General features: G+C 42.6%; 1 protein-coding gene and 2 non-coding genes across 3 annotated transcripts; 2 read left to right on the top strand and 1 right to left on the bottom strand.

The window, feature by feature from the left end:
• Positions 1 to 66,119: 66,119 nt before the first annotated feature.
• On the top strand, positions 66,120 to 141,912 carry LOC126252988 (ATP-dependent translocase ABCB1-like). The gene is made up of 21 exons (XM_049954015.1): positions 66,120 to 66,242; positions 66,611 to 66,677; positions 70,238 to 70,642; positions 77,506 to 77,606; positions 81,075 to 81,371; positions 84,589 to 84,781; positions 86,565 to 86,789; positions 87,165 to 87,290; positions 91,370 to 91,573; positions 94,202 to 94,372; positions 97,241 to 97,445; positions 103,796 to 104,061; positions 106,112 to 106,216; positions 106,397 to 106,558; positions 113,566 to 113,769; positions 122,029 to 122,270; positions 127,703 to 127,862; positions 130,873 to 131,067; positions 132,148 to 132,354; positions 135,492 to 135,638; positions 140,815 to 141,912. The coding sequence occupies exons 1-21, from the start codon at positions 66,145 to 66,147 to the stop codon at positions 141,013 to 141,015; spliced, it is 3,981 nt and encodes a 1,326-aa protein (XP_049809972.1). The 5' UTR covers positions 66,120 to 66,144; the 3' UTR covers positions 141,016 to 141,912.
• On the bottom strand, positions 72,006 to 72,080 carry Trnai-uau (transfer RNA isoleucine (anticodon UAU)). The gene has a single exon. It is a non-coding gene; the product is annotated as a tRNA-Ile (tRNA).
• On the top strand, positions 75,756 to 75,830 carry Trnai-uau (transfer RNA isoleucine (anticodon UAU)). The gene has a single exon. It is a non-coding gene; the product is annotated as a tRNA-Ile (tRNA).
• Positions 141,913 to 144,179: the final 2,267 nt, after the last annotated feature.

The raw sequence follows: 144,179 nt of genomic DNA, 5'->3' as shown, positions 1-144,179 counted from the left end.
GTGAATGATCATAATATTTCACAGTGTGTACACCACTTCAAGAATCATAGCAGAAGCAAACATGTGGAGTATTTTTTGTGTCAAGTGTCACTTCCTATTTCAATTGCTCACGAAAATGCAGTGTAATACTGCCAATGGTCTAAACCTAGTTTTGGTCTGTCATGTCGTTAGCTTCCTTCCTATTAGCATAAATTTATACAGATTCCATAAAACCTCAGCTCATGTGACTTCTATGACTTTCTTGTACTAATGTCGTTCGTCGAATTATAGCAGTTCATTTTCTTATCTTAAAAATATAAGGCACTGAGCGTAAGCAAAACATGCAATAGCGAGTAAATATACCAGTAGAGAACAGAATGTCAACAAGTGGATGCAGCACAATCCCTACAACGAGGCTCTGCCAAGTGAACAATCTATAATTAATACCACAGTGTAACCTAAACTCTATATTTGTACACAGTATATCAGCATTTCTATATACTAGATTGAAGAGTAGTTATGACAACAAAACAGAAATGTGTAAATATGCAATCCATACGCACAGCAGCAAACATGCCTTACACAATAAACAGGTCATTAGAATCACATCGACATAAGCAAATAAATGTTCATATGTAATCTTAATAAGTAAACATGAAGGCGCAAGCAGATAAATCACAAAGTATAACTTACATATCTAACCACATCAGCACAATTAATCAGGTGACAATTATAATTTAAATTAATAAGCACAGCAGGCACATAATAAAAAAATATGACATCAGTGAAAAAGCATAGCAGCCAAGCGATGCCTAATATACACAAATAACAACCCTGTTCATTAGTCAATCACTGTCAAAATCAGTTAATGTGCGCAAGCACGTCGCTTCACAAGTAAATTCATAGAACATGAAATTAGCACAAAGTATGAGTCACGTAATCGCGAGCAGCAAATTACGTCTAAAGTACGTACCTAAGTGGAAATATGTTACCTGAAAAATAAACTTAATTAATAGTTACCCTTTTTAGTTTATTAGTTTCTTCTTCGAAATTACATTCTTCCTGAAATTTTCTCCATAGTAAGTCGTCTTAACGTCGGACATGCACAGAATTTACCTGAAGGTCTTAAATATTTTACACAACCGTATCCTGAAAAATACTGAACGTTAATAACATAATTTATCAAGTCACTAAAAATAGCTTTATACTGAATTTAATCGGAGAAATTAGACTGTGCATTTGTTTACGGCTGTCAGTGCATTCGCACTGCGCTCGATCAGCTGTAGGCGCGTGACGTAGGAAGTGATTGTTTGCGGTCAACGACTGCCTTGTGCGGCGCGCAGACTGACTGTTGCTTTGAGTATGTGCCGCCGCCAAACACAGCGCGGTATCCTTGTACTCTCTCCATGTTTACGTATAGCTATTAGTTTCTCACAAGTATGTCATTCCACAAAAATTTTAACGTTTGATATATGATGTATTCCTTTAGAGCGTCGAGATTTAAGAGTTTCTACTTCAACAGTGTTATCATGAATAATTTTGCGAATTCTATATGGACCGTTATAAAGCAGAAAAAATTTGCGACATAAGCCTTTTCCTTTATGAGATAAACGATGGGACTTAATTAACACCTTTTGACCAACTGACAAGATTTTTAAACGACCAGGACGCTTAGCTGATTTCTCTCTTCTAGCAGCCGCAGATGCAATATTTTGTAGAGCCAGGTTGACAACTTCAGAATGCCGCAGTTTCCGTGAAGGCGGAAAAGGAACTATTTCAGAAATGCGATTTATCGGTGCTTTATTTTTTAATATCAATAGAGGCGGTAAAGAAGTTGAGTCATTTGGAAGTTCATTCAGAATGTTTTGAAAAATATGAAGATACTGATCCCAAGTTCTGTGATTCTGATGACAATAAGGACGGCACAATTTATTGATTTCCTTCATCCATCTCTCTGAAGCATTAGATTGAGGGTGAAAAAGTGAAATGAAGATTGGTTTAATTTTACGACGCCGTAGAGTACGAAGCCAAATTTTAGAGCGAAACTGTGATCCATTATCTGATATAACCTTGTCAACATGACCAACTTCTTTAAGAAAATGTTTGATGAAAGCGTTAGATACTGAACGAGCTGTTGCTTTGCGTAACGGTGTAAAACACACATATTTTGATGTCAGTTCCACTGCTACGAAAATGTACGCAAAACCATTAGTAGAACGAACCACTGGACCGAACAAATCGACTGCAGCCATGTCCTTTAATTTCGCTGGAATGATAGGAAACAACGGTGCTCTGTGAGAAATCGTTGGAGGCTTAGCCATTTGACATAATTTGCATTTGGCAAGAACAGATCGAATACGTTTTTCCATATTACTGAAGTAACAATTTTCTCGTAATTTATGAAAGCATTTTCTGGGACCAAAGTGCGCATAACTGAAATGTGTGTACCAAATCAATTTATTGACCCACTCATCAGGAATACAAACTAACCAAACAGAGTTGTCGACCGATTTTCGTTTGAAAAGAATATCATTGCGAACTAAATAATACTGTCTGATCGCTACGCTTTCCTTTCTCCTCCACTTCTCCTTAATGTCCTTCCAGATTGGATCCTTATTTTGCTCCTTAGCGATGTCCTGGAGCGAAGACGAAATAAAGTTCTCAAACGCAACACCTTGAATGTACATCAAACAATAATGGTTTTCTTTGCCGTCCTCTTCAGCACTTTGTTTCAAACCCATAGGTGCACGTGATAAAGCATCAGCAACAATATTTGAAGATCCCTGTATGTAAACAATACGAAAATCAAATTCCTGTAGGTACAACGCCCATCGTGACAATCTGCCGTGAGTTAATTTTGTCGACATAAGAAATTCCAGAGCTCGATGATCGGTGTAAACCTTAGTATGTCTGCCAAACAAAAATGTGCGAAATTTTGTGAAAGCCCAAACAACAGCCAAAGCTTCAAGTTCCGTAATCGAATAATTCTTTTCGGATTTAGAGAGAACACGACTTCCAAATGCAATAGTCTTCTGTACTACAACGCCGTTTTCTTCTATCTCTTGAAATAAATGTGCACCTAGGCCTTTGTATGATGAGTCCGTCGCCAAACAAAAATCTTTGGATAAATCCGGATGTGAAAGAAGTGGGGCAGCAACTAAAGCATCACGAAGTTGTTCAAATTCTGACTGAGCTTCCTCATCCCAACACCAATTAGAATTTTTTCCAGATAATTCACATAAACGAGGTGTGGCCAAATTGTCCAATCTAACAAAACGTCTAAGAAAATTACAAACACCAAGGAAACTACGAACATCACGTTTTGTGGAAGGAACAGCATAATTACGAATAGCGTCTAGTTTCTCTGGATCAGGGAGAATACCTTCTGTAGAAATAATGTGACCGAGAAATTTCACCTGAGAACGACCAAATTCTGATTTTTCCAAGTTCACTGTCATGCCAACTCGTGCAAAAATACGTAATAATGAATCCAAAATTTTGTTGTGCTCACTCCAAGAACGTTTAGCAATAAGAATGTCGTCAACATAAGAAGTAATATTGTCACGAAGATAAACAGGTAAAATTTCATTTAAACTGCGAATAAATGCTGCAGAAGATACAGTAAGTCCAAACGGTAATTTCCGAAACTGGTAACAGTTACCAAAGGCCAAAAAGGCAGTATATTTTCTACAATCAGGGTGGAGTTCTATTTGCCAAAAACTTGCGCGCATATCAATCGTGGATAAAACTTTAATTCCATGGAAATGTTGAAGAAGTTCATCTAAATTTTGTGGACGGTCAGTTTCAGGAATAATAATATTATTTATCTGTCTGGAATCCAGAACCAAACGAATTGATCCATCCTTTTTAAGAACAACGTGTAATGGGCTGGTATAAGGGCTGACTGCTGGCTCAATAATGCCCTGATCTAACATGTATTGAAGTTCATTCTTAACCTTGTCTCTGTAAGCCAAAGGAATAGCGTACGTTTTTCCTCGAAATGGTGTGTGTTCTTTAACTTTAAATAAATATTGTAAGCCTTGTATAGTTCCTGTGTGATGACTAAACACTGTAGCATGTGAAGTCAAAATATGGTGCAGCTCTTCTCTTGCAACGTCATCTGGCACTTCAGCTTTTTTAACCTTTTCATTAACTAATTCTTCGCTACTAATTATATCCTCCATCGCGTCTCTGTATCTATTGTCATTGTCATGAATAAACACACTGTCGTCATAATGCTCAACGAAAGCATCAGAAGTAAGAAACCTTAAACATTTTGTATCTGATTCAGATCTTGCTAAACACTCGAAAAATTTCAAACATTTCGGCATTCCGGCAACAGTCAAATTCACACTTCCTTCTTTAAAGTTCAAAATTGCCTTATGTGTGTTAAGAAACTCCATACCTAATATAATCTGTGTACTGAGTAATGGAACAATAATAAAATTAGCAGACAATTCGTATCCTTGACAAATGAAATTTAGGTTGGTCTGTTGTTTAACTTCCACACCTTTTCCAGAAATCGCTCCTCGAATTGTAGTTTTAGAAATAGGTAACACAGGACAGGCAATAGTTCTTTCACATATACGAAAAACTGATTCACTAATGACGTTCAATGGGCTCCCAGAATCTAAAACTGCAGTGAACTTATTCTTACCCACACATACTTCAATAACAGGATGTAAAAATGCGTCTACATTATTTTCCTTTTCATCTAGCAAAATGTCTCTCATGTCTTCCAGGCGTACGTAGTGTAAAGTCGTAGTGTCATTACTTTCTGAACCGTCTATATTGCTGCCAGAAGCCGAAGCTGCTAGTCATTGTCGATTGTCTGCGTCACGTCTTTGATTATTCCCGACATTTCGCGGATCAATTTCTACTATTTCCACTTGTCTCTCTGAATTTCTGTCACGCGGAGGATGCCAATTAGGTCCTTCCTGTCTGTTAGATGCAAATTCTTGGTTGTGTCTGTTATTAAAATTTCTGGTTTCCTGTCTGTCTGCATAACTACTTCTTGTATAATTTCGACTGTCACTTCTGAAATTATTGTTAGACCTACTACCCTGGTTATTTCTGTAGTAAGAGTTTCTATTATTGTATGAATAATTTCTGTCTTGATGATACCGATTACTGTTTCCGTATGATTGATCATTCCGGTAAGAATTACCGTTCAAAGTTACCCAAATAACGTCCGTTCCGATCACTATCCCTTTTCTCTGAAAATGTATTGTAATTACTGCTACTGAAAAAATTACAAGAAGTCCCGTCGTCGTTGTCATACTCAAGTTCTTGTAGCAAAGTCTTAAAAGTCTCAATGTCGTCTTTACATCTTCCGGCTAAAGCAATTTGTCTTATGGATTGTGGCAGCTTAGTTAAACAAATGCGAATTAATTCAGTCGGGCTGTAAGGGTTGGAAAGGAACTGATTCTTTCGAATCATGTCTTCAAAATATTCTGCTGGCGTGCGGAATTCAGACTGTTTGAAATTACGCTGCATAATAAGACTGTGTTTGACTCTGTCTTGCGTGTTTTCGGACCAATATGCCGATAGAAATGCATGATAAAAATCATTCGGATTATTACAATCTCTAATGAGTGCACGCATCCGCGTCGCCGGTTCGTTTTCTAAATATCCACACATAAATTCCAGTTTGTGACTTAGTGGCCAATTTGGTGGGAGTGCATACATAAATTGATCTAACCATGCACATGGATGTATGTCATTTTTAGAATTGCGGAAGATCTTAAATTTCCGAACAGTCAAAAAGTGTTTATAGTCAAAGTTTTCGCCTCGTGGGGACAAAGACCTACCGCGTCTGTCCCAGTTTGAATGTCGATTATTGTCAAGTTCGCGCGCCTGGCACTCTCTTGTTGCATCCCGTAAATGAAACAAATTACTTTCTTCAAACCCCTCTGCTACCTGTGAGTCTAAATTTCTTTTGCTGTCTTTTCCTACAATTTCACCTTCGATTTGTTTGACTTGCTTTCGTAATGCCTCTACTTCCCTTTTAACGCGTTCATTAAACTTTCCCTGATTTTCAACATGCTTATTTATGTTCTGGTACTCTTCGGTTTCTGCAAATGGTAATGGAGCTGTATCATCTGAATCTCTATCCCCATTTAAACTAAGACTTGTCAATTTATCTGAAATCTCCTCAACTCTTTCCGATAAATCACCTATTTGTTCTTTCTGTTTATTTACGTCTTCCGTAAGTGTCGCGACTCGGGTTTCAGTATTGTCACATTTAGTAGTTAACTGTTCACACTGTTGCGTTAAGTTATTTATTCTGTCATTTGGAACGGATTCCTCGATTCTCTCAAATATTTCTTCCTTATCGTGTGCACGTTGTAAATTTAACTCTGAAAATTTTTGTACTATCACGCGATCTCTTTCTTCCTGTTCTCTATCCTGTTCCCTTTGTCTAATCTCTACTACAATTAATCTATTATTGTGAGCATTCAAAATCGGTTGTACTTCCTCTCTAATCTCTTTCTTTAATTCATCCTTCATGTTTTTGAAACATGTCCCTATTCGTGAGTCTAACCGTGTTTCCATTGTTTCCATCTCTGCTTTAATTGTTCCTATTTGTGATCCCAACTGTGATCCCAGTGAGTCTAACCGTGTTTCCATTGTTTCCCTATCTGTTTTTAATTCAGATCGTAACTGTGATCCCATTGTTTCCCTATCTATTTTCAATTCAGATCGTAACTGTGATCCCAGTGAGTCTAACCGTGTTTCCATTGTTTCCCTATCTGTTTTTAATTCAGATCGTAACTGTGATCCCATTGTTTCCCTATCTGTTTTCAATTCAGATCGTAACTGTGATCCCAGTGAGTCTAACCGTGTTTCCATTGTTTCCCTATCTGTTTTTAATTCAGATCGTAACTGTGATCCCAAATTTAATATTGCACCCAACAACTGCTCCATAATAGCCGGTTCGAAATTCTTTTCGCCCCTAAAATTTCCCGCAAAACCAACTTCTTTCGTCATGGCTGTAAAGCTATCTGTGTTCGATACTATTGCAGAATCTTCTATCGTTAATCTCGTATTCTGTGAATTTTCTGATTGAGAAAAATTTTGAAATGGTTCCGAACTATTTTCCCGACTTATTAAATTGTTTTCCACTTCATTATTCATGATACTGTTTTCCTCTGTTGGCGAGTTCGCCATGTTAACAATTTCGTCATTCTCACTATCCATCATTTTTGCCTTTTTCATCGATCGCGTAATCATTTACAAAACATACAAAACTCGTCACTATATGAAAATTACACACAATGACACTTTATCTCCAACAATACCATTCACACGAAATGTTTCCCTCAAACACGATTAATCGAACAATTGAAATAATTGCACTAAATTGTCAAACGCGTATACAAGACAACAAAATTAAATTCTGAAAAAAATACCATTATAAGAATGACAATTACCAAATCTACACATGCAAAACAGACTATAATTACTAAACTACAAATTGCTACAACAATGCTACTGTCTACTATTTTTACAATCAGAAGATTCCAAGGGACGATCCGAAGCAGTGGTCGCCACGTGCATGGGGGCTTAATTAAATGAAATGAAAATAATTTTAATTTTTTGATTTATTAGCTGTCTGTTCAGTTACGAAGTCTCGTAACGGTTGGCCCTGACTAGTATTATTACGCTATCTGACTGCTTAGAACAACAACAAAGAATGAAATGGAAATTTTCATTAACACAATTAATTAATTAATTAAGTCCCCAGCAACTATAAAACCTACGAAACCAAAGCACAAGTATAACTGTTCTGTGTGTGGAAGTATGACTCAACGTACACATCTGGCACGGTTCTTCTTCAAAAGACAAGAATTTCAAATACCATTTATACTGAATTAATTAAAGAAAATACGAATACCATAATTACTCAAGAGAACCACAATTACATTCTAATCCAAGAACACAAGCCAGATGCTTTGTTGACTGAACCTGTTATGACACATTATTTAAAACATGGAAATAATGAAAAATAAATCAAGTTTCGTTACCTTCATATATTGACCAAAATCACTCTCATAATTACAATATATCTCCACACCGATTCGCTATTACAACATCTCAACAAGAATTTTTCAGTATCACATCTCAGCAAGCACATCTCAACACGAACTGACTACTACGAGCTCTCCCCAAGCACTGACTTCTAGCACATCTCAATAATGACTTCCCGTGGAGGCGGCGGAACAATGCTCTCTAGCGATCTCTGGCGCTGTGGCTCAGTGTAGCCACCTTTCAAGTGTTCTAAGTCACACACAGAACACGCTGTTCTATACGAGTCGAAAGCAGTTTATGCCACACAACTGATTCACTCCTACAGAACAACGGAAAAACGGTTAAATGACTTGTGGCAACATCTCCCTCTCTCTAGAATGCATCATCAGTCTACCATCAAATCGTACCTCGTTATAAGCCCATCTCAAATTATCGCCCCATCCACTGAATCATCCTTTAATCAAATACAAGCCAATTTAGAGGCATATGATTCTCTTTTTCCCAGGAAAGCCTCAAAGGCAGCAGCCAACTCGCATGTGTAAATATTACCTCAACAGACATACTGTAGAATGTTGCCATACAGCAACAATTCTCAGAAACGAGTCTAAAAAGTAAAAGTAATATTGCAAAGTACTAATGGCATATTATATACACATGAGTGTTAGGTTTTAATGGGCCAATAAAAAGGAAAGAAAAGGCATTCTTGGCTCTTTCAATTTATACACTAACTCATCAAAAGTATCTGGACAGCTGTTAGTGAACATTACCATAGATTGTACCCTCGGCTCGCCTTTATGACCACTTGAACTCTGCTCATGTCACTTTCAATAAGGTATGCATATGAAACTCCCTGACAGATTCAAACTGTGTGCCACACTGAGACTCGAACTCGGGGCCAAGGACTTTCTCGGGAAAATGCTCTATCAACTGAGCAAACCAAGCACGACTTCCGACTCGCCCTAACAGCTTTACTTCCGCCAGTACTTCATCTTATACCTTCCATACTTTTCAGAATTATACTGCGAAACATGCGGGACCAGCACTCCTGGAAGAACAGATAATGTAGAGAGATGGCTTAGCCTCAGCCTGGGCGGATGTTTCCAGACTGAAATTTTCACTCTACAGCAGCGTGTGCGTTAATCTGCCAGGAAAGTTCATATCACGCACACTCCAAAGTAGAGTGAAATTTCCTCAAGAGCCGGAATGGCTTAGTGATGTTGAACACAGTTTTCTGTAGTGAAGTCATCGCACCAACTCATCCTACTGTTGTTCCATTCCAGGACTGCTATTGTCCACAAGCCAAGGCCTCATAGATGCTTGTTTATGACAGGGCACATTGTAGTGCTGATACAGTCATCGTCTGTGAACAGTTCCTCTGCTGTATGCAGTGCACAATGCTGTTAAATGTGTTGACATCCTTTCGCACTTAGCGTTTTCGTAGTACCCAGAAGGCGAGCACACTGTAACCTCGAAAAACTCCTCCACAACGAGACATCATTTCCTCTGTATTTCCGTTGGCCCTAGACATAATGGTAGGTAAACTTCTCGAGGCATTTGCGACACCCAAACCCTTCCACTGGATTGCCACAGGGTATAGCGTGATTCATAACTGAAAATCACTCGTTTCCAATTTCATTGGATTTTTTTAAAACTGTTGTCTGCAGTGCCTACAGTCTCTGTCAATCAGTACATGAGGTGTGGCTGGACTAGATTTAACTGTTGTTAGTTATATGTTCCACAGTTCATTTGAACGAGTCTTTTATCGAAGTTATGTGGAATGAGGAACTTTACAGGAGATGAATACACGATTAGTGTTAACATTAATGAACTCATTATTATTTTAGTCCTACTCACGCAACTACACTTAAAAACGATTTTTTTACTAGCTACCTGTTTTTAAGTACAAGTTCCTCACTGGAATACAAGAAATTGTTTAGGAGAAATGATTTTAAGTTAGATTTAAAACTTGCATCGCTAGCTGTCAGGCGTCTCATGTTATTGGGCAAATGAGCAAAAATTTTTTTTGCTCTATACTGAATTCCTCTCTGAGCCACTGACAGCTTGAATAACTGTTAACAAAGGTAATTCTTCCCTTTAGTGTTGTAGGTACAGACAAAATTGTTCTTCTCAACTCATCGTTGTTCTTCTCAAATTGTGATAGACTATTTGTGACGAGTTTCATTAACAAATATATGTACTGTGACAGTGCAGTTAAAATGCCTATCTTCTTGAAGAGGTGCTTACATGATGTCCGTGGGTCAACACCGCACATTTTCTCACTTTTCACTTTTGTGTAATCAATACTTTCTTTCTAAGTGATGAGTTACCCCAGAAAATTTTTGTATAAGGTATTGTTTAGTGCAAATATGCAAAATATGTAAAGAGGTTCATTCGTTTGTTAGCAACATTTGCAATTATCTGAAGATTGAAAGTAGCTGGACTTAACTGTTCGAGAAGCTCAGTAATATGCTTTTCCCAGTTGAAGTTTTGATCAATATGTACACCCAAAAGTTTGGAGCAGATACCATATTTACTGTCTCCTGCTCATGCAATACATCAATTGTTGTTATGACTCTGTTTGTTGCACAGAACTGAATATAATGTGTTTTTCAAAATTTAGGGAGAGTCCATCTTCTGAGAACCACTTTATGATTGTTTGGAAAATATCATTTACCATCTCTTCTCTTACTTTCTGTCTAATGATATTTATTATAACACTAGTTCTGTCTGCAAAAAAGTACCAATTCCACTTATTGAATATTAAGTGGAAGGTCAGTCACATAAATAAGGAATAGTAATGGGCCAAAAATTGAACCCCATGGGACTCCCTTTGTGAATTCTCACCACTCACTATAATTTTCTATCTGCCAGACATTGCTTGAATTGTTCAGCACAATCTTTTGCATTCCTTTTGTTAAGTATGGTTAAAAATATCTGTACATAAAATCATTCTTCTAGTAAAGTAATGTAATGATTTAACAATTTCTTATTTTAATCTATCTGGGAAAACTCCCTGTGGCAGTGATGTACTACATATGTCACTAAGGAAAGTACTTACCAAGGTGGAACAACTTTTCAGAGTTCTGTTTGTTATTCCTTCGCGTTTCCAGTGTGCAATCACATCACCAACAGTCAATTTGGGTAGCTTTAGAAGGGTCGAAGTTTCCCAGATGTGTTTCTACTGAGGTGACATCGAATGAGCACATCTACATCTACACCTACATGATTATTCTGCAACATACAACTGAGTGCCTGGCAGAGGGTTCATCGAAACACCTTCAAGCTGTTTCCCTACTGTTCCATTCTCGTACAGCGCTCGGGAAGAACGAACGTTTAAACGTTTCTATCGAGCTCTGATTTCACTTACTTTATTATGATGATCATTCCTCCCTATGTAGGTAGATGCGAACAAAATATTTTTGCACTCTGAGAAGAAAGTTGGTGACTGAAATTTAATGAGAAGAAACTGCGCAACCAAAAAGCCTTTCTTTTAATGCTCGCTACCGCAATTCACGTATCGTCTTTGTGGCGCCCTCTCCCCTATTTTGCGATAAAAAATGAGCTGTTGTTCTTTGAACTTTTTGGATGTTCTCCGTCGAACCTATCTGATGCTGACCCCACACCGCACAACATTACTCCAGAAGAGGACATACAAGCTTAGTATAGACCAGTTGCATTTTATCAGTGTTCTGTCAACAACTCATGGTCTTTGTTTTTCTTTACCCACAACATTAACTTTGTGACCGTTCCACCTTATGTTATTCGTAACTGTAATCCTTAAATATTTAGTTAAATTTACAGCCTTTAGAATTGTGTGATTTGTGTTGTAACCGAAATTTAGCGGATACCTTTTGGTACACTTGTGAATAACTTCAGACTTTTCATTGTGTAGAGTCAAATGTCACTTATCGCACCACAAATATCTTGCCCAAATCGTTTTGTAAATTGTTTTGATCACCTGATGACTGTATAAGACGGTAAATGACAGAGGATATGAAATGGTTCAACAACGTACCTCCACATGAAAAGAACATAAATACGTTTTGAAATCAGTGATATTAAGAAGTTAATTACAGGTTCCTTCAAGCGTTCGATAACGCAACCTGAATTTTAACTTACAATGAATGTACTTGAAGAGAATCTCTATTTACGTCTTCCGTAAGCACATATCATACAGGGCTCAAAGAGTTTTTCGCAGCGAGCGATATCGTGCAGCGATTGCCACACTTGACTCGTATTCGGAGGGGCGGAATTGAAACCCCTATCCCGGTACTTTTAGGTAGTTTTTCTGTAGGTTCCCCAAGACCATTTCGGTCTATGTCGGGATATGAAAAAGGCACCGCTGATTTCCTGCTGCAATAAGTAAACATCCTCGTTTATATTCAATTATTTACTCCGTTTCTAATAACATGTAACTGTCTCCTCGCAAGAGGGTTAACACCAGTAAGGGATTAACACTAGTGCGGAACTTTTCGAATGGCAGCAGTTTCACCTTTGACTGCCCTCCGCGGCGAGAGGCAGTGGCCATGTTTCTGTGTGTAGTGCTTGTCTGAATGTGTTTTTTTTACTACTTTATAGTAAGGCCTTTTGACGGAAAACTTAAATGTATAGCTGCATTTTTGTTGTGCCTGTCTGCAACTCGACGTTATATTTTTAAATAGCTTCCGGCATAAAGGAACATTTCACGGCTAAGTTAGCGCAATTCAAGCAATGGGATCTGACAGCCTTTCCGCGCTACTTTCCCAAAGTCAGGAGATTGGCGCACTACAGCAGAAACTGTCCGAAGTTGGGCGTTGGCTATGGGATGAAATGTTTATACATGCCAGAAGAAGTTTAAATTTTGTGCTTAGGATAAATCTTACACCTAAAACTGAAAAAGTCGAACTCTCGGTCGTGGTGGTTGGAATTACGCAGTTATAGGCGACAATGTCGTCTTCAACTTTATTTATCTTTTCAAAAGATAACACGAATATTGTTTGGAGATGGTAGATATCCTATTAGATAGTGGACAGAATTTTCCCTCCATTAACAACGAAAATATATATCCACTATATAACTGTTATCTTAACACTCTAACTGCGCGGGAACACCTTCGGTATACCGGGAAGCAAGACGCTCCAGGAAAGAATCCGCTAGACAGATTAACCACGAGGCCAGCCTAGATGTGGTTTTTAGGCGGTTTCCCACATCCAACTAAGTGATTACCAGGCTGGTGCCCAAGTCCCGTCTCAGTTACACGACTCACAATCATTTAGTGAACGTTCGCATTCTTTCACAGTGGCTAAAATCTAGACGCAGACAGTTTGGGTACATAAGTTTCATCCTGATTTGGTGGTTGTGGTGGCGTGGGGGAGGTGGGTGGGGAAATTTGGATGGTCTGGCGACAGAAGGGCATGCTGCCACCCTCTGCCATTAACATCTCAAAATTCGAAAAATTAATAATCTGACCCCGTAAAGATACTGGACAAAGGCTAGGAAGAAAAAACTGCTACCGCAACGTTGAAAAAAAAGGTCAGTTTAATACAGAGTGGGGTAACTAAGAAATCTTAATTCATCTGCCGAGAGATGAATTTTTATTCTGAATGGCACTTAACACAATTTTGTACGATAGTATGTAAAAGAAAGTGGTAAGGTTACTTGAAATAAGATGAAATTGAGTAATGTTCAATAATATTGAAATCCCGGAGGAAGGATGCGTTACGATTAGTGTTTCTTGACTTTCGTAAAGTCGTCCATCTAGTTCGATAATAACACCTACTTAACAAAACTATATGCTTTAAGAATACTATAAGAGAATGTATGCAGTTAGACATAAGACAAAGAACTCACTTCGTTTTTCCCAATGGGGACATTATGGCAGAAGCCAAAGTAACATCTGTTGTATTTCCGGGAGGTAAAAGAGAACCCTTATTATTCAAATGGTAGGCAAATGTCGGTCTTGTTGGAAGAATCCTAAGGAGACGTAATTTATCGACAAAGGAACATCTTTCTGGGCGACTCTTCAGTCGTATCAGTTGTGTCAACGGAAGAGATAGAGAAATTTAAAAAAGGAATTGTGTGATTCGTCACACGATCATAATTCAACGCGAAAGTGTCACATAAATTCTAAACAATCCACAACGAGATACGTTACAGGAAGATCTTAGGCAATAGCAGGTACATAATTCCTACTATATGCACAGCACGTAGTAACTATTGTCCTAAAATTACAGAAATTTAATCTCTGCTAGTACAATTTATAACCTTCGTCACGTACCATATGGTGGCCTTTGGAGCAAAGACGAACGAGATGCATTAAACAGATACACTGTGGGCAAATCATACACAGGTCACGAAGGAAGGTAAACTTAACAGGGAAATGGATGAACAACTAATCATGACTTGTCAATCGTCGATGACAAACGAACAACTTATCATGACCTGTCAATCGTCGATGACAAGCGACTGTTGCTCTTTCTGTTTCAGAATAAGGCTGTCGAGGCCGACAGTCAGATATCGATAAGATTATACGTCAGAGGCTTAATCACATCAGTTGTGTGTAAGGTACTATGGACTATGCATCATCACTACATTTGGGCCTTCGAATGAGAGAGTTGCCCGAATTCAGAGAAACTGAAATTGGATTACCTATGTTTCTACAGATTCTGTGATTTTTCGTAGTCGACTGCATATTTTAGGTGTTACGCAAAGAAAAAGACTGTAAACTTTCAATATATGAAAAGAAGTACCGAATTACTACAGTTACTTGAAAGAAGGTGCACTCCATTGCAGACTGCATAAAGTACATGCGTACAGAAAATGACCAAGGTAACTGGCTGTATTACGTACATTTACTTTAATTTCGGAGTTTCGGTTTTTTTAAAAAAAGGAAGATAGATGGATGTTAATAAAAACACACAGAAAACGTACATAAAACGATGTGAGTTCATGTTAGGAACATGTCATTGTGGAGCTGGTGCAACTAACACACTGCATTACTGTGGCTCTCACTGGCGGAAAAAGTTTGGTATTTAAACCACACCATTGGCGCAAAGTCTGGTTATCAGGAACGTTATGCCAACACCTCTCCTCCCCTCGTCGTCCAAATACTGGCACTGGAAATTTTTTCCACCACCATAAATTTTTCCTTCTTTTTCATCGTTATTGTTCTCGCCATTTGGTTTGAGTGGACGTCATATGATATTCCATTTAGTTGATCTTTGAATACTTCACCCATTTTTTTTATTACAGAGGGCAACCGTCCCTCTGACCGAACACGCTGAGCTACAGAGCTACTGAGATACGAACGGGCTTAACCCTCGCGTCGAGAGCCACCGGACAAGCGTGCATTTAGTGACCTCGGCCATGGAGGTGGGTACCCTGATGTGCACGAACCACTTCAGACAAGAACTTATCTTTCATTCATTTTCAATTCAGAAAGATCTCCATAAAATTATTCCCACATAGAATTGCCTAATTTCTAACATTCAACAGGAATACATTAATTTTTTGCTTAATTTCTTTCTTTGTATACGAATCCTTTTTACATTTTACTGGAATGCGCCTCTTGCAATTCAAATTCGCAAACTGTATAGGTGTTTCTCATTACATTTATACTCTTACTTCTACTGCTACTATTATTAATTTACTAATATTACTGTTAAAAGCGTTGTTACGTTGGCTGCTTTGTATTTACTATACTATACATTTCGATTTTACTTTCACGTATGTACGCTTAGGTATGCTTCCCATTATCCTCTAATACTTTTTGTTCATTAATACTCCCGTCAAGTCTTTTAATTTTCTCTGTGCGAGGAGGAAGCTGCATACTGTCAGAAGGGAGACTGGGAAGTCTGTTAAGGAACAAGCTCGTTTAAGTCATTCCCTCGACGTAGCATATACACTGAAGAGCCAAAGAAACTGGTATACCATCCTAATATCGTGTACGGCCCCCATGAGCACGTAGAAGTGCCGCAACATGCCGTGGTATGGACTCGACTAATGTCTGAAGCAGTGCTGGAGGGAGCTGCACCACGAATCCTGCAGAACTGTCTATAAATCCGTAACAGTACGAGTGGGTGGAGATCATTTCTGAACAGCACATTGCAAGGCATTCCAGATATGCTCAATAATGTTCATTTCTGGGGAGTTTGGTGGTTAGCGGAAGTGTTTCAACTCAGAAGAGTGTTCGTGGAGCCACTCTGTAGCAATTTTGGGCGTTTGGAGTGTCGCACGGTCCTGCTGGAATTACCCAAATCCGTCGGGATGCACAATGGACATGAGTGGATGCAGGTGATCAGACAGGATGCTTACGTGGGTGTTACCTGTCAGAGTCGTATCTAGACGTGTCAGGGGTTCCATATCACTCCTACTGCACACGCCCCAAATCATTACAGAGCCTCTACCAGTATGAATAGTCCCTTGCTGACATGCAGGGTCCATGGATTCATTAGGTTGTCTCCATACCCGTACACGTCCATCCGCTCGATACAATTTAAAACGAGACACCAAGAGTACACGAGTGTGCCTTCGGCTACGAAAGCCCATATCGATGAATGTTTGGTACTGTCACACTTGTTGATGGCCCAGCATTGAAATCCGCAGGAATTTGAGGATGGGTTGCACTTCTATCAAGTTGAACGATTTTCTTCAGTCGTCACTGGTCCCGTTCCTTCAGGATCTTTTTACGGCCGCAACGATGTCGGAGATTTGATGTTTAACCGGATTCCTGGTATTCACGGTACACTCATGAAATGGTCGAACGGGAAAATCCCCAATTCAACGTTACCTCAGAGATGCTGTTTCCCATCGCTAGTGCGCCGACTGTAATATCACGTTCAAACTCATTTAAAGCTTGAAAACCTGCCACTGTAGCAAAGGTAACCAGTCTAATGACTGCCCCAGACACTTGTTGTCTTGTATAGGCATTGCCGATCGCAATACCGTATTCTACGTTTTTACACGTTCTGCATTTCAATACGCATGTCTATGCCAGTTTCTTTTCCGTTTCACTGTAGTCTGTGTGCAGGTAGCTTAAGCTTAATGGTAACCGACCTGACAGTGAACACATGCATATGTGTCCTTACCTGTGATAGCCTCTCTGGATAATACTTTGATAAAGTGTAATGTAAGTGGTCAACTCCAGTTTATTAGATATTTTGATTTTGTTTCCTTTAATTTTCTTCCTCTCAATTCATTTAAATGTCGCACTACATGAAAAGAAAACACACCTCCATTCGTATGATACATCTTATATCTTACGACTATATACATACATAATTGAGGTAAAATTTGCTTATGGAGCCCCACGTTACGGAGTTGCAACGTAGTGGATATATACAATGGCATTCGCGTGTGCGCTTCCTGTTGGGAAACATGCATATGGGGCCTCCTTCTGTCATGTTAAAGGCAGAGGGCAAAGGTGTGAATCTGTACGAATGAAAACAACGTTGCAGTCCAGTGCGAACAAGTGGTCTTACTTTCTGCAGAGGACACTTTTCTGTGATACAAATTAGAATTGTAATTGACAGTAATGTAAGAGTGCGTCAACTGTAAATTTTGACAAGATGTATTCCAATCGCAAACTAAATGAGGCTAATGAAATTGTAAAAAGACTGTGCTCAAGTGCGATAGTGCCCACGTTAAAATGCGTAAAAAAGGACAGTGCCTACTTGATTTACGGTAAACGTGAAGTGTACATGAATGATGTTTACAGCGCAAATCTGTAAGTGGACATAAAAAACATTTCGCATAAAAGTGATCAGTGATGAAAAGATCAGCTCTGTGAATGCCTTTCAAATTCTTTACGAGAATGAAAAGACATTCATTTATTAAATAACTTTAGAACTAAGTAACATAACAAGCAAAACTGATGTAGGAATGAAGTTGCATAGGAAAGCATGAGCAGTATGAAACCTTATGGCAAGGACTGCATCAACGTTTTGAAATCGATGCGCCGTAGCTGCGCGCAATAAAATATAACGGAATGTTGTCGTAACGAAATGCAGTCACGTGGAGCCCTTATAGACACGATATACAGTGAACTGTGATGCAGTGTACAATATCAATTACGGTACATCCGCCGGAATTAAGCTGGACTACGTAGTGATAACACAGTCACACACAAATATTAAAATACTAAAAACTACGTGCGAGTCAGGTGTGAATCGGAACCAATGATAATTCCCTTCCTTGCAGGCTAGTAAAGTTTATCTGTGTGAACTGGTTAAGCTTGTTGTTTTTTCATGCAATTTTATCGTACGAGCTCCAGAGGGAACTGCGATTGGACTTCATAGTGGGGTGAGCGGCATGGTTTTCTGCCTTCCTTTCTCGCAGCCGCTTACGTCTGCAACTGCGGACCGTGCGTTCCGGCTGGGCGAGCGGCCTGAGCCGTCTACCTTCGATATTGCGTGATATTCTAAATCAAGAATGAAGACTCTAATTTCGACGAAAGCATTACTAATTTGCTACATAAACTCGACATTTACTTTCACTCAAACTTCGTGTTTATCCATAACAGTATAAACGAACAGGTTCTGACGGCAAGTATACGATTTTTGAAATGTGTGACAACTTTTACGCAAAATCTTGGACTGAGTTGATGATCTTCAATGAATTTTCTAAACTTCATTAATGAAATGATTTTTTCAATTAATTTTCTTAAATTACAAACAATCCCATATATTTGATAACATTCTATTGACGATTGTGGAAGAATACAGCAACATACGAATTTAGTTTCCACAACACACGTCAGGTGATGTAGTTTGAAGGCTCCGGGGCGATTTTAATCCTAGCTTCTCCAATGTCCTGTAAGCCAGATGGAGGAGCAAAGACAAATATAGTCCCGGGAAGTCGACAATGTATTTTTCGGACTACATCTACCTTGACGACGCATCATAGTAAAATACACCACTAGCAAACACAGCAATAATACATATATTTTCTGCAATGACCAAAGAGCCGTTTTACAATAAAGGCAATATAAAATTTATGTAACATTGCAACCTGAAGTAATGTAAAACCTATAACTGCAATTCAGTGTGCTCATGTATGAAAACTGATGGGACTATATGTAATATACGATGTGAACTTGTGCCAGTTCGACGTACGTGGCCTGTCAAGCCATAATATTAAACAGTCCAGGGGGCTATGTGTCGTTTCCTGGCGTATTTTTCCCTGTGAATGTTCTTGTAAAACAGACTTAATATTTTTTTCTGTAGTATGTGAAAAACATGGACATTCTTTCATGTGAAGTGCATCGAGTGACAAGGAGAAAGACAATGACCAGGATTTATTATCTGTGTAGAAAATAATTTTCATTTGTCCAATAAAAGAGAAGACATTGTACCTATCCGAGTAGTACAGCTGATCTAGCAAGACGCACTCTTCCCACGTTTTGTATTAAGAGGTCTGTAATAAGTGTAACAATTGTAAATTTATCTAAATCGTTTTCGGGGACTGATGACCTCAGATGATAAATCCTATAGTGCTTAGAGCCATTTGAACCATCTCTCTCTCTGTCTCTCTCTCTCTCTCTCTCTCTCTCTGCCGGCCGGATTGGCCGAGCGGCGGTTCTAGGCGCTTCAGTCCGGAACCGCGCTGCTGCTGCGGTCGCAGGTTCGAATCCTGCCTCAGCATTGATGTGTGTGATGTCCTTAGGTTAGTTAGGTTTAAGTAGTTCTAAGTCTAGGGCAGCCTGTTCCAGTTCGTCGGCTCCGTTGTGAGCCGCGGAGCGCTCCCTGCTCCAGGGAGCCGCGTCGCTCGCTGTGGCCATTCAAGTGGGCCGGCACGCCGGCACGTGGCACGGCTGGCTGAGGCAGGCGGCAAGGCAAGCGTTTTGATGTGCCAGCTGCGTCTTACAAGATCGACAACCTCATACTTTTAGCTGCTAAGACGTGGTGACATGCTACACCAGGAAATACGATGTTCAGGAAATAAATAAGAAACAACTGTTTTACAAGAAACTGCATACTAAATTTATAAGGCCTCTGTAGCTTGACATGTTCTTTTCATTACAAGATCGGAAATATCAGGCGTCAAAGTGTTCGCAGCGTTAATGCGGAGGATGGCCTTCGTTGTTGCATCCTGAAGAAACGATCGTTATTTACTTTTTACTCTTTTCATTGCTGAGAAAAGCTACTCACAACAATACGTAGATCCAAACATGCACATGATCTGAGCGGCATTGTTGTGAAGCTTGGGAAATGTTTTTTGCTGTAATGAACGATACCATCGTGACTAATCGAGCGTGTTGTAGTACCTGTCTTTCAGCAAAGTTGAATTTTGCAAATCAATAACCTCCAATTGAAGTGACGATGGCAAACTGAAAAAGGAGTGCTGAACACCTTAAGCTCCATTTCCAAACTAGTGAGGTCTCGGAATCGTGTTTCAAACGACGTGATGAGCTGCTTTAACTTTGCTTAGTAATCGCCGAAAGTAGTACCTTCAGGTAGTTTTAAAGAAGCAAGACGATTGAAGAACGTTAAATGTCCATTACTCATCTGCCTCTCAAATAAACGTAAATTTTCCATGAACGCTTTGATCTGGTCGTGCACGTCAACGATTAGCTGCCCTTTGCCCTGCAATGGCAGATTTACATTATTCAGATGCATAGTTATGTCAGCTAGGAACGCCAGGTCTGATATCCATTTTATATCTTTCAGAAAACGCATTTCTTCCCCTTTCATTTCGAGACAAAGGGATATTTCCTCACGAATGGCAAAGAAAACATCAAGAATTTTTCCCTGACTCAGCCAACGAACTGTACTGTGGTAAGGTATATCCCCATACTCCGCTTCCATATCATTCAGGAATCTTTTGAATTGGCGATGATTCATACCGTGACGCCACACAAAATTCACACACTCCACGACATCTTTCATTACGCGACCTAGCTCTACTGTTTCAGCACACAGTGCCTCTTGGTGAATAAACCAATGAAGAGTCAAAATGTCTTTTCCGAATTCGTCCCTGAGTTTGTTTCTCAAACGAGAAGCAAAACCTTGGTGATGCCCGATCATTGGTGGTGCACCGTCTGTCGCTACAGAATGGAGCTTATCCCACAGCAAATTCATATTCTCCACTGACTCACAAACAGCTTCAAAAATGTGACGTCCTGTTTCGGTGTAATCGAGTGGTACCACAGCCAAGAGTTCTTCAGTTACTTGCAGCTCCATGTCGACACCACGCACAAAGACTGCAAGCTGAGCACATTCCGATATGTCGGTGCTTTCGTCAAGCGCTAGCGAAAATGCAACAAAGCTCTCCGCCTTTTTCCTGAGCTGTGTCACTAAATCCGCTGCTGTGTCCAGGATTTGACGAGACATTGTTTGCTTCGACAGGCAAACCCCTTCAATTGCCTGAACCTCCCTTGGTAACAAACATTCTGCAACTGCTATCATGCACGATTTTACGAGTGGTCACACCGAAAACGGCTTGCCACTCGTCTCAATGATGTGAGCGACCCTGTAGCTTGATCGAATTGCAGATTCAGTAGTGTTTTCTCCGCTCTCATTCAGCTGAAAATTATAAACGCATTACAGAACACGAACTATGTTGCATGTTTTGATACCCATCGTATTACGAAACCGTTTTTAATGTTACTGCTCCTGGTATGTCGTTCTTAAGCCTGGTTACCAGTTCTCTGCGTGCAACGCCTTCTACCTGATCGCAGTGCGCTGCGTGAAGACGTGTATAATGTCGTTGTATATTGTACCTCTTCGCAGAATTAAATACTTTATGACATACAAGACACTGTGGACGACCATCCCTCTCAATGAATAGAAAGGTATCCTTAAATAGAGGTACAGGGCTCCCGCGGCTAGTCATAGCTGTAATTGAACACGGATTATTGCGTCAGTTGCGGCTGCATACGGCCAGGGGGCAGTAAGTTCACTTTCCCCCTCCACGCGGGCTCCGAGCTGCCGCAGTGAGCGCTCCGGAGCGCTCCGGCTACCTGGAGCTCTGTTGGAACAGCCTGGTCTAGGGGATATATATATAAGTTTATGTTGAGCTCTATTCCAATTTTCCGTACAGGTTCCGGAGCCGAGGTGATACAACACCTCGGTTCCAAGAGTTCCGGAACCTGTACGGAAAATTGGAATAGAGCTCAACATAAACATCATTTCCGCCCTCTTTTTGCTCATGAAAACCACAAATTGCCTGTTGTACCACCATACAGTGAGACCTTCAGCCTTGCCGGCCAGAGTGGCCGAGCGGTTCTGGCCGCTCCAGTCTGGAACCGCGCGACCGCTACGGTCGCAGGTTCGAATCCTGCCTCGGGCATGGATGTGTGTGATGTCTTTAGGCTAGTTAGGTTTAAGTAGTTTTAAGTTCTAGTGGACTTATGACCAAAGCAGTTGAGTCCCATAGTGCTCAGAGCCATTTTTTTGAGACCTTCAGAGGTGGTGGTCCAGATTGCTGTACACACCAGTACCTCTAATACCCAGCAGCACGTCCTCTAGCACTGTTGCATGCCTGTATTCGTCGTGACATACTATCCGCAAGTTCATCAAGGCACTGTTGATCCAGATTGTCCCACTCCTCAACGGCGATTCGGCGTAGATGCCTCAAAGTGGTTGGTGGGTCACGTCGTCCATAAACAGCCCTTTTCAATCTATCCTAGGCATTTACGATAGGGTTCATGACTGGAGAACATGCTGGCCACTCTAGTCGAGCGATGTCGTTATCCTGAAGGAAGTCTTTCGCAAGATGTGCACGATGGGGGCGCGAATTGTCGTCCATGAAGACGAATGCCTCGCCAATATGCTGCCGATTTGGTTGCACTATCAGCCAGAGGATGGAATTTACGTATCGTACAGCTGTAACGGCGCTTTCCATGACCACCAGCGGCGTACGTCGGTCCCACGTAATGCCACCCCGAAACAGCAAGTAACCTCTATCTTGCTGCACTCGCTGGACAGTGTGTCTAAGGCGTTCAGCCTGACCGGGTTGCCTCCAAACACGTCTCCGACGATTGTCTCGTTGGAGGCATATGCGACACTCATCGGTGAAGAGAACGTGGCGCCAATCCTGAGCGATCCATGTGGCATGTTGCTGGGCCCGTGTGTACCGCGCTGCAAGGTGTCGTGGTTGCAAAGATGGACCTCGCCATGGACATCGGGAGTGAAGTTGCGCATCATGCAGCCTATTGCGCACAGTTTGAGTCGTAACACGACGTTCTGTGGCTGCACGAAAAGCATTATTCAACATGGTGGCGTTACTGACAGGGTTCCTCAGAGCCATAATCCGTAGGTAGCGGTCATCCACTGCAGTAGTAGCCCTTGGGCGGCCTGAGCGAGGCACTTCATCGACAGTTCCTGTCTCTCAGTATATCCTCCATGGTCGAACAACATCGCTTTTGTTCACTACGAGACGCCTGGACAGTTCCCTTGTTGAGAGCTCTTCCTGGCACAAAGTAACAATGCGGACGCGATGGCACCGCGATATTGACCGTCTAGACATGGTTGAACTACAGACGAGCCGTATACCTCCTTCCTGGTGGAATGACTGGAACTGATCGGCTGTCGGGCCCCCTCCGTCTAATACATCTACATCTACATCCATACTCCGCATGTTGTTTACATCTTTGGGAGGGTTTAGTGACATCTCTGAACAGTCAAAGGGACTCTGTCTGTGAAACAATATCCACAGTCAAGCCTATATTCAGGAGTTCTGGGAAATGGGGTGATGCAAACCTATATATATCTGTGTGTGTGTGTGTGTGTGTGTGTGTAGCAGCGTAATCCTCCTCTCATGAATTTCATCAGACACTCAGTTTTCACTAGAAAAGTAGCAAAAAGACAAAGCTAATTATGCCTCCGTCAGGTGGAGAATAGAGGAAACATCAGTACCACCATACGCGACCAAATATGTTTCCCCTCATTTGACTTTACAATTATGTCGACAGGACATCGTATTTCTACATTAACTGCGGAAGAACCTTACATCTAAACGTAATAAAACTACTTTCGTCTACATGTTAATTGGTAAAGGGAATATGTTTGATACAGTCTCATACTCCAACAATTATATATCCTTAAGTTCCATATAATAAGATGCGTTTGCATGGATGACGTGTTCTAAATACACTCCTGGAAATGGAAAAAAGAACACATTGACACCGGTGTGTCAGACCCACCATACTTGCTCCGGACACTGCGAGAGGGCTGTACAAGCAATGATCACACGCACGGCACAGCGGACACACCAGGAACCGCGGTGTTGGCCGTCGAATGGCGCTAGCTGCGCAGCATTTGTGCACCGCCGCCGTCAGTGTCAGCCAGTTTGCCGTGGCATACGGAGCTCCATCGCAGTCTTTAACACTGGTAGCATGCCGCGACAGCGTGGACGTGAACCGTATGTGCAGTTGACGGACTTTGAGCGAGGGCGTATAGTGGGCATGCGGGAGGCCGGGTGGACGTACCGCCGAATTGCTCAACACGTGGGGCGTGAGGTCTCCACAGTACATCGATGTTGTCGCCAGTGGTCGGCGGAAGGTGCACGTGCCCGTCGACCTGGGACCGGACCGCAGCGACGCACGGATGCACGCCAAGACCGTAGGATCCTACGCAGTGCCGTAGGGGACCGCACCGCCACTTCCCAGCAAATTAGGGACACTGTTGCTCCTGGGGTATCGGCGAGGACCATTCACAACCGTCTCCATGAAGCTGGGCTACGGTCCCGCACACCGTTAGGCCGTCTTCCGCTCACGCCCCAACATCGTGCAGCCCGCCTCCAGTGGTGTCGCGACAGGCGTGAATGGAGGGACGAATGGAGACGTGTCGTCTTCAGCGATGAGAGTCGCTTCTGCCTTGGTGCCAATGATGGTCGTATGCGTGTTTGGCGCCGTGCAGGTGAGCGCCACAATCAGGACTGCATACGACCGAGGCACACAGGGCCAACACCCGGCATCATGGTGTGGGGAGCGATCTCCTACACTGGCCGTACACCACTGGTGATCGTCGAGGGGACACTGAATAGTGCACGGTACATCCAAACCGTCATCGAACCCATCGTTCTACCATTCCTAGACCGGCAAGGGAACTTGCTGTTCCAACAGGACAATGCACGTCCGCATGTATCCCGTGCCACCCAACGTGCTCTAGAAGGTGTAAGTCAACTACCCTGGCCAGCAAGATCTCCGGATCTGTCCCCCATTGAGCATGTTTGGGACTGGATGAAGCGTCGTCTCACGCGGTCTGCACGTCCAGCACGAACGCTGGTCCAACTGAGGCGCCAGGTGGAAATGGCATGGCAAGCCGTTCCACAGGACTACATCCAGCATCTCTACGATCGTCTCCATGGGAGAATAGCAGCCTGCATTGCTGCGAAAGGTGGATATACACTGTACTAGTGCCGACATTGTGCATGCTCTGTTGCCTGTGTCTATGTGCCTGTGGTTCTGTCAGTGTGATCATGTGATGTATCTGACCCCAGGACTGTGTCAATAAAGTTTCCCCTTCCTGGGACAATGAATTCACGGTGTTCTTATTTCAATTTCCAGGAGTGTAGAAACTGTCAGATTTTATTTACAGAATTACTCGTAGGAGCTGTTTGTGTAGCTCATAGTATCCCTGCTGTAACGTCTGTTGATAGTTACGTCGATGTTATTTTTTATGGTTACATTGCTGTTATTTTCATATATGCATGTTGAGATATTAAGCAGATAACATTTTAAAAAATTCCAGTCAGCCTAGATCTATCTGTTATATATATGAGTTGCGAAGAGAACATTATGTTCGCTATATCTTGTCGGACTGATGTTCTGTTGTTATCCTGGAGATCGATTAGTCGGGATTCGCCAAAAGTAATACGCATCACAATCACACATCGTCATGTGATTATCACGAGGACGACCTCAGGGCAGAACAGAGCAGTTATCAGTCGCACGTGATTTTCTGCAACTCGTGGTTCTATTCGGAAGAAGAAGCGATAACAAGGGGAATACCACCGACAACATCTTCACCGAAAGAAACGCCGCCAGCCGCAAACGCTACCTTACTCCCCGAACGGACGAGACCATTAAAATCATTGTGATCAGCTGCCGGACCATTCGCAGGATACTGAAAGAGTAAATCACTCCCAAAACCTTTGTCAGTCACATAGTACTATGAGAAACAAAAGCAAGCTAGGCACTTAACAGATCATTTCGACGTTTTCTGGGATAAATCTAACTGCATATTTAAATGATGGGCTCATGGGAGCGGAACATTTTCGCAGCAGGCAAAAAATCAGAGCCATCGAGATTGAAATTGAAGCGGTGTGTGAAATTATCTGGCCAAGCTTTCAGCCTATAAATGATCCTTCTACCGACCAACAAACTGACCCTCAGATGAAACTGATGAAAATGAAGAAACCTCATTTCGCTACTGAGTCATCATTAGAGGAGATAATTTTCATCGAATAATAAAGTGGGATTGTCACAGTTTTGCAAGTGTAGGGTGTGGCAAGACACCCCGCAGAAAATGCTAAATTAGTTTTTTGAAAACTATCTAGAACAGGAAGGTTGGAAGTCCATGTAGGAAATACATTAGATTTGATGGCAACAAATCTAACCAGACCCCCTTGAGGATGTCCACTCTGATACTGGAGCCAATGACCATGAGGCGCTGGTACCACCAGTGGTTATCAAAGTGCAATGGATAACACAAACTAGTACAAAGTTTTACATGGCCTGTAAACTCATGAGGGGGCTGGAAACATTCAACTCTGGGCGGATGTAAGTAGAGGAGCTACGGCTGAAGTTTAGAATAGTTGACCAAGTACTAAATACATAAGTACCTAATAGAGAAGTTAATCATTGGAGAGATACTCCATGGCATGTAGTCTCTGTAAAGAAACGTTTAAACACACAATAGCTACTGCGCAATATGTGTAAAAGTGTATAGGTGTACAGCTGTAAAAGTGTGAATATCATCAGATACAAAAATGCTACAGGAGACGTGTCTTGGCTATTAAAAGAGCAAAGCGTGAAGCTTTCAACTACCGTATCAGACTCTATAATAACGTCTTTTTCCAAAATATTAAAAAAAGTAGTATACGCATGAGTATTCTTACACTTAAGTAGAAACGTTTTACTTGCGATATCACAGATTGGATTCCAGAAGCGCCGGTAAACTAAGAATGCTGTTAACAAAGTATATGTTCACACATCAAATAGTACTTACCTATTCGGGAGGACGACGGTTCAATCCCGCGTCCGGCCATCCTGATTTAGGTTTTCCGTGATATCCCTAAATCATTCCAGGCAAATGCCGGGATGGTTCCTCTGAAAGGGCACGGCCGACTTCCTTCCCTAATCCGATGAGACCGATGACCACGCTGTCTGGTCTCCTTCCCCAAACAACCAACCAACCAAGTACTTACCTTAAATGATAAAATATCTTTCCAAGGTATCTTCACACACTAATAATAAATTACTTTTTATGGAAAGGAAGAAACGCACAGCTGGTTTTAATCATACTTAACGAACAAGTTGCAAAAAGTTGCGCTGAATCATTTAAACAATGTTGGAATACCTGTAATAGTACCTAACAAACAGAATGCAAACTATGTTAAAAGGGTAGAAAAATTTAGTGATTACAGAGTCACAAAGGTAATTTTGGGTCTACTGCTAGTCCTTATATATATGTGACAGACCTTACATTTAACATTCGACAAACAGAAACTTGCAAATGATGTTTTTCAGAGCATTATTATTAGGTTATCAGAAAATTTTCTCTCCCTAAATTTTGAAAAAAAGAAGCAATACATTCAGTTCTGTACGACAAAAAGAGTAATATCAACAACTGATGTAGCATAAGAGCAGGAGTCAGTAAATAGGGTAAATTGTCCAAATTACTGGGTGTACATTCCGATGAAAACTTGAAGTGGAAGATGCATATTACTGTGCTTCTCAAATAATTAAGACTAGCTCATTTTCTCTTCCTATAACTGCTAATCTCGGAAACAAACGAATTAACCTTTTGATTTATTTTGGAAAGTTCTAGTCAATAACGTCTTGTGGAATAATTGTCTGGGGTAACTCACCGCTTTGAAATGATGTATTGATTGGAATGTTGTTTACTCCCGGGGTCGATCCACATATCGAAGTAAATATATTTAAGTTTTGGTGCATGTCGTGGTTGTATTCATATGTGATGTTGCATCCTAAGTCTTACTGAAAGTCAGATTGCGTTGAGCTAAAAATATTGTATATCAGTTTAGTGATGAGCAGAATAAGTAAAGAGAGAAATGTCTGAGTACGTTCAGTTTTGCCCAGCTGTTTGAAAATCAAATAACGTAAGAGGTTTATCAGCACAGTAATTCATAAATTTTTCTAAGGGGAAGTTTCAAATTCAACGCCTACTACATAACGTTTTTTCCTCAACATAGATTCCTGAAACCCATTATGACTCCCATAATTCTAATTCTAACAGTTACCATGCTAAGAAAAATGCGAGGGGCCAGGGGCGGAGTGAAGATGTTCTTACAGGTCCTGACACATCTCGGATCCGTGGTATTTCAGCTCCCATTGTTTTGAGTCAGCGTTGAATGATGAGGAGACACAAAACTCGAAAAGTAACACTCTACAGTGGACGCTGATCTGTTGCTGTTCTGGTGGCGCTGTATCACGACCTACGACTAGCTCACTGGAGAACGGAATTAGCAACAGAAGCAGAATGAGTGCTGTGTAGAAACGAAAAGAAACTGAAGTGCATTGCACACGACTCAGGCACTCATTGTCAGTGGAAGTCAATTAGATATCTTCTCTTAATATCACAATTCCCTCTTTACAATAAATTAAGCCTGCAGTATTGTCTATATTCATCTAAATTTTCTCAATTCCCATAATGTACCACATCTCAGCCACCTTTTTACACTGCCTGCCTCAAATCCCTCTTAGCCGGCGTGTACATCATACTACGTCATGTGGCTCGCTACATGGATCCACACGAGCTGATAGGTAAGACCGCATGCATACGTTTTCATCGGCCTGTTAATTGGGACCTTCCCGTATACTACAACCAAATCTATTTCTGACATAATGAAGCTCAAAATGTATCAAATAGGACAGCAGGAAGACGACAAACCCAGGAATAATAGACACAAGATGCCCTCGAGTGGTTACAGAATGCACATGTTTGCAACTTACTCTCATCTGCGTTGCCAATGATGGAGCCATCTCCACCGCTACCACTTGTAGGGGCGTGGGTGTTCTCTGGTGAGTCGGGTTGAGTCAAGGGCCTCTCAATGACAGCAGAACCCCTTTATTACTCTCCAGCAGTTCGTGTTTATCGCACATGTCACATCCGGTGGATGGTGAGTGTGAGCGTCGAGCCCACAGACCTCGGAAGGGAAGTGTTGTGAAGACGTCAGTAGTGCCTACGCCCATCTCGGCACAACAGCACACCACGGACATTCCTGGCCCGACGGCTGACCTACATCAGGTGCTGATGCCATAGCCTGGCACAGCTGGCCAAGTCCGACATGTGCTTCATTTCAGGTATTAGGCACGTTGACAATTGCAGTATTTCATCTCTGGTACGGCCTCCCTTAGTTTGTTCTTCCAATGCACTTATAATTGAGATCCCATACTGGGACTCTTTCTCCACCCATACGGTTTACATATTCATTCCATTTTATCATGTTTTATTTCATTTTTTATTTATATTATATACACTTAAATCTTTCCATACATCCTCATTTCAATTAAGATCTCCTCTTCCACGCTTCGTAGAAATCTCATTTCTTGAGCCTGCATTCTGCTTTCTTTTTTATCTTGCTATCCGTGCTTCGCTTCAATAATTAATGGTTGGTACTGTTATGGTTTTGTAAAACTTCAGCTGGGCTTCTTCCCTGGCTTGATTCTGCAAATTTTTATAATATTCACCTCCCAGTACCTACTGCAACGTACATCCTTCCGAATCTGTTTACTGTATTCATCTCTTGGTCTCCCTCTACGATTATTAACCTCCATGCTGCCCTCCAATACTAAATTCGTGATCCCTCGATGCCTCAGAACATGTCCTACCAAGCGATCCCTTCTTCTAGTCAATTTGTGCCACAAACACCACTTCTCCCCAATTCTATTCAATTCCTCCTCATTAATTATGTAATCTACCCATCTAATCTCCAGCATTCTTCTGTAGCACCACATTTCGAAAGCTTCTATTCTCTTTTTGGCCAAATTATTTATCGTCCACGTTTCACTTCCACACATGGCTACACTCCATACAAATACTTTCAGAAAAGACTTCCTGACACTTAAATCTATACTCGATGTTAACAAATTTCTCTTCTTCAGAAACGCTTTCCTTGCCATAGCCGGTCTACATTTTATATCCTCTCTACTTCGACCATCATCAGTTATTTTGCTCCCCAAATAGCAAAACTCATTTACTACTTTAAGCGTCTCAATTCCTAATCTAATTCCCTCAGCATCACCCGACTTGCCGGCCGGAGTGGCCGCGCGGTTCTAGGCACTGCAGTCTGGAATCGCCATACCGCTACGGTCGCGGGTTCGAATCCTGCCTCGGGCTTGGATGTGTGTGATGTCCTTAGGTTAGTTAGGTTTAAGTAGTTCTAAGTTCTAGGGGACTGATGACCTCAGCAAGTAAGTCCCATAGTGCTAGAGCCATTTGAACCATTTTTTTTCACCCGACTTAATTCGACTACATCCCATTATCCTCGTTTTGCTTTTGTTGATGTTCATCTTATATCCTCCTTTCAAGACACTGTCCATTCCGTTCAACTGCTCACCCAAGTCCTTCGCTGTCTCTGACAAAATTACAATGTCATCGGTAAACCTCAAAGTTTTAATTTCATCTCCATGGATTTTAATTCCTACTCCGAATTTTTCTTTTGTTTTCTTTACTGCTTGCTCAATATAGAGATTGAATAGCATCGGGGATAGGTTACAACCCTGTCTCACTCCCTTCCCAACCACTGCTTCCCTTTCTTGCCCCTCGACTCTTATAACTGCCATCTGGTTCCTGTACAAATTGTAAATAGCCTTTCGCTCCCTGTATTTTACCCCTGCCACCTTCAGAATTTGAAAGAGAGTATTCCAGTCAACACTGTCAAAAGCTTTCTCTAAATCTACAAATGCTAGAAACGTAGGTTTGCCTTTCCTTGATCTAGCTTCTAATATAAGTCGTAGGGTCAGTATTGCCTCACGTGTTCCAACATTTCTAGGGAATCCAAATTGATCTTCCCCGAGGTCGGCTTCTACCAGTTTTTCCATTCGTCTGTAAAGAATTCGTGTTAGTATTTTGCAGCCGTGGCTTATTAAACTGATAGTTCGGTAATTTTCACATCTGTCAACCCATGCTTTCTTTGGGATTGCAATTATTATATTCTCCTCGATGTCTGAGGGTATTTCACCTGTCTCATACATCTTGCTCACCAGATGGTAGAGTTTTGTCAGGGCTGGCTCTCCCACGGCTATCAGTAGCTCTAATGGAATGTTGTCTACTCCCGGGGTCGATCCACATATCGAAGTAAATTTATTTAATTTTTGGTGGATGTCGTGATTGTATTCATACGTGATCTACATCTACATCTACATCTACATCTATACTCCGCGAGCCACCTTACGGTGTGTGGCGGAGGGTACTTATTGTACCACTATCTGATCCCCCCTTCCCTGTTCCATTCACGAATTGTGCGTGGGAAGAACGACTGCTTGTAAGTCTCCGTATTTGCTCTAATTTCTCGGATCTTTTCGTTGTGATCATTACGCGAGATATATGTGGGCGGTAGTAATATGTTGCCCATCTCTTCCCGGAATGTGCTCTCTCGTAATTTCGATAATAAACCTCTCCGTATTGCGTAACGCCTTTCTTGAAGTGTCTGCCACTGGAGCTTGTTCAGCATCTCCGTAACGCTCTCGCGCTGACTAAATGTCCCCATGACGAATCGCGCTGCTTTTCGCTGGATCATTTCTATCTCTTCTATTAATCCAACCTGGTAAGGGTCCCATACTGATGAGCAATACTCAAGAATCGGACGAACAAGCGTTTTGTAAGCTACTTCTTTCGTCGATGAGTCACATTTTCTTAGAATTCTTCCTATGAATCTCAACCTGGCGCCTGCTTTTCCCACTATTTGTTTTATGTGATCATTCCACTTCAGATCGCTCCGGGTAGTAACTCCTAAGTATTTTACGGTCGTTACCGCTTCCAATGATTTACCACCTATGGCATAATCGTACTGGAATGGATTTCTGCCCCTATGTATGCGCATTATATTACATTTATCTACATTTAGGGAAAGCTGCCAGCTGTCGCACCATTCATTAATCCTCTGCAGGTCTTCCTGGAGTACGTACGAGTCTTCTGATGTTGCTACTTTCTTGTAGACAACCGTGTCATCTGCAAATAGCCTCACGGAGCTACCGATGTTGTCAACTAAGTCATTTATGTATATTGTAAACAATAAAGGTCCTATCACGCTTCCTTGCGGTACTCCCGAAATTACCTCTACATCTGCAGATTTTGAACCGTTAAGAATGACATGTTGTGTTCTTTCTTCCAGGAAATCCTGAATCCAATCACAAACCTGGTCCGATATTCCGTAAGCACGTATTTTTTTCACTAAACGTAAGTGCGGAACCGTATCAAATGCCTTCCTGAAGTCCAGGAATACGGCATCAATCTGCTCGCCAGTGTCTACGGCACTGTGAATTTCTTGGGCAAATAGGGCGAGCTGGGTTTCACATGATCTCTGTTTGCGGAATCCATGTTGGTTATGATGAAGGAGATTTGTATTATCTAAGAACGTCATAATACGAGAACACAAAACATGTTCCATTATTCTACAACAGATTGACGTAAGTGAAATAGGCCTATAATTATTCGCATCTGATTTATGACCCTTCTTGAAAATGGGAACGACCTGTGCTTTCTTCCAGTCGCTAGGTACTTTACGTTCTTCCAGAGATCTACGATAAATTGCTGATAGAAAGGGGGCAAGTTCTTTAGCATAATCACTGTAGAATCTTAAGGGTATCTCGTCTGGTCCGGATGCTTTTCCGCTACTAAGTGATAGCAGTTGTTTTTCAATTCCGATATCGTTTATTTCAATATTTTCCATTTTGGCGTCCGTGCGACGGCTGAAGTCAGGGACCGTGTTACGATTTTCCGCAGTGAAACAGTTTCGGAACACTGAATTCAGTATTTCTGCCTTTCTTCGGTCGTCCTCTGTTTCGGTGCCATCGTGGTCAACGAGTGACTGAATAGGGGATTTAGATCCGCTTACCGATTTTACATATGACCAAAACTTTTTAGGGTTCTTGTTTAGATTGTTTGCCAATGTTTTATGTTCGAATTCGTTGAATGCTTCTCTCATTGCTCTCTTTACGCTCTTTTTCGCTTCGTTCAGCTTTTCCTTATCAGCTATGATTCGACTACTCTTAAACCTATGGTGAAGCTTTCTTTGTTTCCGTAGTACCTTTCGTACATGATTGTTATACCACGGTGGATCTTTCCCCTCGCTTTGGACCTTAGTCGGTACGAACTTATCTAAGGCGTACTGGACGATGTTTCTGAATTTTTTCCATTTTTGTTCCACATCCTCTTCCTCAGAAATGAACGTTTGATGGTGGTCACTCAGATATTCTGCGATTTGTGCCCTATCACTCTTGTTAAGCAAATAGATTTTCCTTCCTTTCTTGGCATTTCTTATTACACTTGTAGTCATTGATGCAACCACTGACTTATGATCACTGATACCCTCTTCTACATTCACGGAGTCGAAAAGTTCCGGTCTATTTGTTGCTATGAGGTCTAAAACGTTAGCTTCACGAGTTGGTTCTCTAACTATCTGCTCGAAGTAATTCTCGGACAAGGCAGTCAGGATAATGTCACAAGAGTCTCTGTCCCTGGCTCCAGTTCTGATTGTGTGACTATCCCATTCTATACCTGGTAGATTGAAGTCTCCCCCTATTACAATAGTATGATCACGAAACTTCTTCACGACGTTCTGCAGGTTCTCTCTGAGGCGCTCAACTACTACGGTTGCTGATGCAGGTGGCCTATAGAAGCATCCGACTATCATATCTGACCCACCTTTGATACTTAACTTAACCCAGATTATTTCACATTCGCATTCGCTAATAACTTCACTGGATATTATTGAATTCTTTACTGCTATAAATACTCCTCCACCATTGGCGTTTATCCTATCCTTGCGGTATATATTCCATTCTGTGTCTAGGATTTCGTTACTGTTCACTTCCGGTTTTAACCAACTTTCCGTTCCTAATACTATATGCGCACTATTTCCTTCAATAAGAGATACTAATTCAGGAACCTTGCCCTGGATACTCCTGCAGTTTACCAATATTACGTTAACTTTTCCTGTTTTTGGTCTCTGAGGACGGACGTTCTTTATCAACGATGATAATGTTCTCTCTGGTAAGCCGTCAGGTATTTTATCGTTTCGCCCAAGGGGGGGTCCCTCTAACCTAAAAAACCCCCGTGTGCACGCCACACGTACTCTGCTACCCTAGTAGCTGCTTCCGGTGTGTAGTGCACGCCTGACCTGTCTAGGGGGGCCCTACAGTTCTCCACCCAATAACGGAGGTCGATGAATTTGCAACCATTATAGTCGCAGAGTCGTCTGAGCCTCTGGTTTAGACCCTCCACACGGCTCCAAACCAGAGGACCGCGATCGACTCTGGGCACTATGCTGCAGATATTAAGCTCAGCTTGCACTCCGCGTGCGATGCTGGTTGTCTTCACCAAATCAGCCAGCCGCCGGAAGGAACCAAGGATGGCCTCAGAACCCAAGCGGCAGGCGTCATTCGTTCCGACATGTGCTACTATCTGCAGCCGGTCACACCCAGTGCGTTCAATAGCTGCCGGAAGGGCCTCCTCCACATTACGGACGAGACCCCCCGGCAAGCACACCGAGTGCACACTGGCATTCTTCCCCGACCTACCCGCTATTTTCCTGAGGGGCTCCATAACCCGCCTAACGTTGGAGCTCCCTATAACTAATAGGCCCGCCCTCTGTGACTGTCGGGACCTTGCCGGAGAATCGGCCACTGGCCCAACAGGCGAGGCATCCTGTGGTGGCTCGGAAACGATGTCATCACCACTAGGAAGCACCCCGTACCTGTTGGAAAGGGGTAAGGCAGCCGCCACGCGGCCAGATCCCACCTTCGCCTTTCGGCCAGGCACGCGCGAGCCCACCACTGTCCGCCATTCACCCTGGAGTGATGGCTGACCGGTAAGATGCTCACTGCCGGAAGACGCAGCGACATCAGGGGTTCCATGTGATTCCAAGGCCACCGAAGTAGGCATAGGTCTCACCACAGTTGCCCCAACGCCACTACGAGCCGACGCCTGCGCCTCGAGCTCGATGAGCCTAACAGACAAAGCCTCCACCTGTCCCCGAAGAGTGGCCAATTCTCCTTGCGTCCGCTCACAACAACCACAGTCCCTACACATGACTATGTTTACCCTACTCTATACGGTGACAAATTCCCAAGATAATCTTCTGATGAGCTACTCTGATAATCAAGAAACACTCACTGAAATACGAGACGCGAAAACTACGCTAGGTTTTCCCAGAAAAACTATTTAAAAGCTAAGCGCAGCAAATAAGTACAAAAACACTGTTATTGAAATAAAAGGTTCTACCTAGTAAGCACTCGAACACGCAAGAAATTACAAAAATAAACTAGTAATTACACAGATAACTGAAAATAAGTCGCTGCTGTTTGTAAAATATGTAAGAAGCAAACGGTGTACTCGCCTTAGTAGTAGCAGGAGCTAGCGATGCGCTCTCGCTGACGGTCTAACTGACACTGATGTTGCATCCAAAGTCTTTAATATGTTTAACTTGCTCCAACGTTTTATTATTCAAGACTACTTTTGATCTTACTGGTTGTGTGACCTGAAATTCTATCACTTTCTTTTTATCTACAGCCAATTTTAGGTTGTGTTCTGAGGCTATCTACTGCAACTAATAGACTTCCATCTAAAGGTCATCTTCATTATCTGCAATCAGTGTTCGGTCATGTACATATGTGATTGCATTAAGTAGAGTAACTATTACTTTTTTACTCACAATTTCTCGATTTACTAGTAACTTTATTAATGTATAAATGTGAGAGTGTAGGAGAAATACAGCACCATTGCCTTGCTCCTTTGTTTACGTTCATTGACTTGGTAACTATGTTTGCCATATCTGTAACAATTTTGGTGATCGTTGTAAGTAGGCTGTTTAGGTTTTTTTATTGGTAACGCCACCTCTGTATAAAAAAATCACTGGCTGTGCTGTGTGCAGTCTGTGGCTGCTTTGCATTGTTGTAATACTCGCCATTGTAGTGTTAGGCAGCTGGCTGTGAACAGCGCGTAGCGTTGCGCAGTTGGAGGTGAGCCGCCAGCAGTGGTGGATGTGGGGAGAGAGATGGCGGAGTTTTGAAATTTGTCATGAACTGCTATATTTATATGCGATGATATCAAGGTAAATACATTGTTTGTTCTCTATTAATATCTTTCATTTGCTAACTATCCCTATCAGTAGTTAGTGCCTTCCATAGTTTGAATCTTTTATTTAGCTGGCAGTAGTGGCGCTTGCTGTATTGCAGTAGTGGGAGAAACGAAGATTATTGTGAGGTAAGTGATTTAGTGATTTGTGAAAGGTATAGTTTAATGTTAGTCAGGGCCATTCTTTTGCAGGGATTTTTGAAAGTCAGATTGCGTTGCGCTAACAAAATATTGTGTGTCAGTTTAAGCACAGTCGTATGTAAAATTGTTCAAAGGGGACGTTTCATCGTGTGCACACTCTTAATAGTGTTTACGAGATGTGATGAATAACCTCATTTAGCTGTCATGTTCTATAGCATTTCTTTCGTTAACATTATCAAATGCCTTTTGAAAATCTATAAAGACAAGATGATATACCCCGTTGCTTCTCGCCTCTTTTCTGTAGCTTTGTATCTTAAAAACATAGTCAGTAGTTGATCATCACTTTCTAATACCGGTTTTTCTTCAAGATATTAGGTTTTCCGTGACATTTTTATTCTGTTTAGTCTTTTACTCTGGATTTCGGCATGTTTTGGTATCTTTTTACCTCTCCAACATTCATTAAAAATTTGATACTTTTGATGTAGGAATGACCTTCCATATCTCCACAGGTCAATATCAATACCATCGAAACGGGTAGCCTTTCTGTTATTTGTAGCTTTTGTTACATTCTCTCATTTCTCTCATATAAATATCGTTTATTCCTTCCGAGTCATATAACTAAGGTGATGTCTGAATTACACTATCATCGGGTAGTCTTATTATTTCTTTGTTTTTCTGTCTCAGTTGCACTGCCAAGTCGGGTTAATGATGGCTAGATTCGAACGTGACCATTAACTATCGAACCATAGCCTGAGCGGTTCTGAAATGATTAACGTAACAACTTTTGTACATTTTGTGTTATTCACAACAGTTCAACTTCGAATATTCTGTGTCGTTAATGTAACTGCCTACAATACGGGAGTCATTCGTTAGCGAAACGTAATTTAGTGGATAGAAGGCACATATTTAGGGCACAGGATGTTCGAAGACGAACAGTTGTGAATAATTCAAGAAGTGCAAATGTTTCTTCCTTAATCGTTTCAGATCCACTCAGGTAATGGTTCGATAATCAACGGTCACTTTCGAAACTAGTCACTATTACTCAATCACTGCGACTGAGACACAAAAATAAAGAAATAAGTAAGATGTAATGCAGTTGTTGGTTCTTCTGCCAATGGATTGTTCGAATTCCGTAAAAGATACAAACTTTGCGGAAAATTGAAAAAGCCTACCTAAATTATCGTGAGATAAAATAATACACAGAAACTATGAACAAGTGTTGATGTCGCAGTCGAATCGTCCCGAAAGTGTGGCTTCGAATCTACACCTCAAGGCTAGTCGCCTGCGTTTTATTACTATTCTATTTCTAAGCAGTCCTCCAAATATGGCTCAGGCTATGAAGATCTAGAATCTTTTCTCCCAGTGCAGCGCCTTAACAGAGCAACATTATGCTTCATTATCAAGTTAGAACTACATTTTGTTTTGTAAATATTCTACAGTTACTGTTATTATGACTATAACACTAATGTAATGTTTGTAGTTACCTGCATCTAAATATGTCACCGTGGCAAATGTGGGAACAGGACTACGTTTTTCTGTAATTCAGATAGCGTCGTAGGTGTGGCTATCTGTGTATTTATGGACACCTAATCATGGTCTCCACGCGCCTAATTCCTTCACTGATCACTTCATCCACTCTACCTGACGCTCGCTTTTAACTCGCACTCACTGTAGGGTCTTATTCCCCGTTTTGCACGTGCGGCACCCAGGAAAGTAAGTAGCGACACCTATTCTTGTTATTTAAATTTAGGGTGGAGGAGAAGAAAGGAACTGAAAGGGAAGGGACTACTGATGTCAGCTGCGTCGGGTTCTTCGCCGAATCAGGGGCTGCGAGAGAAAATATATGCTGGACTGGGATTCGAATCAGCGATCGCCTGCTTACTATTTTTTAGAGGAACCTTCCCGGCGCCCAGAGGGTGGGGGAGGGGGGTGGGCAAAGTGGGCAGGGGTCGCAACCCGAGGCATGGCCACCATGTCCCGTTCCCACCCTCCAGGAATCAAGGAAAGCGAAGGGAACATGGAGTAGAGGTAAAATGAACATCGTTTATTTATTTATTTTCCTTTTCTTACTTGTCTTATTTTTGTTTATTTTAACATTAACACGATCGAGAATAGCAGGACCGGCGTCACGAGAAGGAAGGCGCAGCAAGATGTCAGAGTCAGTGAGACTATCGATGTGTAGTTTTTCCGAAAAGAACATTCCGATGACCAGAGAATATGTCGGTTGTAAGTGTGGAAGAGGCGCTGATCAACTGTCCATAAAAGGAACATCCCAGCTTTGGGGTGGGTTAAGGAAGACGCTACTAAGGAAATTGGAGAAAAATTGACTGTATTTTGGATTGCGGACAACTGAAAAATGGCGTTCATTAAGGAACTGCCAGAAATCAAGGACACTTTTCTCGCCGTCCGCAAACAAGTAGTGAGCTGCGTGTCCACAAATCCACTTCACAGAGTTCGTCTCCGATTTCAGGAAGTATCCCGCGTCCGGAAAGAGGAGCAGCAGAGTAGATATCTGAGGAGGAGACGTAAGGGTAAGTAGACACAATATCTGTCGCACCAGACCCAGACACCTCTTGCCGATCTGCACACTAGGCGGTGGTGGTCTGTGTCCAAAACATCACAGGCGACGCACAACGGGGTGTCTGCGAGGTGAATCCTGTGAAGGCGTGACCGGTATAATTGCTTCCCATTGACAGGATGGTATCATGCAGACTGGACATCAGTGTCGAGATAAGGAGCGCACACCGATCGTCAAACGGCACGCCAGCCGACGTGGGGTTGCTTCTCCTCAACCACATTCGATGACCTGTGCTGCTGAAGGAAACCATAGATCGCCTTCGTGGATCTCAACTGGACTGGCAGTATCACATTACAGTCATAGCTCAGTTCGAGGAAAAAGTGGGGGAAATAAAAGAAGGACCGTGGGACTTCCGAAAGCTCGAGAGATGCTGAGAGAGAGAGTGGTGCAAGGGCCTCCATCGAATGACTATGTCGGCTCAATGTAAAGAGCCAATGGAAAGGGCTACAGCTATGTCAGGGACATGATACAGACCTAAACCACCCTGCACCGCGAGAGAGTACGGCTCTAGTAACTTATCTTGAACAGCAAGTCGTGGCAAACAAATGAACCCAATGCCACCAGCGTGCGGCGGGCCATGGATGGCGGAATAGGAAGTGTCTGTGCCACGTGGGGGAAACGTGACGCCAAACATACATTTACGTATCGTGTCCGTTGCAGAAGGTTGAGTGCTCGTGAACGGTGATCTAACAGCCAAGCTCGCAGTTGGGAAAGTAGACGTCGACAGGTGAGAGCAGTTGTCCGCCGCAGATCACTTGACTTACTAGGCAGCTGCATTAACCGGACGCAGTGTCATGCGGACGCAGTGTCTGCTGGAACTGCGTGGACTACCTCGACACGCCTCTCGGCAATTCCTACCTAGCGCCACCTATTCGCAGACTCTGTCCGTGTCCTCCATGCTCGCCACTTTGGGATTCCCACAGGAAGTCAGACGTAGTGATGCATCCGCAGTGAAGAAGGTGGTTGCCCATCGAAGCGAATCAATTTTGAATGCGTGGTATCTCTTCTTTCGGACGTGTCAGAAAGTGCTGATACCTCGCGTTCATATAACCTGTTCTTGTATTCTGTGGCAATGTGTATGGCATTTTGTTTCCTAGATCGTTAATTGAAATTCATTTTTCTGGTTATTTTATAGCCATATAATGCATAAATCTGATGCAGACGGAATATTCGGTATAGAGGTGTTGAATAAAGCGCAGTGGAAGACTGAGTGTTTTTAGTTTCTACGTTTCGGCAATTGCAGACGCGTCTTTGCGTAAGCTCGTGTCAAAAGATGCACCTTGTCAAGAATGGGATAGACATAGTGCATTTTCTACCTTTCCCAGGTGCTCTAGAGGTGTGAGCAAACTCGCCGGCCCCTATATAAGTGTCGTCCAGTCGACTCTACGAAGTCTCCACCTATGTGCCGCTCCTTCCAATGATTCTGGATGACGCATAGAAACAGTAGTGAATGCAGTGCCTACAGACTTGCTCTTAAAACTATGGGAAAAGTTTGTCTATCCTCCGAATCTTTTTCGCGCGTGCACTGGAGGTCACATTGGACTCTTGTGAAAGGTAAACGAAAACTTTGATTCACAGCGTACTTGCAACGATGTATCCAAACGTTGGGCGTGAATACACGTGAAATTGCAAAGTTCTTGTTGTAAATAGTGCGTTAACGAACGAGTACCTTGTGCATTTTCTTACAACTATATTATTGCTTCTACAGTCAAAGAAATTTCATAACAGTATTTATTTACAATCGTCACATTCTTTCTACTTGGACTGAACAGGGTAACAAAGTTGTTGAGGACTGCAAAAAAATATTCTCAAGACAGAAAGGAATTAATAACATTAACTGCTAGTGGACATTGATCTAAATCAACGGGTAAAGTTGAAAACTTGTGCCTCAGCGGGTTCGCACGTTTGTCTCCCGCATACGAGGCAGATGTACTAACCACTGCGCCGTCCTGACATACTGGTCAGCGCGTCTGCACTGATTACTCCTGCGCGCCTTCCATCAGACTCGTATTTTCAACTTATCCACACACACTACTGATGTAGTGGCCCTTGTTCATTATAGTCATTACTCGCAGCATTTCGACGATTCCCGTAAAGTATTCGCCTCCGCATTGAAGTGATCAATTGGTCGTGCTTGCATTACATATGAGGTGTCATGTAGGTATTTCTTCAAGGCGGTGTATTTATGTGTAATTTGCACTTAAGTGTAATTACTCATTCTATGTAATGGCTGCGACGACAGAAAATTTAACTCAACATCCTCTATTTATTATCCCTTTGCGTGATTTTACAGTTGTTGCCTAATGATGACTCGCACAAATGTGATAAATCAGACATGGTTATCATATTTTCGTTTTAGCGACACGTTACAACGTCAGACTGTGATAGTGCCTGCATGACTCGCTTGTAATCCTTTCGCCGGATGTGACGTACGACGTGACCAATGCACTTTCAATGAAACCAAATTATATGGCTTTCTAGAATACTGGAACAGCACACTGATACAGAAAACACGTTCAATAATGGCCCAAGAAATGCTGCCGCAGACCACATTTACATCTCCTACGACTTTCTTCTTTGAATATTCACTCACGAACTGCAAACCCTAACAGCCAAAAACAAGTTTTCTACAAAAGAAATGACAGTATGTATTACCGCCTCTGTCAAAAGGGAACCCTTCTGCTGTGCTGTTAGTAATTATTGTTAACTGGGCGAAATGGTGTGATATGTGAATGTTTCTGAGGGTGGAAAAGGTGATGCTGTACAGACAAATATTTTTGGCCCTTTCTGTTTTTCTGTAAGCTACATTTACTAATAATGACTCATTTGCTGTCGTGTATCACGAGATTCTTCGAAAAGTGTAAGAAATGAGATGTATTAATAGTAATAATAACTTATTAACAGGTCACGTTCAAAGTCGTCGCCATGCAATTCCTTGTGCATAGAAATATGGTACGGGTGCAATCGATGTTGATGTAGCATTCTCAACACCGACGTTTTTGAGATTCCCGATTCTCGCGCAATTTGTCTGCTACTGATGTGCGGATTCGCCGCGACAGCAGCTAAAACACCTACTTGGGCATCATCATTTGTTGCAGGTCGTGGTTGACGTTTCACATGTGGCTGAACACTTCTTGTTTCCTTAAATAACGTAACTATCCGGCGAACGGTCCGGACACTTGGATGATGTCGTCCAGGATACCGAGCAGCATACATAGCACACGCCCGTTGGGCATTTTGATGACAATAGCCATACATCAACACGATATCGACCTTTTCCGCAATTGGTAAACGGTCCATTTTAACACGGGTAATGTATCACGAAGCAAATACCGTCCGCACTGGCGGAATGTTACGTGATACCACGTACTTATACGTTTGTGACTATTACAGCGCCATCTATCACAAAGCGAAAAAAGTGGTGCGATTAAAACATTCACATTTCTTTACGTACTACACGAATATGTAATAAAAATGGGGGTTCCTATTTTTAAAAAAGCAGTTGATATCGGTTTGACCTATGGCAGCGCCATCTAGTGGGCCAACCATAGCGCCCTCTGGTTTCCCCCTTCAAGCTAGACGAGTTTCGTTCTTTGTAGTTTTTTCGTTTGATGCTTATTTCGTGAGATATTTGGCCCGGTCTCTATCAGTGGACCACCCTGTATACTTAAGCAACCCCACAGCTGAAAAGATGTAGTGTTATAACGAGAGAACAAGTACTGCTAAATGTGTAGTAAGAAAGGCACACCAGAAACACTGGGATAGATTTGTTTCTCCTATCGAGAATGATGTCCACGGGAGACAGAACATGACCTACAGGGTTTCAAAAACTTCAAACGCAGCAGAAAAAGATAAGATACAAATAAACAACACTGAACAAAAACAATGGGTACATTATTACAAAGGATTATGGTATGATGATACAGCACAAGAAACTGAAATTGAAGCAGTATATGAGATGGGATTAGATGAAATACAGTCTGAAGAAATAAAATTTGCCTTAACATCACTTAAGAACAGAAAATCGACAGGAGGCGGTGGTATTAATGGTCAATTGGCTCTGAGAACTATGGGACTTAACATCTGAGGTCATCAGTCCCCTATAACTTAGAACTACTTAAACCTAACTAACCTAAGGACATCACACACAGCCATTCCCGAGGCAGGATTCGAACCTGCGACCGAAGTGGTCGCGCGGTTCCAGACTGAAGCGCCTAGAACCGCTCGGCCACCCCGGCCGGTGGTGGTATTAATGCTGAGTTGCAAAAATATTGATAAATAATGCTACATCTCTTAAACGAATGTTGAAGAGGAATCGCGTCCCCAAAGACTGGAAGATCCCTAGTGTGATTTAAATTATTTTTTTAAAAAAGTGGCAAAAGCCTGTGCAGTAATTTCAGAAGAATAGTTTACTAGATTCAGCATACAAGATACGAGGGCTATTCCGAAAGTAAGGTCCGATCGGTCACGAAATGGAAACGACTATGAAAATCCGATAAAGCTTTGCACAGATGTGTTGGGTAGTGTCTCTAGTATAACCCCAGTTAGCATCACGTCGCTCTTCTCATTTCTGAGCTCGCAGTGAGTGCGTAAAGATGTCTAGAAAATAGTGTCTGCCGCCAAGTACGGGGGCCTGGTGAGAAATTTCCCCTGAAGCTATGCAGCTAACATTACATAACTGTCGTGCTGTTTCGTCTTCAAGACAATTCTCAGCCGCATTCTGCAGGGGCAATGAAGATGCTCCTGCATCGTTTTCAAATGGAAATGTGAGATTACCCACAATACAGCCCGTAATTGTCTCCCTCTGAGTTTCAGCTCAGGTCACATGAACCGCTGGTTATGAAGACAACATTTCGGCACAAGACAACGAGCCGTAGGCCAGCGTAGAGAATTGGCGGAGAGCACTGGCGGCTGCCTTCTATAGCGAGGGTATGGGAAAGTTGGTACAACGCTACGATACACGTCTAAGTCGGGTCGGCGACTATGGAGATAAGTAGCTGCAAGGTGTATCTAACTGTTGCAAATAAAACATTTTTGATTTTTACCGTGGTTTCCATTTCGCGACCTATCGGACCTTACTTTCGGAATAGCCCTCGTATATGCTGAAATTTTATACACAAGACTTAAGAACATAACGGAAGTGAACAGATGGGTTTTAGGGAAGGACGCTCTACAATAGATGCAGTTTTTATTTTACAACGGATAATACAAAAACGCAGTGAATACAATAAAGTAATACACTTGCTTCCATCACTTTTAAAAATCCTTGTGACAGTGTCAATAGACAGAAACTCTGGAAGATAATGACGAATCACAGATATACAAAACTTCTAATATATGCGATAAAAAGTTTGTATCAGAACATTACTATCACTCTAGACCTCAGCTGAAAAATTACTAGTGTGATCCCAACTAGCGACGGAGCACAACAAGGCCATTGCATCTCCCGAACATTGTATAACATTTACATAGTATATATACGGGAAACATAATTTCAAAACGGTATAAACCTAGACAGGAGGACTCCTTTAAATATCTTACTATATGATGACGATGCAGCGATCCTAACACGTAAAGACTAGGACCTTCAGAAAAGACTACACTTACTGAAACATGCAAGTGGGGCAGGTTAAAAGATTTTAGGGCGAGTAAATCACTTCATTTATCTAGGATGTGAAGTGACATATGGCTTCAGCAAAAATACAGAAATTAAGCTTAGTAAATTTAACGTGGTACGTGGAACAATTAACAGAAACTTTATGAACAAAACTAGGGAAGATATTCAGATTAAATTCTACAAAACAGTTACATCCTGCACGCTGCCCTATGGAAGCGAGACCTGGGTGATTAGGAAAGAAAGCCGTTTTCAGGCTCAAGAAATGGAATTCCTCAGACGAGTTAAAGGTTTCACAATAGAAGACAGACTAATGAAACAAGATATTAGAGAAGATCTAAAAAATTTTAGTTCAAATGATAAAATTCTAGAGTATGGGAGAAAATGGAAAGAATATCTAGAAAGAACAGAGAGTGACAGACCCCCTTAAAGACTAGAAATTATAAGTGCCAAGGAAGAAGAGATAGAGGAAGACCCCCGCAACGACGGGTACCGTAACAGGCAACTTCGTCTAATAGCTGAAGAGGTGATGAAGAAGAATATTCCGGAAGTGATGTTTCTAAATGTAGCGGAGGTTACAATTAAATGGAATAACTGAACGAGCCTCAGTCCGAATTATTCAAAGTCCAAATTATGGGACTATTTTCTTAACTAGTTATCTGAAGCTATAATTAGGAATATAACATACAGTGTGTGCGTGGTAAAATAAAAGAACTTTAATTTTATAAAAAATTCTGTACAGTGTGACTAAATGCAACTAATGTAATGATTACGCAGCACTGAATAATAGGATTACACAGACTGATGTTACAACACATACTCAAATGTTACGTTAGGTGAGCTTGATGCACAGACTGCTTCATATACACTGTTCAGTCACATTAACGTGGCCGCCTATCAAAAGCCTGAATAACCACCTTTCGCAGCGCGTAATGCTGAGAGACGTGCAGGAAGAGAGTCAATGGAATTCTTGAAGGCACCGACTGGAATGTGAAGCCGCGCCGACTCCAGTGTCGTGGTCAGCTAAGTTTTTCGGTTGAGGATTCATGGCGCGTACAGGTCGATCGAGGTGGCCACACAGTTTCTCGACTGAGTTTAACCCGGGGTGTTAAGTGGCCAAGGGAGTACGGTAAACGCATCCTGCTGCTCTTCGAATAACGCACGTACTATGAGAGCCTTCTGACACGTTGCTTTGTCCTTTTGGTAGATGCCATCACGCTGGGAAAACATAAATTGCATGTAGGGGTGGACATGGTCACCGAGAGTAGATGCATAATTGCGTTGATCTGTTGAGCCCTTCAGAATGAGAAGATCACTCAGGGAATGCCACGAAAACATTCCCCGGGCTATAAAGCTCCCTCCTCCGGCCTGGGTCCTTATAACGATCATTGTAGCGTGTTTGCTTTCAGATGTTTCACGTCATACACTGCAACGGTCATTTGTCCGATGGAGCGTAAAACGTAATTCGTCTGAAAACACCACATGTAGCCAGCCTAGTTTTGGTATTGGTGTGAAAATTCCAGCGATAGTCGCCGACGAAAACCAGTCTGCATGGGTGCATGAACCAGGCGACTGTTGCGGAGGCCGTTACGCAGAAACGTACGTTGAAAGGTCGTTGAGGTGGCTCTGCTGAAAGCCGTTTGGTTCATCTTGGCGGACAGTTGCTCAGTAGCTGCACGCCTGTTCGCCGATACACATCTCCGCAGCCGTCGTTCATCCCTGTCATTTATGGCTCGTGGTGCAAGGCATTTAGCGACGCACGGTATACTTAATACTTATATACATTGATGACATGCAGCCGTCTAGAACGAAATTAGAATTATATTAATACCTTCAGCTGCTGACATGCGTTTATATACATCAACGGGGAAAATGTGTGCCCCGATCGGGACTCGAACCCGGGATCTCTAGCTTACATGCCAGACGCTCTATCCATCTGAGCTACCGAGGGCATGGAGGATAGTGCGACTGCAGGGACTATCTCGCGCACGCTTCCCGCGAGACAAACATTTTCACCCCAACACACTCATTACTCCCGGAAGACATTTTTACAAAGTCCCGTAAGAGTTCGGGGAATATGTGTGCATCCCCACAGAAAAGAAGAAGTCCAAGGCCGGTATTGCCAGAATTACACTACTGGTCATTAAAATTGCAACACCAAGAAGAAATGCAGATGATAAACGGGTATTCATTGGGCAAATATATTATACTAGAACTGACATGTGATTACATTTTCACGCAATTTGGGTGCATAGATCCTGAGAAATCTGTACCCAGAACAACCACCTCTGGCCGTAATAACGGCCTTGATACGCCTGGGCTATGAGTCAAACAGAGCTTGGATGGCGCGTACAGGTACAGCTGCCCATGCAGCTTCAACACGATACCACAGTTCATCATCAGTAGTGACTGGCGTGTTGTGACGAGCCAGTTGCTCGGCCACCATTGACCAGACGTTTTAATTGGTGAGAGATCTGGAGAATGTGGTGGCCAGGGCAGCAGTCGAACATTTTCTGTATCCAGAAAGGCCCATACAGGACCTGCAACATGCGGTCGTGCATTATCCTGCTGAAATGCAGGGTTTCGCAGGGATCGAATGAAGGGTAGAGCCACGGGTCGTAACACATCTGAAATGTAATGTCCAGAGCTGTCAATGCGAACAAGAGGTGAACGAGATCGTGTAACCAATGGCACCCCATACCATCACGCCGGGTGATACGCCAGTATGGCGATGACGAACACGCTTCCAATGTGCGTTCACCACGATGTCGCCAAACACGGATGCGACCATCATGATGCTGTAAACAGAACCTGCATTCATCCGAAAAAATGACGTTTTGCCATTCGTGCACCCAGGTTCGTCGTTGAGTACACCATCGCAGGATCTCCTGTCTGTGATGCAGCGTCAAGGGTAACCGCAGCCATGGTCTCCGACCTGATGGTCCATGCTGCTGCAAACGTCGTCGAACTGTTCGTGCAGATGGTTGTTGTCTTGCAAACGTCCCCATCTGTTGACTCACGGATCGAGACGTGGCTGCACCCGTTACAGCCATGCGAATAAGATGCCTGTGATCTCGACTGCTAGTGATACGAGGCCGTGGGGATCGCGCACGGAGTTCAGTATTACCCTCCTGAACCCACCGATTCCATCTTCTGCTAACAGTCATTGGATCTCGACCAACGCGAGCAGCAATGTCGCGATACGATAAACCGCAATCGCGATAGGCTACAATCCGATCTTTATCAAGGACGGAAACGTGATGGTACGCATTTCTCCTCCTTACACGAGACATCACAACAACGTTTCACCAGGCAACGCCGGTCCACTGCTGTTTGTGTATGTGAAATCGGTTGGAAACTTTCTTCATGTCAGCACGTTGTAGGTGTCACCACCGACGCCAACCTTGTGTGAATGATCTGAAAAGCTAATCATTTGCATATCACAGCATCTTCTTCCTGTCGGTTAAATTTCGCGTCTGTTACACGTCATCTTCGTGGTGTAGCAACTTTAATGGCCAGTAGTGTATAAACTTATATGGATATGGTGCCTGTTCTTTCGGACATGTCCCTCTTACAGGACTTGGTAAGAATGTCTTCCACGAATAATGAGTGTGCTGGGGTGGGACACTACGAATGTAGCGTGTGGACATACTGCTTTCACAGGTAGCCCTGCCTTTGATGGGATAGGTGCTGTTTGTGACCAGCCTGGAGCAGGTGGTGGTGGGAGAATGTATGGAGCAGGTCTTGCATCTAGGTATATTACAGGGATATGAGCCATGAGCGGCTGAAAGCAAGGGGAAACTACAGCCGTAATTTTCCCGAGGACATGCAGCTTTACTGTATGATTAAATGATGATGGCGTCCTCTTGGGTAAGATATTCCGGAGGTAAAATAGTCCCCCATTCGGATCTCCGGGCGGGGACTACTCAAGAGGACGCCGTTATCAGGAGAAAGAAAACTGGCATTCTACGGATCGGAGCGTGGAATGTCAGATCCCTTAATCGGGCAGGTAGGTTAGAAAATTTGAAAAGGGAAATGGATAGGTTAAAGTTAGATATAGTGGGAATTAGTGAAGTTCGGTGGCAGGAGGAACAAGACTTTTGGTCAGGTGAATACAGGGTTATAAATACAAAATCAAATAGAGGTAATGCAGGAGTAGGTTTAATAATGAATAAAAAAATAGGAGTGCGGGTTAGCTACTACAAACAGCATAGTGAACGCATTATTGTGGCCAAGATAGACACAAAGCCCATGCCTACTACAGTAGTACAAGTTTATATGCCGACTAGCTCTGCAGATGATGAAGAAATTGATGAAATGTATGACGAGATTAAAGAAATTATTCAGGTAGTGAAGGGAGACGAAAATTTAATAGTCATGGGTGACTGGAATTCGTCAGTAGGAAAAGGGAGAGAAGGAAACATAGTAGGTGAATATGGATTGGGGGGAAGAAATGAGAGAGGAAGCCGCCTTGTAGAATTTTGCACAGAGCATAACTTAATCATAGCTAACACTTGGTTCAAGAATCATAAAAGAAGGTTGTATACCTGGAAGAATCCTGGAGATACTAATAGGTATCAGATATATTATATAATGGTAAGACAGAGATTTAGGAACCAGGTTTTAAATTGTAAGACATTTCCAGGGGCAGATGTGGATTCTGACCACAATCTATTGGTTATGAACTGCAGATTGAAACTGAAGAAACTGCAAAAAGGTGGGAATTTAAGGAGATGGGACCTGGATAAACTGAAAGAACCAGAGGTTGTAGAGAGTTTCAGGGAGAGTATAAGGGAACAATTGACAGGAATGGGGGAAAGAAATACAGTAGAAGAAGAATGGGTAGCTCTGAGGGATGCAGTAGTGAAGGCAGCAGAGGATCAAGTAGGTAAGAAGACGAGGGCTAATAGAAATCCTTGGGTAACAGAAGAAATATTGAATTTAATTGATGAAAGGAGAAAATATAAAAATGCAGTAAATGAAGCAGGCAAAAGGGAATACAAACGTCTCAAAAATGAGATCGACAGAAAGTGCAAAATGGCTAAGCAGGGATGGCTAGAGGACAAATGTAAGGATGTAGAGGCTTGTCTCACTAGGGGTAAGATAGATACTGCCTACAGGAAAATTAAAGAGACCTTTGGAGAGAAGAAAACCACTTGTATGAATATCAAGAGCTCAGATGGCAACCCAGTTCTAAGCAAAGAAGGGAAGGCAGAAAGGTGGAAGGAGTATATAGAGGGTTTATACAAGGGCGATGTACTTGAGGACAATATTATGGAAATGGAAGAGGATGTAGATGAAGATGAAATGGGAGATAAGATACTGCGTGAAGAGTTTGAGAGAGCACTGAAACACCTGAGTCGAAACAAGGCCCCGGGAGTAGACAACATTCCATTAGAACTACTGATGGCCTTGGGAGAGCCAGTCATGACAAAACTCTACCATCTGGTGAGCAAGATGTATGAGACAGGCGAAATACCCACAGACTTCAAGAAGAATATAATAATTCCAATACCAAAGAAAGCAGGTGTTGACAGATGTGAAAATTACCGAACTATCAGTTTAATAAGTCACAGCTGCAAAATACTAACGCGAATTCTTTACAGACGAATGGGAAAACTAGTAGAAGCGGACCTCGGGGAAGATCAGTTTGGATTCCGTAGAAATGTTGGAACACGTGAGGCAATACTAACCTTACGACTTATCTTAGAAGAAAGATTAAGAAAAGGCAAACCTACGTTTCTAGCATTTGTAGACTTAGAGAAAGCTTTTGACAATGTTAATTGGAACACTCTCTTTCAAATTCTGAAGGTGGCAGGGGTAAAATACAGGGAGCGAAAGGCTATTTACAATTTGTACAGAAACCAGATGGCAGTTATAAGAGTCGAGGGGCATGAAAGGGAAGCAGTGGTTGGGAAAGGAGTGAGACAGGGTTGTAGCCTCTCCCCAATGTTATTCAATCTGTATATTGAGCAAGCAGTAAAGGAAACAAAAGAAAAATTCGGAGTAGGTATTAAAATTCATGGAGAAGAAGTAAAAACTTTGAGGTTCGCCGATGACATTGTAATTCTGTCAGAGACAGCAAAGGACTTGGAAGAGCAGTTGAACGGAATGGACAGTGTCTTGAAAGGAGGATATAAGATGAACATCAACAAAAGCAAAACGAGGATAATGGAATGTAGTCAAATTAATCGGGTGATGCTGAGGGGATTAGATTAGGAAATGAGACACTTAAAGTAGTAAAGGAGTTTTGCTATTTAGGGAGTAAAATAACTGATGATAGTCGAAGTAGAGAGGATATAAAATGTAGACTGGCAATGGCAAGGAAATCGTTTCTGAAGAAGAGAAATTTGTTAACATCGAGTATAGATTTAAGTGTCAGGAAGTCGTTTCTGAAAGTATTTGTATGGAGTGTAGCCATGTATTGAAGTGAAACATGGACGATAACCAGTTTGGACAAGAAGAGAATAGAAGCTTTCGAAATGTGGTGCTACAGAAGAATGCTGAAGATAAGGTGGGTAGATCACGTAACTAATGAGGAGGTATTGAATAGGATTGGGGAGAAGAGAAGTTTGTGGCACAACTTGACTAGAAGAAGGGATCGGTTGGTAGGACATGTTTTGAGGCATCAAGGGATCACAAATTTAGCGTTGGAGGGCAGCGTGGAGGGTAAAAATCGTAGAGGGAGACCAAGAGATGAATACACTAAGCAGATTCAGAAGGATGTAGGTTGCAGTAGGTACTGGGAGATGAAGAAGCTTGCACAGGATAGAGTAGCATGGAGAGCTGCATCAAACCAGTCTCAGGACTGAAGACCACAACAACAACAACAATGAGCCATGAGGCAAGGGGTTGGGAGCAGGAGTGGAGTAGAACGGACATGGATAACGTGTAGGTTCAGTGGGTGGCGGAATACCACTGTGGGAGGGGTGGGAAGAATAGTGGGTAGGGCATTCCTGATTCCAGTGCATGAGTAGAGGTAGTTGAAACCCTGGCAGAGAATGTGTTTCCAGGTTGATCCAGTAGTGTATGTTATTAAGTCACAAGGGGAATGCTTCTTTTTATCTGGATAATGGGACTTTGGGAGGTGGTGGGTGACTTGGTGGATCTGTTTCTGTAAAATATTGGGAGGGCAATTTTGGTCTGTGGCCTCAGTGAAAGCCTTGGTATGTTTCAAAGAGGACTGCTTGTCACTGAAGATGCAATGGCCACAGATGGCTAGGCTGTTTAAAAGGGACTTCTTGGTATGGAATGGATGGCAGCTGTGAAAGTAGAGGTATTGCTGGTGGTTGGTAGGTTTGGTATGGATGGAGACACTGATGTAGCAATCTTTGAGGTGGAGGTCAGTATTGAGGTAGATGGATTGTTGGGTTGAGGAGGACCACCTCAAGCGAATGGGAGAGAAGGTGTTAAGGTTCTGGAGGAATGTAGATAAGGTGTCCTCACCCTCAATCGAGGTCAAAAAGGTATCATCTACGAATCCGACTCAATACCATCCAGGACTGGAATAACTTAAAAATACCATGCTCCACTAGGGTTTCGAGTACCTCTCCTCATGTTCTGCAATGAGGAAGTCCTACCCACTCCTTCCACAGTGGTATTCGTCCACCCATCAAAACTATACAATATCCTCATCTATCCACTCCTGCTCCCAACCCCTTGCCTCATGGATAATATACATGTAGTAGACTTACATGTAAGACTGGTCCCATACATCCTCTAACCATCACCTAAGTCCAGTCACAAGCATCGTCTATCCCATCAGAGGCCGCACTTCCTGTGAAAGTAATCATGTCATCTACAAACTAAGCTGCAACCCTCCTGGCCTCGGTTGTCGTTAGTCACTGTCCTTCACTCACCTATACCCTCCTATGCTCTCACTCCAGCGCTACAAGCCTTCTGCACCTAGCTACCCTTCCCCCTCCCTACCTCGTCTCTCGTCTTGTATGCTCCCACAAGCAGCACTTTATCATCCCCCACCCCTACCCTTGCTGCCCCTCCTCCTCCCCACACCAGCCTTCTCCTTATCACCACAATACACAGTTGATCGTAGTCTGGTCTCAGCTGCCAGAATCAGTGGTCATGTGTGTATGAGTTGTGTCTGTGTGAATGCGTGCATGTGTTTCTACTTCTGGAAAAGTTATTTTGGCGGAAAGGTCTTCTTCTTTTTGTTGTGCCTGTCTACAGCTCAACATCTCCACTATTAGTTAGTAGAAATCTGTTCTTTTCATAATAGTGTCATTATTCCATCCTGAATGTTCCATTGTTTGAAAAGTTATTTTTGTTGGTCAAGATACAGGGACATCCCGTATTGTCTTCTCCATTGTCTGCATTGAAGGATACCATATGTTCGTCAAGTTGCTTGTGTCTATAAAGGCGGTTACAAATAAGAATCATTCTTAGATCCATAGACTGTATCAGCGATGTAGAGTCTGGAGGGTCAAAAACGCTTGTTGAGTCCACCATCACTACCAAAATTAGGGGATTGAGCTGAAGCAGTGTCGAAAAGCAATAACATTTTAAGACTTCCAGGTTTCAGTTTTAACTGTTCAATTTGGAATTCTCGAACTTCAGGGACGAAGTCGTTCTTGAACCAGTAAAAGAATGATTGTGGGGCAACTGAAGCTTTTTTGTTAGCTGTATACACGATTGGAAAATGGTGTATAATATTTTTGATAACTATACTTCTTTTACGGATTCCCCAATCATGAATGAATTCAAACGATGTGAATCATGAACTTAAACATCGGTTAATACTGTTAAGCAATCACGTGTTGGAAATTCACATGGAGTGAATACTGAGGGTCGAAGATATCAATGCATATGATTGAGAGTAAAAGAATCTTAAATTTGTTTTAGTCCTTTACGGGTATTATCAATGTTGAAACAGGCTTAAACGTTCAAAATGAGCACCATTAACTTAGCGCAGAACATGTACTGACGTTGCAGTGTATCCCATGTTAGATGGGAAATGTGTAGTGTGTTCTGTGTCTGCTGTCACTGCTCAAAGAATTCTTGCATTTCAGAATTATCAGCCATGTGTTCTGTGTTCTTGTAATTATTCTTCACATTACAATTTTGGTTAAAATTTATTCTAAGGAAAAGTAAAGAAGGTAAAATTTTATGAAACTTGAATATTGACTGTACTTTAATTTTTATGTGTGTCAGCTTCATTGTTTGTGACAAGATCTGAAGATTACAATTCTCATATGACTGTGATTCAAATTCTTTGTGTTTAAACGGCTACAGCATAATTTCAGTTTTGAATAACAACCTTTTCCTTTATTTGTGATCAGTTCGTTAAGCTTTCCTCCTCCTATTTGTAAGTCAAACTTATAACGTTCCTGACGCACTATTGTGTGACCAGCTAGCTGCATTCTTTGTAATATATCAATACTTATGAACAAGCAGCTAGTAAATCTTACGGCTCTCTCCTATTCGTGGTTTCTTTCAGGAATTTGCAGCCAAGCGCTTTATTTCAAACATTAAAGCAGAGCAGGGCAGAGCAGCGTTGTCCACTGTGCAGATAAGAATCAACTGTAGGGCACAGACGAATTTTTTTAGGAAGAATCCGGGAACAGCGCTCATTTGTATAGTTTTCATATAACCCAAAAGCTGCGTTTTCTATCAGCATACAGGTTTAATACAAGACAGTTGTGAATCGCAATTTCTTCAATTTTGATGAGGCATTAATTCATTGTATCGCAGACAGATACTCTTTGGACTTAATTATTAATGATTCAACGTTCGTTAATTTTAGTTTAGAATAATTATATCTCAAATATTTGAGGAAATTTGCATAGTTAATATTTACATTCAGAAGTAGTATAGTTATGGAACCTCTAGATCAGGGCATGTACTGACACTGTTATTAACGGTTAGATATAACAGTGCTTGAGTCTTGACGGTACGCACCTTTACGCCGTACCTGTATAACTGAAGAAAAAAATTAGAAACGCAGATTTCGAGATGTGGTACGATAGGCCTTTTGCTGCGCTTGAAGCGATATAAAACATACGTAGCATTCACAGTTTTAAAATGCTCAGAAACCCATGAAAATGACATTTGAAGAAGTCTACGTAAATTTCATAAACACTCCTTGGAAGATCACAGAACCGAAACCTCTTTTTTAACAAATCAATTGCTGCATACAACACCATATGAACATAAAAGTTACACCACACAGGCAGTCACTCACAGGTAGGAAAACACACACAGGCAACTTTCAACATAATGATGTCAATAGAACTTTAGCCAATTAATATTAAATCACTACTATTTTGCCCAGAGATAATGTTAAAAAAATGGGCGTAACACAACGACAAAATAAAGAAACAAAATTTCTAAGCAATAGAATACATATACAAATGAAATATATTTTTCCGATACTGTGACACACCAACCAAGAATAACAGACGTGAAAGCACAGTATTGTCACTCACCAACGTAGTATGCTACAACTGAGCAATCGTATAAACACAGCTCAATAAATGAATAAAATCGAACCAGGATCTGTTTCTACTACCAAGGACTTCCACCAGTAGTTTACTACAATTACAGGCCTACTAACGCTGACTAGCCTATTGACAACAATAGCAACATAAAATTCATGAAACTGACATAAATGTACAACAGCTGAACACGCCTTTACTGTGAATACGAACAGAAAGCAGAATTTTCCCTTGTACAGTGATAGAAAAAGTCCTCAGCGTGTATATAAGACACAATACCAAAGCAGACACTTGCGTCCACATGGCCATGACGTGTAACATTGGACTTGTAATGAACATCGTACTCAAAACATATATGCTAGCCGCTTGCGGCCTTCACCGTAAACAGCACCCGGCGCACAATAATCTCTCTCTTACACTTTGGCAGCTGCTCACCAAACGCAATTGGCCACTAAAGCACACTCCTAGAGCTCTGAAAATTACAACTATAACAAAACCACTCTTCTCCGTACCTGATTTCGGTTGCCGTCTTCACTGGCCCCGGTGATGTCCATGAAATATTGTTCGTGACCCGCACTGACTGTTGGCTGCGTACGCTGCCCAGCATCTCAGCATACTTTCCAGCTGAACTTCCGTCTCGGTTGCTGGCCTCCAACCAGGTGTCGTCGCTCCGACTACGGCCCACGGCAACAATTTCGGCCTATCATGTCACACACAAAACAAGTTCGGACCGTGCACCATACCAGGGCCAGCGTCGCCCCATGACTCGTCTGCGTCTATATACCGTGGGTTCTAGCGTAGGCTGAAGTTCCAGTCGCAACACATTCCATTCCAATGTGCAACTCTCTAGGACCAGCCTACTTCCACAAACTTGCCCGTCACCCGAGACCTCACCACCGGCAACGTGCCACGGAGTTGTTGGCCACTCCATCGCGGTTGCTGGATCTGTTGATAGTTCTAAGCGGTGCAGCTTATTCCACTCAGTACGAAAAAACGCCGGCTGCTGCGCCGATCCTTGGGCACGACGACCCGCCACAGGCTTGTCCGCCATTTTCACTACGGTTGCGGCGCTGGCCTACACTACAGATGATGATATTGGTATGACTCGGGGCAGCAGACTAACTTCTTCTGTACCACGCCGCTCCCTCAAAGCCCGAAGCGGAGTTGCTGCGGTCCAAACGCTGCAACCACGTCCTCTGGCCACACTACGTGTGAAAGACAAAGCACCACTGGGAGGGAAAGAAAGCAGTTGTACTGTGAAATTCAATTTCGCGGCACAGAGCTGTGTCAGCACCTTCACTCAAGAAGTCTAGTACTCTTATATAACACTGAAGGCATATTCTGCAATATGACGATCAAATAATTACTGCGTCGACCGACTGGCAGTCTCGTTGTACGTGAGTTTTCATCTGCCTTTACATGGAGGTTACGTCAGTTGCACGTGCCTTCAGAGTACATTAACCCTCCTCCGTAAACATCACAATTTTAGGAAATTGAGGCCTTCATTCTGCTGCTTTAGAGCCCAGCGTACAGACTCAAGCTGACGAGGATAATCGTCTCTTCCCACAGCCTGTAGTCTGGTCGAACGCAAACGATGAAGCAGCTCCATATCAAACAGTGGTGACCACCGAACGCAGCCTACGGTGTTCACTTTGGCTTCAAACACATTAGTAAATTCGACAGTGTGGCATGAGGCAGTGACGCCTACACATGGAATGACTCTTTCTGGTGATCATTTTATGGCACAATTATTCAGTGTATGTCACACATGGTTGTTTTATTTATGCCAGACACTTTGTGAATATGTTCTGGTTTTTATGCTGTGACATTTGCATTATATAACCAAGCTTAATGTACTTCTCCAATGACTTCGTTTATAGACGTCTGGTCCTGCCCAACATTGTGATACTTGGAAGTGGGCAAAGGCCGAAATCATGATTGTGCAGTATAATAAACGATATATGTAGTTAAATGATGGAAGTTTTGTTTAAAAAGTATTACGTGACTGTGGTCACGAACCACTGTAAAATTGTAAGCGGCAATTGTTTGTATGCTTGTCTCGCGCATTTCCTAAAAACAGAACAGCACGTCTTCCACAAAAGTTACGCATCATCCGTGGTCTGCCTGCATTGGGTCTGCGTACCATCAATATACCAGTAGTCCAGTCCAGCGTTGATTGAAGTAAATGTGTGTTAATGCAGACATCATCGTGCAGGAAAACGTTCGCGGTGCATTCGCTGAGCTATTGGACTATTTGTAACCGTACAGTGTTACTTTATGTGTTGTCGAGATCTGGTTTTGTTCATTAACAGCTATATACTGATGACTGTACGGCGAGGGATGTGAACAAACCTTCTAAAAGTATAATTGCATTAGGAATTGCACATTTATTTTGTTGTTCTGAAATTAAGAGTATCAAAAAAAAAATTCGTATTGTCTGACGTCTTCCTTAGAATGTTATAATTTATTGCTATTAGAAACATAAAATTTTGCCAAAGATATGAGTAAGCCCTTAGGCTTGTTTCTCGTTGATTTTCGTGAGAGCCTTTTCTGCAAATGTAAATGCACAGCAGGGTGACCCAGTGGACAATGTCGAAATATGGTTGGCAGGTGGGCCTTGCCGCTTTCAATTTTGTGAACACCTGTTACGGGGAACGAAGTTTACCGCAGATATCCTGAAACTGTGGAGAATAGCCTGTAACACGCCCGGGGGTGCAACTGGTGGAGAACCCTTAAATTGTTCCCGTTTTGACCGTGTGCCCTGTCCACACCTCGTGCCTGGTACTCCCGCGCCGGTCACGTTAATGCTGCTCCACATTGTTGCTGGCTTGCTTGAAATTATGTATATAAATATGCAGGCGGGTTTAACACCAAACGCGACACTGTTCCACGTCTGGTATGAATAAATATATTATGAGACAATAAGACTCGTGATGACTGGGTGTTGTGTGCTGCCCTTAGGTTAGTTAGGTTTAAGTAGTTCTAAGTTCTAGGGGACTGATGACCATAGATGTTAAGTCCCATAGTGCTCAGAGCCATTTGAACCATTTGAGCCCAGACAATAAGAAAATCGCAGGTTGCACTGTTTACACTCTAAGTCGTAAGTGTTGATGCCAATTAACATTCTTGCTGATTTGATGAGAGCTCATAATTATCATGCCCTTATTACATTGTAGCATTCTTGACCATGTTAATGTCTGTCACTATTGAACTTCACGCCGTCACACGTATTTCACAATCTTACTCTGGCCGAACCTTCGGCGATAAATACACAGGCAATGATGATGATTATCTGTCCACGATTATCACTTGGACGAGCGTACGCGTAACCGACACGACGCGGGTGATTGTTGATGATGCGGAAACCGAATGGTCGAACGAAACTTCTTACGCGCGTCACGTACACACAGATATCTATTACCAGTCCTTCTTGACACTTGCAGTAATATAACACTGTTCATAAGAGTTAATTTACAGTTCACAGTTCTCGCTCGTACGAGCGTGCGCGTAACCGTCGCGACGCGGTTGATCCTTGATGATGCGGAAACGCGATGACCGAACGCATGTTTTTACGCTCGCTACAAGACACTGGCACTTGATTGCTCTCCTTTGCGGTAAACTATTTTTACTCATTCATATTAGTTTCATTCTGGGAGGCCAAACACAGCGCCGATGATTGACGTTTTATGGTACGATACGCAAACGGGCAGATACTCAAAATAAACTGTCGGCAGCGCTGCTCATAGTTAATTATTTCTTTACGCACTTTTCACTGAATCCACAGCCATATCTCGTTACTTCATAATAATATCACTGGCAGCCACATTTGAACTTCCATAATAATGCCTTTCCCATGCAGAGCTACCCACAACACAATGTAGCAGCTCCGTGTCCCATGCTCGACTCTGCAAAATGCAGCCCCTAGCAAAGACACTCCGCAACCAAGCCAGCGATATGACAATACGCATACAAACCTGTCAGTAGTGTTAGAGCAAGGTCATGTACTGACGTACTCTGCGAGACAAATATTAGTGATAATGTTGGCACAAATTATGGAAGAAGGAGGTAATCAGCAGGCGGTAATCAGCACTTCTGCGTTAATAAATAATTCTAACAGTGGAAGCAAGAATTTTCCAGACTAGAATATTCTGTTGCATGAATTACACCATCTAACTTCATGAATTCGCTGAAAGAAGTATACCAACAGCCGTCATTCTTCCTAAAAAATATTATGTAAGCAACCAATTTCGACGCTTCATTAGCAAGAACGTTTATTTATTCGACATGTACACTCCAAACACACGACAGCAACTGTGTTGTCTCCACTTGTTGATGATGAAACAGGTTGCTTAAATAATAAAACTTTAAGGATGAATTGGCTGCTGGTTTCCTTTTTCTACGAGTTATTGATCACCCACAATCCTGCATCCAGATCAATATGACAGATATAAAAAAAGACTTCAATAATGTTTCCCAAACGTAGATATTATGTAGTCTGGTCTACCTAATTAATAAGACACGTGAAGAATTTACAAAAGTATTTTTACAGCGCTCCTTCCGTTAAGGTACGCTAAAGACAGTTTATTTCGTTATTCACATACAAGAAAGTCAGCTTAACATAAATTGTGGTGAAAAGTACTTTGTGTTCAAAATACTGAAATCTAATTCTAAGTAGTTTTAACATCTTTTATCAAGTACCTATCATTACTCTGTTTAAATCCTGTGTTAAAATTAATGTTTACGGTGTAGAAGAGCAACAACAGCGAAATGCAATGTTTGTGTGGTTTTTTAACGTAACTAAGTGGCGATACATAACTCTGATGGTCGCTTTGTTACAGTACATGCTTAAATTTCATTTGTTAGAATTCGCTCAGTAAAAGTCTCGAGATTAAAGTAATTTCAGTCTGATGACGATTAAAACTTCGTATTTTTGCGTAGTTCGTAAAGTAATGATTGAAAAGGAAGTCATTTACGATCTTGATAATTTCATTTTGGTACAAGAAAGCTACATTTCTGGAATTATAAACTCATTATCTGTTCTAAGTTGAATGAGCACTACTTTCGAAGTTCGTATCTTCAGGACGAAGCGACCGGTATTAGCAAGTAGAATTATTGCTTTTTAGGAGGAAAATTCTCAAGTTGAGTAAGTATTGGTTGCTAGCCCATTGGTGAGTGCTATTGCTGTGCTTTAGTGCAAAAAATTAATTGTCGTATCAGAACGATATTTACAGGTAACATTGAAGTGTATACTTTGTTACTGGATACAGGAACCGCTAGTTGACCACTAAACGCTTCGGGCGAAGCACGGTAGCCTAAGAAATATTCAGACAAGTAAAACTACGGTTAACATTAGTAAGAAAGTTCAGATTACTCTAAAGTAGTGGTCAAAGTGTTAATGTTGCTGTTTTGGTAGGGAGTCGTACACTGATGTGGCAAAAGTCATGGGATACCTCTTAATATCGCCTCGGACCTCCCTTTGCCCGGCGTAGTGCTCCAGCCCGACGTAGCATGGACTCAACAAGTCGTTGGAAGTACCCTGCAGTAATACCGAGCTAAGTTGCCTCTATAGCTGTCCATAATTGCGAAAATGTTGCCGGTGCAGGATTTTGCGCACGAAATGATCTCACGTTTATGTCCCATAAATGAGTCAATGGGACTCACTGCGGGCCAAATCATTGTCCAGGATGTTTTTCAAATCAGTCACGAACAGTTGTGGTCAGGTGACATTGTTGTTTGGGAACATGAAATCCATGAACGTAAATGATCTCAAAGTAGCCGAATATAACCATTGCCAATCAAGGATCGGTACAGTTGGACCAGAGGACCCAGTCCATTCCATGTAAACTCAGCCCACATCATAATGAAGCCACCACCAGCATTCAGAGTGCCTTGCTGACAACTTGGGTCTATGATTACGCAGGGTCTGCGCCACACTCGTACCAAACCATCGCCTCTTACCAACTGAAGTCGGGAAAGTCCAACCAGGACACCTTTCTCCAATCGTCTGGGGTCCAACCGATATGATCACGAGTCCAGGACATGCGCTGCAGGCGATGTCGTGCTATTAGCAAAGGCACTCGCGTCGGTCGTCTACTGCCATAGCCCATTAATGCCAAATTTCGCAGCACGGATACGTTCGTCGTACACTGCGGTTATTTCACGTATTGTTGCTTGTCTGTTAGCACTGACAACTCAACGCAGACGCCGCTGCTCTCGGTCGTTAAATGAAGACCGTCGGCCGCTGCGTTGTCCGTGGCGAGGGGAAGTGCCTGGAATTTGGTATTCTCGACACACTCTTGACACTGTGGCTCTCGGAATATTGAATTCTCTAACGATTTCCGAAATGGAATATCCCCTGGTCAGGCCCCAATTACCATTCCGCGTTCAAAGCCTGTTAATTTCTGTAGTGCGGCCCTAATTACGTCGGAAGACTTTTGAGATGAATCATCTGAGTACAAATAACATCTCCGCCAACGCAGTGGTCTTCTGCACCTCGTGTACGCGATACTAGCCCCATCTGTATATGTGCATGTCTCTCTCCCATGACTTTGGTCATGTCAGTGTATGTTTCGACAGACAGACAAGTTCCTACAGGGTCATCTGTTTAACAGGCGCAACCAGATACCCATAGTAAAAGGAAATAAGAGAACACTATAATTACGAGTAGAAAAGAGGGTACGGGGTTCTGCATTGCCTTTAGCTCAGCTGCACCGTAAAGAAAGTGCATGTCTCGCAGTTCCTACCATGTGCAGCGTTCCATTTTATGCAGTGCGATCGTCAAGCAGATACTTCAGGGCTATATGTTGCTTATTGGCTCAATACACGCCAGCGTGTCACAAAACACCTCAAGTCAACTTGATGTAACGATGTCTGAGGATTGTACTTTTTGTTTATCTTTTTCCACCATGGAAGTGCTTATGGGTTCTTAGTGCTCAATCAGTATGCGTTTCCGACACCTGGGTGTCGTTGTTGTGGGTTCCGTCGCAAAAAAATGGTTCAAATGGCTCTGAGCACTATGGGACTTAACTTCTGAGGTCATGAGTCCCCTAGAACGTAGAACTACTGAAACCTAACTAACCTAAGGACATCACACATAACCATGCCCGAGGCAGGATTCGAACCTGCGACCGCAGCGGTCACGCGGTTCCGTACTGTAGCGCCTAGAACCGCTCGGCCACTCCGGCCGGCGTTCCGTCGCACTATCTGTCCCTTTGGGCAGTGAGACTTTTAACACCCTGAGGTATGGTGAAGAGTGACAGGCTAAACCATTAAAACTGTACCCCATAAAGCTTTTGACTTTGGCCCCAAGAACTACCTTCACGTGACAATTCGTATCAGCTGTGATAACAGGTGATAACCCGTCACACAATGATAAATCCGTCCGGTGCAACGTGGGAGGAACGTCACATGACGACTTAAATGGTTTATCCGTTCTGATAACTTGTCAGATATGACTAAAGGGGCGGGAGTTGCTGGTTCATCTTCGTATTACGTCACTTTCACTGCTCTTATAGGAATGAGCGTGAAAACACACTGCAGTTGTCATTTGACAAGCAAGGAGTTTGAGTTTAGAGTCTGCTAGCGGTACCCGGTAAGATACAATTATGTTGTGCACCTTCATTCCTACTTCTTAGTGCTCTGAACCACCAAATTAAAGTTGAGTGAATTGTTTACAACTAAAACTGTTTGGGATTTGATTTAGATTTCAGTCGGTTGACTCGAAGCAACCGTGGCGTTATTTCACTCACAATAACGGCTATTAAAATATTTTGCATTTGGTAATACCAAAAATTTTAGCTGCATTTACGACATTAACAACGACAGTAATGTTTATATAAATAAAGAAAATAACTGAATAACATACAGCAGTAAAATTTATTTTATTCGTAGTTCCATTGGACTATGGTGTAAAATGAGGCTAAAACGCAATACAAATGTCATGGCTTTATCTATTGCAAAAATTATTTTCCCAAGAGCTACCTACCAGGCTCAGCACCATCACGATCAAATGGTTGTATTTCCAGTGCATTAGATCGTAAGCTACGTGGCAATTGTGGTCAAACATATAATGATGTCACAGAGGTGGACATAATATGTAAAAAATTCTGGTCATACAAAATATTGTAAATATGAAGTACTGCAAATAATTGAGGGTGTAGGTTGCAAGTGCTACTCCGACATGACGAGTTCAGTACAGGAGAGGAATTCCGGGAGGGCCTCATCAAACCAGTCCGAAGATTGATGACCCAAAAAAAATTGTTTCTGCAACTGAAATAAAATATTGCTTCAGTGGCACGAATGAAGAGGGTAAAAAATAATTTTCACTATACAGCGTTGTACATATGAAGTGCCTGTAAATAGAAGGTTATTTAAGCTAAGTAAGCTGTTGATTAGAGCTCTGGTGCCATAGTGCTTGATCGTATGGAAACCATAAACATGAAATCTGACACGTTACATTAATCATAATAAAAGCACTAAACGAAATTAAAGCTTAATGTAGAATCAAAATGCCGCTTCAGTTACGTAGCTTTCCTGCATTTGTATGAGTGATTACCTGGCATTCTAGATCACTGAAACATGTAGTAATTAAGTTGAATGTTAATACTCGTATTACTGGCGAGAGCTACCTGAAAAGGACCAGAATAATGTGAAATTTAGAACTATGAGTTTTGTTTCGTTATGAGATTCACCTGATATCGCAGAATAACCAGGGATGATGAACAGTCAGTGTTCTACATTTATTATTCATTCTTACGAAAACACAACCGAAATTATCACTTTTGTTACGACAATATGCAAATAGATGAACACGTAAAAACCGCCTAAACAACGTTGACACTCGGTGCGGTGGCTGATGGGAGCGACCGTACAGGCATTTGCCATTTACGGTCGCTCTCATGGGCCAGAGCGTCGAGTGTCAGCTTTGTTTACTCGAATGATGTGTACCTTACATCAGTTATTCTTGATCGCTGAGACTTGTCGATACTACCACCATTCATCGGACCTGTCATATAAATGTCACTATGAGAAGTTAGGTCGGCAACGCAGTTGCAGATAGGAAGGGATGTATTTTGCAGCATGCGAAAGACAAATTTAACTCAAAAGAAAGTTGCCTGTCTCATTCTTGTATTGAACTCTTGCTGTATTGGTTAGCTTTCTTTTGCAATTACCCGATAGATACTGCATAAGTCAACGCGCGCAAACAGGACGGAAAATCCTTACAATTAGAAAAAGAAGCAAGAATTACATTTATTTTTCCTTTTAAATGTGAGTTGATTACTAGGTGTTAGTGCGAGACCGTCAAATTCATTTCTTTGATTTCTTATTACCAAGACAAGAAAAGTGTTTATCAATCATGGCTGATAAAAATGAGATTATATTAAAGTCTCGTATTTCATTTCATGCCGGATACTGGATATGACGGAAGTTGGGTTTGAAGATTTTGTTGATATTCAGTTGAGACGAAAAATAGGAAAAAGTTGTATTATACAAACCGTAAACAAATCCAGAATGAATTTCTCACTCTGCAGCGGAGCGTCCGTTGATATGAAACATTCTGGCAGATCGAAACCGTGTGCCGGACCGACACTCGAAATCGGAACAATGTATGTTCTTTCAAGGAGAAACAAAGCAATGCATTCAACGAGTGAAAATGAAAAATATCAGGCAAGGTATTAAAGAGATTTTTATTGTCGAGGCAGAGGCCCCTAAATCGTTGGCTAAATTCCGTACTGGTCATACAGCTTCTCGCGACACAGAAGGTAATGGACATCACAGCAAATATATTCCATTGATCTATATAGAGAACATAGGCAAGTCAAGAATATCGTGTAAGAAATAATAATTAACAACAAATATCGAGCTCATTCTGAACGCCCTGAAGGACTACTTTAGCGATATAGTTTGAACGTGTAAATACAGATGCCGTTTCCATTCCGAAAGGATGAGTGATTACACATTACTAGATGACAAAGTATTTTCACCACTTCCCAACGGAGCTATCCGTGCATAGATCACCACCTTCCTCGCTGTTTCCATTCTGAGCGTTTTCTGAGCGGAAGCTCTTGTCAATGGAAACGGATCTCCTAAAGGTCGAGATTTCTTAAAACTTTGTACCAATGCGCTGTGAATAAAAGGCAAGCCAGGTGCTGATTTATATATAACGTATAATCTCTTATAATCATATATTATAACAATGTACAATATTTTCAGAAAAATAATACACGTGCAATAGGAACAGACAACAATGAGAGAATTCACATACTGCTTAACCCTTAAGTAAACTGTGGCAAAGAGAAGCATTGCACCTAAGAAATAGGGTACTTGCTATAGAATTTGATCTACTGGTAAACAAAAATGGCTATATCGACGAGAAGTAATTGGAAGTGTGATCGTACGCACCTCGCTTTCGAAATACAGACACAGAAGGAGAAAAATTACATGACTTCCCCGGACTTCGAATCAAGATTACTCAAGATGACCGATGCGAGGGATTTTGACGCAGGCGATGATACATTTCTTAAAAGGTAAAAGTCCCTTGTTATGAAATAATCACAAGTGGAGAAGGTGTTTCTGACATTGTGCGTTTCGGGCACTTTTTGGAAAGAGCACATTGAATCATGGAAAACAGGAAAAGTTTAGTTCGAAAGCAAATAAAAGGGAATGCTATTTTTAGAGCATGTAAAATATACAAGAATGATACGTTACTGAACTGTTTTCTACAAAACTTCTTAAACAATAAGACACGGTAACTGCAGTTGTACGTATCTCATAATTTAAATCAAATAACTGTATGAGAATTGAAACAGGTTATACGGCAAACGTAATAAAACTGTAATTGCTCAAGTTCGGTGGATGGTTTGTTTTCAGATTTATACACTCTGAACAAGAATGAAGGTCAAGAAGGAGGAAAGTGATCCGGAGCCAATAAAAGTGGTGAGGGTTAAGAGTCTGGACGAAGAAGGCAACAAGACTGGGGCACTTGATGTGTAAGTATTTTTTTTATGTCTAAGTACTGTCTTAAACGTTATAGAGAATTTGATCAACCTTCATTCTTGTCTTCGCTCGGTCGTAATATCTGTTTGTAGCAAGTGTTTTAAAATTTATCTTTGGCTTTCAAAATGCAATTTTTTCTAGTGTGTCGTAATAATCTTTATTGCAACTTGAACCATAATCCTTGTAATTTCTACATTTAATTACATCTCTTGCTCCTACTTCACGTTGATGTTCTATTTTAGCTGTCATAGATCTCTGCTGAGTCACTACGACTATATGTTTTATAGTTTGTAGCTTACATAAAAGTAATGCAAGTTCTTATAGGACGAAACTATGTCCTAATTAATATTTACTGTTCTAGGGAATTCACAGAACCTGAAAAGTCAGAAAAAACAGAAGAAATCCCTAGTGTGTCCTTCATTAAGCTGGTAAGCAAACGATATGTAAATTATTTACTCCAGTAGAATTAGTGTCGGGTTCTGTAACAAGAATGACAGAAGTTGAAAACAAATTTCTCTTAAAATGAGTTTTTCATTGTTTATATGTTTTTGTTAATGTTTTGCTAACTGTTCCTGTCTCAAAGCTTCCAGCGCCTTTTTTTTTATATTTTTAATGAATCTGTGAAAGATAAGTTGTGACACTCAGTCGGAAGACTGGGTTGATACAGCTCTCCGTGCTAGATTATCCTGTGAAAGCCTCTTCATCTCTGCACAACTGCCTCAACGTGAGTCCCTTTTAATCTGCTTACTGTGTTCAAGCCCGGTTTTCTTCTAAAATTTTTACCCCTCACGCTTCCCTCCAGTGTCAACAATTCCTTTAAGTCTCAAATGATCCCTTCTTTTCGTAAGTTGCGCCACAAATTTCTTTCCTCCCCAGTTCGATTCAGAACGTTCTCATTAGTTACATGATCAACCAATCTAATCTTCAGCATTACTCTGTAGCACTAGATTTTAAAATTTTCTTTTCTCTTCTTATCTGAGCTACTAGTCGTTCTCGTTTCGCTCTCTCACGACGTTCTGTTTTGAATGTTTGTCCTATAAGTTAGTAGTTGATGATAGCAGACACCACATTGTTGTTATAATAGTCTACGGAAACCAGTTCACAGATGTCATGTATACCATAGGAGTTCACCTCCTCACCGTCGGTTAAGGATTGAAGATGGTGTATTAAATCACCGAAACTATTAGCTATATAATAAATAACATGGAAAGGACGGCTACAGGTGTTCCATTTTATTACAATGGGTGACGTACTTTTCTCTTCGCATGAGAGGGAGGTTGTCTAGTTTGTAACGAATGTTCTGCAGCTGCGAGCTCACTCTGCGTGACGGAAAAGAAAGCGATCGTAACTGAGAAGTGCTCTTCTTTACTGTTCACACGTCCACCACGTCACTGGTACGTTCAGAAATGCTACAAACGTGGTGCTACAAACAATATGTGCAACATATAGGGAACAGTGAAGCTCAAAATCAGAGAGGATGGCCTGAGGGAAGGGACACGAAGATTATAGCCGTCCATCTGACTCAGAGTGGCACACTGAATGTACAGGTATTTTTTATTTCTTAAGAACATTGAACATTACAAGTTCCGGCCAAGAAGTACATAGCCTGTTTCGAAATCAGGGTCTGACGAGATCTACATTTATATGTAAACCGCAAGCAACAGTACAGTGCGTGGGAGAGGTACATTGTGTCTGATAGTCGATAATGACATACATACAAATACATTTAAACTTACCCACGTGAGGCTTGTATGTAATAGTCCAGATGTGCATCACACAGTCACACCTAATCCCATCCCCAGAACCATGTCAGAATACAGACAGGAAGCATAAAATATGTGAAGCGAGAGACCGCTACTCCTAATAACTGACTATAGCACACTGACCCTAGTACAGCTCCCGATAAAGCGGATAAACAAGGGACTCACCGAGTCCTGTCTTTTTGGCTCGGAAACTGGTGGTTTGCTTACCAGAACGTGGGCAACCTGTCTTGTACGTGCATGCATAATGTCACATTACCCGAGGATCCGGACAAAGCGAATCGTTGTTCATAGCATACGCCACAGGTATCAGACACATCTCTCTCGACACAGCTGCTAGTGCCTCATAAAAACTATCGTCTGGGCCGATTCGTTTGCAGTAACAGTAAAGAATGCTGCAGGCTGTGCGTCCAGATGTTATCGATTTACGATGAGAGTGTTTTTATCATGGTCAGCTGTTAAGTCCCCTTTCATAAACTGACAGTTCAGAAAACCAGTGGATAGTCTTACCACACAGCAACTAGAAAACGAAAACTGTTGTATATTTTGAAGTTTTTTAATTTTATTGCATACAAATTTTTTTAAATGAATGAAAAACAATTAAAAATCAAAAATGAAAATCAAAGAAGTCTTTTCCGTTCATGTTGTGTATGATTTATTATAATTTCGAGTTCCATGGCTTCAAAGTGGGCGAATCGTAACGAGGAGCCGAAAATTACGTTGTGAAACAATTCCATGGAATACCCCAGCTAAAGGATGTATATCCAGTTCCCATACACATTCAGCAATTGCGAAGCATTGCCGGTTTAGATAGTTTTGAACAAAAGTCCCTAGAGAAACAAACGTTTCTTGTTTTTAGTAAAATACACATATTTCTGGAGAAACAAAGGTGACTGAGATCTTGGATGTCATTGCCGAAGAGTGTAGGGGTAGAGATGGTGGCATGTCACCCCATTATTTTTCGAAAATATTCAATTTTTTGAGTCTTAGTTGACAAAAAATGGCACCTTAAAACGAATATACCCAAGCTTAACTAATTACACTCGTTAAAAGGTTTTAATGATTTACAGGATTTACTAACATGCCAGTAAATCAAATCCGCTTATATTATTCACTAAAAAGACAATATTACAAGTTTTAATGAGCTGTGTTGGTACGACTATGAGACTATGAGTGATAAAGGAGCAGGAGAGATTAGCGTGAACCTGCTTGGCTTTGCTCTAATTCTGTAGGAGGGTTGGTCAGAAGACAGACAGCAAACAATCCAACACTATGCGACAATTACGCACTGTCCGGTGTTAGTAAATAATAAAGTTACATTCAGAGCATGCGCCGAGACGACTTGCCTTGAAGAGAGTTCAGGGCAATTGATTAATACTCTAATTTTGTAAAAAAGGCCAAAGAATTATTATAAGTAAATATTTTTTACAGAGTATATTACAATTTTGACAACAGAAGAAATGTATTTATATTACTATACGAAGAATTTTGTAAGATTATTTTACCTTATGCTCTTTACAATGCATTTAATTATCGTTTATGACAATTCAACTCTTGCATTTTTATTCCTAGTTTTCATAGTTCTTCGCGTTTTTAAATGTTATTTCTTATGTTTGAAAAATAAACTGAATTAAATCGTGTATGTAATAGGCTATTTATTTACATTTACAATAAATATTAAGCAGAATTTACTTTGGAAAAGTATTCTATATGAAATAATCTCTACGGTTGTTTGGGAGTTAATACGTAATAATCATACACACACCGCCGGTAAATTTAAATTTTAATTTACATAACTTTTTTATACTCAGTAATAGCAAAATACGTTTTAATCCAGGCTCAAATAGGCACGCTTCAGAAGTGTTAAGTACCAGTTGAAATGTATGGACTGAGGCTTTCAGAATGCTGCAGAAAGTGATTTTAGGTCTTAATTTTTTCAAGTGGATCTCCCGTTACACCCCCTTTTGTGACCTGTAACTCATCTATTGTGTGTGTGTGTGTCGCTCTCGCCCCCCCCCCCCCCTCCGCCACCCACTCACTAATTCCACGCTGGTGACGCCTGTGACTGGAGTAACACCACCCATCCCTTATGCCATAGTACTGAGGAAATATCCCTGAGCAGCCTCTGAAATTTTGTCAACGTAGTTCGGGCTCACCCTGCATGACAGTGGATTACTGTCAGCGTTTAAATGGAAGCTGTTGGCGCTGCACACGGTGTCTTTCCACAGTACCGGTTCTCGACTGTGTGGGAGAAGCTGCTGATGTTTGTGGGGCTGGTGGGAGCCGTGGGCAGCGGCGTGTGCCAGCCGCTGAACGTGCTCTTCTTCGGCGACCTGACCGGCATCATGGTGGATTTCGGGTCGGAGCTGGGTCCAGCCATCGTGTCGGCGGCCACAGCCTTCATGGCCGGCAACCGCCGGGTGCCGGGAGAGACGCTGACGGACGCCGTACTGCGTGTCATGTACTCCGAGGAGAACACCACCACCAGCGGCAACTTCTCCTACGCGGAACTCACCCAACGCTTCCTCGACGGAGTACACACCTTCGCCGTCAACAACAGCATCATCGGCGCAGCCACACTCTTCTGCACCTACGTCGCTGTCGCTTGCTTCAACTACATCGCTTACACACAGGTTAGTTTGATTGTTTTCCTCGAATCTGCATCTACATCTACATCTAGACGGTACATGCGGGTTTACATCTATTCCCCTTGAGCATATTTGCTCTGAGTGGTGGACTTTGCTTTCTGCGCTACTGTCACTTCCACCTTTCCTGCTTATGTTGCGAATGGTATAAGGTAAATTTAAATAGCAATTTACGCACTGACATAACTACTTAGACTTCCGCGGACGGTGTCAAAACGAATGAAATTATTCTGCATGTTCCATCACGTCATAGCATAAAAGATAGAATAATTTAAAATATATACACTACAAAACGGACGTTTTCACCGTATTACCACGGCCTTCCTCAGGGTGGGTGCACCGGAGGAAAGACGCCTCTATTAATTGCAAACTGTCTGTGTCAGTACGTCATATTTCTATATCTTTATTCACCCTAGAATATAAGGACGCTAGTCATGAAGAGAGAGGGACCTAAGGAAGAAGGTTATTCGGTGATTATCTGGCTTGTCGATGATTGACACATGTCTGAAAATCAGCGTTTGGCTTGTGGTGGGCATGTTTGCTTCCTGGTGTGCACGGAAGTCAAGATCCACGACGTGACAGGTTCCACCAAGAATGCAGTGAACGATCTTAATACTACAGGAGTACGAGTGGAGAGCTGCCGACATAGGCTAGTCAGGGAGGCCATTCAGCACACGCCTGGCACGTGCGACTAGGACAGCACAATAAATCGGCGACAGCTGAACAACACCGTGACTGTGGACAGCCTATACTGTTTAGGAAGGGCGTCTACTGGCAAAGGAACCGTGGAAGCGCCAACGAAACATAGGAGAGGTGAATGAAATCGTTAAGCAACCTCACAACATCAACAGAGAAGACAGCTACAAACTTCCGGCGTACTGGCTGCCGGCTATCCCTGTCCGAGGGGCCGCGAGAGATTGCGGGACGGAAACCTCACGGGGCAGGGACAAAAAATGTTCAAATCTGTGTGAAGTCTTATGGGACTTAACTGCTGAGGTCATCAGTCCCTAAGCTTACACACTACTTAGCCTAAATTATCCTAAGGACAAACACGCACACCTATGCTCGAGGGAGGACTTGAACCTCCGCCGGGACCAGCCACACGGGCAGGAACACAACAACCTAAACAGACAGCTATAGAGAGGACTGTCAGAGAATTTCCGCGCACACCAGGAAGAAAACATGTCCACCAGAAGCCAAACGCTGATTTCCAGACATGCGTAAATCACCAACAAGTCAGATTTTCCACGAATAGCCTTCTTCCTACCCTGATTAAAGATAATTAAATCAATACCTTAAGCTGTCCGCAGGCGTTGATATACATACATCAACGGGGACAGTTGAAAATGTGTGCCCCGACCGGGACTCGAACCCGGGATCTCCTGCTTATATGGCAGACGCTCTATCCATCTGAGCCACTGAGGGCACAGAGGATAGTGCAACTGCAGGGATTTGTCCCTTGCACGCTCCCCGTGAGACTCACATTCCCAACTTAATGTCGACACACTACATTCGTGGTGCCCCTGCCTACCACACTCATTACTCGCTGCAGACAATCTTACCGAGTCCCGTAAGAGTTCGGGCAATGAGTGAGCATCCGCACTGAAGAAGAAGGTCAATGGCCGGTTAGCCTTAACAATATATGGAGATGGTATTTGCTCTTCCGGACATGTCCGAAAGAACAGATACCATCTCCATATATAGTTAAGGCTAACCGGCCATTGACCCTCTTCTTGTCCGAAAGAGCAGAAACCATCTCCACATATTCTTCCTACCCTTTCCCTTTCGTCACGACTAGCGTTCTAAATTCAAGGGCCGATCGTCTTCCAGAAATATGACGTATTGCAATAAATGCGGCCACCGTTCCTCCAGTAAAACAATTTCTACAGTGACGCCGGACAACCCCCAGAAGAATTTTGTTCATCAAGGTGCACATTATTTTGGCAACCTAATAAACTTTTGCCAACGGCCTTGCTGCAGTGGTAACACCGGTTCCTGTCGGATCAGCAAAGTTAAGCGCTGTCGGGCTGGGCTAGCACTTGGATGGGCGACCATCCAGTCTGCCTAGCGCTGTTATCAAACTGGGTGCACTCAGCCCTTGTGAGGCAAACTGAGGAGCTACTTGATTGAGAAGTAGCGGCTCTGGTCTCGTAAACTGACATACGGTCGGCGGAGCGGTGTGCTGACCACATGACCCTCCATATCCGCATCCAGTGACCCCTCTAGGCTGAGGATGACATGGCTGCCGGTCAGTACTGTTGGGCCTTCATAGCCTGTCCGGACGGAGTTTAGTTTAGTTTTAATAAACTTTTATTGAATGCCACACTACACTTCAAAGTGACACAGATACATGACACTATTTCTCAACGCAGTGACCAAGCTTTTGTCAACAGCCTACTAATCGTTGGATTTCTCAATGACAGGAATCTGCTCCTTGGACATTGTGCCATTCCAGAACCGCTGTGTGAACGTTGGAAAATATCTTTTTCCTCAGATGTTCTTTTAGCCTGTCGAAAAGATGGAAATCACATGGTGCAAAATTTGGACTTTCCGATCAGCATCACTATCGTTTATGCCGTCTTGGTTAAACTGTCGCCATTTCACTAAGGCTGTAGTCGATATTGCATTTGCTCCACATACCACCAGAATTTCCCAGTGAGTCTGTGCGGAATTTAGATGGTTTACCCACAAGAACAGTACTGTCCCGCGTACTTCAACTTTTGTGGACGTTTCCAGTTGCCGCGCCATTTTAATCGCACACTGTGACCCATCCGTTGTCCGTACCGCAGCAGAACTCTGTCTGCAAGAAACTCAGAACACGTACTCTCTTATGACAATGCGCCACTCTTGCTGCGCAATGGTCTTTGCGTGGGATGACGTGTGTAGCCTGCTTTCTAAAGTCAATGCGTGCTTCGGAACAACGATTGCTCGCATATCTCCGTAGGAGCTCAAATCTTTCTAAGGTTACCCTTCCAGTATTTTAACGGAACGACCTGCTCGTTTAGCTTAACTCTCAGTGTGCTAACTAGTAAGACAGGGAGATAGCAAGATCCGAATCGGATGCGCACGCCGGATTAAATGACTTTTGATCTGTTATACGACTCAACCTGACTTTTTAGCGATTTTCCAATTTCGTTTATACAAATTATGGATCTGGTCTCCAACCTCCACCAATAAGACACACAAACAGTTAAATTATGATAATACACAGAACGAAGTTAACAGTATTCGTAAACACCTGGTGCATTCGACTGCCTTTCCTTAGGTTAATTTACGACTGTAGCAACTGCAGGGACATTCGGCCACAAAGTTAAATAACAAAACAAATCTGCCAAATCATGAAAACAGGGGACCGTGCACGATGGGGCAAACGCTACTAAAGAGTCTCTGTTCACATGACATATGTGAGAGTAAGCAATATGTGTTTGACTCTTCTGCAAATGTACGCTCTCGAAATTTTAACAGCAAATCACGTCGTGAACTGAGAAAACAATGGAGGAAGATCAGAGTTCAACTTCCCGTCGACAACGAAGTCATCAGGGACGAAGCACAAGCTCGGATAAGGGAAGGAAATCGACCGTGCCTTTTCAAAGAAACCATCCTTGCATTTTCCTAGAGCGATTTAGGGAAACCATGGCAAAACCTGAATCTCGGTTTGTCTGCGCGCAATTGTATACCTTCTCCCTAGCTGTTTCGCACTTGCTTAACGAATACGTGACGATGTATTAAGCTCTTCCTCTTTCGATCTTCTCTATATCCTTTATCAGTCGTAGACTGAGGAGTGGTACTCACGTACCGGTCGAACGATGCTTTTGTAAGCTGCTTGCGTTAAGGGTGCACTACACTTCCTGAGAATCTCATTCTGTCATCGGCCTTTACAAGATTAGTTTGTGTGGTCGTTTCTCTTTATATTTCTCAATATGCATACTTCCACACGTTTAACAGGCAGGACTGTCTATAGTGAATTTTCGGCAATCAAAAAATAACGCATCTTCCCGTTACTTGTGGCACATCGTATTATATTAACAGAAGGCTTCCAATATCTTCACAAGGCATCGTCCTGTGCAGGTCTTCCTGCGTATCTCCACAATTTTCTAGGCTTCCGACTTCCAATATTCTCTTATAGATACCTCAAATTAACGTTCATACTGTTTGAACATTTGGAACCAGAATACAGATGCACCGTTATTGTTCACACCATACACTGACACAGCATCCTGCATTAATTTCATATCAGACATTCTTCTGATGACGCTCCATTCAAACTGAAATCCACGTTGAACAGAATGGAAGAAGCAAATTGTGTATAATTTACCTCCGTTCAGCGATCAGGAGATCTGTGAAGAGCCCAGGTAGCTGAATCCTCGACATTTTCAAAGAGACCAGGTAGATGAATCCTCGACATTTTCAACGCCTAATGAGGAAAGGCCCAGAAGCTCTAGGAAGGCCATTTCAGACAATTTTAATGAGCAAGCCGTCCGCCGGATGGTGAAAAATTTCTACATTACCGATAAAGAAGATCCATTTTAAATGAGATTTAAAAAATTATTGAATTCAATATACAGGGTGTTACAAAAAGGTGCGGCCTGACTTCTGATGACGCGCTTACCTATGAGAAAGCGGAAAGCAGTAAAACTGTACTAATATGCAGTCAGATTGGTGTATCGATTACAACCTACAGAGCATTATTAAGCTATGCTCTACGCTGTATTAAAAAGATCATAATGGACTCAGATCAATTACGGTTCAGCTACATCCATCATGCCAACTGGGAATAAAAATTAGCGTTAATGTTGAAATCGGAAGAATGATTATGAAGTTATCTCTTTAACCGTTATTACGACCAATGAGTGCGTGGTTACGCTTCTGAAGCATTCGATGGATAAGATAAGAAGGCAAACGGCGCATAATGACGACATCATTATCACTCCCTTTGAGACTGCGGAAATGAAAATAAGAACATAGGAATCACACATCTTACCACAACACGTGCCAAGTTGTTTATTTGACGACCGATTCCGCAGCACTACTACCCCATTTCCGAAAGCAACATAAGCCACGCCATCATCCCGGTTGATAATGATGAATCTGAAAAAGGTGTGCCCTCAGTGGCTCAGATGGATAGAGCGTCTGCCATATAAGCAGGAGATCCCGGGTTCGAGTCCCGGTCGGGGCACACATTTTCAACTGTCCCCGTTGATGTATGTATATCAACGCCTGCGGACAGCTTAAGGTATTGATTTAATTATCTTTAATCAGGGTAGGAAGAAGGCTATTCGTACCGCCGGGACCAGCCGCACGGGCAGGGACACGACAACCTAAACAGACAGCTATAGAGAGGACTGTCAGAGAATTTCCGCGCACACCAGGAAGAAAACATGTCCACCAGAAGCCAAATGCTGATTTCCAGACATGCGTCATTCACCAACAAGTCAGATTATCCACGGCCAAACTTCTTCTTCTGTGCGGATGCTCACGCATTGCCCGAACGCTTATGGGACTCGGTAAGATTGTCTGCAGCGAGTAATGAGTGTAGTGGGCTGGGGCACTACGAATGTAGTGTGTGGACATTAAGTTGGGAATGAGAGTCTCACTATGGTACCGGGGTTGTGTGGACAAGAGCTATCAAATTCCACCATAAATGAAAGCCAAGAGGGCTGAGGTCAGGAGAGCGTGGAGGCCATGGAATTGGTACGCCTCTACCAATCCATCGGTCACCGAATCTGTTGTTGAGAAGCGTACGAACACTTCGACTGAAATACGCACGAGCTCCATCGTGCATGAACCACATGTTGTGTCGTACTTCTAAAGGCACATGTGCTAGCAGCACAGGTAGAGTATCCCGTATGAAATCATGATAACGTGCTCCATTGAGCGTAGGTGGACGACGAAACTAAAATGAGCTCTAACATGGAAATTAAGCGTTTCCGGACACATGTCCACATAACATCATTTCTTGATATATATATATATATATATATATATATATATATATATATATATATATATATAAACATTCCTCACACACAAAGAAAGAAAATATCTTATGTGGACATGTGTCCGGAAACGCTTACTTTCCATGTTAGAGCTCATTTTATTACTTCTCTTCAAATCACATTAATCACGGAATGGAAACACACAGCAACAGAACGTACCAGCGTGACTTCAAACACTTTGTTACAGGAAATGTTCAAAATGTCCTCCGTCAGTGAGGATACATGCATCCACCCTCCGTCGCATGGAATCCCTGATGCGCTGATGCAGCCCTGCAGAAAATTACCATGTTTCTAGCTAATTTTTGATAGCATTTCTCGTCGTGAGTAGCTGGTAAACGGTTTCGGTAAGTTTTCGACCATCCTCAGACCCTCATACTACGGTGGGAGTCGGTGGTGGTGAATGGAGCGGGTGTTGTAACGCCACGAACTTCAACTGCTCACTGCAGTGATAAGTTGACATTCGTGGGAATTACATCATCCGCTCCATTCACCGCCACCGACTATCATCGCGTCATGAGGGTCTGAGGATGGTCAAAAACTGACCGAAACCGGTTACCATCAAAATAAATGTTTTTGCGTCCGAGAACGTTTGTATCTGTTTTTAAAGAACTAGAAACATGGAATCAATTTGTGTTCCCCTGTCGACAGCACTCATTACTTTACGAGAATAAAAAGCTAGTGTTGAACAGGAAAGATATTTTATTTGTATTTTATTTATATTATTATAATTAAAGTATTCCTACGTTCATTTTGTTAGCGTTTATAACAAAAATGAGTAGTGAGAGCAACGATGTTTCTAGAATACTTGTACGCCGCACCTGGCGATATGTCATGATCTCGTGTTGCCGTTTGCAGATTCACCGGATCCGAAACCTCTACCTGCTCTCGGCGCTACGCCAGGACATCGGGTGGTACGACGTGCACCAGTCTGGGGAGTTCGCTAGCCGCATGTCGGAGTAAGTACTGGAGAAATAACTTGCCTCCCACCGTTCACTGTGCGTGCCAAATTTTGCCCTTCCACTTGCGCCATAAAGTCCAGCAGGCTTTTGGAGGAAACTGTCTCATAATCTTTATCTGCGAAGAATTTAATACAGAAAGGATTGTCGTTCAGGAGAAAAAGTAGTTGTGGTAATCTAGCATGAGACTCTCGAAAAGCATATGTGAAGCTAATGAACTGCAGGCAGTAAACCTTTTCTATGGAAGAAAGCTGTATTCACCAGTAACAATCGCCTTCTGACGACTCTCATGCTTACATTATTTTGTTTAATCGTGTCACTTCTTTCTGCAGTCGACTTCTTTCACTTACTTTGCCTTATTTTGCTGTTTCTATTTTTCATTTTGTTTGATTGTGTAACATGTAATGATCTTTCTACTGCTCGTCGACATTACTGCTCATCTTTGTATTGCTCTCTTTTATTTGTAACACAGATTATTTGTTAAGTTCCCTGTTCATTCCACTGAGCAGTTCTATTTACTGTAGAATCCGCAGGTTACGAAATCAGCTCGAGAAAGCATAATACAACAGCTACTAAAATGCTCAATGCTACAACAATCACATACCACCGCAGATAGTAGTTCACTTATAGAAAATTATTGAACATATCTGAAATGATAATGCCAAATCGATTGACATGTGTCTGTCTCAAACTGTCTGCGAATTTATTGCGAATAGAGTTAGCAAAACAGAAGTAATAAATTTAAACGTCAGGCATGATGGAGCAGTTTTTCACGCCTCTCGTTTTATGACGTGAAATCCCACAGCGACTGTTCCCTGACAGTAATCGATGTGTGTACCAAGTTTGGTTGATATCAGTCTGTTAGTTTAAGAGGAGATATGAAACACACAAACAAATATACATTCATCGATTTCTATAGTAAGTATGCATACTTCAATTTACTTTTCACACAAGATACGCTAACCAGAAAGGTTTTCGTAATTAGCTGTAACCTTGAGCCGGCTGCTGTGACCGAGCGGTTCTAGGCGCTTCAGTCCGGAACCGCACCGCTGCGACCGTCGTAGGTTCGAATCCTGCTTCGGGCATGGATGTGTGTGATGTCCTTAGGTTAGTTAGGTTTAAGTAGCTGTAAGTCTAGGGGACTGATGACCTGAGATATTAAGTCCCGTAGTGTCTAGAGCCATTTGAATCATTTTGTAATCTTGAGATGCATTGTCTTGTCTGCCATTACAAATATACAAACAAACATATTTTATGAGGTATGCATACTTTAATTTTCTTTTTACACAAGATAAACTAACTTGAAAGGTTTTGATAGTTAGCTGTAATCTTGAGATGCATTGTATTGTCTGCCATTTAAATATCCTTATGTTTTTTCACAATCACTATTAAAATGATAAGATAAAAACTTGCAGAAAAAATATATTTCATTCCCTTAAAAGAGCAGGCAGTTCGCTGTAGCGCGCTGTAGTGTTGTACAACTGGTAAGTCTTGGCAGTTGAGTCGGGTGTACGTGCTAGTCGGTTGATTAAAATTAGCGCGTAATGTGGGTCGTTGTGGAGACGTGACAGGATGGCAGAAAGAAGCTATCATGTTTGGTAGTGCCCATGCCCACACAGTGAATGAACCTGAGGTTTTGTTGGCGCATCGACGAGGACTGTCCAACGTGTCTTCAAGGAATGGTGTATATCTCGCAGCCACGTAGCATGGCGTAAGAGCTATTATAGTAAAATGGTCCTAACCGATATGAACTAGAAGCGAGCGCCAGACCTTCTCAAAGAACATGGTTTCAAATGTGACAGGAATTCTGCCGCCAACGAATGCAGTACATTTTCTGCCTGTTTCCGAACGTACTTTGCGAACAGAACCACATAGAGTGAACATTTCGGGAGAAGGCCACTTCGCCGAAGACTACTGCTGACAGCAGCATATAAAGCTACACATTAATTGAACACCAGCTGACTGGAGGCGAGTAGTGTGGTTCGACGATTAGTGATCATTCTTCTTTTCAAATGACGCAAGTGTACCAGTGGGGTGTTTAACGCACTGTATACGGAAGGTATTACTGCCTGCCATACCATGTGCACACAGTGAAGCCTACGAACTGCTCTATTCTAGTACACTGGTCCCACCGACAATATTAGTATATCATGGAGACATTCATAGTTCAGGACATACGACGACATAAACTCTGAGATGGCGTGAAAAACTGCCACATTGTGCATGACGCCGAAATGTATCATTTCTTAGCTACTAAATCTATTCGCTACCCATTTTGCAGACAGTATCTACATATTCCGCTGAATGTAGAAACAAAAATATATCGCTGTACGACACATACTCCAATAGATATGGCTTCAAATACTGAGAAGCGTAACAAAATGCCACCTCTTGCATGAAGTTTTAATTTATTACTTTTTAATACTACAGTCACTGACAACACATTTCACTGACAGTATCCAGATATTTCGCTGAATGTACCTACGCAAATAGATCATTGTACGACTCATAGTTGCGGAGATATGACGTCATAATCACCGATGTGCTCGAAAAAATGTCGTGTCATGCATGAAGTTTTAACACACTTATTGCTTACTACTAAAACACTCTTACAGTCGAATCAACTTAAGGAAATCCCTGACACCTGGCAGCGATCTTGACAGCTTTAAATAGCGAAGGGTAATCGGCTGTAGTGTGTAGAAACAAAAGCCGCCTATAGAGCTTTGAAAAGGCGTTGCCATAGAGACGCTTACAACAACGCGTTGTAGACCAAGATGAAGTCTGCTGGGAACACTTTGTACCAGGTGTCTCTGGAGGAATGGTAGCTCATTCTTCCTCAAGAACCGAAGCTAGAGAACGCAGTGATGTAGGACGCTTGAGTCTGCAGCGGAGTCGACGTTCCAACTCATCCCCAAAGTGCACCAGTAGGTTCAGGTTGGGTTCAAATGGTTCAAATGGCTCTGAGCACTATGGGACTTAACATCTATGGTCATCAGTCCCCTAGAACTTAGAACTACTTAAACCTAACTGACCTAAGGACATCACACAACACCCAGTCATCACGAGGCAGAGAATTCAGGTTGGGTCCCTGGTTTGGCCAGTCCATTTCAAGAATGTTATTGGCCACAAACCATTGCCTCACGGATGCTGCTTCGTGCACCTTTAAAATAGTTGAAATGTCCCTGGTGGATTTGTTACTGAGGTGATGTGCAACGATTGGTCCACGTTCGAAGTCACTGGGTGCTCCTGACCCACCTATTCTGCTGCTTCTCCTACTACCAACAAAATACTCTCTGCACCTTTTCCACTGGTGGCTCAGCCTCGGGCGACATCTTGTGGTCAGTTCAGCTTAAGGCCGTCCGGATACTTTTGGTCAGATAGTGTACATAATGACAATGGATAAAACTACAAAAGAATCATTAAGAAATTTCAAAAATAAAATGTAATGAACTACTTGATGTGTGACAGGGATATGACGAAGCTGGAGGACGGCGTTGGGGAGAAGGTGCCCATGTTCGTCCAGATGGTGGTAACCTTTGTGGGCAGTGTGGGCCTGGTCCTCTACCGCGGCTGGGAACTCGCGCTTATCTGCCTGATCTCCCTACCTGTCAGCGTCATCGCCATTGGCATCGTCGGTTTCGCAACATCGCGCATCGCCAAGAAAGAAATGTCCAAGTACGCACAGGCTGGAGCTATTGCGGAAGAGGTGCTTAGCTCCGTAAGGACCGTCATTGCCTTTGGAGGCCGTGAGAAGGAAGTGGAAAGGTAGGTTCCTCTTCAGCAATAATCCATTAATTAGTACCTAATGAAACTTTGCTTAGAGTCATGTAACTGGAAGTTTTTTCTTTCAGTTGTTGTTGATATATCTCCGGATGTGTTTTTTCGTTCAGTAACAACTCCTCAATGTTTCACAATGGACCAGCTGGTGAACGGCTCTACGGAGTCTACTGATACGACTGTTATAATTTCAAAGTGTGCGGAGCGGAGTTACATACAGCTCTTTATGATTCTTTAGGCTTTGCCGTCTGACCCGTTCCACATATGGCTTTCGGGTCTGCCACTGGATCACTTCGAGTAAACCCGACAGTATTTCTTAGAAGCTACTGCTAGTCATCGTCATGTTGTTGGCGTTGGTTGCTGGTAGGAATTAGCAACTATGGTATCTATACTGCTACGGTCTTCTTGCGGAGACCTCGTCCGAAAGTCGAACATGCATGACTGGTTACGCTTCCTTAAAAAAAAAAAAAAAAAAGGGAGGAACCCTCAAAAATCATTGTCGAATCTCAATGTAACTTCGTAGATGTACACAGCGTTGGCGCGTGTCTAAGTGATCAGCGTTCACAATTCTCTGTGACTGGTACAACGGTCATCAGAGTGGACCTGTGTTGTTCGTGGAATGATCAGTATAAAGGATGCCGCATACTTCGTGTGAGGCAGCTATACCGGTTGTTGACACTTCGAAAGAGGCCTCATTGTGGATCTCAATTTGGCCGCCTGGTCAAATCGTGAAATGTCCAGATTTTTGGAGCGTCCAGATGTAACAACGGCCCGATTTTAGATTGCTTGGGAAAGTGTTGACAGGCACAATCGTTGTCAAGGTTCCGGTTGACTACTTCTGGCCACCATACGAGAGGCTCTCATTATGTACCAAGCTCGTCGTAACCATGGCATCCCTGCGTCTGCCACCCGAGAACAACTAATGGACTATTTGCAACGTTCTGTGTCATCTCGCACTATTAGAGACTAGGAGCAGCCGAGCTAGGGAATTACCGTCCCACGAGTAGGCTGCCATTAACACTGCAAAGGTAGCGTCTGGAGTGGCGAAGTCACGGCGAAGGATAGGCAGCTGATGAATGGCGTCGCATTGCATTCAGTGATGAATCACGGTGCGGCTCTAACCTGGATAACAGTGATCAGCGAACATGACGCCGGCACAGCGGTATTACCCCTGGCGTCAAGATGTGGGGAACCACCAGGTATGTTAAGGTCGGTAGTGACTGTCGGACCTCCAACGGCACAACAGTACGTCACGGACATCCTGATTCCTCAAGTGTTGCCTCTCAGGCTCTCTTCAGAAAATCCTTACTAATTTGCCTTACTTTGCCTTTGTAATAGGGGGTGGCTTCAACTTGGCAAGTTGACGCGGAGAATCATGCCATCAAAACTGGTGCCAGAGACAGGGGTTCGTGCGGCATTATTCTGGGTGGCTTGTCCGAAAGTTACTTCGAGCGGATAATTACAATTCGTGAAGGTAATATCTTCGACCTCCTAACAACAAACAGATCAGAGCTTACAGAGTCAGTTGACGTAAAGGAAGGTATGAATGATAATGAGGCTGTGATACATACTATGACTACAAGTTTTGCAACCAATGTTGAGAAAGGTAGGAAAATGTTCTTAATTTCTATATGTCTGACAAACCCTGTTCTCAGGGCTATGTTTTATTTGGATCAACTGAGTTATGTAAATGTTTGCAAAAATGACTAGGATACTTCACTCCATGTTACTGTAATATTGCCGTCTTCTGAAGAAGATAGATTTATATCTATTGAAACCTAGGTAAAGATTACTTTATCCTTTGCAACTGGTCGGCTGTTTTTTAATCTTTTGACGTGGAACCGTTGCTGTACCGCAGCTATGTTTAAAATACCGAAAATATTATTGCTTAACGAGAGTGACAGGATACGAATTTAAGAGCACCTGTGCAGTCAGCATCGAATATTCAGTGCTGAGGACTACGACGTGTAGCACATATGAAAAAAATTGAAAAGTATCGTTCAGTAAGCCTCAAACAAAAATGTTCCGAGCAATGTCTTAAGGTATGAAAAAACAACCATCTCCATTTAATAGCCGTGTTAGAAAACTTCTACGTAATCAAAGAGAGCATCGTCACAGATTCAAGAGAAGTCAAAACCTGGCTGACAAGCGAAAGCGTAAGGAGAGCAATGAGAGAGGCATTTTGTTAACCGATCTGAGTAAAAACCGTAAGAGGTTTTGGTCTTACGTAAAATTAATAAGTGGTTCTAAATCATCTACACGTTCACGCGGTGAACATAGCGGCACCGAAACAGAAGATAACAGAGAGAAGCACGAAGTACTGAATATTATAACCTTAACTGGTAAACAAACTGCCTTGAATTATTAAGCACTTAAGGCGAGCTTTGTTTATAGAACGCTTTATTGCTCTACAGACGATTTAAAAATGAAGAAATTTGTTTCTTTTACATATTGTCGAATATTAACTTGTTATGGGATAATATATGAAGGAAACTCAGCTTACAGTGCTTTTAGAAAATGGAAGCGTGTTTTAACGGTTATATTCGGTGTCGATTCTAGAAATTCCTTTCCAAAAAAGTAACTGCTTAAAATATTTATATTAATTAACCATCTTCCTCATTACTAATAGTTCATTTTTTTTTCAAAAATAGTGAAAAGAGTGTATATAGCACTGGAAACGAAAACAACCTTCACGAACACAAATACTGGATGGAGATGGTTACGTGATTGCATATGTATTCAACAACCTGCCAGAGCACACTGAATGTCACATGGATACTGTAGTGGAGTTGAAGTCTTAAGAAACTCTTTCCACTCCAGAGAAGACTATCTTCACAGATTATCTTAAGTTTAATGTTTCAGGTTATTTTATAATTGGCATTAGCACTATAACGTTAAGTACCTTCACTGCACTTTACTAAAATTAAATTAAACGTACATCTCTGTCTTGTTTCAACATCCAAAACACCAGTCTGCTCGGGTTTCATGCAGCACGGTAGCATGGTTCGACAATTAAGAAACAGTAAGGTCTAATTCCCTACCACACTTTCCCAACTGGGCCGCTGTAGTTTCTCCAGTGTCATGTTTCTTTACAGGATAATGACCGGTGCTTCATCTGCGTATTTTAAACATTCATCTGACCGCTAATAACAAAGAAGAGTAGGCTTCACATCATATCTAAACCTTGTTTTAATTCTCTCTGCAGATATGAGAAAAATCTTTTGTCCGCTAAAAAGCTCAACGTCAGAAGGAATTTGCTGAATGGGCTTGGATTCGGTATCTTGTGGTTTGTCATCTATGCCAGCTACGCACTCGCCTTCTGGTACGGTGTGGGGTTAATAATAGAAGACATGTACAAAACAGACGATAAGGTGTACGACGCTGCCACCATGATCACGGTAAGTTATTCGACTGAACGACTACAAAAATCTTATCTCATTATCCTTAGCTATATTTTTTCTCTGCATCAGGACAGTAAGAGAAGATTTAATTTCAATATATATCGTTTTCTAGTAATGTTGATGGACATCTGAACATAAACCGTAGTAAAGGTATTTTCATACTGGGAGAATAATCAATCGTTTTAAGGTAATTATATGCACATTAGTCAACATGCCACGTATATACATATGATGATAAGCTATTAAGAGATATTAACTTACACTGTGAGTGGCTGTGCAGATATTTTAATTACGTATTGCTTATTGTACCTATAGCCTACGTTCACATAACAGTAGTATCTACACGATCTTTAGTACTTCTAAAATAATAAAACTACAGAAAACAGTGTATATTATAACATTAATTACGTGTGCAAACCGTATATAAATTGAGAGAATGATCGCAGTTCAAGTAAAAATATTAAATATGTAAAATACAGGATAAAAATAAGATGAGAAAAATGTAAATAGAAATTGAGATGGGTAAAGAGAAATGTTCACAAAAACATAAAGACTGAAAGTTTACAGAAACATGTACGTTGTCACTAAGTGCTCAAAATTAGAGGAACCAAGCATAAAACTACTTACACACGAAATGGAAAATATTTGCCTACTGAATTCAAGATGACCAGGCTACCTTGGATCTATGGTACAGTGTGGTAAAAAAAACGTCATAGATATTCGTATTGTGAAGCAACTGCACTCATCGATATCGAGTTATTTGTAACATATTCGAAAGAGCAATACGGCAGACCGCAGAAGAGGACCATCCGTCCTTATCAAATTTTAGTCACGTGCATAGAAAGGCCCACATACCACGCCATCCTTGAGGAATACGTCCAAGCTCGACACTGAAATTTACTATATGCTGTTGATAACTTTTGTATGAGTACTGTGTACTTAAGCAATCAACGGCTTTGCTTAGTGTTAAAGAAAATTTCAGATCTTGTCCAATCACTTGACTACCGTGCTTCGAAAGAAAAAATTTCAGTTTACTAGAGGGGCTCCATTTAGAAAGTTTGCTTTCACTGAAGCTCTGACGGCTTTAATTTGGTTTGTTAAGAATTTGCGAACACTATTTAATAAACTGAAGACCAGTCTGGCAGACGATCTTTTAAAAAGGGGAAGAAAGGGAGACTTATTTTTTACCAGCGACAACAAGGTCATTAAAGACGGAGTCCAAACTTGGATTGAGAACGGAAGATGAGGAAGATGAAGGAAACTGGTTGTGTCATTCAAAAAGGAATCAGCCGGGAAGCCGAAGGAAACCTAAATCTTGATGAGCGAAAAGGGATTCGAACTGGCCCCCTCCGGAATGCGGATCCAGTGTCTGACACACTACGCCACTTTACTCGTTTTTATGATTCGACGCCTTACGAAGTCATAATAGAAGATAAGGTAGTGCTGTTGCCTGCTGTACAGTTGAGTTTGATAGGCGCTTCAGTGTTAAACAAATTAGAAACGGCCTCGGCTTTCGGTTGCTTGCACACAGAAAGGAAAGTTAAAATCTTTCATGTCATTCCAACGTAATCATTATAATTACACAGCTTCTATCAAAAGTTGGATCTAAGGAAGTCCTTGCTGTAACGTACGAAATATTACTACCCGGAGATTAGATGAACCTTAATCAAATTGTACTTTATTTCCATCTCACGTAAGTTAACGCTTTACTACACTACCAACTGAACTGTTGACGTGGAGTTCTGCAGCACTATAGCAGGTGCCTTTCTCTCTGCCGCAGGTGTTCATGGGCTGCATGACAGGCTTCATGTCGTTCGGGGTCGCGTCGCCATTTATCGAAGCATTTTCGATAGCGAGGGGTGCCGCCGCCAAGGTGTACTCCGTCATCGACCGCGAATCTCTCATCGACAGCATTTCCACTGAGGGAGAGCGCCCGGACAAAGTCGACGGCTCCATACACTTCAACGACGTGCATTTCGAGTATCCTTCCCGCAAAGGCGTGAAGGTAACTAAAAGCCATATTTTGTTCATAAAAATGTATTTAAACGCCCCAGGAGAAATCTGCAGTGTGCTTCACAACAAAAACCTTTCGTTTCTAAAATATATTTTGACACTTAGCTATTACATTAATCCCCATACTGTTCCTGCTATGCCGGCCGAAGTGGCCGCGCGGTTCTGGCGCTGCAGTCTGGAACCGCGAGACCGCTACGGTCGCAGGTTCGAATCCTGCCTCGGGCATGGATGTGTGTGATGTCCTTAGGTTAGTTAGGTTTAACTAGTTCTAAGTTCTAGGGGACTAATGACCTCAGCAGTTGAGTCCCATAGTGCTCAGAGCCATTTGAACCATTTGTTCCTGCTATCATTAATACTGATCTTTCAGATCCTGAAAGGTCTGAACCTGACCATCAAAGGCGGTGAGACAGTCGCTCTGGTCGGGAGCTCAGGTTGTGGCAAATCTACTTGTATCCAACTAATACAGAGGTTCTACGATCCGATAGGCGGAGCGGTGAGTATCTTCAACTTAAATAAAATGCTTTTTCTTAACCTTGTACGTTGAATGAATGGAATTATCTGTGATTATTACAGTTTGTCCAGTATCGTCAAAACAGTAATCTCTTTCTTCGCTATTTGTACGCCTGACTTTGTTAGCACGTAGACGCTCAATCGTGTTTTAGTCTTGCCCTAAAGCTCAGTCTTTCTGAAAGAAAAGAATGAAGCAGTATTATGGCTTAGCGACCTGTCGACTACTAGGTCATTAGCGACCGAGAACGCGAGAAAATATGGTCCTATTCTTTTATTCGGTCACTAGTTGAGTAGTTCGGTGCGGCAATACAAGACCACAAAAGGAAAGCTGAAGTTTTAAACTGCACGTGAAAAAAAAGTCAGTCACGGGGGAGAATCGTACAGTCGTACCATTATTTGACCTTCGCACGGACTCCTGTGTGGAGGTCATAGACAGAGGCATCTCTGGCGTTGAGAAGCAACTGAAAGTGTTGAAAATAAATGCCTGTTGGGTCACATGGAACTGGCCATTTACGTAGCTTGCGCCTATTGCGAATCCTTCGCCCAGCTCAAAGTCGCAAACGACTGGAGAGAAATGAGGGAGAATTCTGTATATAAAAAGGATAAAAGACCGGATCCGCAAAATTACAGGGCCGTATCCTTCCTCGAGACAGAAAAACTTCAGTCCACAACTTTGCACCGATTTAGAAGACATCGCTCGCGAGAAACTCAGCATGCACTTTTCTCGCCCTATATCTTGCGACCCATGGATGAAGGGCAACTGACAGATTCCACATTCCTAGATTTGACACAGTGCCAGAGTGCATACTGTTAACGAAGGCCCGAGCACACGGGAGGAATTCACAGACAAGTGAGTGGCCGGAAGACTTCTTACCTAACTGAACGCAGTACGTTGTCCTCGACAGCGAGTGTTTGTCAGAGACAAGTATATCATAGGTGTGCTCTGGAGAAGTGTGATAGGACAGCTTTTGTTCCCTATATACGATATGAGGAATAGGGCGAGTAGCGACTTGCGACTGTTTGTTGATGATGCCGAAGTGTAGGGGAAAGTGTCGTCGTTGAGTGGCTGTATGAGGATACAGGATAACTTAGACAGAATTTCCATGTGATGTGATGAATTACAGCTACCTCCTAATGTAGAAAATCTTTTAGTGTTCTAATACATTTTTAGTGACATGCTGCTTTGACACAGTCACGTCGATTAAGTATGTGGGCCTAACGCTCATGTGCGATGTGAAATGTACGAGCTCATTTGATTGGTTGTAGGGTACGCAAATGGTCGACTTCGGATTATTGGGAATATTTTAGGCAAGTGTGGTTCATCTGTAAAGAAGACTGCGTGTAGAACTTCAGTGCAACCCACCGTTGATTACTGCTCGAATCTTTAAGACCCCACCAGGTCGTATTAAAAGAGGCCATTTATGGAATTCAGAGGCATGTTACTATTGGTACGTTCGATCAGTGCGTGAGTATCACGGAGACGCTTCATGAACCCAAATGAGAATTCCTGGATCGAAGGAGAGGTTCTGTTCGAGGAACTTTATTGAGGAAATTCAGAGAACCGGCATTTGTGGCTGACTGCATAGAGATTCTACTACCGACAGCGTAGGATTCGCGTAAGGACCGCGAAGACGAGAGAAATTAGGACTCGTACTGAGGCACGTGGATAGTTGTTAGTCATTTTTCTCTCGCTCCATTTTCGAGCGGAACAGAAAAGGGGACGAGTAGTAACTGTACAAGTTACCTCCATCATGCACCGCCTGGTGTCTTGCGGAGTACGTATGTAGATGTCGGTGTAGAAGCCCGTTGGTACCAGGGTGGGAAAGAAAACCAGCCTTGAAGAATGAAAATACCGCCGACAACTGGTAAAACTTATTTTAACTGACCACACTAACGGTTTTACGGCTTACAGCCGCATCTTCAGGTGCGACAAAAATTATTACATTAATTGATCACAGGTGAACATTCTTGGTTAAGGAATTAATTAACAACATTGGGTTCCCCTACGATGGATTGATATAATAATTTTTGTTGCACCTGAAGATGTGGTTGTGATCTGCGAAGCCAGTAGTGTGGTAAATTAAAACCAAGTTTTATCAACTGTCAGTTGATCACCTTCATCAGCTGCGAATGCCCTGCATATAAAACAATTTGTGAAATCAACTTTTCAAGGTAATGGTCTCAGCATTCGCTATCAACTAACGGGAACAACAGAAACTTAAGTTGGGGAAGTGTTGTGACTTAACCACTACACCGCTCCACTTCGTGGCGTTCCCTGTGTCATTTTGATAAGGTTGAGGATTTTTTACATTTTTATTACGGATAAAGCATATAAACACACGTGGAGGACTTATATAACAATACATTATTCGAGTGCTTCTACAAATGTACCGTAAAGTATTTTGTTTGATTTATAAATGAAGCACGAGGACAAGCGGAGTTAATTATTTTTGAGCGAAAAAGTTTACAGACGTACAAATGAGGTCCACGGAAGATGACACATAGACGGTGTCGAGGCTCGAGGTGGATGACATGTAGAGTGGCAGGGTTGATTTGGGTCGGTAGGCTGTTGTTGGGATGATAACAGACGACTGCTCACTCATTTTACTGAAGAAGAAACTGCAACACTCGTATCGATCCTCTGCTGTGGCGACGCCCTCCGCGGCGTGTGTTGAAGGCAGTGAGCGGGAAGACGCTGTGGCATTAGGTGGCCAGAGGCCTATTGTGACGTCAGAAACGCTGATGTACGGTGTGTGTTGCAGGACGTGTGGTGTCCGGGCGGAGTTTAGCAGCCCAGGGCGTGGAACCCTGCCTGCTGTGGTCCTTATAGAGGAAGGCGGACCTCAGTATGAGTGCCCGCCCTTGGGAGGGGAGGCGTACAGCAGCAGCCCGCCCATGTGGAGGTGGTCGGATAGCCGCACCCACCTGGTCTCGAACAGCTGTCCTCTAAGGCAGAAGGCCATCAGTGGCTGAAAGTAGGTCTGCAGGTGACCCACTGTCTGGAAGGCGCTAAGTCCACAACATCGGACTTATGGCCAGCAGTAGGAATACACTTGAGGGCTGCTTGTACAACCATGTCGCCTCTTGGACCATGAAGACCTCTCCCCACCGACTTATTTGCGGCACCAAAATGCGTAAACAATAAGGAAAATGAAAACATTTTGTTTTCCCGGAGGTGTAATTATCGCCCGCATCTCGTGGTCGTGCGGTAGCGTTCTCGCTTCCCACGCCCGGGTTCCCGGGTTCGATTCCCGGCGGGGTCAGAGATTTTCTCTGCCTCGTGATGGCTGGGTGTTGTGTTATGTCCTTAGGTTAGTTAGGTTTAAGTAGTTCTAAGTTCTAGGGGAGTGATGACCATAGATGTTAAGTCCCATAGTGCTCAGAGCCATTTTTTTGTGTAATTATTAGAATAAATATGTTTAACAGTTTTGCGATAAGGCATTCTGCAGCCGTATATTTTTCTTAGGGACAAAACTTAATAGAGACAGAATCTGTAGTTCTCTTTCTCCCTATCATGATTATTACTTTCGAATATCCGCTCCCTTAGCTGAGTGGTCAGCCCGTCTGACTGCCATGCAGCGGATCCCGGTTCGATTCCCGACCGGGTTGAAGACCTCTGCTTTGGGACTGGGTGTTGTGTAGTCCTCATCATCGTCATTTCGCCCAGCGTGTCGTCAAGTGAAAAGACTTGCGACTCGGCGACAGAACTTCTCCAATTGGGGACTCGCGGCCATCAATGCCTTACGATCGTTTCATTCACTGTTTGAATACAGTCCCTATTTGAATATAATTGCTGTCTGAATACAAGTCGTATACTCATATTTATAAATGTTTAACACATTGACACAGTAGTCTAGTTGTAAAGGTTTAATGGTTAAGAAGTTGTACATAAGCTAAAATAAAACCTAAGCTGTGACATAGCTGACAAAATTCGTCATTCACTACTTGGCGCAATAAGCGACACTCGCACACGAGTCATACCAGTTTATCCGCACTCATTGCTGCTGAACGAGGAACCTATTACAAGAACACTGGTTCGATGCATTTTTCCCCCTCATTCAGGTGGAGCTTGATGGCCGCGACATTCGGAATCTGAACGTGGGCTGGCTGCGCTCGCAGATCGGCGTGGTGGGCCAGGAGCCGGTGCTCTTCCAGACTACCGTTGCTGAGAACATCCGCTACGGGCGGGACACCTGCACCATGGAGGACATCGTGGAGGCCGCCAAGATGGCCAACGCGCACACTTTCATCTCCAAGCTGCCGCAGGTATAGCTCGCCAATAGAAATCAGGATGCTTCCGAAATAGGTAATACAAATCTATAGGGTAGAGACATGGATTTGTGGGGAACGAAACGAACTGATAGTATACTGAAAGCCAAAAAGTAACTACAATCTGACACTCAGTAGACCAAGACACAGAACAACATTGGCTGAACAGTTACACCGTGCTCTAGCAAGAAAGTTGATAATCATAACTGAAAGGCATTATAGAGTGTCCTCTATCGAATTATATATCCAATATTTGTGTTCTTAGACCATCAAACATTCGTTTGAAGCTCAGGACCTTTAAAGTTTTCAACAAACACAAATATGATACCTTCCACTAATAATTAAAAAGCAATATATAACTTACTTATAATGTCCGTTAACACCTTATCTGCTCAACATTTCCAACATTTTACAATTATAAAAAATTAAACTTGCGGGTCATAATCTGAGGAAAATTAAATGGCATACATCAATTTATCTTTGAACATAGTCTCGCTTCCCTTACCACATACAACAGCACCTTGACTGTTTCTATGGCTGCAACTTGTCTTCGCAAAAAGGGTCAGTAGCTTTAGAGAACTTCACTGTCGTAAAACTCATAAGCAGTGAACAAATTAACAGCTACACACATAGCTTTCTACCTTCTCCTATTGCTTGTCGCACAAATTTTATCATATTTTACCCGAGACAAACGAATAATTATTTAACACTTACCCTCCTCCTTGACCGACCACCTTCCCAAACTACTCATGCCACCTTTGCCTGGCCTCAGCGCCAAGAAGGTGATTTTAACAACACATCACAAGACACACATAATTTCTCCGTACCTCAAATTTTCATAAGATTGAAATTTTGTAAATGAATACACTAGTTCCTTGAAGGAATCTTTTCCAAAAGTATTTCGGTGAAAGGCGTTATCAATATGTTATCAAAACGTGGCACTTCGAAACACACATCTACTGTGTTCTTCAACATGACCACTTATTGGCAGGACTTAAACCTAGGTTAGAAAGGTCACGAGGTCTCAGAAGTTCCAAAGAACGACATACGTACATCTCTCCACTTTAACGGACAACCATTTCCCGTCCTCTTCATCCACAATGGCGACACTCAATCCATGTGCCTTGGCACACTTGGGACCTGCTGTCGACACCCGTTCGGAGTCCAAACGTTGTTTAGTCCGCATCGCCTGTTGGCCCACTCCACCTCCACCTTGTAACAGGAAAACGGGGTGCCGAAGCTATAAAAATTAGACTATTGAGCAAAGAAAGAAAGTCATTCGTTCCGATGAGTCTTGTTGCACACGATTTCCAAAGTCGGGCCGAGTTTACATCTAAACAGTGTTTCCATGATGATCTGGGGAGCAGTATCACTGTACTATATGGACTCCATTGTTACTCAGCAAGATAGCGTTACTGACAAGGGTTTTGTGACCATTGTAGCTCATCATGTCGATCACAAGGTACATTTGTTCCCCAACGGTGATGCTATGTTCCAAGACTGCAGGGCCCTTGTTTACATAGCTCGTATTGTCCAAGACAGGTTCTCTGAGGTTGATGGTGAACTGTCACACCTCCCATGGCCACTACAGTCACCAGATTTCAGTATTATTGTGCCTTTGACGTCTAAAAGGTTCAAATGGCTCTGAGGACTATGGGACTTAACTTCTGAGGTGATCAGTCCCCTAGAACCTAGAACTATTTAAATCTAACTAACCTAAGGACATCACACACATCCATGCCCGAGGCAGGATTCGAACCTGCGATCGTAGCGGTCGCGCGGTTCCAGACAGTAGCGCCTAGAACCGCTCGGACACCCTGGCCGGCCTTTGACGTCTGCTTTAGAGAGAAGGGTCCGTGATCGATATCCAGCTCCATCATCGTTACCTCAACTTGCCACTATTTTGCAAGAATTATGGTGTAAGTCTCTCTTGAGAACCACACAAGACCTCTATTTATCCCTTACGCCGCGCGGGATTAACCAAGCTGTGTAAGGCGCTGCTGTCACGGACTGTGCGGCTGGTCCCGGCGGAGGTTCGAGTCCTCCCTCGGGCATGGGTGTGTGTGTTTGTCCTTAGGATAATTTAGGTTAAGTAGCGTGTAAGCTTAGGGACTGATGACCTTAGCAGTTAAGTCCCATAAACACACACACACACACACACACACACACACACACAACCACTTTACGAGACATCTGGAAGCTGTTTTCTATGCCAATGGATTCTTACACCACTGGAAGCTGTTTTCTATACTAATGTAATAATACACCATATTAGGGATGGTAATGTGTTCTTCGTGTTCCCATACCTTTTTTCACACCCTGTAAATTACGACCTTGTTGGACTCATATCTATTCATCACCTTGGCCGGCCGGAGTGTCCGAGCGGTTCTAGGCGCTACAGTCTGGAGCCGCGCGACCGCTACGGTCGCAGGTTCGAATCCTGCCTCGGACATGGAAGTGTGTGATGTCCTTAGGTTAGTTAGGTTTAAGTAGTTCTAAGTTCTAGGGGACTGATGACCTCAGAAGTTAAGTCCCATAGTGCTCAGAGCCATTTGAACCATTATTCATCACCTTGTTTGGCGCTTTGGTCCTGAAACTTAATGTGGCCCTTCTCCCATTCTGCAGGGCTACGACACGATGGTAGGCGAGCGTGGGGCCCAGCTGTCGGGCGGCCAGAAGCAGCGCATCGCCATCGCCAGGGCGCTGGTGCGCCGCCCCAAGATCCTGCTGCTGGACGAGGCCACCTCTGCTCTGGACACCGGCAGCGAGGCCAAGGTGCAGGCCGCGCTGGACAGGGTGAGTGGCGTCCACTTCTTGCTTCAGACTCACCCCACAAAACCACTATCCCAAAATTGGTCTCTAACGTATTATAAATTTGGTGCATGATCCGTGGCAACGCTTATTTTTTGCTACCAGTCTCCTGACTGGTTTGATGTGACGCTTCACGAATTCAAACACTTCATCTCAGAATATTACTGGAACGAGAAGTGCTTAATTATTTGTCAGCTATTTCCCAGTCTCTGTCTTCCCCTACAGCTGTTACCCCCTACGACATTCTCTAGTGCCACGGAAGTTATTGCTTGGGATCTTAACACATGTACTACCACCATGTCCCTCCTTCTTGTCAAAATTTCCCACATGTTCGTCTCCTGATTGTGTGGAGAATATCGCAATTCTTATCTAATCAGTCCATTTGATTTTCAAAATCTTTCTTTAGCATCACATGTCAGATACTTCAATTCTCTTCTTTCTCGGTTCTCCAATACTCCGTGATTCTCTTCCATACAGTGGTATACTCAACACGTGCGTTCATAGAGATTTATCCTGAAGTTAAGTCCTATGTTTGGTAATAGCAAACACTTTTTGCCAGGAATGCCCTCTTTGCTCGTCTGTTTCTTACTTCCTCCTTGCTCCGTCTATCATGGGTTATTCTGCTGCGTAGGTAGCAGAATTCCTTATCTGCATCTACTTAGTGATCACCAAATCTGATGCTAGGTTTCTCGCTGTTCTCATTTCTGCTACCCCTTATTACATTCATCTTTCTCCGATTTACTCTTAGTCCATATTGTGTACTCACTAGGCTGTTGATTCCACTCAGCAGGTCCTGTAGGTCTTACTTTCTCTGAGGATAGCAGTGTTAACAGCGAATCTTATCATCGAGATCCGTTCACCGTGAATTTACCCTCCCCCCCCCCCCTTTATGAAGCTTTCTTTTATTTTCGTCAACGTTTCTTAGCTGTATAAACTGAACAGTTGGAGTGAAAGACCACATCCCTGTATTATACCCTTCTTAATTAGAATAATTTGTTCTTTGTCTGTCGTGGGAGCTACATGAGTGAAAACATTGTCAGTTACTCATGCCCTGTGGTGTAAGGTTGATGAACGACATAGAATGACCTAGGCCCACGTGTAAGTCGTCGTGGCGAGCTCTTCGGAACTCAACCATTATGAACCATAACTGTTTCCTTCCTGGATCTGCTGGATTGATTATACCAAATAATTAACTAACATGACGTTGACCATACCAACAAACGTTTATTATGTTTCATTGGGAAGCCACATCGCCACTGGCCAGCAGTTTCTGAACTATAACACAGGTGGAAACTGAATAACTTTTGTAACGACTACATACAACCGAGAAACTCAGCTGCCTCCTGTTCATGTCACGAACAAGTGTGCAGCGTCGTCAGGCATTCGGAGAATCCATACGTCATGTTAGTGGCAATTTCTGAACTATTCCACAAAAGAAAAAATTCCTATCATGTTTTGCGACTTGCACACAAGAATTTGTGATCATCCACACTGTATATTATTCCAGTTACTGAAAGTATATCTTTCTACATTGTTTAGAAGGGGGAGTATACCATAAATTCAATTACTGACAGTGATAGATAGTTTAAAAACACAGTTCAAGCTTTCATTCTGTTATATGAGTGCTTGTAAGAGCCATGATAATGAGGCACTTGACCCAGTGTTCCATCTTCACGCACGCCGTCATCTCACTGTCAGATTGAAGGATTCAGGGGGAAAACGAATGGCTGAGGGTGGTAAACATCAATCTGTGGTCTATGAAAAATGGACCGCCCTAGCGTGATGAACCTCATGCCATTCTGTTATGAATGTCACCGGGATGAGAATGGGACACTGACCATTGAAACACAATATCCTTCTCCGGCGGGATTATCCACTAACACATGAAACCTATGGAACAGCACTCCAAGTAAAGCATATTTTGTCCGCAGCTCGTGGTCGTGCGGTAGCGTTCTCGCTTCCCACGCCCGGGTTCCCGGGTTCGATTCCCGGCGGGGTCAGGGATTTTCTCTGCCTCGTGATGACTGGGTGTTGTGTGCTTAGGTTACTTAGGTTTAAGTAGTTCTAAGTTCTAGGGGACTGAAGACCATAGATGTTAAGTCCCATAGTGCTCAGAGCCATTTGAACCATTTTTGAAAGCATATTTTGGCTACATGTGTTTTCTGTGCTGGCTGTATGCCCGGAGAGCTTTCCACTATCCTAAGTGACAACGACAACAATGTGACAAGCATTTTGAATTTTTGTGAAATGTCGGGCTTCCGACCTGAAGTGTTGTAGAGAGGAAGTCAATGGCCTCCGAATGAATGGCTCGGACCCTTTGTTCTCTTTAAGTAGTTAGCCGTCCATATAACAGGCAGTGTGCCAATAAAACATCTTCCGAAACAAGTCCTTGATTTTAAAACATACAAACCACATATTTGTATCTACGTTGCCAGACATTCCGAAGAAATCTGCTGATGTGTTTTTCTGGAGACCGGTGGCAGCAGTTTCTCTTGTGAAAACAGACATCATTCAAACCACGAGTATTTCTGTTGATATCTTGCAAGGACGCTGATAACTGCACTGTTGAGCCCTGAGCGTGCCGATTCCAACACGATTATCACCATCCCCGACGTCAACCTTACGTTGCGACGATGATACCAATTTTTCTAAAATAATTCCTACATTCATATTTTATAAGCAACCTTCTTTAAAAGTGATATATTACCGGGTGTCGAATAATTTGCATGAAAATACGCCGTAATAAAAGATACAGTAGTAGTAGAGGAGGCAGATCTCAATATATTGATACTGTAAAAGGTAGAAGATGACTGCGGAGTTGTGTGTTGGGCATAATCGTGTTTCTTTTGGCAGGCGAGTGTTGGCCAGACTACAATCATCGTAGCTCATCGTCTGTCCACAATCCGAAACGCGGACAAGATAGTGGTGATCCACGGTGGGCGCGTGGTGGAGGAGGGGTCTCACGACCAGCTGATGGCGAAGCGTGGCAACTACTTCGACCTGGTCACCACACAGATCTCATCATCTGAGCCACCGACGTCTCCAGGAGGTGATAGTGGTGAGTGTACGACACACTGTTTCCCACTTAACTCCTTCGATTTTCCTGTTGTGCGTCTTTCTCCTTTCTTTTCCTGGTTTTCCACTGTGGTCGGGAGTGTTATCTAGACCTACTGGTTCTAGCAGTGTTAATGGCTTTTGGTGGCTGGATTCCTTTCCTGACGCCATCATTCCTCCGGGAAGAAAGTTTTGTACACCATCAGTTGTGCGTCTTGTGTACAATGAGTGACAAAAGCCATGGGACAGCGATATGCATATATTACAGGTGGAGGTAGTATCGCGCACACAACGTATAAAAGGGCAGTGCATTGGCGGATCTGTCATTTGTACTCAGGTGAATCATGTGAGAAGGTTCCCGCACGACGGGAATTATCAGACACTGAATACGGAGTGGCAGTTGGAGCTAAACACATGGGAGATTCCATTTCGGAAATCGTCAGGGAATTCAATATTCCGAAATTCACAGTGTCAAGAGTGTGTCGAGAATACCAGATTTCAGCCATTACTTCTCACCAGGAACAATGCAGTGGCCGATGGCCTTTGTGTAACGACCGAGAGCAGCAGTGTTTGCGTAGAGTTGTCAGCGCTGACAGGAAAGCAACACTACCCGAAATATCCGCATAAATCAATGTGGGACGTGTGTTGAGCCGGCCGAGGTAGCCGAACGGTTCTAGGCGCTTCAGTCTGGAACCGCGCGACCACTTCGGTCGCAGGTTCGAATCTTGCCTCGGGCATGGATGTGTGTGATGTCGTTAGGTTAGTTAGGTTTAAGTAGTTCTAATTTCTAGGGGACTGATGACCTCAGATGTTAAGTCCCATAGTGGTCAGAGCCATTTGAACGTGCGTTGAACATGTCCGTTAGGACAATGCGCGGAGAAATTTGGTATTAATGGGCTACAGCAGCAAAAGACCTTTGCTAACAGCACTTCGCCTGCATCGGCTCTCCTGGACTCGTGACGTTATCGGTTGCGCCCTAGACGACTGGAAAACCGTGACCTGATCAGATGAGTCCCGATTTCAGTTGGTAAGAGCTGATGGTAGGATTCGAGTGTGGCGCAGACCGCATGAAGCCGTGGATCCGAGTTGTCAACAAGGCACTGTGCAGGCCACTGATGGCTCCATAATAAAGTGGGCCGAGTTTACAGGGAATTGACTGGGTTCACTGGTCCAACTAAATCGATCATTGACTGGAAGTGGTTATGTTCTGCTGTTTGGAGACCATTTGCAGACATTCATGGACTTCGTGTTCCCAAACGACGACGGAATGCTCCATGTGACGGTCCATAGTAGTTCGCGATTGGCTTAAGAACATTTTGGACAATTCGAGCGGATGATTTCGCCTCATAGATTGCCCAACATGAATCTCATCGAACAGTTACGGCATACATTTGAGAGGTCAGTTCGTGCACACAATCCTGCATCGGCAACACTTTTCCAATTACAGATGGTTGCAAAGGCAGCATGGCTCAGTAGTTCTGCTGGGTACTTCCAACGACTTGTTGAGTGCGTGCCACATCAATTTGGTGCATTATGCTGGGCAAAAGGAGGCCTGACATGCTATTAGGGGGGATCACATGATTTTTGTCACATAAGTACATATCTCACGTTCACCCGTTTTCTAAGTCTTTGAGTAGAGTGTATCTCAAGCGGGATGTGGATACCAGCCCAGTACATACGTAGTTGGATGTAGGGAAACCGCCAATATAACAAGCGGGCTGGCTCGCTCCCGAGCCCTCGTCTTTACTTTGGGAGTGAGATTTACTACAACACCTTTTTTGCTTATTGTACAACATTTTAGGCACTGTTCTCCTGAAAATTTTCCCCGCTACTGGCAGTACACCTTTCCCATCGCTTCTTGCACTTCTAGAGAGCCTCCTGAAACGCATTTTCTGGGATGGCGCGCAGGTGTCTTGTTGCATTGTCCTGAGTCTGCTATCCGCGTCCGGATATCCAGGTTTAGGTTTTCCATGATTTCCCTAAATCGCTCAAGGCAAATTCCGGGATGGTTCCTTTGAAAGGGCGTGGCCGTTTTCCTTCTACGTCTTTCCCTACTGTGAGCCTGTGCTCCGGCTTAAAGACCTTGTTGTCGACGTTACGTTAAGCATTAATCTCCTTCTCCTCCCTCCTCCTGACTCTGCTTCGTGGTTTGGGGACGAAGTACTTTCAACTTGGTTTTAAGTTTGGGAATCGGGATGAAGTCTATTCGGGTTTGGTCCGGAGAATACGATGGATACGACACAACGGGAATGTGATGATTCGCTAGATATCTGCGGACAGAAAATGACGCCGGAGCTGGCGCACTCTCAGGATGCAATATCTAAGTCTGGTTTTCCCACAATTCAGGCCTCTTCCTGTGCACATTGCTCATGCGAGCTAGGATTCGCCATCAACTTCTGGACCAGCTAGACAATTTGCACGAAGGACGGCGCGAGCTTTCTCGACAGAGTTATCATCTGTTAATGTCGAAGATCGTCTAGGCTTGGGGCCGTCTCCGAGCAACATTCTGTCCTGCTGAAAACGGTTACAGCACTCATTGCACTACGTGAGCATCATGCAGTCCTTCTCGTATGTGTTGGTAAGCAAGTTTTGCCAAGTTTACAGCAAAATTTCACACAAGCATACGTTGTTCTTCAAGCTCTTTGATTGTCAGTTTGGAACTAATCTGACGAACAGATTGTGCACAAGCTTACTTCAGCAGCTGTAGCTCGCTTCCCGGCCGTTGTGGCCGAGCGGTTCTAGGCGCGTCAGTCCGGAATCGCGCTGCTGCTACGGTCGCATGTTCGAATCCTAGCTCGGGCATGTATGTATGTGCTGTCCTTAGGTTAGTTAGGTTTAAGTAGTTCTAAGTCTAGGGTACTGATCACCTCAGATGTTAAGTCGCATAGGGCTCAGAGTCATTTTTTATGTAGCTCGCTTGCTAACGGTCCAAATCACGGAAGACGTGATCTGGACTAATGATCACAGCGAAACAAGGCAAACGGTGGTTTGCTGTCTAAACCTGCCTCCGCGTGGGCTCAGTAGCCACAGCGCTCGTCCCTCTTCCGGCTGGTGCGCTATTGAAAAAGTTCGATTTCTTTTCAGGCACACGTCGCATATTTAGATGTAGACGTAGGTTTTCTACAAGTACTATGATGAAATACGCAACTTCGAATAACAGCTCTCACCCGGTGTGTGCTTAAGAGACAACTTCTACCTACATGGTCAGTCACAATACCAGTGTTTTGTGAATGGTTCGAGATATCGAACCAAAGTTCATCGTAAGTGTCTAGAGCAACTGCTGAAGGAAATGACATACGTTGATAGCTTAGGCCTCGTTTTGGAGCAGTTAGCTCTGCACCAATCACACATCCGCTGAAGGATGCGCGTCGAAGAATTCAATCATTTTATTATAGTGGTCGACCGGCTGGAGATATGGCGTCTTTTGGGATCAGGGAAGTACTTTGAAGCCGGGATTGTGTGTTTTCGGTCAATGGAAGCTTTAGCAGGTTTGGTTAGGGGAATAACATTATTGAAAATTTTATGAATCCTTAAGTACGGATGAACATGGACGATTCAGTGATAACAAAACTGGTCGAAGATGCGTGCCATATCGATTATTGTTCACAGAGAATATCGTGAAACATTTTACAGAACATGAAGCTATCCCCGGTTAGCTTTTTCCAGAAGTATCTCCATGGGTTAACAGCCCGGTAATCCAGATTACGTCTGTCCTGTGAAATAGGAAGTCTGACCCAGAGGAGGAAGTTACCTGCGTACCAGTTAGTATGAATAGATTTTCGTCCAATTCTGATTTGAATGACAAATGAATCTAAGCTTTCTTCATAAGGCTAATTCACTATGATGCCGGTAGGTCACACGCACAACGCCGTTTTACTGGAAAGGCTTACAATCTATTCACTAACTTCCCTTCTAGAAACTCGAATAAATCACTTCGTTTACCCATACACTTTTCATTGATATTCTCATTGCCTGATCAGCAGTCTTCAGCCTATGTACGATTTTAGAAATATTTGAAAAGTATTTTCAAGAATAAAATAAAAGATTAAAACATATAAAATCTGCTCATAAATAAAGTGATATCCACAGCGGGATGCAGTATCAGTGGATCAGTATCGGCACTTGGGAAATATAAATGACAATTGAGTATATGGAAAGTGAATTAATTGGGCCTTCTTGAGGATCGTGTGGGTGGGATAGGAAAGGCACTTGGAAATGGGTGTTATCGGGATTAAGCTCGAGAGGGATATCGAAACAGAGGCTTGATTTATGAAAGGAACTGGACAGGGAGGTACCATAGTGACTGGAAGTTGGTTTGCTGGACAGTTAGAAAACGAAAGAAGAGGGGAGGGACAGCAGCAGCGGTCGGGAGAAGAGACATCCTGACAGTCCACTTAAATGCCTACTAAGGCAGTTCATACCAAGTAATATAATAATAGCTCCTGCAGCGTAATCTGCAGGGGTGACGAAAAACGTGTCCTTTCTTTACTGATCACCTTGAAACTTCATTCAATCATAGATTAGTTTCGATAGTAGTCTCTTCTAGAGGACATAATGAAGTCATATTGACGAGCTACGGTGAGCATTTGCCATCTCGTATATAGTGTACGTCGTAAGTGCAATGCTTCTTGGTACGTAATTACAATCGCTCGCATCTACTTCGCCCACAAGCAAATAATATTATTGAAACTAGTCGGTAACACTGCACCTTCTAGGCGTCATATGTCTTCTTATTTCATATTTTTTGAGTTGTACCAGTTGCAAACACAGTCGTTTCAGAATTCAGGGTTACCGTCAACAATTCATTGGTTTTCAGACCTATATGTTTTATGTGTGCCCATCTGGCCACACGACAAACATCCGAATGGCAGTCATGACCGTTCCATACCTTATGTATTGACTTCCTGTCAATTGTCATCACAGCACCACTGATGCGGTCTGTGAGTTATTCCAGTATTCTTGGCAGTGAGGGCCGGCCACTGTGGCCGAACGGTTCTAGGCGCTTCAGTCTGGTCGCAGGTCGCAGGTTAGAATCCTGCCTAGGGGATGGATGTGTGTGATGTCCTTAGGTTAGTTAGGTTTAAGTAGTTCTAAGTTCTAGGGGACTGATGACCTCAGATGTTGAGTCCCATAGTGCTCAGAGCCATTTGAACCATTTGGCAGTGAGGATACGTAAAGTAGGTCCTTAATATATCCCCAAAGGAAAAAAGTCTCAAGATGTTAGGTGAAGCGATCTGGGGCGACAAGGGAACACTGAGCATCACTTCACCACTGCGCCATGAACCAGAGTCGCGGAAGTTCGTCGTTTAGGTAGCGACGAACATCAGAGCTCGAATGAGTTGGAAGATGAAATTCTCGGAATCAGCCATCAGTTGTGGAAATAACTGCAACTGCAAGATATCAAGGTAGGAGGTACTCGTCATTGTCCTCTCACACAAGAAAGACAGCCATGCAGCCTCGTCTGTGAGACTGCTCAGAAAACATTAGCCGTCAACGAATAGCGCTCTTGCGTCCCAATTTCAGAGGGATTCCCAGTGCCCCACAGTCTCACACTGTGGTGGGTAACCATACCAGATAAATGAAAGGTTTCACCGCTGAACATCAGGTTGGAAGCGAAATGTTTATCATCGAGTACTCCTTACATTGTGATGAAAATTGAAGGCGCTGGTCACAGTCTTCTGGCTTTGATTGTTGCATGAATTGTAGATTTACGGTCTGAAATGTAACTGTTGTCGCAAAATCTTCCCGGATTTTGCTGCGGTATTCCGTGATGTTTGTTTTATACCTCTTAAGACTTCAGTGATAATTCTCAAAATAGTAACAGTAGAAATGAATGTTTTTAATTGAATGCAAGTTCGTAGCTTGCAAGGACAGTTGAGTTTTCTTGGAATGCATGTGAAACTCCACGGTCGTATCTGTTAACAGGGACAATCTGTGTCCCTAAATTGTCGATACCAAGCACAACGTTCTGTTTACATAGCGGTTCTTTTCAGTAATACCTTCTGACTACTTTGTTATAACAGGTACACATCTCGCAGGTTCCAATACACAAAAACTCTTCTCTTGCTTTGGCACCATTTTGTCAAGGCGTTGCACTCGTAACGCCAACTGTGGGTACAATGCAAATCTGATGAGTTTACGTTTCTATTTATGCACCAATTATATTTCTTCATGTACCACTTTGGAAGATATAGAAGATTGAAACGAACGATTACCATACGGTAGCCCTGTAATTTCATTCGGAACTAAAGATTACAGAGGCATGCTCAAAATCTTTACCACCAGCAGCGACAGTTGTATCTCTCCGTTGTTACGAAATTACTGTGGTGTAGCTGGTATGCTCACATTTTACAGTGAAAGGACGCATGAAACCGGACCGAATGCTGAGCGTTCGCAGCGAGGCGTCAACGGTCGCCGATGAAGAGGACGAGGACCTGACGGAGGGACAGCGGCGACTGGCGGAGAGCTACCAGGAGGAGCCGGTCCAGGCCGCCACCATCATGAAGATCCTGCGCGTCAACCGGCCAGAGTGGTGGCTGCTCATCGTCGCGACAGTCGCGTCAGTGGTCAGCGGGTTCGCTATGCCACTTTTCTCTGTGTTCTTCGGCAGTCTCATCGGGGTGAGCTGTTCTTCGTATACTAGTTGGCGTTGCTTTAATTGTGTTGCAAAATAACACTTGTTACGAACAATTCTAATTTAAGAGCAAAAACGTCAGTAGGAAAAGTATAGTTTGTACAGTGATGGAGTTTTCACAGGTAGTTGGCAGAAATGGCGCACAAAACTATCGTTCAATATACACGACCCAGTCACGTAAATGCCTTTGTTCAACGTCAACCTGCTATAACAACTCACGGACGACAGGTGGCAGCACTAGCGGTGGTGGGTATGTAAAACGCGTCGGAGGGGACTCGAAAAACAGTGCAGTCGTTGTCGTAACGCGGAAATGGAACGACATATCTGACGTCCAAAAGGCATGATCATTAGCTTTCAGCACAAGTGTGGAAGCATTTAGGAAACGGCTAAGTTTGTAAACCGTTCGCTTTCCACTGGTTAAAATACACTGTGGACGGAAAAATGGCACTCTTCAAAACTGCAACCGAAACAAATATGGTGCAGCATGGCCGTAGATGACAGGCATGGGCGACAACTGCGGAGGTGTGTACGGTCGAACAGACGCGCAACTGTTGATTAACTGACTGCCCAGGTGAACGAAGGAGCCTCTGCAGCAGGCACCTGGCTCGTCACTCGCGCTGGCTGTGTTCATCGGCGACGAAGGCTAGAGTTTGCGCACCAATACTGCAACTGGATGTCCACTGAGAATAGCGACGGTTTACCTTTTCAAGAGAATCACGTGTTATACTTCATCGGACAGACGGCCTTGGATTGTCAGACTGATCCAGTCTGGAAGAGGAAGTGTTGTGATCTGGGGAATATTTCTGTGGCTTTATGTTGGTGATCTCGTTATTTTGGAAGGTGCAATGGGTCAAGAAGTATGCATCTAGCCTTGTGGACTATGTCCACTCGTACATGTACTTTGTTTTTTCTCTGCACGCTGGTATCCAGCAGCAGCACAATGCGATGTATCCCACGCCCGTAGTCTATTTTCGTGGTTCGAAGAGCACCAGCATCAGTTTACCGTACTGCCCTGGCCACCAGTCTCCCCAGGTTTATATCCAATCGAGAATCTGCGGGACCACCTCGATCGGGATTTTTACGCCATAGACCCTCAACTGAGAAACTTTGCGCAGCTGGCCACGGCAGTGGGATCGGCATGGTAACCTCTAGAACCTCATTGAATCTCTTCGACAAATCGTCACATTAATGTGACTGGGCAGTGTATTTTTGTAGTAGCACCCTACAACGTACCTACAGCACACACAAAATGAGGTATGTCGAACAGATTGACCTCCTCCAGGCTAACCATCTACTCTGTAAACATCGGCCGTGTGAAATCCAACTCATATTCTTCTAATATGCCGTCCTGCGAGCCACAGATCAAGGCAGAGAGGTAGATGCCGTGTCATTTGGTAACTGAAAAGCATTTGGATCTGTACCGCACCATCACTGTTTAAAGAAAACACGATCAAATGGGATATGACTGGAATTTGTGATTTGGTTGGGGATGTCTTGGTTAGATAGCGATCGATACAACTGTAACTTCCAAGGTGCCTCAGGAACTTAAGTTGGGGTCCTTACTACAAGACAATGCTTAGAATCTGGTTCTGAGCACTATGGGACCTAACTTCTGAGGTCATTAGTCCCCTAGAACCTAGAACTACTTAAACCTAACTAACCTAAGGACATCACACACATCCATGCCCGAGGCAGGATTCGAACCTGCGACCATAGCTGTAGCGGGGTTCCAGACTGTAGCGCCTAGAACCGCTCGGCCACCCCGGCCGGCTGCTTAGAATCACCTCAGACTTTTTGCAGATGGTGCAGTAATGATGGACTGTCGGAAAAAGGTGCTCTGATATTTAGTCAGATTTTGATAAGATATCAAATGTGAAAAGATTGATATCTAACTTTAAATGTTCAGAGATGCAAAATTGCACGCTCACACAGGACGTAAAACATTTCGTTGAACTTGTTTGCTAGTAACCTAGAGGTTCAGTACCTCGCATTTTTGTATTATGTGGTAAAGTAAGGTTGTAAATTTCTTTTTGCAGACTCTTGGGCAAGACGACCCTGAACAGATTCGCAGCGACACTAATTTCTTCTCCGTGCTCTTCGTCATCGTCGGCGTGATAATGGGACTAGTAACGTTCATTCAGGTATGTAAATAATCGTCTTTCGTAAGAACTATTTTACCGTTACAGTCGCAAAATGTGTTTTACTGTCAAAGATGAAGTGGTTTGCACCTGAAGAGCAGATAGCAGTAGAGGAAACACTAATATTGCTGTAAATGAACCAGCACGGACCGAATAAAATCACCGATATTTTTTCTTCTCTAGATGTACATGTACGGAATCGCCGGAGAGAAGCTGACGATGCGCTTTCGAGGTCTGATGTTTTCGGCGATGCTGCGTCAGGAGGTGGCGTACTTCGACGACAAAAACAACAGCACCGGAGCGCTCTGCGCCAGGCTTTCCGGAGACGCCGCCAATATACAAGGGGTGAGTGCCGCAGTCACTGCCGCACACATGAGCGTTTTAAACGTTGAAAATTATTTTTTGTTATTGAGATACTTGTCTCTAGATTATTCTTGGGAAGAAACGAGGCTGCCAGCAAAAGAATATACAAAACAAGGAATCAGAGCGCCTGGCATAGGTCACTGAAAAGTTCTGTTCTTAACCTGGTCACGATTTTAACTCGAGACAAAGAATTTACAAGTAATATTCTCTCTATGGAGTAAAGGAATACCTTTTGATTACAGCAATAATAATAAGAACAAGGAAACAAAAAATATTTTAACTGATATCAAGTACATTAAATGTATTCGCAATTACGAATATTGACAACCATTAGCTGTAGAGCTGTAGAATAGAATGCTGACGATTAAAACTTTTGCCGGCCCGGGACTCGAACCCGGATTTCCCGCTTATCGCGAGCGATCGCCTTACGCTCTTTTTCTTTTTTTGCATTTGTTCGGTGCTGTTCGTTGCGTTTGGTCTCGGCGGACGTCACAAGACATCCCTTCAAATTGATCGTAGATTCCTTTACTCAGTTTTTTTATTACAGAGGGCGGGCAGCCCTCTGACCGAACACTCTGAGCTGCCAGGCACCATTTGGCTATCTATGCATAACTTTCGGTCAGACCCAAACTTCCATGTGTCGGCAACCTGTAGTCCTACATCCATTATAAATATTCCTGTACAGGTGAGACATTTCATTTGAAAGTAACTTGCCCGATGTCTGCGGATAAATGCGATATTGCAGTGCCTCTGACAGATGTTTGACTTCATATGGAAGTTTGGGTCTGGCAGTGAACCGTGCAGGTACAGCCAAATGATAAGGCGACCGCTTGCAGTAAGAGACAAATCCGGGTTCAAGTCTCGGTGTGACACAAATTTTCGTTGTCATTTCATTCTACCGTTGGTGGTTGTCCATATTCGCAATTGCGAATACATTTAATGCATTCCCTGACGGCTGTAGTCACCGCAGTACCTGTTCCTTTGGACATGCATACATGCACGCATGCATGTCCAAAGGGACTTTGCATAGTAACTGAGAGCAACACAGGCACTGCAATATCGTACATATTTTCACTGACTCTAAAATTTATTTTTCATTCAGTAAAATGTTATAATGTTGGTAAAAATTAAATTTCTGACAGATAATGATAGCAACAACCAGAACGTATGCATGTAGTAGTCAGTTTTTGTCTCCTCTTAAGACATTCTCCCGAAATCTTTCTAATGTGGTTACTAAAAAGGCCGTGTAGTTTACAGCATGGCTGACAAGAGATGCATGATCATAGACAGTTGTAGACTGGAACTGGTAAACTATGAAACTGCGAAACGTTAAAATTAAAGAAAACAGGTAAAAAACATGACGTCAGAACACATGTTATTCGAAGGAATGGAAATTCTGACAGTTTCAAATCATTTGTAAAGTCGATATAAAAAGCGTGTAAGAAATATAAAAATGAAAATTCAGGTAAAGATGTAAGTGCACTGCTCCATTACCAATGAATCGCTTAATCTTCACAGCATCACTTCACTTAATTTTGAGCGGTAACGTAGAATACAGTACTGACACCACTGACACACACAGAAATAAAACTCCTTGTACTTCACTTTAAGAAAATTGACCGTAGCTAATAAGTCCTTCTTTTCTTTCAGCACTTACATTTTTTTGGTAAATAGAAGGCGAGGAATAGTTCCTAGGATGGGAAGATCAGAACTGAGCAATATTTTGTTTTATTTCATTATTCTGCGCAATACTCAGTTAAATTCCAATCATTTCAACTTACATCACGTTGTGATGGCTCTTTCTGATCAACAGCCTATCCTTTGGTTGTTGAATTCACGCTGAAAATAGCTCAAATGAAGTAAAATGCACTATTGCTTCTTATTCGTAGGAAGCGAGGGACAAGGAGGCAATAACACGTTTACCACTGCAGTTAAACATGGTCAGCACACTGAGATTTCCCTTGTCATTATCACATAAACTTTCACACTGTTTAATGTGCTGAAGGTACTTCGAAGTGCTAGGAGGCTTCACTGGTACTTCAAACCTACCTGAAGATATTAGCCATAACATGTTTAATGGTTTATAGGATAAAAAATGTATGTATATCCAATTTTGGTACTTTCAAATTTTCCCATTTCCAGTCCTTAGTTGTTGTGGCAGACATTGAACATATAAAATTTGTACAATGCTGCGACACGATAGTTACAACTACACTCTAGCAGAAAGAAAAACGATGTGACGATGGAATTACCTAAACGGGACGGAAATCAGTCGGTGTACAGACAAGCAAATGATAACAGTTTCAGGAAAACTGGATGATTTATTCAAGAGAAAGAGATTTCCAAATTGCGTCAGTAACGCCTTGGCTCATGTCTAGTCCAGTTATTCAGCATGATATTGACTGACTGAGTTGTTGGATGTCCTCCTGAGCGACTGTCGAACTGGGAATGCCTGGAGTATTACGGGCAGGATCCTCCAACCAGCTCGGGCTATTGACGACCTAACCGCCAATTGGACAGAATTTGGGACGATACCTCTCAGGAGGATATCCATCAGCTCTATCAGTCAATGCCAAGCCGAATAACTGCATCCACAAGGACCAAAGGTGGACCAACGTGATACTTACTTACTCAATTTGCAAAGCTCCTTCTCTTGAACAAATCATCCAGTTTTTCTGAAATTGTCAGCGTTTGCTTGTCCATACATATACATCACATCTAACTACTTTTTGGTGTGTCGTTTCTTTTTTGTCTTACAATGTAATAATATGATTTCGTAATTATTTAACTCTCCTGACGTAAGTAATATTCTGAGAACGTTGATCCTTACGGCACAACGTCTCAAGCCGTCAGTGGTAATATGAGTATTAAGAATCAATTCTTCCTGCTGAAAACTACTGTTCGGTGCTGGTTAGTATTGATATTTGATATATGATACAGAGCACTCCCTTTAATGCGGCCCTTGGGAAGAGCAGTATAGACATGGTTTATCATTGTTTTCCTGCTCCCTATAATGAATGGGAACACTCATATGTGTGTCATGTGGCTCATTGTGATGAGGATTGTTTAGTGCAGTGTTTTTTGTAGAAAGGAACGGAGATGGTATAATCTGGTGAGAGGACCTACTCCACTTTTCAATGCGCACTGCCAGTGTAAACGTTCTTGACCCACGGAAGGATCACCATCAACGGTGTGAAATCCCATCGCTCCCAGAAATACTACGGAAACATTTAGAATTTAACTCATTGGATGGCTGGGATCAGAAAGACTGAACCACCCAATTTCCTCCTCTTTCCAGCGGTGAAAAATTTGTGATGAAAATGAGCAGATTTCGAATCGAGTACTTCTTAGTAGAGTCCCACCAGACAGACAAGGCTTAGCGACTTCGGCTACGAAGATGGGTTATCTGAATACTGCTTCCGAGTTTTTCCCGCACTTGTTCTCATTCCCAGGTATGACTTTGGCTCAAAACCTGCAGTTGCTTTCCTCTATTCACTCACCATTTCTTCATGTAGGAGACAGTGTTTTAAGTCCGTTGTCCCTCACGGCAGCACGTATTAGCGATCTATCTACTCCATTCAGGTATGTTGAATGTGTATCATGTATGGCAGTGGACGATGTCTGTTCATGGGATAGATTTAAATGTCTCATTAAAATAGACTGATAGCTTGTGATCCACTACAGCATATTTTGTCTAATGCAGATACACTGTGTGATCAAAAGTATCCAGACACCTGGCTGAAAATGACTTACAAGTTCGTGGCGCCATCGGTAATGCTGGAATTCAGTAGGGTGTTGGCCCACCCTTACCTTGATGACAGCTTCCACTCTCGCAGGCATACGTTCAATCAGGTGCTGGAAGTTTTCTTGGCGAATGGCAGCCCATTCTCCACGGAGTGCTGCACTGAGCACAGCTATCGATGTCGGTCGGTGAGACGTGGCACGAAGTCGGCGTTCCAAAACATCCCAGACGTGTTCTATAGGATTCAGATCAGGACTCTGTGCAAGCCAGTCCGTTACAGGAATATTTTTGTCGTGTAACCACTCCGTCATACGAGTGTTAAAAGATGCAATCGCCATCCCTAAATCGCAATGGGAAGCAAGAAGGTGCTTAAAACATCAATGCAGGCCTGTACTGTGATAGTGTCACGCAAAGCAACAAGGGGTGCAAGCCTCCTCCCTGAGAAACACGACCACACCATAAAGCCACCGCCTCCGAATTTTACTGGTGGGCACTATACACGCTGGCAGATGACGTTCACCGGGCATTCGCCATACCCACACCGTGCCATCGGATCGCCCCATTGTGTACCGTGATTCTTCACTCCACAAAACATTTTTCCACTGTTCAATAATCCAATGTTTACGCTCCTTACACCAAGCGAGGCGTCATTTGGCATTTACCGGCGTGATGTGTGGCTTATGAGCAGCCGCTCGATCATGAAATCCAAGTTTTCTGACCTCCCGCCTAATTGTCACAGTACTTGCAATGGATTCTGATGCAGTTTGGAAGTCCTGTGTGATGGTCTGGATAGATGTCTGCTTATCACATATTACGTGCTCTTCAGCTGTCGGCGGTCTCTGTCAGTCAACAGACGAGGTCAGCCTGTACACTTTTATACTGTTCGTGTTCCTTCACGCTTCCTCTTCACTGTCATATCGGAAACAGTAGACCCAGGGATGTTTAGGAGTGTGGAAATCTCGCATACAGACGTAGGACACAAGTGACACCCAATCTCCTGACCACGTTCGAAGTCCGTGAGTTCCCCGGAGCGCCACATTCTGCTCTCTTACGGTGTGTGATGACTACAGAAGTCGCTGATATCGAGTACCTGGCAGTAGGTGGCAGCAAAATGCACCTAATATTTGGGGGCGTCTGGATACTTTTGATCACATAGTGTATCTATTTCAACATGAAGTTTCAACAGAGAGCTTGCAATACTTTTCAGCTACATATTCATCCAAGTTCATATATATCATTGTGGAAAATGCTCGAGAATGATCAAGTTATTCGATAGCAGCAAGATGTGACAGATAATGGACGCAAGAAATAGTTCAAAGCGATTGTATTTAGAAGTATTAATCGTGTGTAACAAAGTATCAAGTTGTTATATGGAAATAAAGTATGAAAACTGTTATACAGAAATAAAGTATGCCACGGAACATATCAAGAAATAGTTTCTGAACTTGAGGAACGCGTGAATTGTAAGACGTATTTCTGTTTAATGAAAAATTGCTAGAGGATTTCAGTTAACAATGCAACACTTTTTTTCTCCGCAGATTTTGGTTGAAAAAATGCGGAATTTATCGTTCCCGCTTCTGCCCCTATAGTCTCATGAAGTTTGGATAGGTGGTGGCGCTATACGTAGCCTTTACAATAACGTCTGTATCGGAAGTGCGCTCCAAGCAGAGAGCTGTGACTGAATTTCTTTTGGCTGAAAATCAGAGCATCTCAGGTATTCATAGGCGCTTGCAGAATGTCTACAGAGACATGACAGATAACAAAATCACGGTGAGTTTTTGGGCGAAGCGTCTGTCATCATCGCAACAAGGTCGCGCAAACTTGTCCGATATCCCGACGACAGTTTCATTTCCGATCTCTCCACATTTTTCCTGCAGATATTTTGCTTCCATAGTTACGAACAACTACACACTGATCGACCAGAATATTACGACCACCGACCTAGTATCGATATAAACCCGTGCAGGTGACAGCAGCGTCATCTGGCGAGGAATGATTGCTAGTCGTACGCACGGTGCACGTAGTATCAGCACTGTCGGCGTGTAGAAAGGGCAATGCGAGATTTATCTTTGACCGAGGCAGATTGTGATGGCCCGGAAGTTCGGCACGAGCTTCGGAAACTGCACAACTTGTCGAGTCGGGTGTTCAAGGAGTGCTATGGTGAGTGTCTTCAACACGTGGTGAAACCAAGGTGAGACCACGCCCAGATGCCGTGGCGTTGGGCGGCCACCCCTCGTTACAGATGACGGACGTCGTAGGTTGGGCAGACTGATAAAACGGGACAGGCGGCGAACTGTGGCAGAACTGAAATCAGCCTTTAATTCTGGGCAGAGCAGAAGTGTGTCTGAACACACAGTGCACCGAACACCCCTAACGATGGGCCTCCGCAGCCAACGACACATGTGTGTGCCAATGTTAACACCACGACATTGGCAGCTACCACTGAAGTGGGCAGGTGACCATCGGCGCTGGACGTTGGCACAGTGGAAAACCGTTGCATATTCTGATGATGCCCGATACCTTCTTCATAAGGCCGAATGTTGACCGCGAATTCGTCGTCTTCCAGGGGAACAGCTCCCTGATACCTATACTGTGGGACGGAGACAAGCTGGCGGCGGCACCATTATGCTCTGGTGAACATTCATCTGGGATCCATGGGTCCAGTTGAGTTCGTGCAATGCACCATGACGGAGTGTCGCGTACTGGTTGCAGACCACGTACACCCCTTCATGGCGATCATGTTTACCGACGGTAATGGCATTTTGCAGTAAAATAATGCGCTACGTTACAAGGCCAGGAGTGTGATGGAGTGATTCGAGGAACATAGAGGCGAGTTCCAGTTGATGTGCTGGCACCCCATCTCGCACAGATCTGGAACCCTATCGAACACGTCTGGGATGTGACTGAAAGTGGCGTCGGAGCTCATCAGCACTCTTGCTGGAAATTGCGGGAATTAGGTGACTTGTGTCTTCAGATGTTGTGCCAACTCCCTCCAGCGACTCAGTGTTTCCATGCCACGACGCGCCCCGCGGTTATACGTTCCAAAGATGGATATACAGGCTATTAGGTAGGTGGTCATAATGTTCTGGCTGATAGTATATATCCACATACGCTACATCGTATAAACATTAATCACAGGCATCCACAGAAAGCAGACTAGGTCAGGGTAGAGCATAGGTCAGTGGTAAGGTATGCTTCATACACAAAGTGCCAGATGAGCTGAACCCTGTGTTTTTTACTGGTGCAGGCGACTGGGCAGCGCATCGGCACCATCACGCAGTCGCTGGGCACGCTGGTGCTGTCCGTGGCGCTGTCGCTGTACTACGAGTGGCGGCTGGGCCTGCTCGTGCTGGCGTTCGTGCCGCCGCTCTTCGCCGTCTTCTTCATCCAGGGGAAGCTACAGCGCGGCGAGTTCCTGGGCAACGCCTCGTCCGTGGAGAAGGCCACCAAGGTAGGCCACTGCTCGCGGCTGCAACAGTCTTGCCGAAGGTGGGACAGCTTGTTGGTGAGATTATGTGCGTCAAGGCGGTTCTAACTGGAGTCATTTCATCTCATCGTAGTGAACACTGCTTACTTTTTATTTTACATATTTTAGTGAAAGTAATATTACTGGCTGAGCCTGCCCGGTTAACCGTGCTGTCTAACGCACTGCTTTCCGGGCGGAAAAGCGTGCCGGTCCCCGGCACGTAATCGCCCAACAGATTAGTGTCGAGATCCGATGTGCGGGCCAGTCTGTGGATGGTTTTTAAGTCGGTTTTCCATCTGCCTCGGCGAATGCGGGCTGGTTCCCCTTATTCCGCCTCAGTTACACTATGTAGGCGTATGCTGTGCAAACTCTGTCTCCACGTATGCGTACACCAATTGCTCTACCACCCAAACATTTGGGCTTACACTCGTCTGGTGTGAGACGTTCCCGGGGAGCTCCACAGGGGGCCGAACCACACAATTACCCTGGGTTCGGTGTGGGGTGGCGGAGGCTGAATGGACTGCTGTAGCCTGTTGGGGGTTGTGTACCACAGAGGCTACGGCGGGGACGAAGCCTCTCCGTCGTTTCTAGGTTCCCAGTTCAATAGATTTTACATAACAACTGACGTCCCTATTGACAATATTTTCTATTACGTTGATTTGAAAATGAATAATTAACCATTTTAACTTTGGTAGCTTCATTTGGAAATAAAAGTAGACAGGTAAACATCGAAATAAATTCGATGAAAAAATTAGTTTACCTGAAGAATACTGAAATTAGTATTATTTGTGTAAAACTATGAGAAATGCAAAACAATAATTCTAAATTTGTTTCTATCGTATAATAAATGTACGATGTGTATAGCGTAATCCTTTTCTTAATAGTATTGGCAAGTTCTGTGCGTAGCGAATGATGAGCCACTGATCGTCTTTCGCTACACAAATCCATTACAAACTCTTCAACAATTATATGAGCAGCTGCCAAATACCAAAGATAAGGTGATAGTGCAGAGTGATAGCTCTTCTTAAACCAGAACTTTAGGATAATTAGCCTTTTAAGACGTCCTTACAAACTGCTAGAAGACATGATTACTAACAGAGTTCTACGTGTTCTACTTATAAATGACTCTCTAGATATACATTAGAATGGTTACGACGCGGAAACAACTTTATACAGTTCCTAGAGGTTGATAGAGGATGCATTTGGAACTCAATATCTTTCTTTTGTGGCTTTCTTGTCTCTGAGAGCACCATACGAGAAAGTACAGAACCGATTACTTTACGTCAAATTTTGCAACCTGCTAATGGATCTCCAATGCACTGATTTTATCAGAACACTTCGGCAAAATAGTACGCTTTTAGTTGATTTCCAGGCATATCGTATTCATGGGAGCGTACCCCCTAAACAGCTGCCCCAAGGAGGTAATATAGCTCAATTTCTCATCAATGTCTACTCTAACAACCAACCGCTGACTCCAAATACAAGAAGATTCCTGTCTAAAAATGACAGTTCTAGCTTCATAGAGCGGAAAATGTACGCTGTGGAGAGGAATCTGACAACTGTGCTCAGAAAGCTCTCAGATTTCTGTAATGGGAACCAGCTAAGTCCAAACTCTTCTAAAAGAAAAGTCTGTAGCTAGTTGTGACCTACATGCAGTATGGCCAGGATCGTAATTACAGAACTGTAATGCCCCAGATACTGGGAACCAAGCCTGACAGTACTCGCACCTTAAAACATCGTTACAATAAAGACAAAATGGAATATTTCTACACGAAACAAAATCGGATTCATATCCTTCTACAATCCGCGAATCATCAACAGCACTGCGTTTTTCTAGAGAGGAATATGCGTCTTCAGTCTTCTACAGATCACCTTATACTAGACACATGCATGCAAGGTCCAATCAAACACGTAGACTGATTAAGTCTCAAACTTTCTCCTACATATAAACTTTATTACCTAACTGAAAGAATGTACGCAGAGAAATGGACGGAAATGTGAGGTTGAAAGGTGAGGCTTAAAAGTGGTGAGGCTTATAATTGCATCCACATATGCCTCCTGCACAGTGGACGACGTCCAGGGAGCGCTTCATACGGCTTTCCGCGCATCCCGATAAGGTGAGGATTCGAAGGGTGCAAGAACAAAACAGTTCATCTGTGCAGATGGATAGCAACAGCTTGTTTTCCCTGGAAAATAACGAAACCCGGTTGGTACGGAAGTCATTAAATAAATTACGATTCGGAGTTGAAATTTTCACGGACAATACGAAGAGAAATTGGGATTTAATGTTGATGAGACGCACTGTGAATGTGGAAAAGAGCGAATTATAAGCGAGATGCTTCAGTGAATAATCATAACGTACAACGAGCCTTGTAGGCTGCGAATTTCTGAGCAAATGTCATATGAAAATACAATTCACCACATATATTTTCCCAATCTTAGTTCTCTATGTTCTCTATGTTTCTGACTCGATAACGAGAAGCAAGTAATGAGTTTATGTCAACCGATAAGTAAGCCGTGTGGAGTATCTATATTGATGACTTTGTTTGAAGTTAACAGCAAGAGCTCTGAGCAGCGAAAGGAGATCATATTTGGGGAGTTTTTGGTTTGATGTGTGTATACTGTAGTGTTCGGGAGAGCACAAGAAAATGTCTACTTACAGCGAATCAGCGTAAAGATCTCCCAAACACATGTCAAGTACGGTAATTCACTCATTGTCAGATAATTTTCATAGTGAAGAGTTCCTGTAGTTCAATTTTTTTTGTGAACAAACACCAGCGTGCCAAGTGGCTACCTGTGAAGATTCGTCAGAAAATGCCGAACGAGGAGTTGCAGGGAGGACCGGAGTTAAAATTCCAATTCGACGATCCAGATTTAGGGTTTCCCTAAAGCGCATAAGGCGAATGCAAGAACAGCTGCTTTGGAAAGTACGCTACTGAGCTGGTCTCCAGATCCTTGCCCATTCTGTGTTTGTTGAGTAGAGGCTAAACCTCAGTTCTTCTTCCTCCTCTTGACAGGTTAACGATAGTTGCTCTGCAGTTGTCTGTCTCCATTAACAAACAAACAGTGATCGCAAAAGAAAACACGGTATGCGATAGCAGGACTCTCACAAAAACTGCACAGGATTATAGACTGGCTGTTGTAGTACATTTGACAGTTATACATATGGAAATGGACTAGCACAGCTGTGGTCTTGCAGCACTTGAAACTTTACCTGAACGATGGACAGCTAGTTCTATGTCAGTAGCTGGATCGACGTAAGCGAACAATATCGCAATCGAAATCACTCTTGTAGACGGTACAAAATAAAATATATTATGGGTGAGTTAGATAAACAAGAAACTGAGAGCAGCAATGTCCAGAACTGGTCCTCGAGGTCCAGTGGCTACGTTAACGACCATGTGAGTTGTTGCCATTTGCAGCGACTTGCTGCTGCACTCAACACCTTCCTGCTGGACAGGTGATGCAACTTCAGATGGAATATCATAACAATAGACTGATGATATCGCAGTTTGCCTTGCGAAACACGTTCTTCCCACTCGACATTTGCGAATGGAACAGGGAGGGGGGGGGGGGAGGAGGGAGCAGATGTACCCTCCGCCACACATCGTTTGGTAGCTTGTGGAATACTATTTGGATGTACATGTTCTTATGTTGATTACATTATTGTGTTTCGTGCTGGCTACATCGTTCTTAGTCAATGCTCGTTATATAACGATCTAACACTATATCTAAAATTGTTTATTTGAAAGAACCGTATATATGCTTCGTAATTTAATAATGTAACAAGAGTTCAGAGCCAGTTTTGGTCGCCACTGGGGACGCCAGCGCCGGTTTTTGGGTTCCTAAGGACGGTGCATTTTCTCCTCTCTAAAACAATGGGTCTGTCTTCCCATAACCCGGCTATGTTGGTGGCATTATGGACAGACCAAACTATTTTCGAAGACGATTTTTGCCTGTACCCTCTGGAAAAGAAACGTCTCAGAGTGTTAGCAGTAGGTACTTTGAGCGTTAACATTAAATACCCAATTGAAGTGCTTTCATTCTGCGCCATTTCCTTCTTGTTCTGCACTCCGTGGATTAAGCAAAGTTGCGTCTCCCGACATCAGAACCCATTTCACCATCGTTTCCTTGGTTTTCTCGGATATCCTCTTTTCTTAGATCTATAGTAAAACACTCTTATTGAGGTCCGCGCCTTCGGTATTGTATGAACATGCGCTTACTCATTCCTATAGTTTACAATTTCTCCTTACAAAGAATTTATTCCTAGTTCTTGTCTTACTTTTTTATGTTCAATTTTTATTTGAAGGAGTGCATCCTCTTACTGTCCTCAAGAACCTTATTTCGGCAGCTTGTGTCTTGTTTTTATCAGCTTTTGTGTATGTCCGTGTTTCAGAGACCTATAAAGAAAAACAGACACAGCCACTACTTCATCTACGTTTCTTTTGTGGTCTTAGTTTGTACGCCTCTGTTTATTGTACCGCATGTTTACTGGAGCAAGGGTAAATAGTTTTCAAAATTGCTTTCACATCTACAACTGACATGTATCTAAGTAATTTATACCTGTGAATTTTTTTAATATAGCATCACTGATTATAATCTTAGTTCCGGCATTATACTTACTTCTGAAGGCCAATGTTTTTGTTTTATGTATGAAAATTTTGAAATTATAATTCTCGAATAATTTCTGTAACACATATACTGGTCTTTGCCGATCTTCTTTAGTTTTATAATCTCAGTTCCAACAGTACACTTACCTCGAAAGGCCACTGTTTTTGTTTAATGTATGAAAATTTTAAAATTATAATTCTCGCATAATTTCTGTAACACATATACTCGTCTTTGCGGATCTTCTTTAGTTTTGCTTTTAGTAATCTGATCACCAGCAAATAGCATCTTCTTAAGCGTAAAATTTGTTGCAATACAAATGTCTCCGTTAATTTTGTATATCCAGTCGCTAACGAAATCATCTGCATAAATTGTAAGCAAGATAGGAGACAAGCTACAATCCTGCCTTACATAATGAGTTATATGTAACTCTTCACTGTACCTTCCATTTCTGACATGCTGATCGTTGTGTATAAAAAATTCTTTTCAGTACGGTACTTTAATTAAGAGCTCCAGATATCCTCTTTGAGTCATTATTTCCCGTAATTTTTCCCTATTTATCCGGTCGAATGCTTTTTCCTAATCAGTAAAAGGTATATGAGTTTCAATGTTATGTTCCCTTCTTTTTTTCTGTTATCTGCTTAACTGTTAAACTGATATCTGTACAGGATCTATCATTTTAAAGCTGTTTTGCTCCAATAGAAAACGCCTGTGATCGCTCATATTCTATTTGATATTCTTGCATACATTTTACCTCCTGTATTCAAAACGTTTATTCCCCTATATTTTTCACACCTGTTTCTAGCACTTTTTAAAAATATAAACGCAACTTGGGCATGCATCTTCGAATATGATATCCATTCCAACATCTATTAATTAGATTCAGAAGTCTCTGGTTTAATATTGGGCCCCTATATCTCCACAATTCTGCATTTATTCCGTCTTCTTCGTAGTTTTCGTATTCTTCATTTCTTTTAATGGTATTTTTAATTCCGCTACGGTAACAGGATCAACACTATCGCAAAAAGGCTCATCATTTCCCTCTTCTTTTCCAAGGGAGTTATTAGACTACATATCTCTGAAGTAGCAAACATCGTTCTTCTTCGGTTACTTATATTTGCTGCACCTCTTTACTCGCTATCTAGACGCTTAACCACACTATAGGTTAGAATTTGCCTCCGACGTGTATCATCTTCAATGGAGCTTATAAATTTGTACCAAGACTGTTGATGAGTTTCCCTTACAATATTTTTCGCTTCATTTCGTTTTTTCCTTATACATTTCTCTTGTTTCATCTGTTTGTTGCTGTAACGCTTGTCGATGAGTTAATTAATTGTCTGTTAATGCGATTGAAATTTCTTCATTCCCTATCCTTAATCCTTTATTCTTTCGGTTTGCTACAGTACGAATTAATTTATAAAATTCCAGCACTTCATCCACAATATTTTTCGGCTCTTAAGTTTTCTTATTGCTCATGGTCTTCGAAATTCTCTCCTCTACAATTGATGCAATGCTCCGGATCGCGCGAAGCGCCGCCTGCGAATTTTCTTCTATTTCGTCTATCATTCCAAATCTTCGTCCTTTCAACAGGGTTTTCAACTTTGGAAATAAAAAGAAGTCCGCAGGGCTAGGTGTGGAGAGTTCGGAGGATGAGGCAGAACAATGCTTTCGTTTTTTGTGCAATAGTCACACACCAACAGGAATGAATATGCGGGTGTGTTATCATGATGCAAGATCCATGAACTGTCTTGCCACATTTGAGGCCGTTTCTATCTCACATTTTCTCGCAGGCATCGCTACACGTCCCGATACTATCATCGATTAACAGTTTATCCCTGTGACACGAATCCTTCAAAGTCAAAGAAAACTGTCATCATGGTTTTGACATTTGACATAACCTGACAAGCTTCTTTTGGTCTTAGAGAACCATTCCCGACCCATTGTGAAGACTAAACCTTGATCTCAACATCATAGCCATAGACCCATATCTCATCACCAGTTATGATTCTCTTAAGGGACATTTCGTTCTCATTTGCGCCATCGCAAAGTTCTTTACGGATTGCGAGGCGAAGGCCTTTATGGTCTTGACTCACGAGCCGTGGGACGAACCTGGAGACAACACGATGCGGTCCAAGATGCTATGACAGGATTTCATGATATAATCCAACTGAAGCCGACCGGTGTGGTCGAGTGGTTCTAGGCGCTACAGTCTGAAACCGCGCGACTGCTACGGTCGCAGGTTCGAATCCTGCCTCGGGCATGGATGTGGGTGATGTCCTTAGATTAGTTAGGCTTAAGTAGTTCTAAGTTGTAGGGGATTGATGACCTCAGCAGTTAAGTCCCATAGCGCTCAGAGCCATTTGAACCATTTTTATCCAACTGACATGTTACATTCTTCTGCAGCCTCTCGGACAGTCAGTCTTCGGTTGGCACAAACAATTTCGTCGGCGTTCCTGACACGAGTGTCGTCGGTAGACGTCGAAGGGCGTCCTGAACGATGGTCATCTTTAACTTCCGCCCGGCTATTTTTAAGCCGTGTGAGCCCTTTAATAACAGCGAATTCGGCTTAATCACGCATCAGAATAGGCTTCCTGCATCATTTAGTGTGTCTCTGTAAAGGTGTCCTTGTATTTCACAGAAAATTTAAACCAGACGCATTGCTCCTCTCTGTCTGCCATATCGAAATTCGCAAACTGTGCTACACAACGTTCTACTCAATACAGCACTGAACAATAACTAACAGACATACAACAATGAAACTTCCGACAGTTACACTTCGAACACAGGCACAAACGCGATAGCCTGCGGTCAACCGGTACTTGTCGGCAACGTAGGGCGAGAGTCGTGGCCGTGTGGTGCGTAGATGAGATTTTAGAAATCTTGCGTGTAAGAATTTGGAGAGAATGATCCTCAGCGATCAATATGGCTGATTTTCGATTTTGTGTGGGTGACTTAATGAGCTAGCGTTTGCTAGGTGGACAGACAATAAATTCCTGAAGCATCCTTAGCCATAGTGAATTTTTTTTGAAATGATAATTAAATGGATACCCTAGCTGCAAACAGGCGTTGATATACTTCACTGGGGACATGTTGAAAATGTGTGCTCCCACCGGGACTCGAACCCGGGATCTCCTGCTTACATGGCAGACGCTCTATCTATCTGAGCCACCGAGTGCACAGAGGATAGTGCGCCTGCAGGGACTTATCACCTGCACGCTTCCCGTGAGACCCACATTCCCAACATGTCCCCACCACTACATTCGTAGTACGCCTAATAGATGTTTGCCCATCGTGCTCATTACTCGTGGCAGATTAATCTACCAAGTCCCGTACGAGTTCGGGCATAACGTGTGCGTTCGCACAAGAAGGTCAATGGCCGGGAAGCCATATTTTAACTATATATGACGGTAGAGTCTGTTTTCAACATGTCTCCAATGAAGTATATCAACGCCTGTTTGCCGCTAGGGTGTCCATTTAATAATCATTTCATTTCTAGCAAAGCTGCATGGTCATCAACGGTAACTGTTCTTTCGGGAACAGGCACTACCGTCATATATAGTCAAATTTTTTTGTAACAGTCACGGCCGCTCCCCCATTTATAGCCGACTCACCTCAACTGCGTGGTGCTGCACGCAGGTGGCTGTGGAGTCGGTGGGCAACATCCGCACTGTGCTGGGGCTGTGCCGGGAGCGCCAGTTCCACGCGCAGTACCTGCAGGAGCTGCAGGCCGCGCTGCGCACCGCCAAGCAGAACGTGCACCTGCGCGCCATCACCTACTCGCTGTCGCGCAGCATCGGCTTCTTCGCCTACGCCGCCGCCATGGCGTTCGGTGGACAGCTCGTCGCCAACGAGGGAATGCCCTATGACAACGTCTTCAAGTGAGTCCCACTGCTGCACTCTGGCGGAAACTGACTGCGAAATTCCGAACTGCCGGGCTGTGAGAAGTACGTCTTGCCGTGTGGGATTAGCCAGGCGGTCTAAGGCGCTGCAGTCATGGACTGTGCGGCTGGTCCCGGCGGAGGTTCGAGTCCTCCCTCGGGCATGGGTGTGTGGGTTTGTCCTTTGGATAATTTATTTTAAGTAGTGTGTAAGCTTTGGGACTGATGAGCTCAGTACTTAAGTCTCATAAGATTTCACACACATCTGAACATTTTTTGACAAGTACGTCTTAAAATAATTTGCCTGATTTCTTGTTGTGCGAAGGGGTTTACTGTTTCTTAGTCTTCCCATCATGTTTCTGGTAACCTACGTTGATCATATGTCTCTCTTTCTTCTCCATCGTGAGAAAGTAGTGTTTCCATTCGCTGGGCAGCTGACTATTCCTAGCTTTCTGTTACCGTCCCATCATTCGTTTTGAGCATGGATAAGCCTGTTGGTTATCGTATTTTCTCGCATACTATTTTATATGGTAAACCCCCGGATCGGTTTCTAAATTAGTCTCTACGAATTGTTCCAGCCTTTCATTTTTGTTCTCACTAATTCTTCCTTAAAAAATTGTTTAATATATTTGTATCTATGCAACCTTCGGACTCTTTCTTCTTGCGTCATGCTGTTTTGATATAGCTTCCAGACCCTTCTTGTTTCACATCTTAATTTCTGCAGTGCCCCAGTACAGATGCAAGATACTACTTTAGAAAGACCTCTGCCAACAGGTATCGATGCCTCCACTGCTCTACGTTTAGCCACTGTCAGTTCTTGCGCTTTAATATCTGCATTATCTCTCAGTTAAAAAAAATTAAATGAAGTTGCATGAGTAGGGCTAAAAATAATAGTACGTCCATTAATCTTAACACTAATCATGTGCACATATCCTGTAAACTGGCTCGTTTTACATCATATAGACAAAAGAATCGTTCAAATGATCTGTGGAACAAACTAATTAACTTACGAAATGAATGACCTTAGAGAGATCCTGAGAAGGAATGAGCTGGTTTTCTCGAGTGAACCAGGTGTGATAGAAAGGGCAGAAAGTAAGATGCAGATGGGAGATCATGAACAAGTCTTTGTAATACTGTACACGATCCTGCAGTCAACAAACGAAGCTGTAGAAAAGGAAATCCAGTGGATTATACAGAAGCACGAAGTGGGATAAGAATTGGTAACCGAACATAAACCTGCTCAAGCAGAAAGAATTATGCAGGAGGTGAACTCCATATGGCGAACATATTCCACAGAAAGCACAGTATGTGGAAAGTATGTTTAGAGAGCTTGAAAGTAAAAAATAAATCAGTAGTGTATATTACTTTGTGGATAGCCAATATGGTGAATTTACAATACCTAAATAGGGGGCAGGAGCACATTACATTTTGTGTGAACAGTTTAATAAGAATTTTCTTTACATTTTTAGAGCTTCGGGCTTACCGTGATGGACTTACCGTACACTGAAACACCCCTCTTAGTGCTTCCCAGTTAGCATCCTTGATGATATGTTTGGGTCTTATGCGCACGTTTTCTGTGGTGTCAGATTTACCTTTCAGCGATGGTATAGTGTATGACATTGTAGTCACTTGATGTCATTCCACTCGTATTTCCTTTGTTATTGTAGGTTAACTAGTGTCTTCCCAAAATCCATTGCATCTGTCTTATAAGAATAGGCTAAATGGATTACAGTGAATTAGATATCTTCATTTTTAATAAAAAGGTGTCCAGATCGCAATAAATTTTTAATTCTGGTTTCTGGTTTCGACCTGTAAGTTCATCCTCAAACCATAGCTCCAGATATAAGAAGCCACTTCACAGAGCCGAGTGTAGTACCGTCTGGTACTGATCACGATGGTTATTTGGAACTCTGATTTGAGGATGGTCTTATATACCTAAATAGGTAACCAGAGTTAAAAATAAGAGGTTTATTGCGATCTGGACTGCTGTTTACTGAAATGTATGAAGTGCAGTAGCTGCGTTCGTTAACGATGTCAACAATTATTTGAAGTAAACATTGTTCACGACTCGTGTAGGGAAGATGAAATGAATGAGTGACCAAATGCTGCGGGTAGGCGCTAGTCGTCGGCTGCTGAAGCCTGCATGTAGTTCTGGTAGTAGTGGATTCCTGACGCCCCCCCCCCCCCCCCGCCACGCCCACGCGCCCAATTCAAATCAACGGCGATCTGGCTCGCTGGCTCGTATCAGACCGTTGATGCCCCCGAATGGCACTGTGATTGAGGCGACGTGACGCCTGCTCGTCAGACGCTTCTGGTAGTCATGTGCGTCGGTTCACACGTGTCGAAGCAACGTCTCTGCGTTGCTGAAGATCCATCATGTACACTGTTGACCTCGGAAATCCGAATCTTGATTTACTTCGATACGCTATGACTGATGCGCCTTGCACCGATTAGTATCTCATGCTAAAAATCGGTTAAATCGCGACGCGCTGCCACGTTTACCATACAAGTGTCTGTAACAGACTGCTCAGACATCGTGTTACAAGCTCGCCATATCCCGCATCTAGTGGCATTATTTGGAAGTCATGTGCAGCGCATCTTCAAATTGAGCAACGCTTCCCGCGACGTTTCATCACTTAGCTTATATCGACACTATTTGAGAGTGTCGTTAAGAATTCATTTTCTCTGTTAGTTAATGATTTACATTGTATGACGTCCTTCAAGTTTCTCCCACCATTCCTCATTTGCTCTTTGCCGTTGGTTCTCATGGTTTGCTGAGCCACATTGCCATATAATTCCAGAGGAAAGAATAAAAACTTAAATCCACATAGGTGCAACTTCAACAATAAGGATAGTATGATCAGATTTTTCAAATAACTTAAAGTGGGCCTTCTCAGGAAGCAGTCATGAGTCTGTGATATACGAGTATTAATAACACTGCCGTGTAACTTTTATGTGACGGATGGGATGAAATGGATAAAGGAACAGTCATAATAGCAGCCAAGATAAAATGGAATGCAGATTAAAAATAAGGCTGATGGCGATAGTACCTTTCTGTGGTGAGCAAGATGCACTCAGAAAAATCGGTCACTACAATGTCCCAGGTCAGCAAGGAACTTCAGGAAAAAACAAGGGCCGGCCGCGGTGGCCGAGCGGTTCTAGGCGCTTCCGCCCAGAACCACGCGGCTGCTACGGTCGCAGGTTGGAATCCTGCCTCGAGCATGCATGTGTGGTGGTGGTGGTGGTGGTGGTGGTGGTGGTTAGTGTTTAACGTCCCGTCGACAACGAGGTCATTACGGACGGAGCGCAAGCTCGGGTTAGGGAAGGATTTGGAAGGAAATCGGCCGTGCCCTTTCAAAGGAACCATCCCGGCATTTGCCTGAAACGATTTAGGGAAATCACGGAAAACCTAAATCAGGATGGCCGGAGACGGGATTGAACCGTCGTCCTCCCGAATGCGAGTCCAGTGTGCATGTGTGTGATGTCCTTAGTTAGGTTTAAGTAGTTCTAAGTCTAGGGGACTGATGACCTCAGATGTTAAGTCCCATAGTGCTAAGAGCCATTTGAACCATATTTTTGAAAAAAAAGGAAAAAAATTGAAATGATACCAAACATGGGGAGTAAAGTAACCAGCTAAATATCGGAATTGTAAGGAATATTTTAAAACAAATGAATGAATTATGCTACGTAGAATGCAAGATTTCACAGGGTGTGTAAAGAAAGGGGCGTAAAAATATTAAAACTATAGAGGGCGATGGAAATTAAAAATTATTATTGATAACTTCCGGTGAGTTAGGTACATGAAGAGAAGAAGATTAGTATACACAGAAATGGTTTAGAAGATGTTGTAACTGACAATTCTAACGTTTTTACAACACAACTTTTATTCACGTGAGTCTACATGGAAATAACTGAATAACAACGAAAAGTCACAATCACAAAGCCAGTAAGAATTTCCTACTAGAGGCAACAAAAGATAACTTCTAAGTTTCCCGCGAGAGGCCGTTGTAACACACATACACTTAACTCCAAGTCCTGTTCCGATGGCGAAGACGTAGTCTTCCGTGGGGACGTCCTTGAGGTCGGTATTCGGCGTGAACTGACGTTCGGTGCTGGTTCTAGCCTTTAAATAGTATTGGTCAGCCAATCAGGTGTAGTAATACTTTCTGCAGGCCATCACTAACTTCCTCTGCAGGAAGTAGTACGCGGAATGTCTGTTTCCAAAACAGCCGATATTTACCATTGCTTACGTCTGTGAGCATAGACAACCTCGGTCCTGTGTCGTGTTAGATGTGTTGCAGGCCCGCAGGGGCTACCTTGGCGACGGCGTAACAGAAAAGTATCACAGCAGTTGAGGAACATGTGACAGCAAAATATACAATACTGTTTCTTGTTTCATGTTACTGCTAGTATTATGGTAACCGTGGGCAAAGCTGGAATTTGACGAACTCACCAGACACGTAGTTTTATGGAACGTGGAAGTCACATTTAAAGTTTTTCCTAGGCGTGTGAGCAACAAGACTGTCAGTCTGCTTTTGGTGTCATTTTATTTTTAATGCAATACACTGATAATGAGTTCTGAGTAGCATGCAAATGAAACGTGTCCTCAAAAAAAAGAAAGACATCCTACGCAATACGCTGAAGCACTAATCCTCAAATGATACATTCTATCTAACGATTTTTTCTAATTCTGGTGTTAGCCCTAGTCAAAATACCTTTATTATATAAGGAGATTCAATAAATTGTGATCCAAAGGAGATTATAAGCCCATTCAGAAGTATTGGAAGTTGCAAGACTGCGAGCGGAAGGAAATTTGTTAGATTACACTTTTTGTTGAGTACTGCGATGCAAAATTTTTGAGTGTATGCAAATTGTCCACGGTGACAGCCGTACGTTTTGTTAACAAACAGCAATTTTAATCAACTGAGACGTCATAATATGCATTCAGTTTCCCACCACCGATCATCATGAGGGAGTCCAAATTAGGAGGTGGGAAATATTACTGCCTCTTTTTGCATGTTTCCATTTAGTTTACGTATACTAAGCTAGGAATTACGCTGAGGGCTTTTTTATCTTTTCGCACAACAAGTACCTGTTTTGAGTCTCTCTTTGTAGCTTTAATCACTTGTTGCGGGTACACCCTTCTCCTGAATTTGTGTTCATTCAGACTATTAGTTCCGCGCAGCTCGCCCCCGTCGGGGGTTCGAGTCCTCCCTCAGGTATGGATGTGTGTGTGTTATCCTTAACTTAAGTCAGTTTAAGTTAGATTTAGTAGTGCGTAAGCTTAGGGACCGATGACCTCGGCAGTTTGGTCCCATAAGACCTTACCACAAAAATATCAGACTATTAGTTTTGAGTGTTGCAGTTTTAGCGACAGTGTATGTAGCGGTTTCCTGTTTATGTGTTCCATTAAAATCGTCTCTTCTTTTCAGGGTGTCACAGACTCTGATCATGGGCACTGGTATGGTGGCGAATATACTTTCATTCGCTCCCAATTTCCAGAAAGGAATAGAGGCGGCCTCTAACGCGTTCCGCCTGCTGGAGAGACAGCCTAGAATCACAGACTCACCAAACGCCACAGACGAGAAGTGGGTGAGTAAGAGCTTTCAAATACCGCTACCACTGCTGGATATTTATACAAATTTATTTGTTGCGTAGATCCAATCTCTGTCTTCCCGTACAATCTATCCCCTGTGCAGAAGCTGTATTTTCACAGCGATATTGGTAGTGTATAACAAACTTTTCAAAACTCTTGCATCAAACTGCGGTGTCTGCCGTTTCAGCCAGTAAGGAAATACAATTTTTCATATTCCGCTAACATAAAAAAACTTAGAAGTAAGAATTTTGACAGGCGAGGAAAGATCTGTAAGAGAAATGGAGAGAGGGTGGAAGTGGATATTATGAAAGCTATCATGCGAAATTTTGTGAGATATACAGATACACTGTTGGATGCACTGTCAAGGATCAAAACAAGACATCAAATATATATGACGTCGGTTCTGAATGGTACATCTTATTTTCAGCAGAACTTGGGACAGTTGTGAACACGACCATTGACTTGGTGTAGCGAGAAATATGATTCATTCGACCCGGGGATACGTTTCCATTGATCCACAGTCCAATTTGATTTCCGTCCGCACTGTAGCCATAGATGACGATGTCATTGTGTGACGAAAGTAACATGTAGGGTTCATCAGCTACTGATACCCATCTTCAACAATGTGCGATGAGCGCATCAGCACTAGACTCTGCCGTCAGGTCTGCCTGTGATCGCCGCCTATTCTGCTTTACAATGCAGGCAAGCCTCCGATGAGCGATCTGTGTTAAAGCGTGGACATTAAGCACCTGCTCCCCTACTCGTGGTTTTACCGTGCTATAACAACTTCCCACAAATACTCATGACTGTAGCACGCCGACCAACATCGCCATTTACGAGATTCTCGTTCATAGGTGCCAAGCCATAACAATCTGTCCTTTGTCAAAGTCACTAATGTTGTGACAATCTTGTACGCTGAATTTTTTGGGCTAGAATCTGAAAAAAATGGCTCTGAGCACTATGGGACTTAACATCTGTGGTCATCAGTCCCCTAGAACTTAGAACTACTTAAACCTAACATCACACACATCCATGCCCGAGGCAGGATTCGAACCTGCGACCGTAGCAGTCGCGCGGTTCCGGACTGAGCGCCTAGAACCGCTAGACCACCGCGGCCGGCCTAGAATCTGAATTTTCATATTTTGCTACCGCAGTGTTTTCTTGTAGAAGATGCGGGCAGCCGCTCTAAAACGGTGGGGTCTCAGTAATTTCCGCCCTTGGTGGCTGCCAAGCCACCGCAGTGCACGGTTCTGGCCGGCCGCGGTGGTCTCGCGGTTCTAGGCGCGCAGTCCGGAACCGTGCGACTGCTACGGTCGCAGGTTCGAATCCTGCCTCGGGCATGGCTGTGTGTGATGTCCTTAGGTTAGTTAGGTTTAAGTAGTTCTAAGTTCTAGGTGACTGATGACCACAGCAGTTGAGTCCCATAGTGCTCAGAGCCATTTGAACCATTTTTTTGAACCATTTTTTTGCACGGTTCTGCACTTCTTGTAGCATCTGTATTTGCATTTCGGCGCGTTGTCCCCACCGATGGAGTGTCAGTTGTATAGAGTTTGTGCAGGATCGGTCCAAAGGACCGACACCTGTTGCACACCAGCACGAATACGACCGACTATGGACAGTTCAGCTTCAGTCTCCATGTGGCAGGTCCTGTTGACGAGATAGGAGCTGATAGGCGACATGTGGCACCAACACTCCATGTTCAAATTACTTAAACGAGAGGCCGTCATGTCGCGCACTGTCGAACCCTATAAACGTCGAGGAACACCGCCCCGAAATACTGGCGGCGCTACGGAGCATCGAATGCCTCCTCCACTAACTGTGGGCGATGATGTCCAACAGAGAGAAGGGCTCAGATATAAACTAGGTCCACTCTGATACTGTTGAAAGTGGGCCCTTCCAATGGGCTACAAGAGGAACGCAGTGATTCCCTAGTTTCAACAAATACGTACCGTTGCTGAACAATGGCTGAAAACATTTCGTTGGCAGTTTGGAGCTGCGATGACACATGACCACAAAACTGTCTTATGCATGTTTAGTTTTGTATTAAAATGACAACTTGTGTGAGTCAGTTTGGCGTTACCATATTTTCAATTCCGTCGTCCAATAAAGCACGTAACTCTGTCTCTTTTTTTCTTGTCACATATAGTAACAGCAACGAGTTCGTCATTTGCAGCTTCCCTTGTGCTCTTCTCTCACGCTTCCCTTTGCAATTCTGTTTTCTCGTCTTTCGTCATTAATTAATTCAACGTAAAACCTCACTATTTGTCTGCGAAGACAGTTTATTTTGCCAGTTGCTACTCTGACATTGCTAAATAACAAAAGATGAAATCTGCTATACTATACTGATCAACTTTGATTTTATCAAAAGCCTGGATCTCTGTAACAGTATTGAGTAATACATGGATTTCTTTAAAAGCAACCATTTTTGATTTGGATTTACCGTGACCGATATTCATGTCGAATGAAATAACAAATTTACTGTCACCAATCACTGTTTATTTTTAACCAAAACTTCCATCAGCAGGTGCATTTACATGTGTTAGTATGACATATGTATATATTGTGTTACGATTTTGGGGTAACTTGTGGTACTGTCTCCAGTGGTCACAGGCTCCTTTCTCTGTCGTAACACAGCACATGCAAACAGTTATATTTTGTAAACAAAATGTGACAGTTTACATGTGTTGTGTTGCGATGGAGAAAGGAGCCAATGACAACTGGAGACAGTGCTACAAGTTACCCGAACACAGTAACACAACACGCACATATATCGTACTAGTGCATGTAAATCCACCTGATGATGGAGACTTAAACATTCGAAACGCGTTGTAGATATTAGTAAACAATGACTGGTAACAGTAAACTTGTTTTTTCATTCGACCTAGATTGCTAGTTGTCGGTATTTTTGTAAATCTTCCTGTTCTTAGGACTGAAATGGAACTTAATTCTGGATGATTGGCTGAATTATATTCTACAGCAGTACAATAAGGTTATATTTGTATACAGGATAGCCGCGGTGAGGTGCAGTACTCGAGTGTGGAGTTCGCATACCCTACCCGTGTGGGGAGCCTGGTGCTGCGTGGTCTGGACTTGGATGTGCGGCCAGGCCAGACGGTGGCGCTGGTGGGGCCCTCTGGTTGCGGCAAGTCCACCTGCATACAGCTGCTCGAGAGGTTCTACGACCCCACCGCTGGAGTTGTGGTGAGTAAAGGAGACTCGGTGTGCCAGAGAGCCTGGAAGTGGTTTTTAGACGGTTTACCACATCCCAGTAGGTAAATATCGGTCTGGTTCTCAAGTCATGCCTCACTTACAATATTCGAAAACATTTAGAAAACTATCGCTCATTTCCCATGCATGACACGGCAAGCAGACAGAAGGGGTATACATATTTTGCCCCAGGAGGTAACGAGATGGCTATAGGAACGGTATCTGGCCACCTCTTAAATTAACCTTGTCAAACCTTTTACTAACCATGTCGACCCTGAGCCGATGCGAAGGAACTAGAAAAAGAAGAAGATCAGATCTCTTAATGTTGTTTGTATCAGAATGATATTTTCACTCTGCAGCGGAATGTGCACTGATATGAAACTGCCTGGCACATTAAAACTGTGTGCCGGACCGAGACTCGAACTCGGGACCTTTGCCTTTCTCGGGAAAGTGCTCTACCACTTGTTTACATCAGCTATTTTCGGAAATCAAAGCAAAACAGTGACTGAGCGGGATAATGCAAGAGAAATCAGACCTGTCTGCCCTGTCTTTCTCTTTGCGGTGCACTGTCTGGAATATTCTGTAGATAAAACTAATTTGCTTCAATACGCTCAATTCCAGAGCAAATATTACTTTTTCTTTCAGTCTGCAATACATTTTTTTATGTAACAAGCCTCGTACCTTAGAGTGAACAGCTAACCTGATAAACTGGACTCCATTCAAAAACGTTCCATTCATATCCAGTTACAAAAATTACAATCAAAGACCCATAGATAAAGAGGGACAACATACTCTGAGGGGCGGTGACCTTCGACGCATTACAGATTGTGACCATTTATTCGGCATCGCAGTCTGTTTTCAAAGGCGTCACACATTCTCCCCATTACATGAAAAGATAAAAGTAAAATATCTGAAGTCACATAACAGTCACGTATCTTGACATATAATACCACCTGTAAAATTGCTTTTACTTACATAGGTTCGGCGATTCCAGATAACAAGTGCCACAGACAATTTCATGGCTCTCCATTTAGTATGGATCACATTTTCTTCAATGCAGATTTTCTGTTGCAGCGTGTGGACGAGCGAGACGTGTCAAAGGTGAAGATGGCGAACCTGCGAGAGCAGATGGGCATCGTGTCTCAGGAGCCGGTGCTGTTTGACCGGACCATAGCGGAGAACATCGCGTACGGCGACAACTCCAGGGAGGTTCCCATGGCGGAGATTATCGCTGCAGCCAAGAATGCCAACATACACAACTTCGTTGCCTCCCTGCCGCAGGTGAGAACACCAGCCGTGCTACCTGTGTTCGTAACGACTTACAGTTGAGGGAACGTGTGCATTCCTGATATCACTTCCATGATTTCAACCAATAATATTGAGAAAGACGTAACAGACTCAGTAGACATTGAGAAATTGTGAGAGAAAAGATTTAAAGTAGATCTCAATAGGATTCATTATGTGAGAAAATATCATTTATGTTTTTTTGAATGAACGTCAAGTTAAGATGTCGTAAGAAATTACACTTCTCTCTTTACTTCTTTCTGCGTTTCCTAGGTTTCATATATGTACGAAAGTTGAAACTTCCCATTTTGAATGTAAAGAATGACTGTGCTGGTAAAACTTCTACCTTACTTGATTTTCAAACTCCAGAGTGAAACTGAACGTACTAAGACTGTTTTCTCTTTACTTATTCTGATCATTTCTAAACTGACACACAATACTTTTGCGCAACGCATTCTGACTTTCAATAATCCCTACGAAAGAATAGCCCTGACTAACAATAACCTATACCGTTCATGAATTACTTACCTCACAAAAATCTTCGTTACTCGAACTACTGCAATACAGCGAGCGCCAATACTGGCAGCTAAATAAAGGATTCTAACTACTGAAGGCACTAACTATTAATAGTCATAATTAGCAAATGAAAGATTTTGGTAGAGAACAAACAATGTATTTACCTTAATAGTGTTCAAAAGTCATAATATATATGTTCGTGACAGCCAGTTTAACAAATTTCCTTTTTCTGAAGGACACACGTCCAGATAGTCCGCTCATATTAGCATCTCAGAACTCTGGCATCTCTCTTCCCACATCCACCACTGCTGGCGGCTCACCTCCAACTGCCCAACCCTACGGGCTGTTCACATCCAACTGCCCAACACTACACTAGCAAATAAGATCCAACAATGAGTCCAACCAGCCACAGACTGCACACAGCGCAGTTAGCGATTTTAATATCGAGCGCTACGTCGAGCTACCAACATAAAAACCTAAACAGCTTACTTGCAAAGTAAGCAATTAAGTAACATGTATTGTATGATATAGTTATTAATTGCCGTGAGATTGTGAGAGGGATCAGAGGTTGCAGTTCACTGGATCACACTGGTAATAAAGGCATAAAAAGAGTACTGAATATCATTTCAAAAAGAGAAGAACATAAAAAAATGTAAGCAGAAATGACAACTCTCAAAATAACCAGAAGGAAAATGTGGCTACCTTGAAGTAGATGATGACGAGAGTGAAGAGACGATGATGATAATTGCTTCTCTGCTGAACCTTCACTCTGACAGTGACCTCATACGGGTACACTCATTCTAACTAAAATAAGTAAATGAGGTGATAGTGACACCTGGCTATCAAATCAAAAGCATTGTCATATTTTACGGACTACTGTGTAGTGAAATGCTATCTAGTTACCACATGTTAGTGGTACGTTGTAGAGGAAATACTGTTGGTCTCACAACGCAACATGCTATTTATTTCTGTGTCAAAGCTGCGCTGTAATTTCTGTCATTTAATGATTTAGTATTGTAGATGTGAGCTTCGTGACAAAGAGTTTGGGATAATTCTTACCTGGTTCTAGACCGACGTTTTGCAACAGAAGGATTCTATGTTTGCTTAATGTTGTTCACTTCATATCAACTCCTGCGACTTAAAAACGTTTATTCTGTTCTCTTCGTGTACCGTCCTCAACTTTGCTTTTCCACATCCTCGTTGCTGTTATTACTAATCACTTTCAAAAATACATCAGTCGACCACCTTCGTATAAATTTATTTATTCCGAGACGCGTTTAGGGTTTCGCGTATCTTCAGTAAGCATAATACGTATGCTTCATCAGGACTACATTTTTGTCTGCAACTTATAGCTCCTTGTTTCTCATTTATATGGAGTAACATCCACACTTTGAGATTCACCAGTAAACTGATTCACCACAGCATTCAATATGCCGACTTCTCATAAATAAAGTTAAATAAAATTGGATGGTTGCTCCATTTCTTCCTGTAATTTAATTGACAACCACGGAGCTCAGCCATTATTGTTATGGATAAATTAATACTAGTAATCACGTTTCCCTTATTTTCTCCTTGAGTCGAATTGCATGCTAAGTAGTTACATTCTTGATGGCTCATTTTTTATTCGACTTCCTCACTTCCAGCCCGATGGTAAGCTTCGTCGATGAAAACTGATGTTAATCAGTATTTCAGTTACTTTTCTTGCATCTTATAAATTACAGAGTGCAACAATCAGTCGTCCTTTTCAGATTTGATTATGCAAATCCAGATATCGACTAGTAACTAGCCATTCTCAATGCCCGAACAACAGGGACATACATGCATTGAGAATAAAAAATAGCGCATTGAGAATGGCTAGCTACTAGCCGAAATCTGGATTTGCATGATAACATCTAAAAAGGACGACTGATTGTCGCACTCTACAATTTATACGTCGCATACAGTCGCTCAGTGCATCCACTTTCCGAATGGAAGGTAACCTGATTGCTTGCATCTGGCAATGGCAAGGAAAGAAGAAGAGAAATTTGTTAACATCGAGTATTGATTTAAGTGTCAGGAAGTCGTTTCTGAAAGTATTTGTTTGGAGTGTAGCCACGCATGGAAGTGAAACATGGACGATAAATAGTTTACACAAGAAGAGAATAGAAGCTTTCGAAATGTGGTGTTACAGAAGAATGCTGAAGATTAGATGGGTAGATCACATAACTAATGAGGAGGTATTGAATAGAATTGGAGAGAAGAGGGGTTTGTGGCACAACTTGACTAGAAGAAGAGATCGGTTGGTAGGGCATATTCTGAGGCATCAAGGGATCACCAATTTAGTACTGGAGGGCAGCGTAGAGGGTAAAAATCGTAGAGGGAGACCAAGAGATGAATACACTAAGGAGATTCAGAAGGATGTAGGCTGCAGTAGGTACTGGGAGATGAAGAAGCTTGCACAGGATAGAGTAGCATGGAGAGCTGCATTAAAACAGTCCCAGGACTGAAGACCACAACACAACAACTCACTTGATTTACTCATCACCTGAAGTATCGTAAGAGTGACGAAACAAGTGAAACTGAACGAGCACCCCCTGTTTTAGGACTTTTTGTTAGTAGCACTTGGTGTGTTTTTGCAGGGCTACGACACGCGCATGGGGGAGAAGGGCACGCAGCTGTCTGGAGGGCAGAAGCAGCGCGTGGCCATTGCCAGGGCGCTCGTCCGGAACCCCAAGATACTGCTGCTCGACGAGGCCACGTCGGCGCTCGACGTTGAGAGCGAGAAGGTAAGCATTTTGGCTACAAAGCCTCTGGCAACGGAGTCCTTGGGTAACAGGTTGTCGCTTAACTTCCCGCCTCAAATTCTGATAAAATCCCAAGCTTTCGATAAACCAACTCCATCACCGTCTTCAGGGACTTAATCACTCTTAGCCCTCGCGAACGCTTGAGATTTTATTCGACATTGATCATACAAGTTGAGAACCTTTTGACCAGTTAAAAATTTTCATGTATTTATTTTATCCATTTGGAACAAGAATTAAAAGTTCAGGTGAACGAAATAAAAACTCCAAGGTTTACTGGTGATATTGTGTCGTGGAAAGAAGCTATAATGTGAACATCAACAAAAGCAAAACAATGGTACCGGTCTGTAGCCGAAACAAATTAGTAAAATTAGATTAAAAAATAAGACATTGCAGTTGCTGGATGAGTTTTGTTATCTGAGCAGCACAAGAACTGGCGACAGTCGAAGAAGGGACTATAAAACGCATACTGGTAAAATCAATAATAGCATTTCTCATGGCCTGTGCGGCTGGTCCCGGCAAGGGTTCGAGTCCTCCCTCGGGCATGGGTGTGTGTGTGTGTTTGTCCTTAGGATAATTTCGGTTAGGTAGTGTGTAAGCTTAGGGACTGCTGACCTTAGCAGTTAAGTCCCATAAGATTTCACACATAAAAAAAGCAATTCTGGGAAGATAAATTAATTGACACGGAACTGTTATGTACCAAAATACGAGAATGACGGAATGCGCTTAAAATCACTATTAATATAGCAGGTAAAACATTGCACTCACACACACGTACATCACGCACAAGTCACTTACGCAACAGAAACGTTCTAATAGTGTCTTATTTTATGTTAGTCTAGGCAAACGTCCACAAATTGGGCGCAAATACAGTAAGAACATGATAATAACAGTAAAATTTGCAACGAGAGTTTATAGAAATTTGTAATTTACTCATATTTAGCGTTTCTGACTTATTTAGATATAATACGATGAAAAATAGCTATTAAAAGAAACATTTAACTCCGGCTTCATAAATGTGTGTAGTATTTTATACTATCAATATACTTGTTTAAGCGTTGATATACCCTGGAAAAGTTTACGAATAGGAAATTGGTTAATACAATAATAACTTTGTCAAGCTTGCGATTTACTGCCCAAGCTCTTCATAACATGACTACAGTTCATCCACAAGCTTCTCATCATTTCGTGATCTCCTATTTTCTAAGAAACTGAAATAAACGTTTTAAAACTTTCTCAGCGAACCTTCTCATCGTCATATAACATTTCATCAAATTGCTTGTTGTGAAAAGTAGTCACATCCGTGGGCCAACGAAGATTCTCTTTTGAATTTTGGCTTACTTAATCGTGGTAATTTTTTCCTCGGTTGTTTATTAGCCTCGCCTTCTTTACCAAATTTTGCATGATTTTTGTAAAAATCACTTTAGAACAAAAATAACAACAAATTAAAGATCTACCTCCAACAATACTAAGTGAACTGAGCATGGAATAATAATTGTTTCATCCTTGTCATGTATACCAATTATACGTTGATAATAAATTTATATTATTTTCCATTATGGATGACAAGTTCTCTAAAACAAAAACCAAAGCTAAGTTTTAGTTTTCTTCATTACGTTTGTTACAGCACATTGGAACTGGTAAGAATTAGCTATTCCGTACAGTTTACGTTTTGCACGGTGTAATTAGAATGTATGACTTCACTTGAGTAGCGGAGAATAGTAAGAAGTCCTAAGATAAACACATTAACAACTGCAGCGAGCTGTGAAGTGGAAGTATTTTAATTTTTTTCTTTTTACCATCGTCTCTCAAACCCTGTCTATCATTAGACTCGTATCTAGGCTCAACATTTAACTCAGAACTCGATACTGGAAGTTCTTAACGACGAGTATGTAACACATGAAATAATAACCACTGTTATTCCAACAAGAAGTCTCTTTAAACTGAATGTTTTAAAACTTCTCTTAGCAATTATACTTTGATGAAACTGTAACTATGCTTTTATGAAAATTTTGCGGAGTATTTCAAAACTTATGCTCAATAAATAATTGTATACTTTACTACTCCACAAAGTCTGAGAAATTTTGTTGAAAGAAGTAACTACTTTTCAGTGCAATAAAATAGGATACTCGGGATTATCATAGCACTTGGTATAGGACGCTGTCTAGGTAAACGAATAAGGCTAAAATATGATCGTTCAGCACAAAGATTACAGATCACAAACTTATTATTGAAAAAGACATAGCATAACTGATCCATGCAGTTATACAATAATCTACTGGTAATTTGAGATAAAGGTGGTGGCAGTATTGGCCTCATACGTTATTCAAAAAGGGGGCAAAAGCACCCATGGCTCTTGCTGTGTACATAGCTCTGAAAATTCTCTTCTTAGCGTTGAATTTTCGTAGTACAGAGCCAGCCTAAGTATGTCGTGAATAATAAACCTAATTATGTCCACATCCGAGGCTATATTATACAATCAGGCAGTTATTCTTGCCTCGTTGAGTTCACAAGATGGGTACACTTTGGCTGCTAGCCACCAACTGACTCATGCCACACAGGAACCTTACAGTTAGATCGTCTGATCCACCGTTTCTATTCCCTCCTACCCAGTTCTGTTGCGGGGGGACGTCCCTCCAAATTTTATATGATAGCAAACCTACTTTCCCTACGCATGTTTCAGTATTACAAGTAAAATTTTAACACTTTCATTTTCGTACGGTATATTACTTTTAAAATTACATTCATAGATTAATTACAATTGCATAAATGGCCATAAATAATGAATAAAACACTTATGCAGATGCTACATCAAAGAACTTGGTGGTACAGAATTAACTTTAAGTGAAAACAGACAAAGAAGTTAGATAAGACAATTCTATGAAATATCGATAATAGTGTTACAGTACCACGATGTAATTTTGTGGATGCATTTAGCGGATTATGTGAATAATGTCTGCGAAATTTATTACGAATAGAGGTAGTAGCATAGCAGTAATAAATTTAAACGTAATGGATAATCCAGCAGATTTTCACGCATTTAATTGTTTATGACGTCATATTTCCTGAACTATGATATGTAGGTGGTCCTTACTCCGGCAGCGATTGTTGTCTGACAGTAAGGGATGTGTGTGCCAAGTTTGGTTATAATTGGTCTCGTGGCTTAGGAGATGTGGGATACATGCAACCACGCGCGCGGACACACACACACACACACATACACACACACACACACACACACACATACACACACTCAAACACACACACTTACATCCATTTTTATAACATGCAAAATATATACGATCTTCATATCATTACAAACACTTTTAGTCGCTTTCTTCACAATAAAATAATTTCTTAGATTAATTCAAAAGCATTTACTTTCGTTAAATTTTGTTCATGTCGCTGCGTTTCTGTTAATATTTCGATTATTTAACCATGCACAGAATTAACATGACGTCGAAATGTTCATCGGCCCCATGTTTGAGTCTGCGATCATAAAAGGAATAAAAGAAAACGGGGTTTAAATAGACTGTTGTGTTATGTACTGACTTGTACTTGAAAGGGAATATAAAGGAATAAAAAATGTTTAAGATTCCTAGCTGTACTGTTCCATGTACCATGTTGTTCAACACATCACAAGACTTCCTTTGGTGGCTTCCTGTGAAATTAAAAACGAAAAAAAAAATACAAGGCTGTGGTTCCTTTTCGACTTCTACGGCTCATGTAAGAAAACCGGCTATCACAAGACGTCTTTTGTAATGATGGTAATGATATTTGTCGAGAGTGTAGTGTTACGTGGAAGTGAAATGTGGGCGACAAACAGTTCAGGCAATAAGAGAACAGCCTTCTTTGAAAAGTGATTCTATAGAAGAATGCGGATGATGAGCTGTGAATATTGGGTAACTGATGAAGATGCACCGAATCGAATTGTGGAGAAAAGGTATTCTGGCATAACCCGACTAAATGAAGGAACCAGTTGATAGGACACACCCCGAGACATCAAGGAACTGTCTGTTAGGTAACAGAGGAAAGCATGTGGCGTAAAAATTGTAGAGGGAGACCAAGGCTCGACTACTGCGCGCAGGTTCCAGATTCCAGAATCGGGTCATCTTGATTTAAGTTTTCCGTGATTTCAATAAAATCCTTCACCAATCAGGGCTTGTGCTACATCTCTAATGACCTTGTTCTCGATGGGACGATAAACCTAACCTTCCTTTCTCCGCACTTGACAAAGTCTAGATGCGTGCGTCGGAGTGGGCACAGCCAACACGATAAATTCCCTTCGATAGTTTGTAGTCCCCAGCAGTCATAAATGTCCGCTGGTTCACCCTAGTAAAGACCTTGTGCTTCATTTATAAAAAAAAGAGGTTCTGGTACTGCGACCTTCAAGGGAGGGCGTTTGAATTTTAGACTTCTTAAAGCGCTATTTTCACGCTTTTCTGCACATTTTAAAAGTGCGAATACAATATTTATTCTGGCAAAAAATAAGTTTTATCTTCCCTCATCACAAAATCTGGTTTTTTTTTTTTTTTTTTTTTTTTTTTTTTTTTTTTTTTTTTTGGTCAGAGGTACCCTTACAGAGTACCGTTGCGTACCGTCACAAATCAAGCACTGTAAAAACCTACTAGCTCAAAACTTCGTAACGTCGTCTATCTCCCGTTGTCCACTCTATCTTCATTTCATAAGAACGAGGTTCAGAAGACATTATTCATTCTGCAGAGACATCTGGTTCCGGCTCACCATCGTCTTTGGTTTCGACGAACTTGTTTGCGACTTACCGAGGACATTGGGAATATAAAACTTTTTCTGAAACTGACACAGTACGTAAGTCTTTTTGAGATTTGTCTCTGCCATTCCTCATCTTGCCAATAGCTCTCGTCTTGTGTGTTGGGAGCGAGGCATAATACCACACCAGGAATGTATTTCAGTGGACAGTACAGTAGTTTTCACTGAGAACTGCATCCGCTCCTTGTATGGTCTGAACTGAGCCAATGAGATAGTGGCTACTCCAGATCAGAAATTTAATAACAGGATCCGAGGTCCCCATTTATTGGAGATGAGAACAGTGGTTGTTGTATTTTTGGCATGATACGGGTTGACTACCAGGAACCTGGGGGGATATCTTGGTGACCTTACTACTCTTGATTCTGTTCAACAGGTGGTGCAAGAAGCGCTGGACAAGGCGAAGGAGGGACGCACGTGCATCACCATCGCTCACCGACTGACGACCATCCAGGACGCCGACGTGATTTGTGTCATCAACGAAGGCCGCGTGGCCGAGCTCGGGAAACACGCAGAGCTGTTGGAGCGACGGGGCATCTACCACAAGTTGCACAGCCTGCAGGCGGGCCGCCGGTAGCACATTAGCTCCTTCCTCCCTCTGTCTTTGTCGTCTCTAATAATTTATTTTTCTACTTCTCTACTGAGATCCCGTCTCCCAAGGACGGTAACTTGAAAAACTGGACCATACTCCACTTGCTCGCAGAGAAATGCATTTCATTCATACAGAATGATTCTTTCCAAATCGTCTGATCTACACTGATAGCTGGAAAGAAGTGTAATGTTGGATCTTCTACTACGTCGTTATATATTGTGCAGTATAAAGTGAGTGCTTTGGAGACTCAACACATTTAACATTCTTGTATATGCCGACAGTACCTGCTATAATTTTTATTGTAGTGCAACTAGTTTCGACAACATGTGTCGACAACATCTGTCAGACTTTAGATTCATAAAATAGTCTGTATCACATGTCCATAATTTCATAATATATTACATGGCTACTCAGTACCGTGAAAGTAAGTGGGTCTGTAACTAGTTTCGACAATACGTAATCATTTGTCACACCTCAAAATCTTAAAATAGTCTGTACCACGAGTCCATAATTTTAAAATAAATTACATACGTACTCAGTGCTGTGAAAGTAAGTAGATGTGTGACAGACAATGTCATGGCATGCCACAGTCCACTCAATTTCAAAGCACAGGGTGTGTAGTTATACAACAAATTTTAAAATTATGTACCTGTGGCATACATCATTTTAAATTTCTCAAGTCTGTTATATAATGGCACGATATCGAAACTCATTTCAGAACAACAAAGATTTCAGCAGCTTGTGGCGGTACACACAAAAATGTCTTTCATAAAAGCTGTGCAGTACAATATAAAGAACGCTTATTTAACGTATACATTGTTACGATGGTATATCAGCGTGTGTACCCTCATTGTGACAATATTTCTAAACCAACGATATGAACTCGGCTTCTGAATAAATCTCATCTTTCGCTGTTTTTTCCTTTATATTTATTTTGAGGATTATTTAGTGTATCTATTAGATTAGAACTAAATGTTTCTTATTTATGTAATTTTATAAATAAATTATTTTTAATATACACTTTCCTGTTATTCTTCCCAACAATACAGTCAAACATGTTCTCCTGGCTACCTGTTTTGCGAGAAGCGTTAGAAAACTGTGACCTGATTAATTAATAAAACACCAGGATAACAAGCAGACTAATACTAATCATTTCCGAAGTTACTTGAATCGCAGATGTTCACAGACAGTTTGCATCACCACCACCAGAAACACCAACACCGCCTTTGCATCTTCATCTCAGGTCTAACTGATTTCTCTGTTAACTATTTAACTTTATTGTCTAATATTTTTATTTAACTAATTTTACACAAGTGCCCTATTTCCACCTTATAGGACATTATCAACTGCTGTCTCACATTGACAGCATTTATTCATATTCATAGCACTTGAGAACGGCTTGCATGCCAGAAATCGACCAGTCATGTAAAACTCAGTAAACAAAAATACATGCAATTCGAGCAACAGCAGCCGATGTGGAACCTTATCTGTAACCCCATTAAAATTTAATCGACAAAAAATGGAACTCGTCCAGTATGCCGTCGGTATACAGGGTGTTACGAAAAGGTAAGGCCAAACTTTCAGGAAACACTCCTCACACACAAATAAAGAAAAGATGTTATGTGGACATGTGTCCGGAAACGCTTAATTTCCATGTTAGAGCTCATTTTACTTTCGTCAGTATGTAGTGTACTTCCTCGATTCACCGCCAGTTGGCCCAATTGAAGGAAGGTAATGTTGACTTCGGTGCTTGTGTTGACATGCGACTCATTGCTCTACAGTACTAGCATCAAGCACATCAGTAAGTAGCATCAACGGGTTAGTGTTCATCACGAACGTGGTTTTGCAGTCAGTGCAATGTTTACAAATGCGGAGTTGGCAGATGCCCATTTGATGTATGGATTAGCACGGGGCAATAGCCGTGGCGCGGTACGTTTGTATCGAGACAGATTTTCAGAACGAAGGTGTCCCGACAGGAAGACGTTCGAAGCAATTGATCGGCGTCTTAGGGAGCACGGAACATTGCAGTCTATGACTCGCGACTGGGGAAGACCTAGAACGACGAGGACACCTGCAATGGACGAGGCAATTCTTCGTGCAGTTGACGATAACCCTAATGTCAGCGTCAGAGAAGTTGCTGCTGTACAAGGTAACGTTGACCACGTCACCGTATGGAGAGTGCTACGGGAGAACCAGTTGTTTCCGTACCATGTACAGCGTGTGCAGGCACTATCAGCTGCTGATTGGCCTCCACGGGTACACTTCTGCGAATGGTTCATCCAACAATGTGTCAATCCTCATTTCAGTGCAGATGTTCTCTTTACGGATGAGGCTTCATTCCAACGTGATCAAATTGTAAATTTTCACAATTAACATGTGTGTGCTGACGAGAATCCGCACGCAATTGTGCAACCACGTCATCAACACAGATTTTCTGTGAACGTTTGGGCAGGCATTGTTCGTGATGTCTTGATTGGGCCCCATGTTCTTCCACCTACGCTCAATGGAGAACGTTATCATGATTTCATACGGGATACTCTATCTGTGCTGCTATAACATGTGCCTTTACAAGTACGACACAACATGTGGTTCATACACGATGAGCTCCTGCACATTTCAGTCGAAATGTTCGTACGCTTCTCAACAACAGATTCGGTGACCGATGGATTGGTAGAGGCGGACCAATTCCATGGCCTCCACGCACTCCTGACCTCAACCCTCTTGACTTTAATTTATGGGGGCATTTGAAAGCTCTTGTCTACGCAACCCCGGTACCAAATGTAGAGACTCTTCGTGCTCGTATTGTGGATGGCTGTGATACAATACGCCATTCTCCAGGGCTGCATCAGCGCATCAGGGATTCCTTGCGACGGAGGGTAGATGCATGTATCCTCGCTAACGGAGGGCATTTTGAGCATTTCCTGTAACAAAGTGTTTGAAGTCACTCTGGTACGTTCTGTTGCTGTGTGTTTCCATTCCATGATTAATGTGATTTGAAGAGAAGTAATAAAATGAGCTCTAACATGGAAAGTAACGTTTCCGGACACATGTCCACATAACATATTTTCTTTCTTTGTGTGTGAGGGATGTTTCCTGAAAGTTTGGCGGTACCTTTTGGTAACACCCTGTAGGAGTCAAATTCCTTCTTT

This window comes from Schistocerca nitens, chromosome 4 (assembly GCF_023898315.1).
Source record: "Schistocerca nitens isolate TAMUIC-IGC-003100 chromosome 4, iqSchNite1.1, whole genome shotgun sequence".
NCBI lineage: Eukaryota > Metazoa > Arthropoda > Insecta > Orthoptera > Acrididae > Schistocerca > Schistocerca nitens.
The sequence above is the reverse complement of the archived record's forward strand: the minus strand, read 5'-3'. Positions and strand labels throughout refer to the sequence as shown.

Bases quoted from the DNA above. Each gene is read 5' to 3' on its own strand.
- LOC126252988 (XM_049954015.1), top strand. From the start codon at position 66,145: ATGAAGGTCAAGAAGGAGGAAAGTGATCCGGAGCCAATAAAAGTGGTG. The intron at 132,355-135,491 runs GTGAGAACACCA...GTGTTTTTGCAG, and splicing joins TCGTTGCCTCCCTGCCGCAG to GGCTACGACACGCGCATGGG. The intron at 135,639-140,814 runs GTAAGCATTTTG...TCTGTTCAACAG, and splicing joins TCGACGTTGAGAGCGAGAAG to GTGGTGCAAGAAGCGCTGGA.